Source organism: Genypterus blacodes, unplaced genomic scaffold (assembly GCF_046128005.1).
Source record: "Genypterus blacodes isolate CSIRO-AG114 ecotype Tasmania unplaced genomic scaffold, CSIRO-AGI_Gbla_v1 ptg000112l_1, whole genome shotgun sequence".
Classification (NCBI taxonomy): Eukaryota; Metazoa; Chordata; class Actinopteri; order Ophidiiformes; family Ophidiidae; genus Genypterus; species Genypterus blacodes.
The window spans coordinates 84,142-196,036 of NW_027466916.1; the positions used below are offsets into that span (position 1 = coordinate 84,142).

A 111,895-nucleotide genomic window follows, 5' to 3' on the forward strand; every position below is an offset into this window, starting at 1 on the left:
GTCGGGGAGACTCTGGATCTGACACAATCGATAGAAGCTGTTTGACCACATGAAGCTCTGAGGTCGCGTCCCACACACACACACAAACACACACACACACACACACACACACACCCTGCTGTTAGTAATCCAGCTCAGGCTTTGCTGTTCAGGCTCTCCTGTGCTAATGAGCCTGAATACCTCAGCTAGAGACAGAACACTCACACACACACACACACACACACACACACGCACACACACACACACACACACACACACACACACACACACACACACACACACACACACACACACACACCACTCTATCACCGGCCCCTCGCTCTCCTCTCTCCGCTCTCCTCTCTCCTCTCTCCTCTCTCCTCTCCTCTCCTCTCCTCTCCTCTCTCCTGTCTCCTGTCCTCTTCTTCCCTGTTTGTTCTGTGTGTTATTGTGATTGAGGTTTGTGCTCATAGCTCTTCAGTCTTTGCCGTCTAACAGCCTCATTACTTCTTCTCAGGCCGGTTGAAGACAAACGCACATTAGTGAGGCTTTTGGGGGCCTTTCCTTCTTTCCTTCTCTCTTTATTTCTTTCTTTCTCTTTTACACTCAAACTTAAATCTCCGCCTCATATTTGTTGACGCCAGCGCGTACAAGAAATGATGGAATTGCGTATAGAAGCTCCAGACGGCCTTTTAATTCACTGTGATGACGTAAGAACCACGATCAGGAGACGTTCTCACAGAATGGCCGCTCTACTCTCCACTCTCCTTCACCCTCTCGCTTGCTCTCCTCTGCTCTCTCCCGCTCTGCCTCTCCTCTCCACCTCCCCTGTAAACTGGCTGGCCAAGCGTCTTTCCTGTTGACTTACCTAGGAGGGGAAGTAAAATAGCCACTCTGTGTGTACTTGCTCTTCCTTGTTGACACTGACCCATACAGGAGGGAACCATTACAAGCTTTCAGCCTTAATTCAATAAAAGTTCCGATCTGCATTTAGAAAAATAAATGGCCCGTGAGCGAAGGAATATTTTCTCCCCTGCTGCATTATGACAATAAACTGTTGGCTGTGTTGGGGACGCGGGGGATGGAGGGGGGGGAGTGCAGGGGGGGGTAGTTTGTGGGAAGAAGGCACCTGCTGGTTACTGGAAAAGACGCTGTGTACCCCCCTGCGGTCTGGATATTTATTTCTTCAGGACTTAATGGTTAGGAACAGCGAGCAAATAATAGGTGGAGCAAGGTTCTTTCTTTTGCTTCCAGCGGCGGTGGAAGGACCTAATCCTCAGGGTAAACACTGAGGGAAGCCTGGGCTCTCCAAACACCACAGAATAAGAGAGGTCAAGCTCTGCCTGCCCCCCCCCCCCCCCCCCCCGAGCCCGGCCTCAGAAGTGTAGCAGCCTCAGCCGCTGTAAACACGCCGCAGCTTCACTACTCCTCCTCCTCCTGCAGAGCAACACAGACACAGAGGAAACTTCACACCTCGGGCCTCGACCCTCCCCCCGGGGACCTGACGCAGTTGTCATTTTGTCCGACGGTGTGTACGTGTGCGTTTAGCGGAAAATGTCAGCTTTCTGCAAACAATTGTGTGCGAGCTGCCGAGCGCTGAGGTGTGAACGTGAAGCCGTTTGACACATCTGCTGGCGTCTGTGACAGAAGCAGCAGCTCGCCTTCCTTTCTCACAGTCCTGCGAGGCCTCTACCTTTCCCTCAGCACAACAACACACACACACGCGCACACACACGCACACACACACACACACAGCAACTTTATTCACCATTAGAGCTGGAATAACACTCTCAGAGCAGCTTATTGCTTTAATATGATCTGTCACAGAAGCCAAATAGCCCCTCTGTGCGCTACAAGGCCGACGCAGCAGCGAGAGTCTGCATGCAGGCAGGCAGCCGAGAGGGCCTGAAAAACAACCAGCCTCACACACACACACACACACACACACACACAAAGGAGGGATGATTGCTCCTGACATGCTGCAGGTCTTGCTGTATTGTTGGGGGATCCGGGCCTCCTGGTCCTGATGTCTGCACCCCTTCACTCCTCTCTGCCTGCCTCAACCTGCCTCATCCTATTGGGCTGCGCTTGTGTGCTGCTGCTTCTGTTGCACACACACACAAACACACACACACACACACACGCACAAACACATACACACACACACACACACACACACACACACACACACACACACACACACACACACACACACACACACACACACACTCACGCACACACAGGCTTTATCCTCTTATCAGAAAAGGAAGGCTGCACTCTTTGCTCAGTCTCATGTAGCAACTTCCGCTGTGAGCAGTTTGTTTTCAGGCCTTGTGAGGGGGATTTTCACACTGCGTCTGTCCCCAGAGAGAGAGAGAGAGAGAGAGAGCTCTGACAAGTCCCCCCAAGGGAGCAGCAGGGCCAGACTCTCCCTCCAGCTGTGACCGGAGTGAGAGAGTTGGACCTCAGATAACAACGCGGCAAAACTTCTCCTAGCATCCCGCCGTCTCCTCCTGCGCTCGCCGTGATAGCACTCTGTTTGTGTCCTGACACTTCAATTCAGTAATGAGCTGCAACGAAAGCTCCTCAAGAGTTTTATGTAAATGTAGTGTGAAGTAGTGTGATGTGTGTGTGAGTGTGTGTGGCGAGCGCAGACTCATTTAGGCTTGGGCCAGACAGCCACAATCATCAGCCAAGGGTAAAACCCACATCCTTCAGGGTCGGCCTCAAAACAAGAACTTTGATTTGCCCCACTGTAAATACCAAACTGTGTGATTGGTGGCCTTGGTGAAGAAGAAGAAGAAGACGGTGCCAAGCGCACGCACGCGTGCGTGTGTGTGTGTGAATGTGTCTGTGTGTGTGTGTGTGTGTGTGTGTGTGTGTGTGTTTGTCTGTTTTTGAGCTGTGCGCCGGTGCCAGTAAGCAAAAAGGGAAGTATCAGAAAGGATGTAGAGAGAAAAAAACAAGAAGGGTGGGAGCCAAACAAACGGGTTACGGGTTCAGGTCTGCTAGAGAGGAGGAAGAGGAAGACAGGTGTGCAGCACTTTGCTCAACAGATGTTGAAACATCCTCAGTGTCTGTTGAGGGCAAAAACGGAAATCTGCCTGCAAGCGACTCGGCTGTGCAGCAACATATCTGTAACCGTCGCCCCGACTCAGGCCGGGCTTCAGAGCTCCGACGCCGCGGCTTCAGCTTTAGCTCGTGAGACAGAAGCGACAGGAGAGCTCAGGCAGAAACAAGTCACGTCCAAACCAAACCAGCTAATATAAGAAGCAGAGGAACACGGCCTCGGCGTTTAAACATTAGAATCAGAGCGTTTCCTTACAGCGCCCGGACATTCCTGCCTGTAACGCTACACCGCCTTTACCACGAGGGGTTTACGGCCCAGACATACTTCGCACTGTTGAGTTTTGATACACGGGGCCGCTCCAAATCAATTCTAGTCTGTTATCAGGGGCCTATCAAGTCCATTTATACGTCGAATACAAATATTTACACTTCAAATATATTCAGCGCAGCCTTGGGTCGCGGCCAAAGCACGTATTGCCCTTTGCTGTCCAGATAGAGTTTCACTTTGCCCCTGAAAAAGAGCCCGGCCCTTTACTAAAGAGAGCTTGTGTTTAATGTGTCTCCCTTTGGACAGGAACATATGTTTCTTTCTTTCAATGGAGGGAGAGAGGGGGGAGAGGGGAGAGAGGGGAGAGAGAGAGGGGGAGAGAGACAGACGGACAAACAGAGGGGGCAGAGCAGAGGAAAGTGTGCGCTGAGGGAAGGAAGCAGGCCGTATCGTGTGATCGCTCAGTTAAGCCCGTCAGTGTTTCGGGCCCTGGCTGTCACCTTATTGAGCAAACAGTGTCTCTGTGGCGAGCTGATAGGGAGGAGAGGCCGGGCTGCCAGTCGGTTAGCTGGTCATGTGGTCGACTCCCACAGCTCAAACTCCCACAAACACACGCACACAACACCACAACAACTTTACACTTTTCACACCAGAGAGTAGAGAGCAACACACACACACACACACACACACACACACAGGCTGCATCTCCACGCATTGTGCAGCGGAGATAAAACACTATCAGGAAATAAAAACACGCACGCACGCACGCACGCACACGCACACGCACACACACACACGCACACACGCACACACACACAAAACAAAGCAGGGCTGAGAGCGGCACACCCTTCCCTAAACTCAGCCGTAGCCTCTCAGTCCGTCGTTAATACCAGACATTTTATATCAAGCGTTTTATTTGTTCTTCATATCTTCCATAATGCTTTCAGATGATGTGACCACTACTCAGAGAGGAGGCTAGTAAATCTACAGCCGTTAGCGTCCATTTTAGCGTGGGGGTGCGTATTGAGCGCTGCTGTTTGAGGCCTCATGTGAGCGCCGGGCTCCAGCTCCCAGCTCTATCTTGTGGTTATGATATCATACACAGAAAAACAGAGCATTCTCTCCTAAGTGCACCCTGACACATTAAATATTCATCCCACCGCAGAAGCCCCTCTGCAGAGGGCCCGCACCCCTCCAGGCCCCCCGGACCCTGTAGAGTCGGAGTCAAATGCTCGGTTGGACCGGACGTAAGAACGCGACTAAAGCCGCGGTCGCGGGGCTCGGCCGAGGCTAGGCGGGTTTAACAGAAGGTTTAAGCGGAACGTACGGGTTCCGTTGCTCTGGAGCCGGAACCGAAACCATTCAGGTCTTTAGAAGATGAAAGCTAATTGATGAAAGACAGGATGGGAGGTCGTTGGTTTAGCAGATCTCTCTTCACTGTTGCCTCACAACCTCTTCCATTGATCCTTATCTCGCAGTAACTTCTGGGTTCTTTCCCACGCTTACGCAACGCCCAACCCGTAACGTGAAGTAGCTGAGTGAAGGCGATGCTGTCATTATGGCATCACACACACGTTTCCTCTGAGTGAAGACCCAATAACACCTCAAGTACAAAGTGACCGGGGGTTGGACCTCCACATCAACCGCTCAGCTGGTGGTTGATTAGTGGGTGAAGGAGTTAATGAGCTCCAGGTTCTTAATGAAGCCACCCACACACACACACACACACACACACACACACACACCCACACAAAAACCCCCCACCAGCTCACAGCCCAGAAAAAACCCTACTGGAAGCCCTGAGCAGTGTGTCGCCAGGAGCACCGTGCCAGCTGGAACTCAGCCACTGGATCCACAGCAAACCAGTGTGTGTGTGTGTGTGTGTGTGTGTGTGTATCATCTTTGTGGGCAGCTGAATGATCACTTTCATCCCTAAAGAGCCAGCAGATTCATCTTAGACCACCGCTGGCCACAGAGAAACTGACCAATTATCCTTTTTTCCCCGCCGCCCGTCTCTTTTTCCGAGCGGCGTGTGCTGGATGTATCGTTTCCCCGACCTCAGCCGTTTGAGGTGGTGTAAATCTCTTAATAACTACACAAGGACACATATTGGGGCTAAATTTGGAGGGCCGCTTCCCCTGGCCGCCCCTGCTCTGGCTGCAGCAGACAGTAGCCACACTGTCTGCCTGGGTGATGGAGCCTGGAGCTTGACGGTGTGTGTGTGTGTGTGTGTGTGTGTGTGTGTGTGTGTGTGTGTAAGAGAGAGTGTGTGTTCAGAGGGGGAGAGAGAGAGTGAGAGGGAGAGAGAGTGACCTCCTCATTCCTTCCATTATGGGTTAATGAGAAGGCAGACTGGCCACATATGAGTGTAAATAAGACACATATTACAGAGTGTGTGTACAGATGTTCATAGGAGTGTGTCCACCCAGGATGTGTCTCTGTGTAACAGCGTGGAGCCAAAGGGTTGAATCCCTCACACACACACACACACACACACACACACACACACACACACACACACACACACACACCTTCCCTTTCTCATCCCCCGTCCACAATCCTAACTCTCTGGAAAATAAACAGCTGGAGAACAGAAACAAAAACTGCTGTCTATGTTCAGACAGATTACTCATGGCTGACTCTCTCTCTCTCTCTCACACACACACACACACACACACACACACACACACGCAAGCTCACACATGCAAAGTACGACATAACTGTTGATCAGAACGAAAACGAATGTGTGGGCAGGTTTGATGAGCGTTCAGACATCGGCTCTGTACGTCCATGTGCTGCTGCTGCTGCTGCTGCTGCTGGTGTGTGTGCGTGTGTGTGTGAGTGTGTGCCTCGTATGTGCGCGCCTGAGTGTGATAGATATTTCTATATAGTTCGTAAAGAGGGGATGGAGGGGTGGGCACAACCAAATGGACAGAGCGGTAAGCGAGAGGAAACTTTACCCATGGGTCAGCCTCAGAGGGAAGATATATTGCCCATGGGTCAGCGCAGAGAGAGGACGGGCAAAATCCATATTGGCCCGTCTGCCTTGCCCCCTTTATATAGTGATAAAATATTCAAATCCAGCCATTACTTCACATTAGGCTGCTCTGTAGAGATGCCAGGGAGAAAACCACAGAATGTATACATGTTGGTTGACACACAGGGTTTGGGTGCATTGATAGTTACATTAAAATGTCTCCTGGCCATTAGAGGCACAGCCCTCATCCGGACTGCACGGCTGACATTTCAACGTGCGCTCACATGTATGAATGTATGTGCGCCGCCGCCGCGTGTGTACGTGCGGGCGCGTGTGCTCGCATTCGTACATGTCTGCATACATGCGTGTCCACATAAAAGCCAGAGGAGATCACACGGAGGCGCTCTCTCTCTCTCTCTCTCTCTCTCTCTCCCCTCTCTCTCTCTCGCTCTCCCCCTCTTACCGTCTCCCTCGATGGGACATCAAAGGAAAATGGCGTTAAGTGAGCTGCTCGGTGTTCTAGGTTTGGATAAAGGAGATGATGACACACACACACACACACACACACACACACACACATACACACACACACAGCCTGTCTTTCTCCCTTTCCTTTGTGTTTTGTTAAAGCGTCATGACTGGATGGTCGACTCGTCTGAGTCTGAGTGTTTCCTCCTGACTAAGAGCTGAGGCAGTCAGTCAGTCAGTCAGTCAGCTAGTCAGTCAGCCAGTCATTCAGTCAGTTTCTCCAGCCTTCACAGCAGCAGTCATTCAGTCAGTCAGATGAACAGCTCAGCTCACCTCAGTAACCTCTTGTGTAACAGTAACTTATCATTTCTTTAGGTTGAGGGAAAACAACATTCCTCCTCTTATTATTCTCCCCTCTCTTATCAGTCATGGTGACGTGGCAGCAGGTGCAGCTGGAGGAACGTTTAGCGTCTAGCCGATGTATTTCAAGGTCTGCTAAGCGTGTAATAATATTTTTGAGTTTGGAAGCTGAAAACACGGTGACAGCGTCTCTCTCCCCGCTTATGATTTCATCCGGCGCGAGTGTGTGTGAACGGTCACACACACTCTGGCAGATTGGACTTTAATTGCAGCTCAGACTGGAAACAAGTCGCTATTGTTTTTTTTCTTCGCTATTTCTGTTCGACGACTCTGGGAAATGTGTTTAACCGCCGGCGGTACATTTGGCGTCGTCGTTAATTTCTCCCCCTCCTCTTCTCCCCATCACTGTTTTAGGGCACCGAGTCAAGATGGAGGATCCGCAGAAGATGCAGTTCTCGGACAGGCTGTCGGAGATCGAGCGCTACCAGCGGTCCATGCGGATCGGCCCGGTCAACAACAACCCCAGGCCCATCCACCCCAGCCACATCGGCACCTCGCAAAGTAAGGAGGCGCCGCAGACCAACCGCAGCCACACACACACACACACACACACTCACACAACCCTAAGAACCACAACACTGTAAACTGGGCTATTAAATCAGTCGTTACTTTGAAGAAAACGACTTACATAAACCTGTTTGTACTATTTGGCCAGAGGGGAAGAGTCATCGACAATACTGAGCTGTTACTCATCAGCACAGCGCCGCTCTGCTCACCCTAAAATTAAACCGAGCCGAGGGCGCCACACATGAAGGCTCCTTCTTCTTCACGTGTGTTTCCTCCGCGGCGGAGGGGACGTGAGGGGGCGGGTGTCCAAGTTCAGGGGGCCTGTTCCGCTAATCTAGGCGCAGCGATGTGTGTGTTGGCTTGCGTGAGGGGAAGCTGGTGAGCGCCCCGTGTCCGCTCTGTCCCCGGATGCCCTGCGTTGGTGGGTCCGGGCCCTCACAGCGAGCAGGGGTGTGTGAGTGTGTGGCCAGGTGGCGCGGCCCGACGCTGCCAACCAAACTTGGCGGCGGGCGCTGGGTGCTGGCCTCTGCGCGCCCGCACACTCCAGCCTCAGGAATGTAACAGCCGCCTGCTACCTTGGCAATCGCGTCACTCTCAGACTAAGGGGGGAAAGAGAGAGTGGAGAGGGGGGGGGGGGGTTAGGACACACACTCTGGAGAGAATGAGGGGGAGAGGGGAAAAGGAGGGGGGTGTCTTGTGTGTGTGTGTGTGTGTGTGTGTAAATGACGAGGACAGCTGCGTGGGTGATAGCTGGAGCGCGGATGAGTGTTCACTCTTCAGTCATATGTCACAACCTCTTTAACAGGATGCCACGTCTGGAAGCACGCAGACTAAACACACACACACGCACACATACACACACACACACGCACACACACACCATGTCCTCCTCTGCCGCCCACTCTCTAGTTCACATGCGAGCTAATGAATCCCATTACCTTTATATCAGCATGTTACTGCGTACAGGAGCGCTTGTTTGGGAGTGCTGGGCCGTGTGTGTGGGTGGAACTCTATCAGTGTGTGCGACCGGGCGCTGATACACTGGTGTGTGTTTGGCCTTGCTCGCCTCACCAGTGCTGAGTCACCAGTGTGGGCCTATCTAACAGCTGACTGCAGAGAACACAGGCTCCCCCATGTCCTCACTGTTGATATTGATTTCGCTCACTCGCACTCACTGCCTGTACCGAGCAAAAGACACACACACACACACACACACACACACACACACACACACACGCACACGACGGCCATTTCAAAGCGAACCGGTTCGGCTGAAAATAAACAAAGTTTGGGCAAACGCAGCGTCGACACAATAGGGCCAGTATGATGGCGATGTTCAGATGGGTGAGACTTAAAAAGCCCCCGCGGCTACGCTACACTAGCTAACTACAGGAGCTTTAGTTCTGAGGGCTGGGCTGAAGAGGGGGGGGGGGGTTAGAGGTGCACAGACTTGGTCCAGACAGCACATGAAGAAGAAGAAGAAGAAGAAGAAGGAGCTTCCCTGCCCTCCTCTGCCTCGCACTCGGAAGGCTTAGCGCAGGAATTAGAGCTTTGTGAGCTTCAAAAGAGGCCGTAACTGTGCAACGTGTTAAGGTCGCTCGCTCGGGCCTGTCAAGAAACGGCGGAGGGCACGGAGCTACACGCAACAGCTGCGAGCTGTGTGTGTGTGAGTGTGTGTTAGAGAGAGAGAGAGAGAGAGAGAGAGAGAGAGAGAGAGAGAGAGAGAGAGAGAGAGAGAGAGAGAGAGAGAGAGAGAGAGAGAGAGAGAGAGAGAGAGAGAGAGAGAGAGAAGGGGAAGGGTTGTGAAAACCACACACCTTAATCTGTGGTATTACCGTCATGACTGAGCACCGCAGGGCAAGAGCACTGAAATAATGAAATAACAGAGGACGGGGGGCCTTCCTCCTTCCTCCCTCCTCCTCCTCCCTCTCCCTCCTCCCGCCTCCCTCCTCCTCGTCTATCTGTGCGTCTGGAGATGTGTGTCACGGCACAGTTCTGCTCAGGACGCTCCCGTGTGTGTGTGTCCACCCTCAGTGGTAACACATGCGGCTCCAGACCCAAGCAGCCTGGGCGTGACGCTCCCGCCCCGCCGCCCAGCCGCCCGTGCGGAGGTGTTTACCTGTAAACAGGCCGAGCGCGTGCGTCCCTGCTCCGCCCGCCGCAGCTCTGGAAACTCCACGCACATGCTTTTAATCTGGCTGGCCTGTTTGTTTGAGGTTTGCAGGGCGATAGATCACCCACCGGCACCTTATACTTAAATGGATTCCAGCGATGCGATTACAAAAGATGTTTTCCATCATCTGGCTGAGGAGCAAACACACAGTCACCTCCCGCTAAAGCTGCTTGCTTCACTCGGCTGTCTGAGCCATGAAATACCGTCTCAGCTTGGTTGTCAACAGGACGCGTCTACAGACATCTGCTCAACACCGTAACACACACACACACACACACACACACACAGGCCAATTGCACCACAGGCACATTGAAAACACAAACATATACACACACACAGACACACACACCTCCATGCTGGTGTTGCAAGTCCTGCGCTGGTGCCCCAGACAGACGGGGTAATTAAGAGCTCATTATTCTGCATGCAGTGACAGGATTCCTGCTCGCTGGCAGACGCTGCGCTCGCCGCTTGTTTTTGTTCTTCTGTGGCCACAGGTAAGCCTGCTAGACATGTGGAATGATTCTGAGCAGGGGCGGAGGGAGGCAGCGTGTGTGTGTGTGTGTGTGTGTGTGTGTGTGTGTGTGTGTGTGTGTGTGTGTGTGCGCGTGGTTCTTCTAGTGCAGTCAAGCAAATCTGACACTCAGACAATCAAGTAGTAAATTGTTAAATTGTTATTCTGGTTTCTAAACCTCAAGTGAGCTACATGTGTACATGAGACGGGACTGTGGGTGGCGACGTCGCTCTGCCGCTAATACACAGACCTGTTTACGCTTTAACCCCTAACATCCCACCGCTGATAAGACAGAGGAGAAGAGAAGTAGATCTGCAGAGTAGAGGGGGGAAACTTGCAGTGTGTTTAAATGCAGACAGACACACACACATACACGCACACACACTCGAACTCGCCCCTGGCACGACGTCTGACAGCCAAGACGAAAGCAGCTCCTTTAACTGGAATGTGTTTTAACAGCGAGAGAGGGGGGAAAAAGAAATACGGCAGCAATTTAATTATCCAGAGAGAGTCTGGCACTGAGAGAGGTCGTATCACTTCACATGTGATTTGTTCCAACACCTGTGTGTTCCTCGCTACAGATGAGTATCAGCATAACGTTCCGCCATCTCGTCAAGTGCCTGTCGCTTTGATGGCGCTCCAAGAGAAAAGGCCTGCCTGCGCGTCCGTGTGTGCGCGTGCGTGTGTGCGTGTGTGTGTGTGTGTGTGTGTGTGTGTGTGTGTATGTGTGATCCATAGCAGATATCCCCCACGCTTCATAATCCAAACGCGCTGTAAACATTTATCTTGCACACGAGGCTGACAAACGTTTTCTTGTCGTGATAATTGCCCAAACGTTTCTGCCCTCTGGTTTCCTCCTTGAACTGCTTCCCATCTACTCCGTCTCTACTCCGTCCCAGTACCAGCTGTATTCTGGCCCTCTGTGGCCTTTGGACTGGACTTAATTTGTGAAAGTACCGTTTGATGGAGGAGCACGCCCGATCCAGCGCCGCCTCTCCCTCCTCGTCCACAGTAACCACACTGTTTACTCCGCATAAACAAGCCGCTCGGCCCCCCAGGTTAGAGGCGGCGCTCCGCTACCGCCGCCGCCCGACCGCTCCCACCGATTCACACGTCCGGGATGACACGATCAGCCAATTAAAAGCGGGAGCGGGACAGGAAATGAGCGCCGTCGGGTCGCTGTGGTGTGAACCTGGGAGAGCAGCCGTCACTGCAGCTTGGCTTCGTGCTGATTTGTGCCAAAGCCAAACAGGAAGCAGGTCCTCTGAGGCCAATACAACCAACACGAGCAGGAACCTGGACCGGCGCTTCACACACTCTGTTTTACTTCTGCACTCTGCTATTTACATAATATGTCAATGGCCTCCGTGAGGTTTATTTGTTATGGTGCCTGAAAGCTTCACTTGTGGTTAAAGTCTCTCTCTGTGACCCTAAGATGAATAATTCAAAGTGAAAATGTTTCTGCTATTTAACAACAGAAAGAAACTCTCACTCTTTTGAAGCCTCTTCAGTGAGAAAGGGCCAGAGAAGCAGAAGTGAGAGCTCTGACTTCTTTACCAGACTCCACTGTTTGTGTAAGTTATAATTTCACATCAGAGCGGGGCAGAGTTTTACATTTCAGCAATTACAGAAAGTCCATGTGTGCCATGAACAGTCTCTATTGAGTCTGTGGAGAGGGGAAGGGCGGCAGGACCCGGGCTCTCAGAGAGAACAGAGGATTTTTCAGCCCATGTGTTTGTTTTTGCTCACGTTATAAGTGAGGGCTCAAAAGACATATCAAATGTCCCACATAGCTGAGCCAAGGCCGTGTTCCTCCCTCCTCTAACACGCTCGCTCTTTTTCCCTCCATCCCTCGCTGGCGTCTGTCTTTCTCTCAAACTCGCTCTCTAACATTCTCTCCCCATTGCGACGCCTAAGGCCCGAGCGAAACAGGAAGCCAGCACAAGGGCCGGCATTCACTGTGTCTCAAAGACACGCTTCATTACGGGCCGGCGCGCTGAACATGGCTCTGAGGCGCTGCGACGTCCGCAGTCACGAGGACGGACGCCATTTTGGCTCAAAGGGTCGTTTGGCCGCCTCCCTTTCATCTCGACACGCACTTTAAAAGCAGTTGCTGTGTTTATTTGTGTCCTCTCGGCTACACTGGCGCCGCCCCGGCCTGATTATTAGTGACGCCGCCGCTGCCTCGTCCCATCTCGGCCTCGCCGCTGCACCGGGCTCCGCCCAGGGGGCCGGCCCTCTTATTAACAGGGGTAATCTGTGCCTCTGCTATTGACGTTGTCTGCCGGCCAATCAAAATATTTGAAGGAAATGTTTATTTTCTTGAGCGGATCGCAGCAGCTGCTCTGCTCGCCGGCTGAATAAGACCATTTATGTGTAAGAATTTGCCATTGTGAGGCAGAGTGCAGGACCTCTCAGTGACTGAGTGCTGATTTGGGTCTTTACTGAGGAAGTGGAGGAGCTGCAGGGGAAGCAGAGGTTTTACACACGCGGAGGCCTGGTGGGGCTCTGGGTGCAGCGGCCTCCTCTCTCCTGCTGGCATCCATCTGGGCTCTAATTACAGAACGGGAGGTTTGGAGTTTACTGTATCGCAGCATCTCAGAGTCACATGGTTCAGACTCCCTCACATTAAAACTGACATTTAAGCCCTGATCTCAAAGCGGGGGCCAGCGTTAGCGAGTGGAAACGGCAGGCGAGGCTCGCTGAGCTGAAGCTGCCGGCGGCCACAGCCGTGCGTGCAACTTGTCTTGTAACAACTACACCGTCTCAGACCAAGAGCAAACAACCACTATTTGCATGTCAAATTGTCAGCCCTCCTGTGGTGTGTGGCCGTTGAGTGTGAAGCAGGGTCCCACGCGTTGGGCCAGCAGTTGCTCTGCTCTCCTCCGCTCCCTGACAGCCCTGGCTGGACGCTCAACCAAGGCTCTTGTACTTCACAGGTCTGCGCTGCCCCCTCCGAGTCTGGACCCAAAGGCCCAAAAATATCTCCCCTGCTCCCATCAAGCATGTTTTTCCAAGCCCAGTCTCACCCCAGTGCGAAAAGAGCGCCCCCCCCCCTCTCCCTCCCTCCCTCCCCACCCCCACCTCTTCCCAGTGTTCGCTGCTCAGTCAGCAGAAGCCAACCTGTGACAGGAAGACACATCTCTAAACCACCACATGTCAACACAGTTTGGCCTGTCAGGAGGCTTTTTTCTAAGATTTCTATGGCAGAGGCAGAGGCAGAGGCTGTGACACACACACACACACGCACACGCACACACACACACACACACACACACACACACGCACACGCACACGCACACACACACACACCTCAGTCCGTCCTGGTGTTGACATCCTGGTGTCCGTCTCTTCCTTGCAGCAGCCCTGTGGCCGGAGCAGATGGACAGCCCGACTCTGAAGACATGCAAGGTGGAGGAAGACCTGAGACCGTGGCCAGGTAAGACACGCCCACGTCCTCCCACGCACGTCTGTCTGTAAATGCATCCCGGGTAGAGCCTGGCCAGGGCTGTCCGACCTTGACGGGACCAGAACGTTCTCGTGGGGTTTGGGCCGGGTTCAGAGCCTCACATTCAGGTGTCGGTCCACACACGGGACTTTCGGGACACTGGAGTCTGTGTCGGGTCGGGGCGCTCGTGGGTTTCAAACCTCAGGTCCGGTTCAAGCTCCAAGCCTCGGCGGTTCACTTGGCACGCAGAGCTCGCCACAGCAGGATGTAAACACCAGCACAACTGTCCCCAGCTGACCCAAAATTAGCCTGTGTGTGTGTGTGCACGTCTGGGCATTTGTGTTTGTGTGTTGTTTTTTCCGAGGGTGTTTTTTCTTTCGTGGCCGACAAACACAACAGCGGCGAGCAGTGTGAGAGGCGATGTCACGTCGTAATTGTCAGTTAGAGGAAACTCACTTGTAAAATACAGAGCAGGTAATTGCGGTGCTTGGGTCTGCCAAGTACCTTCACACCTTTCCAACCGTAAATCATGTTAACAGGACGGAAACGCAGGGCGACCACGGGAGTCAACCACGACAGCCGACGGCGACAACCGTCAGCTAATTCAATTCAATTCAAGTAGTAGACAGAGTGAAAGACGAATGAAGTGGAGGAGCTGGAAAGGCGGGCACAGCAGCGGGCGTGGCCTTCACTGTGACGACTTTGGAGTGTATCTCATTTTGCCCGTAGGGCCCGGCTACATCCCAGAACATTCCTCCAAAGCCACCACCCTGCCGCCTTCCTCCTTCCCTCCCACTGGCTCTTTCTTCCATTTGTTTCTTGCCGGTTTGGACTTTTGCTGCTAACAGCCCCCTCAGTCTCCAAACCATCCCCTTCCCAGAAACCACCACACCAGACATGCTGAGTCATCCACTCACACTGGGATGAGGACACACACTCAGACACACACACACACACACACACACACACACACACAAGGAAGAATATAAGGTCTTATTGATTTGGTTGTCGTCTCTTTTGTGATTTATCAGAGAAGCAAACTTCTGGCACACATGGCGACTCTGATACTTCTCTCACTTCTCGGGCAGAGAGATGGAGGAAATGGAATTACACTCTTACTCCATATGGAGCTGCTTGTGTGAGGCAGTGTGAGGCCAGAGATTGAATGCAGAACAACATTCACTGGGGTGTGAAGAATGTGATTGACAGCGACGGGCATGAGAAGCATATGTTTGAGATGTACCGCCTGAACTGGAAATTCCAATCCATCCTGACAGAGGAGAGACTGAGACAGAGATGGAACACAGAGGAATAAATCACAATGCTACAGACACACCTCTGTGAGTGTGTGTGTAGTTTAAGAGGTTAGAAGTCTCCCTCAATGATTTAGTGAAGGAATAGGCAGATTAATCGCGTCACCTTTTTGGTTGATGCATTAGGAAAATCTGGAGTTTTTCAGAATCACAAGCTTCCCCTGGCCCTGCATGTCACATGTGAGGGCCATGCAAAGTCCTCTGCCCTCACATGATGAAGTGTCTAACATGATGAGGCTTCGGGGTGGACGGCCCCGCTGCCACAGAGAGAGAGGTGATTAACATTTGCATCAGACACGACGCTCCGGCCCCAAAGACGAGGAGCGTAAACAAACACCTGGAGATCATTTGAGTCTCTGGTTCTGTGGCTCGTTATGCTGCTTTACTGCCCCGGTGCATTATTTTGCACCTTGCTGCCCTTTTATTAACAAAGACTGACAGGAATGAAGATCATGGAGGGAATTGAAAGTAATAATCTGGCTACATTTGTGGTGAATACTTCCAAAATATTACAGCATATTAGAAAGAAAGCAGGTGAGCTAGTTTGGATACAGGTGTTGATGAGCTGCACAGCGAGGTGCAGCGCCGATGATGAGCGCCGGAGCATCAGAGTCTGTGGCACGGCTGGATGAGCCAGAGGTTGCTTCTTTTTTTTTTAGTTCATTTTCCTTTCCCTCCGCTGATTTGCCTGAGACACCATTCCATGGGCGCTGGCCGTCACAGTTTGCATCAAGCCTGAGCAAACATTTCACAGGTGAGCGCCTGGATTTGCATATTCCCATCGCCAGCCACCATACGCAGACACACACACACTTATGCACAATCACACACGCAGGCATGACTGCCTCAATCTTGCCCTTATGTTAACAACCAAAATCAGTTTCTCTCGTAAACAAATGAGGAAAACCTCCGGTCATATCTGGGTTACACGCTTGACTGTGGACTAGTGGACTCCTGAGGGAGGCAGGGAGGCAGGGAGGCAGGGAGGAGGACTCCACCCCTCCGTGTGATAGAATTAAAGAAATGCGTGGCGCCCGGCTTCAACAGCGAGGGAGGGAAGCGGTGCACTGGAACACTATGTTCTATATAAAAGCCCCGATCCCCGGCTACCCGCTCCATAGACGGGGGAACATCACAGACGGCAGGCTGTGCCAGCGAGCCCTCTGGGGTTCATCCCCTCTCCTGTCCCTGCAATTTACTCAACACATTTCAGATGAGCCTAATAGAGATCATGTGTGGTTTGGGCCGCAGAGGTTACAGGCAGCTACTACTAGGCCCAGTTAGGAAGACCCTCTGTGCCAAAGATACACCGCTGCTACCACAGCCACAACATCCAAGCCTGTACTTACACTGGGTGGGGGAGGGTGGGGATGCAGGAAGGTATGCAACACGGTTAAAGAGAGAGAAGGCAGAGTGCAGAGCTCTGCTCCTGAGCCACAGAGCCGTCTGTGTAGCCCTCTCCTCCAGAGGGAGCTACTGGACTACAGAGGGGTTAGGACGGTAACAGGCTCCCCCTGGCTCACAGCCAAGGGGGTGAGACTGCACAAGCCCATTAAGGTGTTGTGATAAGTGTCCACTCCAGTTTGCCCTGACAGAGCGCAGGAGTCTGTCCCCACCGCAGTTTAGCCAACACGTTTCCACCAACTCCAATTAAAGGGAGATCATACACAGGGTGGGCTGCTGCCGCCAGAGCCATCAAGTCCCCCCCCCCACCACCACCACCACCTCACCCTCAAGACTATATTTAGCAGAATGAGGGAGAGAAAGAGAGAGAGAGAGAGAGAGAGAGAGCAAAGGCTTTTTGGGAGTCCGGTAGGAATTAGTGGGCCGACTCCACTTCGCCCGAATCAACAGCAGCTGAAGGCTTGGATTTTCCTTGCGTGAAATCAGATATGGAGCCTGACTGTGGTGCCTGGTAGACTCTGGAAAAAGAAACAGCCCCCCCACCACCGCCTCCCAGCACCACCAAACTCCCTCATCTCAAAGAAGAAGAGGAAATTCAACTGCAGAAATGTGTTTTTGAAAGAAGAAAGAAGAAGAAAAAGCAATGGAGGAAAGCGGGTGAATGGAAATTGCTGATTTTTTTTTTTTGTAGCTGAAAATGGACCCGGTTCTTTAGACGTAGGAAAAAGACATTTCAACAAGACTGTGGCACGCAAGTTTGGCATTCTCCCCCCTCAGGGCTGTGGCGTGCAAGCGCTTGCTACTTCACAAATACAAGCTCTCTTTTCTCTGTTGCTCTGCCATCCAAATCCCCATTTTACACTTTCAGTCATGTGGGCATGCTGGACCCATGAAAGCCACATGCAGACTAACAAACGACCGTCGATTGAGGTCAGAGTCAAAGAGTTTCTATCTATCAGACGCACAGTAAAACACCGGCTCATTCTGAACGCTGACATGGAGAGAAACAGAGACAAGAGTCGCCATCAAACAATATGAAGTTATTAAAAAGAATCACAAATAAGGGCAGCAGGTCCAGAGAGAGGAAAGATGGAGAAGATTGACAATTTACTACTTTGCATATAAAGTATAGGAGTGCCATTGAGTATGTACATTACATTGATTGTGCATAAGAAGTGACCAGAGCGTCAATTGATCAATGTGATCACTGAGATCAATGTGTCCGGTTGAGAAGCCAGAGTGGCACATCGGTCATCGGGTACGACAAACTTTTGCCAAACACACAACCTGCAGCATCTCCGCCACACACACTCTACATGTGGGAGAAGACGTGAGAGAGAAGACTTAAAGGACAATAGCCTGTTATTCATACATTAGAATAGTATAAATAGGATCTACACACTCTTCCTACTGCTCCATGTGATATCTCAGACACACTCTACATGTGCATGGAGCCAAACTGTCACTGCACCGGCCGGGGCTGAACAGACTGCAGCAGGTGGCAGCAGGCAGCACTCAGCGAGGCGGCAACACTCCAGCACAGTTCCTGTCCAAAGCTCAGAATGAATGATCGGCCAAAAATACACCGAGCGGGCCGGTTTGTTGTTTTACTTAAGGAAGAGAGTCGATGACAGTGGAGGTCCGGAGCGTCAGAGAAGCAGGCCGCCGAGCCAAGCCCTCGAGCAAGACCCGGGTTTCCTTTCCGTCTGTCTGTCTGGCTGAATACATTAGAACACGTGCAGTGGAGTTAAAGTCCTGACCGCTGGTTTGGTTCTGTTCTGCGACTCCTACACAGGTTGACTCGGACCAGTCCTGCACTCTGTTCTATACCTTAGATTACATTTCTCTCACTTTCCCTCCATCTCTCTCTCTCTCTCTCTCTCGCTTTCATTTCTTTGTCTCGTCGGCTCTCCGTCTGTCTCCGATTGTGACAGTTTGCTTTCTCGTTTCCTGCCCGTCGCCCCGTATGATTTACGACAAGTTGCACAATAGAGCAACAAGCTGTCTGTATTTATTCAAAGCGCCCCTCAGCGCTGACAATGCCTCTTTTCATGACTCTGAAAAAGACAGAATACTGTACGTTAGTCTGCTTTTGAAGCAGGAGTAGGAGGGCTGTGGTCAGGCTGCTTTTTCATGACTCCAGCCTTGTGCATGTGGCTGTGGGATGTGTGTGTGCTGTCACTGCTTCATGACTGTTATTCAACTAAAAATGTCCCAGTTCATTACTTTGCGCAAACGTTTCCATGGACAATATCGCAAGTAATGTGAGCCCTGTGGAGGATCTGCTGTCTGGAGATGTGGTCACTTTTTAGAATAATAGGAAATGAGGAATCTTTGAAAGCGTTGTTTTGTATTCCTGACAGGAGTTTTCATTCAGGCTGGATGTTTGTTTTGCGGTCTGTCTCGAAAGATTCCAACTCTTTGTTTGTGCTTTTGTGTCCTAACAGGAACGACAGACCTCTTCCCCCAGAGGACCACCTTCCCGTCTCTGTCGCCACTGACCGACCCTCGCTTCTCAGACCCCCGCATGCACTACCCCGGTGCCTTCACTTATTCCGCCAATACTTCCAGCACCGGCATCAGTGGCTTGAGCATGTCGGCCTCCTCCCGGTACCACACCTACCTGCCCCCGCCCTACACAAACAACCAGTCCCAGAACTTCCAGTCCAACTCCTACCTGTATTATGGAACAGGCTCCGGATCCTACCAGTTCTCCATGGTGGCGCCAGGGAACACCGGGGGCGAGCGCTCCCCCACCCGTCTGCTGTCCTGCTCGGGAGCCGCCGGCGCCGGCGGAACCAACAGCCTGATGAACCCGGGCCTGAACGCCCAGAACGAGGGCGTGGAGGCCGACGGCAGCCACAGCAACTCCCCCACGGCCATGAGCGCCTCGGGACGCCTGGACGAGTCCGTCTGGAGGCCTTACTGACTGACGAACACGTGGGGGGCTGCAGGAGACGTGAGAGAGGAAACGTAAAGAGGATGATGAACAAAAGGCTGAACAACACAAAAAAAAATACCAAAAAACAAAAAGAGAAATGCTGCATGTTTGTCTTTGTTTTTCTTTTTTTTTCTCCAGCACTCGCTTTAAGACTTTCTGCGTTTTAACCACCGTCTCCAAGACTTCCATGGGGTTTTGTAAGTCATAAGGAGAGGACTCCTGCACTGTGCTGACACGTACTCTTAAAAGACTATCAAAGCCAAATATGTTGAAATGATGTTTAGCTCCTAGTGTAAATAGAATCCAGGACAGAACCCCAGAGAAGCCACAGTAAAGTATCAGGATGCTGCCTCTGATACCAACAGCTACGCAAACGGATCCAAGACCAGGGAGGAGCGGGAGGAGCGACTGGGTACGATTGATCTGTGCGGCCGATGAACAGAAAGAGCCCCGCACACAATCATGGCGCAGGCGGTTTGGACTCTTTGAACTCACATGGCGGCGGAGGGGGGGGAGGGAGGGAGGGAGGGAGGGGGGGAGAAGAGGAGCAGTCAGACTGGTTGTGTGAAGCCTTCGTCTCTCCCAAGGCTAATGGCTGCACTGCTGTAGCCGTCGAACCCCTCGTGCTTTCATTTTGTGGAATTTTTAATATTGCTAATTTACTGTGTTGTGAAAACATTGCCAAGATCCTCAAACAAACATCTAGGGGCGATTTGATCCGACGCACGCAGCTTCTGTACCTTATTGCCTAATTTATTATCCCAAAGGACACGTTAGCCTCGGGCGCTACGGTGTGCAGCGGATGTCTCAACACCACGGTGGCACCTTTAAGAGCCGAGCGGCGTCTCTGTCAGGACTCACGTTAAAGACGGTGTCGTCAGCGTATCGCGTGTCAAACGGCACAAAGGGCTGATGCTCTGAGGAATGTACCAGACTAAAGCAGAGGGTACGTGTTGATTGGATTTTCTGCAGGAACATTGAACTCCTGCTGTGTCTCTTCTTTGCTCTTTCCATTCTTACACCAGTCATGTTCCGAAAACCATCCTGTTGTAGTATTTGTTTGGAACTGGATGACATGGTTTACTTTTAATATTTATTTGAGCCAAATTCTGAGGAAATGTCCACATATACACCCGAATCCTAAGGCATTTCTCTCTGTTTCTCTTTATATCTATATATATCTATATATATATAGATATATATCTATATATAACCGTGTTTTGTTGTTAAGTATAAATTTGGAATTTGTGTAATATATTTCTCCTAAATTATAAAAACCAAAAACCTTTAATGTAATTATTTTGTCTTCCAATGTAGCTTTGATGCACTAAAAACTTTTATTCCTTATGAACCTAACCCCAGCGGTTCCTCCAGACATATGGTATATTTAGGTCCTTATGCTTTTGAACAATCCCCCCCCCCCCCCCCCCATGCCTTTCTTAGCTACACAAGCCATTCTCTTCATTTTTGCACTATGTTTAGACTTTCATTTATGTTTTTACAAATATCTGCCATCCTGCCTTAACAAACGGCAACAACCAAACATGAAAGATTCCTGCACAACTCACTAAAGTGTCCTTGTCCTTAAAACACAAACCCGTCGCCACTTAATCAGTGATTTTACCTTTCATAATGATTACACACACACACACATTCCTGCACCTTGGGTGTGAGTGTGCACATTCCCATTGTCCCCAGGGTCTTTCCCCTGCAGTTACACACATGATCCCTCCATCCCTGGAGGAAGACCAGAGTGTGGATGAAGGAGAAGGTGGGGTCAGAGTGGTATCTTCTTACAAACACCAAGGGCAGTTGTGCAAAAAAAAAAAAAGAAAAAAAAGAACCTCCCTTGTTGTGCTCAAGTCCCTTTGTTCTGTCTAAGCAGGGAGTCCTTTGAAGTCTTTATGGTGCTGATTCTATCTGTCCTGATGTAATTTAGTGATCAGCAGTGCCAGCGGCTCACAGGAGCTCACAGCTCCAACACGGCAGAGCACGAATACACACATCGTCTTGGTTTGATCCACACTAAGCCACTTGTGCAGGTATCGCATGTCGACTGTCACCAGAGGGAGGAGGTAGCACTGAATCTGACGGGTAATTACCTGCTACACAAGTGACTCTTAATCTGAAGGTAGTGAGTGCTGATGGGACAAAACAGGCAATTTCCTGCTCAGCGAGAAGAAGTTATGCAACGTCTTTAGTGTAGTAGACCCCACATGCAGACCTTCTGCCTTATTTCCATGTTCCCTTTGTTTGAGAGGCAAAGCTCCTCTCCTCAGGACTCTCTGAGGTCGGAGTACCGGATGTTTCTATCATGCAGCTAGAGAAGCCACACTGTGCTCCAACACGTGTGCTTTCTTCAACAAAAAGCCAAAGATCTTCACAACTGCCTGAGATGTTGTTCCGATAGAAAGGACAGGAAAGATGTGCGCTGAACGACTGATGTGTTGATTGGTCTCATATCATTCTTTATGCAAGACTAGGAAGCCAAACTGTACAACTGACCTGTGTTTGATTGTATGTTGGATTTAAGAGCACAATGCTTTTGTTTTCTTTTGTTTTGGTACAAGATAATGTCCCTTCTTCTTCTTCTTCTTCTTCTTCCTGCTCTCCTTGTTTTTCTTAATGCTCAAAGCATGTACATCGAAAACTGATGTTAATTTAAGAATCTCATCTATGTATGCAATATCCTTAAAGCTTCCATATTAAGTGCTTGTAAAGTGTGCGGATAATGTAGTTTTTAATCATTTTAATTAAAAAAAACACCTGTCTCAATGTTGTGTTCACAGCTTTCCTCTATTTTATACAAAGTGACTTTAGCTTCACACACTCAGGAGGATGATGTCATGATACAGAATGTTTCTAGAGTTTCAGGTGACGGAAAACACACATGAGATGAATTTGATCTCTCTCACACACACACACACACACACACACACCTTCGCTCACTAATGACATCAGGATCACATGACCTCATTTCTACAACGTCTCATTCTCTCTCCCATTCTTATTTACCCCACAAAACACCAACATTGCCACCTGAGTCGTCTTCAAGCTCTTAGAGATAACCGGTGGTTTATTCAGATTGGCCTCCTCTGGTAATCAAGCTGCCCCCCCTACACACACACACACACACCTATTAGCAGAACCAATTAGCCGCAGGTCTCATGCTACAACTGTCAACACGGTGGCAGCCGGCGTGTAAACAAAGCGCACCTGACGAATCCAACAGTGTCCTGGCAGCATCCACGTTGGTGTGTGTGAGTCCGGCGAGTCGTCACTCGTTACAAAAACACAACCCAGCAGAAGTTTGGAATGTGGGACGGCGGTGTGGTTGTTCATTTCTGCAGCGCTGATCTGATCTGTTTGGCCCATTTGAGGCCAAGCCACAAGATGAAACACTTCAGATGCTACCTTGCGGGGTGGTCTGATTTCAGATGACTCATGTGGTTAACCTGAAATACAATACCCACAATCCCTCACTCCTAAAATGATGCCACCTGTTGAGACGCCATGAAAGAGCTTTTACTCACTCAGAGTCTTCTCTTCTTATTTATCTGCGTCTGTGCGTCCCTGTGTATCTGCGCTCTTTTATCTTTTGTGCCTCTCGTCTATTCTCTCCTTTCTTTCCTTCTGTATAGCCGGAGCTGTGTGCGTCTCTGTGTCGGGACTTCTGTGGAGGCCGTGTTGGCAGAACAACAAAGCCCCAGGACGCACACACGCACACACACACACACACACGCAGCCTTGATACACGCTGCATTCAATTAACTCGCTCAAAGCATTTCCACACACAAACAAGAGGGGCAGACGTACACAGAAAACAAGTCTCTCTCTCTCACACACACACACACACACACACACACACACACACACACACACACACACACACACACACACACACACACACACACACACACACACACACACACACACACACACACACACACACACACACACACACACACACACACACACACACAATCCCCTGCTGACAGATCCTGCAGCACCCTCACCCACACAGTCTGAGCTCCACTTCAGAGTGCGAGCGTATGACAGATCTGCGCCGTCTCAAACATTGGCCGGCGTTTCCTCGAGGCCTCATCGCTGAGACGTTCTGTGCGTCGCTAATCCCCCACAGCTCAGGAAGCACAAAGAGAAGATGATAAGCTTTCAATTAGGCCGGGCTCAGGGGAATTTTCCAGCTGTCTTCACACACTCTGAGAGCGACTGGCTGCTCCACATGTGGGGAGCAGAGGAGCGCTCATCTGGCCCGGCCTTCGTCATGGCCGTCCTCTTCCCGCTCTGCTCTGCTCTTCTTCCGAACATTGTTACTCTCCAGGAAGAGGGGCAGCGTTTGCTTGTCTGGATGTAATTGAAGTCAAAGCCGTGATGAATGGGCTTAGAAGACGCCGGGGCAAATGGCTTTTTAAGTGGAAGGACTATTAAAAAGGGAAATGGAATCAGGATTGGCACAGAATAAGCAAACTGGAGAAAAAAAATATGAAAAGAAACCAGAAAAACTGTCAAATCCCTCATTTATTCTCATCAAACTCAGAGATTTTCCTTTTTCTTCATCACAGCACCATCGCACAACTGATTCAAGCCTTTCTTAGTGGAGCTGCGAAGGAGAGAGAGAGAGATGTGGTGGGCAGGAAGAGAGAGGGAGGAAGAGAAAGAGAAGAAGAAGAGGAAGAATGTTTTGGAAAAAGGGAACGTTAAAGCCCTCTCGTTTCTCATGAACACAGTATCCCGTGTCGCCTCTGCGGTACCTGCATACGAAACCCATTAAGGCCTCTTCTGCAGCCGCTGACCTCCCTTCCCCCGGAACCCGTGAGAAGCAGCAAGCTAGAACCGGTTTGGTTTGGGTGCCTGGTACGCGACCAGAAGTCTATTTTCCAACCAGACTGGTGATGGGAACAGAGGCTGCCTTCCAAAATCAGGGTTCCCACAGAGTGACCGAGAAACACAGGGGCCAGGGGCTAAGAAACCGCCAGAACTGTGATGTAATCGTTCTCACACTGCTGACGAGCGCTGCCTCACAGATAAGAGGAGGGAGTCAGCGAGCGAGAGAGAGAAAGAGAGAAAGAGAGAGAGAGAGAGGAGAGACCCTGTGAAGGTAGTTTCTCATCCATGGAGGGTCTACAGAGACCTTTCATATTACGACACTCCTGGCAGCTCCATGTTCCCACAGTGCAGCACCTCTCTGTGGGGCGGGGAGACCCGGAGCAGCTCGGGCCGCCAGGATCACTGAGGGCCTGCTTAAGGTGTTACGCTGTCACGGCAACAGAGCACAAGTAAAGGACGCCTACGCCCCCGAACGTAAGCCGGGTAGAAGAGCTATTAAACAAGTTATTAACTCAGCAACCGTCAAAATATCAACACAGCACATTCTTTAAAAATCCGTTTTACACTGAGGACAAAACTATTAGACATCATTTCATTTATTATGAAGGAAGAAACAAAGCTTCTCAGGCTACAGATCTTTCACTGCGTCCTGTGACCCTACCACATGAAAACAGTCTGATGGACTCACAGTGAGGTGCAGTGAGTCGTCCTTCGTCTTTCCTCTATTCAGGGTAAAGAAGAAATGTAAGCGAGTGCAAAGGCAGCGAGGGTCTTTATAGGAAGCAGGGGAGCGGCACGGTGGACCCGGGTCCAGACTTTGGTTAGGGGGGGGATTGTGACGAAGACCACAACAGCTCACTTTCATTAAGAAGGCCTAATGGCTGTGGATTCCTCTTGTTGCACAGTGACCACAGCTTCTCTGCGTCTAACCGATCTGTCCTTAATTTAATCACTTAGCTGGGAGCAAAGTAGAACATTGGATATGAGAGAATAAAAAGCTCAGAGCGTTTCAGAGGTTTGATTTACTGGAAAAATGGAATCAAATGCTTTTCAAAGTTGGATTGAGATATCGTACCGGGACTTCAGCAGTAAACCCTGAGATGGAAGCAGGCAGGCAGCTTCCCAGATACAATGGCAGTTGTTTCCCAGACGGATTCATGAGAATTGACACACTGTCCCCTCTTTTTCTCACAGAGGAAATCTGAATAACAATCTGTACATGTGAACACTGTTTCCTCTATAAAACAGGAAATTGCCACACACACACACACACACACACACACACACACACAGACACACACAGACACACACACACACACACACACACACACACACACACACACACACACACACACACACACATTCTGCCAGTCGCTTTTAGGGAGCCTCCTCATCATGGTGGGGTCCTGAGTGGGGGGAAGTGAACATGGATCCCTGTGGACCAGGTTTGTGTTCACTTCCTGCTCCAGCAGGGAACACGCTAAATTAGCGGTTCACATACACACGTTATATCTTTATATCTCATGTGCGGCCGCAGCACCAGGAGGATGATTACTTAAGTCTGTTTGGGTTCGCATGGGAACATGAATGGTCATAAAAAGATTTAAACGCTTCTTAAGTTTACTGCGTCTTCCTGAGAATAACAAGCACACACACACACATACAAACACACAACGTCTGCTCATTGTCCACTGCTAATGTCTCAGCCACACACACACACGCCTCCCCTCCGAAAGGAAAAGTCTCTCCAGGCCTCCCCAGCACATCTCAGGACCGTCAGCCTGCACCAGTGAGGGTTAATGCGGCTGTAAAGAAAGCAGCCAAAACACACGCAACACCACAAAAACAGCCTCCACACACACACACAAACACACCCTCAGCCCACACACAGACCCCATCCTCTCAAGTGTCAACTCACACAACAAATACAACAGAATCATAAACATGTGCCTTCATCTTACAACCACAAACATAAACCAAAGCCTCGCTGCTACCGGCGCTCAGAGACGCTGCGGCATGGAACCTTTGTCATTGAACAGATGAGGAAAGGTGAATGAAGGGCTCTGCCTGTGTGTTTACGTCTCCAGTGTGCGTGTGTGTGTGTGCGTATGTGTGTGGCAGCGTTACACACACCCCCGTGTCTGGCCGGGGCTGCCCTGGAGCTTTCTCCAAATGGGTTCCCATGGTTCTAGTGCAGCGTCCAGGGTTCCCTTAGGGGGCTCCTCCCACTCACTGCTTTGATTTCAGCCTTAATGGGAGATCCTCTTACACACTTCACACTGCGCTCATGAGAAATAAACAATCTGGGCTTTTTATTGTTTTTTTGTGTGCACCTGCGTAGAAGGAAACAACCTGTCTTGTATGTGTGTGTGTGTGTGTGTGTGTGTGTGTGTGTGTGGTTATTAGGTGTTCCGCAGACACTAGACACCTTGATTTCTCCTCTCTGCTTTGTGCCCATAAGGCAGAGAGGAAGATGAAGGAAGAAAAGTGTCTTTTGAGTGGCTGGAGCCGTCTGTTAGGGAGCATTCATATTTAGGAATAATTGCTTTTAAGTGCTGAGATACAACAGCCAAATGGGCCGTGGAACAAAGGAGGCTTGTGGGGGGATGGAAAATGAAGCATTTACATTCAGGGCCTGGTAATGAGGGGATTTTCCTGAGAGATGACAGTGAGGAGGAGGATCAGAGAGAGAGAGAGGGAGGGAGAGAGAGGGAGGAAGAGGTAACAGAGAGAGAGAGAGAGAGAGGGAGGAAGAGGTAACAGAGAGAGAGAGAGAGAGAGACAGGGAGGAAGAGGTAACAGAAAGAGAGAGAGAGAGAGAGACAGGGAGGAAGAGGTAACAGAGAGAGAGAGAGAGAGAGAGACAGGGAGGAAGAGGTAACAGAAAGAGAGAGAGAGAGAGAGACAGGGAGGAAGAGGTAACAGAGAGAGAGAGAGAGCGTAAAGTGGGGGGGTAAAGACTGACAAACTTTTTTGGCTGTAAAGAGCCTCAGACTGTGATACACTCACACCGGCCAAAGGACCCACAAACACGCACACACACACACGGGTACCGACACACACCCTGGGCACATACACTTGATCCTCCTCCCTGTGTGAAGCCTACAGGTGTTTGCGCTTTGAAAGAGGCCCTATACTGCACCTCAGCGGGGGGGGAGGGGGGTGGACTTGGACCGCAGTACCGTCTCGGGCTCGGGATTCAGACGCACGATGAGGCGCGGCCCTCTGGCAGGCCAGGCGCTGTGGGGGCACGGCAGAACGCCTGAACGCAAACACAGCCGTTCCCTCAAAAGCCATCCATCATACAAGAGTCCGCACGGGAGCAAACTCCATCACTCTCACTCCCTGACACACACACACACACACACACACACACAGGCTCAGATCAGTGACGACAAAGGAAGCTGCAGCCTTCCATCCGTAGGAATCCTCTGCACACATTCAGCCGCCTGTTAAAGCTAAAGAAAGTGTTTTTATCTTAAGTTTAAACTCTAAATGTCTGTATTTCCTCACAGATTGTTATCCTGTAGTAAACTCCAGATGCCTTCTGGGTTTGCGGCGTGCGTGATGTCGCCCCATTAATGTGAAGAAGGAGCGGAGAGAGCGGTGCAGGGATGAAGGTGGAGGGGGAACACGCAGCAGCCAAAGAAAACCCATTTTACAAGGCGTCACATTACCCAGAGGACCGTAAGCCTCACAACACAGATACATGGTGATCTACTCAGAGACCCACAGAACGGACGACAACACATATCTACTAAATGCTCTAAACCACCTCAGTCACCTCGGAAATGCACTCTAACGGCCCAGCAAGATAAACAGGGGGGAAGTCTCAAACCGAAGAGGGAGCAGTTCCGTCCCGAGCCACAGTCGGGCCGCGTTCTGCAGAGGAGCGGCCCTGCAGTTTGCTTTGTGTGGTTTTTGGGACATGCCCCCACTTTTCCGGCCCTGCTCCAATTTTCTTTAAATACAACCGTAATTGGTTTGATTTCCTACCTCCGGCCTGGCGGTGGGGAGAGGGGGGGGGCGGGGGCTCCTGAGGCTGAGGGGCGGAGGAAAGGGACCCGGCCCACAGCGGGCCATCGGCATGCTTGGGTGGGAACAGAGTTTGGACCTCAGCGCAGCATTACCACCGGCCTGTTTAATGGCTGTTTATGGGCCGATCCTGGAAGCCCATCAGTGGAAAGTGTCATAAATCACACACAAGCACACACACCTCTACACACACACACACACACAACGCTAGAGTTTATAGTACCACCTACTGTACCTGAATGTGCCTGAGTCACGATCATAACTCCCCCCCCTAACTTTACTCCTCTCTCTCTCCCTCGCCCTCTCTCTCTCTCTCTCTCTCACACACACACACACACACACACACACACACACACACACACACACACACACACACACACACACACACACACACACACACACACACACACACACACACACACACACACACGCATCTATTACATCCCTGCCAACAAATCTTGCGACATTATCACAAAGGCATTCCAGCCTCCAAATCAAAACCAGTCGCCTACAAAAAGTCTTTTCTTTGTGATTTCTTTCATGGCCAGGCAGACAGAAAGGAGTGTGTGTGCGGCTCATCAGGCGGGCGTGAGTAATCAAAAAGGAAATAAGACGTAGTGTCTGGGAGAGCCCGAGCGACGGCCCTACTGATCTGCAGCCAGCTCATTGTTCTGACCTTCCATTGTTTCCTAATTGGTTGGCAGACCGGGGAGCTGCTCGCGAAGAAGAAGAAGAAGAAGAAGAAGAAGAAGAAGAAGAAGAAGAAGACAACAACAACAACAACAGGATCCGTCCTGGTGCCGGAGCTGAGATGTGAGCCTCAGATGAAGCTGATGATGATGAAGATGCCTAACAGGTATCAGAACATAATGGCCCTCACACACTTTGTCGCACCATGGTGTTAAACAGCAACATGTCGACAAAACTTTGACAAACAGAACTGCACAGAAATAAAACCGAGTGCTGACAGACACATGATGGAACAATCAGAGATCAAAGACTGGGTTGTTTATATTCAAAAAAAGAGAAGAAGAAGAAGAAACAACTGACACTAAGAAGTCCGGGTCTACACACTAATCCTGTGTGTGTTAATTCTGATATTAATTACTTCCATAAAAATATCTGGAACCAAGCTACTGATGCTGCATGTCACACACACACACACACACACACACACACACACACACACACACAGGGGGGGGGGAAACTGGATCTGTACGTTGAGAAGTCTCAGTCTGGGGTAGAGAAGGTGTTGAGTTTTACTGTAACCAACGGCAAACCAGACAGAACCTGTTCTGGTCGGGCTCGAGCCAACGACGCCTTTTTAATACAGGAACAGGGAGTTTGTCTTCTCTATGGCGGCGGGAAGAACTGGAGCCATTTCCAACCAAAGCAGGATCCTATGGAACGCCGTCCAGCCGCAGGAGAACTGGACCCAGGAGGCTTCCGACGCTCGGGCACTGGAGCAGAGAGAACTCAGGGAGGCTTCCAGAAAGGGCCCGACTGCACGCACGCACACACACGCACACACACACACTGGGGCGATTTCCCGGCAAGCGACAGTCGTCTCGGTGGAAAAATCTGGTCACTGATGCATTACGGCTCGGGAGTTTGAGGGATTGCAGGGACAGAGTGTTTCTAAAGGCGGACCGGGGGAAACACACCAACAATATCCAGAGAGCAGCAGAGCCTGATGGGTAAATTGGGTCATACGCCCACAGACCGGGCCAGGATTAACCTCATGAGGGCTGTGCTGGTGTGTGTGTGTGGGACACAGGTGGAGGGGAAATGTGTGTGTTTGCGGGCGCTTGTGTGACTCTGGGTGTGTGTGTGTGTGTGTGTGTGTGTGTGTGTGTGTGTGAGGGTATATATGACAGTATATGTGCAGGCTGGACTCGTGTCGTCCGGTACCAGAGTGTGCAGCAGCATCAAAGCCCGGCCCGGTCCATAATTAGAGTGATTTGAAACAGTGTAGGCCTCAGCGCCTCATCCGCTACACAGAGGAGCCTCGCTGCTAATAAACAACCTTTATGGAAACAAGATGGCGGCAGAAGCAGAACCAGACAGCGGCCCAACAACAGAAAACCAACACAACTTCCCCACAACACATCCCGCTCTGCCTTTCATGCCGGTCCAGGCTTGTGGTTCTGGTGCCACGCAGCACCGAGCGCGGCACTCCTAACCCCGCTCCGCCTGAGCCGCTCTGCCTGAGCCGCTCGTCTCTCCTAGTTCCTGTTCCTGTCGTCCCTCAGGAGGACCGGCAGGGCTTACTGAGCGAGGGAGCCAAAGCTTTAACAGCTCAATTCAACAAGCGCTCTCACAGTTTGACAGCTTATCCCACTCAGCATTTAACAAAAGTGTTAATGTTCTGCGTCACCACGGTAACAACAGAGCCCAGCCTCCTCCAGTCTGCTGCCCTTTGGCTCTGAGAGTTTAAGTTGTGCCGGTTTGTTGATATGGCAAACTTGAGAAGTAACAGCGACTGTTTTATTAATGCTTAAAGCATTCTGTTACTTACTTAAACCATTCAGTGTGCAACGACATAATGGGCGTCTAAAAGCCATTAGGCTCCAGGCGCACACACACGCACACACACAGACACACTACGCACGCTGTCTATGAAGGAGCACCTAAGGCCAATCGATACCTCGCCCTCTTCCTCCTCTTCCTCCTCCTCTCCTCCCGTGTTCATGTTGAATGTCGCTCTGGCTGCTGGCGAGTAAGAGAGGCGTTGGGAGCAGAGACAGAGGGATAGACGTTTACACTCAGTGTGCTGGGGGCCGTGATCTCACACACACACACACACACAGACACACTCCCGTCTGTAGAAACTTCAAGTGGATTGTCTTCTGCTGTGGGATGGTCTATTGAGTTTCTCCTCCTGTAATCTAACATTTAACACCCCTGTTGTGTTCCAGTCAAAATAGAGGATAGTCTTACGGCGCTGGCAGGAAGAGCACGAGTGTGATCTGTTGTCGTCGCGGTGCTGTGGCTGCACGACACCGAGGGGGCGAGGGGGAGTGTCAGCCGGGGCGTTCCTCTCTGATGGACCTGGCCTCCGCCGCCGCCGCTCCCGGCTGCTGGCACGGAAAGAAAGGCCGGAGCGCTGGAGACGGACGGCAGAACCTCCACTTCAAAGCGCTGCTCTCCCCCTGGACGACCGGCGGGGCTCTGAATGGGAACCTGCTCGTTCACTCTGACACAAAGAGGAGCAAAGTCAGCAAACACGCCGCCTCATACCCGTATGCTGGGTTAGCGCTACGCTCTGCAGACGTTTCCTGATTCCAACAACAAGTGTACAGTTTGGTTAAAACACAAGCACATGGCATTACACAGCCTGTAGCACACGCACACCTGCACAAACACACACACACACAGACACACAGACACACACACAATCATTTGCCACATACCAGACAGATATTCCCCCACAGGCTTTGACACACTAACGTAACATAAACTTCAAGGTAAATCTTGCACAGTGAGTAGACCTGTAGACCTGGGGGGGTGATGTGTGTGTGTGTGTGTGTGTGTGTGTGTGTGTGTGTGTGGGTGGGGGGAGGGGTAGGGGGGCGTGGCTGCTAACAGGGCAAAGGCTTTTATGTCTAATAGTTTTTCAGTCACAGACAAAATAAAACAGGCCACTATTGTGCTCTTAAGAGACAAAACAACCTGGACAAAAGGCCCCTAGAGGAGCACACGCACACACACACACACACACACACACACACACACACACACACACACACACTTTGACGTCACAAAACATGTTTAAGGTTCAAGCAGAAGAGGCTTTGTGGGATCATGTGTTCTCTTCATGTTTTAACTCTTTTGCTCCTCTTTCCTAAAGATGTAGATCTCTGTTCATCCACCCCCTCTCTACCTCTGACACACACACTGTCACACACACACACACACAACGTCTCTTGTGCTTCCCGTGAAAAAGTGCTGACCATGTAAAGCAGATAAGAACTAAACCTCTGAGGCTCGTACCTGCAGGCTCACTGTGGTCGGCTGCCCTCTAGTGGTGAGAGCAGGGAACGACTCTTCCTTCCTTCTTGCTGTTTGCATCCCTCTACCCTCACTATGCCTCTTTGTCTCTCCACCAGCCAGCAGCGCCGGCTAACCGCAGCTCTGCCACAGGGTGTGACTACAGGACTCCGATGGGGTGAGTGGCAAAGAGGGGGAAAGGGGGTGAGGCAGACTTTTGTGGGCTGCCCAAGGGGGTCCACCACAGTCCCCTATCTCCCCACCACACAAGCCACCAGAGCCCAGGAGAGAGAAAGCCACCCCACCACACTTTAATGAGGGTTAAAATAAACAATGTGAGCACACAAAACCCACCCCGGCTGGTTGACTGCAGGCGGTGCAGCCGAGCAGATAAGCCGGGTTTGTTACTCTGTGGTGTCCCAGTCCATGGAGGCGGGAGGTGCCAGAGCTGAGACAAGGCTCAGACGAGACGTGTCACTGCGGCAGGAAAGCCCCCCCGTCGCATCAACGCACACTGGGAAGAACAGGGGGGGACACTTTCGGTCAGTCTGAGTGAGAACATAATGCCTCTGAACATGTGAACCCCCTCAAACTGGGGCTTTGACACACGCAGCAGATCCCCACGCCGCTCAGCTCCATTGCCTCTGACACCCATGAAGACAGACGAAACGTACAGGAATATTAAAGAGTTTGAAGCTCGGAAAATTACGCCGGCGTGCCACTCTGCATCACTCTTTGCATGTCGATGTGCTCAGGCCTATCTGGGTGTGTGAGGCCTGTTTATGAGCAGCTATACGCCATCACACAAAACCCCTCTGTTGCAGCCAGAGAGAGATGATGGGTCACTGACAGCCTGGATTACTTTAATAACTCTGGCAGGAGAAACACACCTTGTCGGAGGATCAACGTGCTCCTGACACTCTGGCTAAACAGTCACAGATGATTACTTCAGACGCCAAAGATGCCAGCGTAGTTTCTGAATAAAGGCCAACATTGCTGGAGATGTGAGGAGCAGATAGAGGGCATGGAGGAGTTAAAGGAGAGGCTGAGGTCTCTGCCGCCGCACGTTTACGAGCAGAGCAGCACGCAGACGAGTGTGGTGGCTCCGTCACACGCAGCCGCTCGGTGCTGAGCTGCGGTTTCATTCACTCCCACTGCTGTAAAACACCCCACACACACTCACCTGCACAATGTAAGGCTCTATTAAAAAATCTGCTCCTTTGTTTTGTGTAAATCTGAACATTTTTAACAAACCTGTAAACTTACAAATAAGTCAACTTAAAATTATTTTCTATCACATTTTTTTATTTATATCACACTTTACAGACTCATGTTTATAACTAAGCTTGGGCTTTTCTTGTCTTTCTTTTCTAAAATTAACTTAATAAGTTTGTTAGTGTGCCATTTGTTGTTTTCCTCTCCAGGCCTGTTTGTCTGCAGCGCCACTGTGCAGTAACAAAGCTCGGTTTTTGGGTCACAGCGCCCTCTACCGCCACATGCAGGCTACATCACAATCAAAGTGACATCACATTAATACAGCACAACACTAAACACGACACACAGCTCGAGTAGGCTTAAAGATAAACTTACCGTTTCCTCTCTCGGCTGAATATAATGAATATCTGGAAGCTTCTGTACATTGGCACCGGCGAGAGAATAAAGTCAAATAAACAAACAAGCAACAAACAAAACAAGTTTAAACGTTTTGAGGTTCACGCGAGGGTCGTCACACTGAAACCTCTCCCCCGTAAACAACAGGTAGGAACTGAAGGTACGAAAGGGAACAACGACAACAATAATAATACAGACAATAGATTATTTTTTTTATTTACTTATTTCATTCATTGACCCCACCTCTTTGAAACCCGTTTACACCTAGATACCCTATTTGCTGTCAATTAAAAGATTTAGATTTGTAGTGGTTTGTAACACCAGCTTTGCTCTGTACGCTCATATAAGCCTTGTGATTTACTGGAGGAGTGTGAAAAAGTGTGTAGATTGATCCTGGCAGGTGTGTTTTCTGCTGGGCCTGCTGTTAATACAGCCAGTGGTAGAGATCAACCGCTTACAGCTCCTGGCAGCAAACTGGCAGTGAAACTAACGTTTATCCTTCCATTTCATTTAATGTAAAGCTGTCGTGATAATGGCTAGATTGTGTGTGTGTGTGTGAGAGAGAGAGAGAGAGAGAGAGAGAGAGGGAGAGAGAGAGAGAGAGAGAGAGAGAGAGAGAGAGAGAGTGGCACATTTTGGGCTAGTTTGAATGGAGAGAGTATTTAATATCCCAGCCTGTCGTTTTCAAATAGTTTGAGACAAAATCTCGGCAGAATCCTAATATTGTGTTGCGTGTGTTGTGTGCATACAGGCCTGGGCACCGTCAGTCAACACAGTAAATCAAACACAAGCGCAGCCAAAGCCACACATTAGATGTCAGGTGCACAGAGTCCACATGCAAAGAAGGCTTTTTACACATTGTAGGTCCAAAACCCTGTTGGGATCTGACTATGTACCTTTGAGGGAGCTGCTTTACCAGAGTCAATATTGATCCAGCTGCAGGAACGGGGTGTTGTGTCAGAGCTGCAAACTGAGCACAGCTAAACAACTCCACCCAGGCCAGAGAAGAGCATCAAGATGGAGCCGTCTGCCCCCCCGGGTTCACTGTCACGCCTGTAAACATGACGTGTGTTGTTCATTGTCTTCATGGTTTGCGTGTAGCTGTGTGTGGCAGTCTGGCTCCCTCTCTCGGTGTGTTTCATCCCTCCTCCTCACCTTTATTACCCAATTACACTAATACACTCCAGTAATGAGTGTGTGGTCTGAAATGATAGCCAGGCTCGTTCTGTCTTCTCTTTCTTCACACACACACACACACACACACACACACACACACCAGCCTGTGTGTGTGTGTGTGTGTGTGTGTGTGTGTGTGTGTGTGTGTGTGTGTGTGTGTGTGTGTGTGTGTGTGTGTCTGGCTGGCTGGCTGGCTGGCTGGCTGGCTGGCTGGATTGACTCCCTGTTAATTACAAGCGGAGACTGAAGTTCTCAAGCAGAGCAGAGGAGACAGTCTGAGCCTGAAACATGACACTTTAATGATCTGGAGAGCGTCCAACTGCTCTACGCCTACACACCTTTTTTTCCTTTTTTCTCCTCCTTCTTTTGCAAAACTCTTGTCTGCGAGCAGTCACATAGAATAGACTTGTTTGTGCCTCGGAACAGAAGAGAATCGGGGCCAGGCTGGAAAGCATCATCAGGGTTTGTGCAGAGAGAGGTGGAGCCTGCAGGGGCTGGAGGACTCCCACACACACACACACACACACACACACACACACACACACACACACACACACATTCCTCCCTGCTGCTGCACAGTCTGGCAAACATGTTGCTCTGGTGCAGGGTTTCCTCAAAAACATCACCAGACAGAGCAACTACAACTGTGAAACACAAGGAAGGCATACCATGCAGGATGTTGTTGTTGTTAGTGAGGATGAGGAGCAGAGTGATGAGGACAGAAACCTTCTCAGAATCTATTTTTCTGTCTGAAAAACGATTTAGGAGCCTCAGGCCACAGAAACGCCCCAGATTCGATTTCTTCCCTCTCATCCGTGTCTCCGATCTGTTTTTAATGACGTCATTAACAGATGAAATCAAAGCGCTGAGGTTCTGAAGCTTTACAATGGAAGTGTTCAGTCATGTCACGCCACAATCATTATATGGAAAGTTTCGATTGAATGACTAAAACAGAGCCAGAGTGTGTTTGAGCGCAGAGAGAGAGAGATGACTGAACACTTCACAGGAGAACGATCGTGTTGAGACAGCGAGGACTAAAAATGGAAATCTTAATTTATCTGAGGAAGGTGGGCTTGGTAGGTGTTTCTCTTTTTCAATAGTACTGTGCCTCCAATTCACACAGTTAAATCATTAGTAATGAACACTTGGAGAAGAAGCTTATATATGGCACAGGAACCACAAAATGTCCAAATTAGACCAGGTTCCTTAAAGTTTCCCATCTGACTCACACCAATTTAACTCCGCACAAAAGGGAATAGTCATGGTCACCTCTTTGCTTGTTAGACGCTGCCTGATCCTGCAGTGGAAATCCCTCACCCCTCCCTCTATTTCGCAATGACTGAAGGATACAATGTATTTTCTTAAACTCGAGAAAATCAAGTACACTATGAGGGGCCACACTGATAAGTTCTATCAGAGATGGCAACCATTTCTCTCTTACTTCACAGATCTACAGGCTATGGCAGACCAGTGACTGTAAACCTGAACTCCCAATAGTTCCTTTTTATTTTTTCATTTTATTTTACATCCCAGGCGGTCCAGGACGGGGTTGTGTGACTGCAGGGTTGTGTGACTGCGGGGTTGGGTTGGGTCTCTGGTCTCTGGTCTCTGGTCTCTTTGTTTTGTTTTTTTTGTTTCTCTCTCCTCTCCTTCTCTTTACCACAGCCTATGATGAGATTTGTGATTCTGTATTTACCCTATGAGATCATCGCATCAACATCACTGATGCCATCCTGGACTCTGGAGGCCGTGGCTTCCAGCTGTTTTAATTTCAATCTACTTGTACCTCATATTGCCTATTTTACATATAAAGTCTACATATATCGTTTAACAACAACCACAACAGTAATAATAATACAACCTTCCTTCCTTCCTTCCTTCCTCTCTCTCTCTCTCTCTCTCTCTCTCTCTCTCTCTATGATCTCCAAAATGTCCCATAATTGTATGAGCAATGTCATGTAATATGTTTGCAAACAAATAGCAAAAAAATTAATGGACTGAATTCTGTCTTTGATCTTTGTCACTTTCAGGGATTTTTGGAACAAAAACAATAACAAAGTTTGGATGAGGTCATGTCAGCTGTTTGCCTTGAAGTGATTTCATGTTTGATATCAAATCTGAAAACATGTTTGACTTTCAGGTGAGCAATAGTTCAGCACTGACTCTCACTTCAGGTTACCATGGCAACACTACTCTGAGGTAAGACTAGAAGTCAAAACCAGACTAGAGTGTCCATCCGCCATATCACACACACACGCACACACTCTCTCGCTCACTCAGCAGTGGGAGAACAACAGCTACTGGAAGAGGAGGAGGAGGCGGAGGAGCAGCAGGAGAGGAGGAAGGAGAAGCTCTAACGTCACATTCCAGAAACGAGTCAGTCAGTCAGTCAGAGTCCAGCAGAGCTTCGACTGAAGCAGACGAGAAGCCGGAGGATCAGAAGTTTGTCCAAGTTTGTCTCTGCAGCGTCTCAGACTCAAACTCTGGTGAGTGCAGACAGAATATTGAGTTTCAGCAGCAGCAGCATGAAGCACGACAACTACAACAGGAAGTGAAGTGAGTGCAGCCTGTAGTCATGGCGACCTCATTAAAAGGCAAAGTTCAGCTCGAGAGTGAAAAGGGAAACTTTAAAGTCAAACGGTCCGAATAGAACTAAAGCAGGGGTGGACCCGCGATGACGTCATTTATATGATGACGGCTGATGACGGCATATGACGACTTATAAATAATCATACTGTGATCATAATCTCTCTGTCTCTCTCGGTGAAGCAGATTGAATTTAAATAATGTTAAATATGCTCTCAATAAAAAGGACTTGACTGAATTCAGTCTAGTTTCTTATTCATCAAGCTGTGATGACCTCATGATGACATCATAGAGTCAAATATGACATCATGCATACAGGCTGTTGTGTTGTTTGTGTCTTGAATGTAATCAGATGTTGATCACTGAGGAGCTTTAAAGCTGCTGCTGTGGTTCCAGACTCTTAGTTCTGTTAGACTCTCAGTGATCGTGTCAGAGAGAGTTGTTGTCCCTCATTGTCTCCTTTGTTCTCAGTAGACATGTCTGCTGCCAGCCGTCTGCAGTCTGATGATCCGTTCCTGTGCTCCATCTGTCTGGAGGTCTTCACTGATACAGTCTCCACATCATGTGGACACAACTTCTGCAAAGCCTGCATCACTCAACAATGGGACAGTAACGTCCAGTGCGTGTGTGCTCTGTGTAAGAAGATGTTCCACACAAGACCTGAGCTACAGGTGAACACGTGCATATCTCAGTTGGCCGCTGAGTTCAGACAGTCGAGGCAAAACAAAGACTGCAGAAGATCAGAGGAACCAGCTGCCAAACGAGGAAAGGTTCAGTGTGATGTCTGCACTGGAACCAAACTAAAACCTCTGGAGCTCTTCTGCAAGACCGACCAGACCTGTGTGTGTTCACTCTGTCCTGTTTTAGACCACAAGAACCATGAGTTTGTTCCTCTGGAAGAAGAATATGAAGGAAAGAAGTCTGAGCTGGAGAAGATGGTGGCTGAACATCAGCAGAAGATCAAGCTGACACTACTAAAGATCCAGGAGATGAAACTGTCAGCAAAGCTCAGCATGGAAGCTGCAGACAGAGAGAGAGCAGATGGAGATCAGGTCTTCACCGCTCTGAAGCAGCTTGTGAGGAAAATCCAGGCCGACTTCATGGAGACTGTGAAGGAGGAGCAGAGGAGCACAGAGAAACAGACTGAAGACTTCATCAAAGAGCTGCAGCAGGAACTCTCTGGGCAGAGAGAGAGAGCTGCTGAGGCAGAGATGCTCCTACTCTCTGAAGATCACCTCCACGTCTTCCAGAGCTTCTCATCCATCAGCTCTGCTCCTCCCACTAAGGTCTGGACACAGGTCACAGTCCATCAAAGGTCACACGAGGGGAATGTGGTGAAAGCTGTGGCTCAGCTGGAGGAGACCATCAGTGAAGAGCTGAAAAGCTGCTGAAGGTGGAGCTGAGGAGGATCCAGCAGTTTGCAGTGGACGTGACACTGGATCCTGATACAGCTCATCCTGATCTGATCCTGTCTGATGATGAGAAACAAGTTTACTCTGGTGATGAAGCAGCACAGAAGAATCTCCCAGACAACCCACAGAGATTTGATACATATGGTTTTGTTTTAGGAAAGCAGAGTTTCTCCTCTGGAAGATTTTACTTTGAGGTTCAGGTCAAAGGAAAGACAGCGTGGGCTTTAGGAGTTACCAGAGAGACGAGCCAGAGGAAGGGAGAAGTCAGACTGAGGCCTCAGCGTGGTTACTGGACTTTAGGGTTGTGGAATGAAGAGTATGAAGCTATTGCTGAACCTCGTGTCCCTCTGAGTCTAAAGTCACAGCCAGAGAAGGTGGGCGTGTTTGTGGACTATGAGGAGGGTCTGGTCTCCTTCTATGACGTGGATGCTGCAGCTCTGATCTTCTCCTTCACTGGCTGCTCCTATACTCATAAGCTCCTCCCATTCTTCTGTGCCAGTCCTTATGATGGTGATACAAACTCCGCCCCTCTGATCATCTCAGCTGTCAGTCACTCTGCCTAACCTGCAGGAGTTTATATGAAACCATTCTGTGCTTTAAAGGAACTAAAGTACAAATGATCAGCTGATCTTTTGTCTTTACTTTGTCTTTTCTTCACATTCTGATGACATCATATTTGTTTCTGGTTGCTTCTTACTGCTGTAACACAACAATTTACTCACACTGATCTAAGAACTGTGACTACTGTTCATTAATTAATCATTCAGAAGCTTTTAGTAAAGTCTTTGCATGTAAATGTGATCAATCAAAAGGTTTGATTGAAACACAAACACAAGTTACTGTACTTCCTGTATGTATTACTGTGTTGGAGTGGGTCCCTCTGTGCTGTCCTGAATAAAGACCTTATCCACACACGGAAAGTTTGTAATGTTTCATTATATTACATTACATTACATTACATTACGATCATTTAGCAGACGCTTTTATCCAAAGCGACTTACAATAAGTGTGTTCAACAAACGTAGAACACTACACACATCACGATCATTTAGCAGACGCTTTTATCCAAAGCGACTTCCAATAAGTGCGTTCAACATAGGTAAATATTCATCATTCCCCAATAACATATATAGATATACTGTATGTTCCATTAAATAATTCACATTGTAAACAATGAATACACCCTCTGACACTTCAGTCTGAATCCAGACTTGGTTTTCTTTTCAATCAGGACTGTAAGTAAGTATCATCAGGTCAGATATAAAGATGCCTGCAAAGGAGGGTGGTCAGCTTAAAGCCTCACATACAGTATGTAGGGTTGTTCAAGTACAGTCAGCGTTCATGTTACATCAGTGTCATGAAGGACAAAGCAGTAAGTTAGATAAGTAAAGCGCCTTCTTGTTTTTACTGCAAGAGTTTTAGTTCCAGGTTGTTTTCTATGAAGTGGAATGTTATCCCTGTAAACACACATCCCTGCTAGTGTGATTATAGGTGAGGATTATTTATGTGAAAGTGAAATGTTGGCGTGAAACAGTCATGTGCTGTGGGCCTGCAAATCATATGTCACATTGGGCCATGCAAATGAATTTGACTTGACTCGACTCGACAATAATATGCCATATGAACGCCCCTGTCATCCTGTGCTTAGTGTTCAAGCTTTTGATGCATGTGTATGTGAAACAGCACAACTACGCTGAAAGAAGAGGAGCAAAGCTCTCATCTGTGTTTCATCTATCAGTTGAGGAATTTCTTTAAATGATAATGTGCATACCTAATATGTATCTATACAGCTCATCTCTTAACGTGCTACTTAGCTGTTTCCACACTAACTGAGAAAGATCACAAAGAAACATGGAAAAGTCAACACAGAACACGACCTCAGTGTTTCCACTGAGTTTGGATGAGGAGGTGAAGATTGAGAAACTCAAATCAGATTCCATCAGTAGATGGCGCTACAGAGACGTGAAAGCTCAGAGGTACCAACATTTCTGCTCTTCTTTTAGACTTTAGAATCCTTTGCTGCAGTGTAACAGATGCCAGAGTTTATGCTGCACAGTAATGTGGAGCATAAAGAATAGGTTTCTGTTTGGGAACACAAACTAGAACCCAAATGTGAAATATATATGATTTAATATATAAATATAGAAGTGTGATGTCTGCTTTATCTATACATCTACATCTTTGTGTCATGGCACTTTCATAGATGCAGTTGTAATACAGGTGTTCACACACTCCAGCAGGAAGGAGTAGCTACTTTTGTTATATATTGATATTTTGATCACTCACCCTGGTTGCAGATCACATGGTGTATCCCTGTGCTTTGGTATGTCTGTATTTTATTCTCGTACTTTGTGGTCTCCTTCCAGACTGGAGTATTCTGCTTAGCAGGAGAAACCTCCAATGTAAAGCATAAAAATGATTTTATGGGCTGTGTGAAGGATTCTACTGGATGTATCTGTTATTATTATTCAGAGGTGAAACTAAGACAATGCAATACAAATGTGGTTTTATTTTTTTCAACATAAAACTTATGTAACATGTATGTAACACCGTGGTTGTGCAAAATAACAACTGTGAAATAAAAACAAATACAACAACAAATGTAACAAATATAAATATAAATAACAACAAATATAATGATATGTAAATTCATAAAACATACATAACATCTATTAACGTATAACATATATTATATATATATGTAGCATATCTATAACATATATTATATTAAATATATATTATCAACCTATAACATATATTAACCTCAAGCCTCACATCAAGGACCCGCCAGGGATGTTTTTTCTTTTGGGGCTTTGCCTGGCGCTTGAGGACGACCCGCTGTGGAGGCTGGATGCTGGTGTAGGTAGTGGTGATGGTGTTGGTGGTGGTGGCGGTACTGCAACGGCGGCAGAGAGGTGGACAAACGCTGTCGATATCTCGAAAAGGGCTTGTGAGATGGCTGTAAAGGACTGTGAGCCCTCTAGGGCGGTGAAATGGGCAGCTCTTGCCGCGTATGCACCGTCGTTCAAACTTTTGTGTTTGAACGACGGCGCATGTTGATTCCCTCCCCGCCCACTCCCTCGAGCGGCTACTCCTCGCCCACTCCCCCCGGTGGCTCAAACTGGAGACCGCAACATTTTCTGATGTTAAATTATCTCTTTCATACAGGAGACTTGAAAGCTAGAGGCTTTGCCAGCCACATTTCGCGCGGTATACAAAAAATATAAATATATATAACAAATATAAATAACAACAAACCTAATGATATATAAATTCATAAAACATACATTAACGTATAACATATATTATACAGTATATATAATATACTATATATTATATATTACCTCCATTTTATAACCTCATCACCTCCAGGGCGGGAGCTTGTCTTGGGACTGCTTAGCAGACCGCTTGCAGACAACCTCCGGTGGACTTTGTAATGCTGGTGGTGGAGATGGGGTTGGGGTTGGTGGCAGTAGTGCACCGGGGGGAAAGAGGTGGACAAAGGCTGCCGAAATCTCAAAAAGGGCGTTTGTGAGTGCTATGACGGACTTTGAGCCCTCTAGGACGGTGAGACTGGCAGCCCTTGCCACGTTTGCAGCGTCTTTCAAACTTTCAACTATGTCATGATGTTGGTTCACACTGCCTCCGGCGGCCCCTCCTCGCCCACTCCCTCCGGCGGCTCCTCCTCGTCCCCCAGAACTCATGACAGCTTTTGGAGAAAAACACTGTAACAGACGTATATACTATTGATATTATTGTAAACCGATAAACTATATGAGGATATATGCAAATGTAAACAATGAAATACTTTTAACAATTTACTTGAAAGAAGAATGGAAAAATAGTTGAAATTTACATAAACACAACATATAAATATGAACAAGTTTAAACCTATATCTAAGCCAGCATAACTAACTAAACTATCTAAGCCTTAGATAGTTTAGTTAGTCTAAGCTTTAGATAGTTTAGTTAGTTATAACGGCTTAGATATAGGTTTAAACTGGTTTAAACTTGATGTATGATGATTTTATAGCAGTTTTTATATGCGTGGCTTTTTCTGCCACGAAGGTGTCCCACGTTAGAAAATTTGAGGAGGGCATAAGGGTTTAAAATATAGGGGATTCGTAAACGCCTCCCCCCTGGGTCCAGTACGCAACAACCACCTGTGCCCGCCCTCATTCTTGGACTCTTCCTTCTCAGCATGGCACCACCAAGGCATACAATGTTTCCTTGACCTGTACTCTGATGGCAGTTTCAACAGCTTCTCCAAGCTGTCAACTCAACACAGACTACCTGCTCACCAATTATTTAAGTACTTGCAAATCACATGTTTCATGTTTTTGTGTGACTGTGGGGTTGGGTGGGGCATTGGGGTGGGATGTCCTCTCTCTGGATCTTTCTTTCCTGTTTGTTTCTCCCCTATCTCTCTCTCTCTCTATCCCAACCTATGATGTGATTTGTACTAGCCTACATTGCTGTTTGACATCATCCTGTAAGTTCCGTATGTACCCTATGACATCATTGCAACTCCAGTCCACTTGTACTCTACCTCAGGGTCTATGTATAAAGTTCAACAACAATAGTAGGGATAACACAACCTTCCTCCCTTCTCTCACTCTCCTCTTTACCCTCTTTCTCTATAAACAATGATCTCCAAAATATTCTACACCTGTATGCACAATGTCATGTACAGTGTCTGCTTCAATAAAAACAAATTGCAAAAAAAAATAAAAAATGATAGGGGTTTTTATATGATTTTGACCCAGAAATTGAAAAGCTCAATCAACTCACAGTCAGCCGGAAATGGTTCTTGTGTTTGTTCTTGTGTTTGTTTTGTAGACGCTTCTCTTTGTGTCAGGTCTGTGGAGGAACAGCACAGAAAAGATTAGACAGCAGTCACTGTGTCATTAATGGACCTGTCACTGTGCACCTGGGGGTTAATACATCCAATTAAATCAAGGAGGTGAACTCCACGATTAAAAACCGGAATTAAAGTTTAATCAAATGGGATGAGAGCATGGAGAACATGGAGTTTCTCCTTGACCTGACTGGACAGTCTGAAAGATGGTGAAGGCGCACAGATAATCTCAGTTTATTGACAAAAAGTAAATAGTAACCCATTGGTTTGTTTATCTGAACACATATTACTAAGTGCTCCATAGAATTCCATAAAAAAATAATTACACTCATTACTCTCACACAATGAGCGCGCGCACACACACACACACTTCTAAACAGCCAAAAGGTGTTTTAACAGGTTAGCTACCTGGTTAGTAACCTAGCCGCGCAAGCTAATTAGCGTTTAGCAGCTAAATTCTAATGCAACTGTTGCTGCTCCTGTAATGTCTCCACATGACATCACAACATCACATGACATCACACCCCATATGACATCACATGTGCGGACTTAAAAATGTCCTCCAGAGAGGGCAGGGGAAGTCCAATTATTTTTCCTGCTGTTTTAACAGTCCTTTTTTGGTTTTTGGCGATCTGCCTCAGTGCAGTAACCACGGGGAAAGTAAAGGAGTTAGTGGATGCTCTCTGTGCAGCCATGGAAAGAAAATTCCATAAAATGGAATATAACACAGTTCTGTCAGAAACCGCCATTCTTGACCCAAGATTCAAAAAGCTGGCCTCCAATGACAATAGAGCGCTTGATGAGGCTCTCCAGAGAATAACTGTAGCAGCAGCAAGATCCAGCCAGGTTGTACTTAGTATCTGCATGCACTCTTGCACGTTTTCCATATTGCACTAGTTTGGTGATTTCTCGCAAGAAGGAGAAGAGGCAGCAGAGCAGGAACAAGAGGAACCACAAGCATCTGCTGTTTGGAGGATCTTTCAAGAACTAGCAACTGGTGAAACCCCAAGGAATCCATCAGCAGATGCAATGGTGGAAGTGAGATCATACCTCGAGGAGCCCCTTCTCCAGAGAAGTGCAGACCCACTGAGCTGGTGGGAGACCAAGTGCTCAGTCTATCCACGTCTTACACACGTGATGGCACGTAGACTGTGCATTGTAGCAACATCTGTCAGACCCTGTCTAACCCTCAGAGAGAATCTTCTCTAAAACAGGGCAGATCATAACAGAAAGGAGGAACAGGATCAGCCCCTCAAAGCTGAGGCCCTTGGTTTTTCTGAATGCCAATCTTCTCTAAAGACTTGCAAAAACTGTCACCTGGATGCTGCCTTTTCTTTTTGTTTTGTACATTTTAATTATTTTTTTTGGAGTGATGTTTTGTTGTTGTTGTGGTGTGTTGTTTCACTGTGCATAGTTGCAAATTTACAAATAATATACACAGAGATTGGACCTTTTTGTCTAATTGAGTTGTTGTTGTTTTTTGGTATTATTTGTATTTTTGAGCTGTTTCATGTTGAGTAAATTAATAAAGCCTTATAAATAATAAACATTTGATATGATGTACGTTTAGTAATTCATTTAACACATAATTTTGGTAATTAATTGATTTAAGCAACAAAAAATCTGAGGAGCCACTTGGGAGCCAAAACAGCCGGCTCTTTTTAGTGAGAAGAGCCAAACGAATCAATGCCCATCACTAGTGGCAGCCTGTGTGCAAAAAGAGAACGCTTCCTCCTCTCCTGTTGCTCCTCCTGTTGCTCCTCCTGTTGCGCCTCCTTCTGCAGGTTTGGATGAACGTTCTTCCTTGTTACAGACTTAGTTACAGTTGTTTTGACTTCTTTTTGTCTCCACGTGAGTTTGAATAAAGAATTCAGCTGTAGATTTGTCAGAAGGTGTTTGGGTTTGTAGCTCAGCTCGGTTCAAAGGTCAGATTTGGAGTTTAAAGCGCAAAGTTGCTTCCCTTCTATGATGTCAGTGTTCTCGAAACCGCCACGAAGTGCAGTTTACCGCAACCGCCACCAGATGACGTCACGCGTGCCCGGCTGCAGATCAGCTGCTCAGATGTACAACAACATTCCATGTGATGTGACAGAGCGTGATTTTCATTTCCGATCCATGGATGATGCAACATAATAAATAACAGAAGAATGAAAGAACAGAAGAAAGTCTCTCATCAAGTTTCTCACTCTGGGGCTCAATGTGGTCGGTGCTCTTCAGCTGATCTGCTGTTCTTCAGGACGTCTCCAGATACGTCCAGCTGGGAGGAGCCCAGGGGGAAGACAGAAGTCAAAAAGCAGCTAAATGACGTTTGAATGGATCCAAAATACATGTTATCATAATGAATAAAGGAGGACAAGGTTAGATCAGAGCTGGAGCATCCACGTCATAGAAGGAGACCAGACCCTCCTCATAGTCCACAAACACGCCCACCTTCTCTGGCTGTGACTTTAGACTCAGAGGGACACGAGGTCCAGAAAGAGCTTCATACTCTTCATTCCACAACCCTACAGTCCAGTAACCATTCTGAGGCCTCAGTCTGACGTGTCCCTTCCTCTGGCTCGTCTCTCTGGTCACTCCTAAATCCCACGCTGTCTTTCCTTTGACCTGAACCTCAAAGTAAAATCTTCCAGAGGAGAAACTCTGCTTTCCTAAAACAAAACCATATGTATCAAATCTCTGTGGGTTGTCTGGGAGATTCTTCTGTGCTGCTTCATCACCAGCGTAAACTTGTTTCTCATCTTCAGACAGGATCAGATCAGGATGAGCTGTATCAGGATCCAGTGTCACGTCCACTGCAAACTGCTGGATCCTCCTCAGCTCCACCTTCAGCAGCTTCTTCAGCTCTTCACTGATGGTCTCCTCCAGCTGAGCCACAGCTTTCACCACACTCCCCTCGTGTGACCTTTGATGGACTGTGACCTGTGTCAAGTCCTTAGTGGGAGGAGCAGAGCTGATGGATGAGAAGCTCTGGAAGATGTGGAGGGGATCTTCAGAGAGTAGGAGCTTCTCTGCCTCAGCAGCTCTCTCTCTCTGTCCAGAGAGTTCCTGCTGCAGCTCTTTGATGAAGTCTTCAGTCTGTTTCTCTGTGCTCCTCTGCTTCTCCTTCACAGTCTCAATGAAGTCGGCCTGGACTTTCTCCACAAGCTGCTTCAGAGCGGTGAAGACCTGATGTCCATCTGCTCTCTCTCTGTCTGCAGCTTCCATGCTGAGCTTTGCTGACTGTTTCATCTCCTGGATCTTCAGTGGTGTCAGCTTGATCTTCTGCTGATGTTCAGCCACCATCTTCTCCAGCTCGGACTTCTTTCCTTCATATCCTTCTTCCAGAGGAACAAACTCATGGTTCTTGTGGTCTAAAACAGGACAGAGTGAACACACACAGGTCTGGTCGGTCTCGCAGAAGAGCTCCAGAGGTTTCTTGTGCTTCTTACACATCCTGTCCTCCAGGTTGTCCACAGGATGGATCAGCTGGTGTGATCTCAGGCGTGCTGCTGTCAGATGAGGCTCCAGATGACTCTCACAGTAGGAGGCCTCACACTTCAGGCAGGACTTGATGGCTTTCACTTTGGTTCCAGTGCAGACGTCACACTGAACCTTTCCTCGTTTGGCAGCTGGTCCCTCTGATCTTCTGCTGGCTTCGTTTTGCCTCGACTGTCTGAACTCAGCGGCCATCTGAGATACGAACGTGTTCACCTGTAGCTCAGGTCTTGTGTGGAACATCTTCTTACACAGAGCACACACGCACTGGACGTTACTGTCCCAGTGTTGAGTGATGCAGGCTTTGCAGAAGTTGTGTCCACATGGTGCGGAGACTGGATCAGTGAAGACCTCCAGACAGATGGAGCACAGGAACGGATCATCAGATTGCAGACGGCTGGCAGCAGACATGTCTGCTGAGAACAAAGGAGACAATGAGGGACAACAACTCTCTCTGACACGATCACTGAGAGTCTAACAGAACTAAGAGTCTGGAACCACAGCAGCAGCTTTAAAGCTCCTCAGTGATCAACATCTGATTACATTCAAGACACAAACAACACAACAGCCTGTTTGCATGATGTCATATTTGACCTCATGATGTCATCATAAGGACCTCAGAGCTAAGAGAGACCTCCAATCCTATTACTGGACATTCCATATGGAAAATCCCCCTGAGCTACCCTGGAGCAGGCTGAAAGCCCAATCCTGCTCCTCCTCCTCCATCATCCTCCTCCTCCTCCTCCTCCTCCTCTGCCACTGCCCTAATTTAGACCTCTCTCCCAAGCAAGATCTCTCAGTTCACCAAAAACCCTGTTGTTCTCAATACTCTAATGATTGATTGATCAATCTACTTGTACCTCATATTGCCTATTTTACCTCCACTCAAACACTCGGCTGCTTCACACTTTAACTCTCTGAAGTCTGCGAGGTAAGAATGAAATCTTCATACAGCACTTGAACCTTTAACTTCCTGTTTTCTGCCTCACTGTATAGCTTTAGGTTTGTATCTGTCATGTTATCATTTTACAGGTAAGATGTTTTGGATTTAACGTAACCACGACTGCAAAAGCCTAAATCATAAATGATGATGAGCTACTGGAGCACAAACAGGAAAATTGTATTATAATGAAATTAAAAAGCTGTCTGGGTTTTATTCCTGTATGTGCAGAACAGAGCATTAAGGTCAGGTACCATGCAGGATATAAACTGTACTGTGGTTTGCGTGAAGCTGTGTGTGTGGCAGTCTGGCTCCCTCTCTGGGTGTGTGTCAAGCAGAGCAGAGGAGGCAGTCTGAGCCTGAAACATGACACTTTAATGATCTGGAGAGCGTCCAACTGCTCTACGCCTACACACCTTTTTTTCCTTTTTTCTCCTCCTTCTTTTGCAAAACTCTTGTCTGCGAGCAGTCACATAGAATAGACTTGTTTGTGCCTCGGAACAGAAGAGAATCGGGGCCAGGCTGGAAAGCATCATCAGGGTTTGTGCAGAGAGAGGTGGAGCCTGCAGGGGCTGGAGGACTCCCACACACACACACACACACACACACACACACACACACATTCCTCCCTGCTGCTGCACAGTCTGGCAAACATGTTGCTCTGGTGCAGGGTTTCCTCAAAAACATCACCAGACAGAGCAACTACAACTGTGAAACACAAGGAAGGCATACCATGCAGGATGTTGTTGTTGTTAGTGAGGATGAGGAGCACAGTGATGAGGACAGAAACCTTCTCAGAATCTATTTTTCTGTCTGAAAAACGATTTAGGAGCCTCAGGCCACAGAAACGCCCCAGATTCGATTTCTTCCCTCTCATCCGTGTCTCCGATCTGTTTTTAATGACGTCATTAACAGATGAAATCAAAGCGCTGAGGTTCTGAAGCTTTACAATGGAAGTGTTCAGTCATGTCACGCCACAATCATTTTTTGGAAAGTTTCAATTGAATGACTAAAACAGAGCCAGAGTGTGTTTGAGCGCAGAGAGAGAGAGAGAGAGATGACTGAACACTTCACAGGAGAACGATGGCGTTAGAACATTAGAAGAGCAACAAACAGCAGTCAGGGTGCCAATAAGAAGTTTATTTCAATTCGGTCAATATTGTTACAAAAAGCCGTGACAGAACTTGGATGGTCTTTTTACAACGTGACACTCGAGTCTTAAAGCCAGGATCTGAAAACCGTCCTGCTAAACATCAGCCGAGAGGAAACAGAGTAAGGCAAGAGGAGATGCTCTCTTAAGAGTTAAAACCAAAGCAGGCAGAGAATCGGCTTCTTTCCCCCAAATCCTGATGAAATGTATAAAATTTACACTTTGAATTCAATGCCATCAAAACAAATATTTACAATTCCTTTTCTTTTTTTCCTCTCCTTCCTTTTTATCAAATTGGCTTGGTGACGAGCGTCTGAAGAACATGGCAAACGGAGAGCGGAGGCGTCTGGCTGTGAGTCCACACTAAAGCACTTTAGGAAGCTACAGTGGAATAATAACAAACAGATCAAACCTACAGAAGTGAAGAGAGAGTGAAGTCCTACAGAGATCACCCCTCCACCGCTCGCTCATAAATATCTTTAGTGTCGCCTTTCTCTGTGCCCCACCGCACAGGAGTGTGTGTGTGTGTGTGTGTATGTGTGTGTGTTTGGTTCTGACGTCGCTGCAGTGGTCTTATCCACAGTGAGATCAGAGTAATGTGCCTGTATTTGGTCCAAACTACCACCGCGAGACTAAAGACTTCCCATCATGCTTTGTGTGTGTGTGTGTGTGTGTTGTGCGAGCTACATATGGTTGAATATTTCTCAGATCTCAGGTTGTGCGTTTCCTGAGGTGAATGTTGTTTCTTCTGCAGCTGTTCTACTGAGCGGAGCCGTGTGTGTTTGTGTGTGTGTGTGTGTGTGTGTGTGTGTGTGTGTGTGTGTGTGTGTGTGTGTGTGTGAGATCAGGGCGATGCAGCAGTGACACACAGCCTCCACCTGCCCTTAATGCCTCAAACCTCTCTCCTGATATGTGGGCCTCTGAGAGTTTAGCTTCTGTTTCCCTCAAACACTTTGAGCCAAGAACAAAAAACAACAACAACACTGAAGCTTTCAACACTGTTTACAAAACCAAAGTAGAAGGAAGGAAGAAAAACAGCTTCTGTGTTCATTTTAGAGCAAGAAAGAGCTAAAACCATAAGAAAGAGACGGCAGAGACTTCATATCAGCGAGGAGACGCTGGGGAGGTCAGGGTGAAGGTCAGGGTGAAGGTCACTTATGGTGCTGCTGCTGCTGCTACTGAGGCTCCTCCCATCGCTGATCCACACACACACACACGCGCGCGGGGCCCGGGAGTTTGGCTGCTGCTCCGTTGCCTCTCATTCATCAACGAAAGGCAAAAATCAAAAGGAGGGGTCGGGAGGAGGAAGTGTGCCGAGTCCACTAAAGAGATCTTCATCCGAACTGAGATGGGAGAGAGGAGGAGGGGTCATGCATACGGAGGAGAGGAGGGGAGGAGTCCAGAGTTTCTCTTTGTGGTGACCCAGCACTCGGGCTCCAGGTGCTGGAGGGAGGGAGGGAGGGAGGGAGGGAGGGAGGGAAGGAGGGAGGGAGGGGACGCGGGGGGAGGCGAGCGCAGTGGCATGGGAGGGGGGGGGAGCTTATTTGACCAGCCTCTTGGCCACGTCCCCATAGGCGATCTCGATCTCCTTGTCGCTGGGGCAGGTGTTGGTGAACTCCTCGCGTGTGTAGGCGGTGTTCAGGTACTTCCACACGGCCGTCATCTCTTTGGGGATGTCGAAGCCTCGGTACTTCTTGGCCACCACCTGGAGGGACAGAGACGATGCTGAGGACACGTGGACCTGTGTGTGTGTGTGTGTGTCCTGTGGTCTGAAGTCAGCATGGACCTGTGTGTGTGTGTGTGTGTGTGTGCGTCCTCACCTTGGCTATATGCAGTTTGGGCAGCAGGTTGCAGTCGGCCAGCGTCATGTCCTCCCCGTCCAAGAACTTGCGGCTTGACACCTTGACGTCCTCGATGCTGTTGTGGTCGATCTCGTCGGGCAGCGGCGAGCGGAGGTACTCGTCCAGCTTCTGCAGCGTCTTCAGCAGGCCGCGCTCCAGAGCTGCAGAGGGACGCAGGCGCCAGAGTTACGCAATCATGTTGACACCTTACGCAATAACCAGAGCTGCGTTGTTACGTCTCCTGAATGTGATCCTTTAGGTATTTAATCAACCATCTAAGAGTTCAGTGTTACATCCTGGAGGCTTAGAGGGCCGCAGCATCAGGACTTACCACCAGAGGGCAGCATTTGTACAAGAAAGGGATGAGCTCGTCCTGTGTGAGGTCGTACACAGGGTCCACCTTTCTATATGGAGGCGGGCCAGGATGTGTATGTGTGTGTGTGTGAATGTGGGGGTGTGTGACTGGCGGGGCTGAGGGAGGGAGGGAGGGAGGGAGGGAGGGAGGGAGGGTCGGGCCTTTTCTCTCCCACCACAGCCTATGAAGTCATCCTTAAAAAACTGTTCCTATGAGATCATCGAAACTAACAACACTGATGTCATCCAGAACATTTGAACTCATCGTCATGTCTAAAGCTTTCAACTAAAAAATACATATATATAAATACAGAAACACCCTTAAGTCATACATGAGTATCTTATACACAAATGTAGAAAACTATGAGTCTTCTAATGTCATAAAGTTCATGTGTTTGGGATGTGATCTATCTGCTGGTTCCTCTGATCTCTGATCTGAGGAGAAAGTCCCTTATTAAAATGCCAGAGATGAATTATTAACCCACAGATGATTCATATCTATTCTTGGGCCGTACAGGATGACGACTCAGTGGAGCTCAACATGCTGGTGTGTTATCATGGAAACATGAGATTGAGCCTCAGACCTCATGTTGACTCAAGCTTCCGCGTGTTGTTGGGGTAAGAAGTCCTGTAACTTCCCGTCAGCACATGAGGTCGTGAGTCACACAGGATGTGTTTTCCACGTTCTTCCAATAATCTTATCAGTGAGCTTTATGGCGACCACATGACTCAGCAGAGTGAGGTGAGATGTGTTCCCTGCAGGTGAGGAGGAGGAGGAGGAGAGCGAGGTGATGGAGCTTCAGGACAGAGCAGCGGAACAAAAGCCTCTGTGTGAGGCAGGGCCACCGATCACTGCAGGGCTAAGGCCGTCGCCTAGCAACCGCAGAACTCAATCTGCACAAGTGGACAGCGTCTGAAGACTTGTGTACCGGCCGACAGGTGTGTGTGTGTGTGTGTGTGTGTGTGTGTGTGTGTGTGTGTGTGTGTGTGTGTGTGTGTGTGTGTGTGTGTGTGTGAAGGACAGACTCACCCTCGTTGCCGTCTGGTTTTGAGTTCTTGATGAAAGCTGAAAACTTGGCGAAGATGTCCATACCAGCTGTGTTTGACTCAGGGTGTCTGGCTCCAAGCTTAGTGTACCTGCACACACACACACACACACACACACACACACACACACACACAGACCCACAGTTAAGACAAATAAGACAGATGAGGAATCGCCGTGGTAACAGTAACGCCTCTTTCAACAGGATGGCGGCGGCGTGTGTTTGGATAGCGGGCGTGGCGAGCGCTTGGTGTGTGAGGACGCCACAGAGCAACTCACTTGGGTGGGCAGAGGACGTCCTCCAGGAACTCCTCGATCTTGTTGACGTCGGTCTTGACCTCGCCGTTGAAGGTGATGAAGGGCGGGTGTGTGCCCGGAGCCAGGTTCTGCAGATCTGCAGGCTTCCTACACAACACAGGGAGGGAGGGGTTAAAGGGGCAGAGGGGCAGAGGTTCATACCCACGTGTGAGCAGCGGAGCAAACACAAACCTCCCCATTGTTGTGCTGTGTGAACACAGAGCTGAAGCACGTGGGTGAATCTGGATTCAAGCCGCTCTATGTTGCCGTCGCAGTTCCAAGTGCTGCCGCTCTGTGAGGCCTGTAACTCTACCGGCTCTGCTCTCTGCAGCAGCTGGAGCCGAGCGGCAGCCGGCACATTTTGCACCAGATGTCTCCAGCAGGCAGAGACGACACATCGACACATTTTAGCATGTGTTCAACCATCACACTGAGCGACGACGCAACCAGTCTGTTGGCTCTGGATCAACAACCAGACCAATGAATGACATAAGATCCAGGCCTTTGGAAACAACAGAGACAATAACACACACACACACACACACACACACACAAGCACACACACACACACAGTGGAGGGTGAGTTCAGGACACACACACACACACACACACAGAAAAAAGAGGAAGTGATTCCAATTGTTTGGCATGCAGAGGGGAAATGGCACCCTGGCTCTGTGGCACTGCTGTAGAGCGGCCACAGAGCGGCACAGAGCGGTGAACCTTGACCTCCAGGCTGGACTCTATACGTTCTTTCCATTCCAAACTCCACACTGCAGTAAAAAGGAGCCATAAAGACGGCAAACACACGCCCGCTTGAGTCAGACCTATAGTTTGTGTGTTACGTGTAGACTCTGATTATAGTCGTCGTATATTCCGGCCTGGAAAAAGCCGAGGTAGGACCGACGGCGGCGGCGAGCGGCGAGCAGCGAGGGGAACAAAGGCTTGTTTGAGGAGCGAGGGGGTAAACACACTCTGCTAAGTGGGCCGACATCTTACAAGGCTCTCTACAACACCCCAGCATGTGCCGTGTAGTGTTACACACACACACACACACACACACCCTCTGCCAGCGGGCGGCAGGGAAAATACATGCATGTGCCCGGAACGTTGACACGCCGGAGCCATGGAGCAGGAGGAGGAGGAGGAGGAAGAGGAAGAGCCAAGCTACACGGGAACAGAGCGTCTGATCAGGGACTGAGAGTGATGGAGCACGGTGTGGTTGCTCTGTTGTGTGGAGAGCACACACACACACACACACACACACACACACACACACACGCACACACACACACACACACACACAATCATAACTGGAAATCTGGAAAAGTCGAATGGGATTGGATCCTCTTCAGTCTCAGTCTTCCTGGCTCCTGATTGGCTCTCAGCCTTTCCCACGTCACACACTGTCTGTGTCCTCAATGCCCCCCAGCCCCCGCGGACGACAGGAAGTTGGGTCAGAATGGAGGGTTAATACTGAACCCGTCTGAGGTTGGTTTGAGTTCAGACGGAGCTTCTGAGCAGAGAAGGAGAGAACCTGGGAGAACCGGGCCAGAAGGAGCCCCGGATCCCTGCCACGTCTGAGAACGCTCCGCCGCTCGCCGCTCGCTGGCTCAGGCCAGTGGAAAAGAGATCGGGGAGCGTTTGGATGAATCACACACACACACACACACACACACACACACACAGTGAGAGTGAAAGCAGCAGAGAGGGAGAAAGCACTCTGAACCTGAAGAGGATCCTGTACTTAACGTGTCACTGTGATGACAAAGAACACGTTCCCCTCCAGACTGGAGGCAGGAAGAGAGAGAGAGCGGCACGAAGAACCTGATTAGCCCCTCTGGAGTCGGCCTGTTTGTCCCCCCCCCCTCTCTCCGGCCCGGGGTCATGGGAAAACCAAACAAGCAGCCGGGGAAGCGGCCAGCGCGGCGGAGGAAGGCTCAGATCAAACGCACTGCTGAGGCCTAAGTGGAGCCAGAATCCTCTCCATGTTTCTGTACCCGGGTTCACTCAGAGAGGAGAGGGGACGGAGCCAGGAGGGAGGAGGAGGTGGAGGTAACGGAGCGGCTGACTCACCTCTTCAGATCCACCGTGGTGACGTTGAAGACGACGCCCTTCAGCCACAGGATCATGAAGAGCCTCTGAGAGAAGGGGCAGTTCCCGATGCTCTCGCCGTCGCTTCCTGCCTGGAATGAAGACGGACGACACACAGATTTAGTTATTGCAATCCGGCAGACGCACAAAAGCCATCAGACACTAAACGTAAAGCAGTATTTCACCACCAGTTCACAGACACGGTGTCTTTGGTAGGCTGCAGCTTTCTGGAGAGCTTTGTGGATCCATGGAACACCTGAGCTCCTCAGCATGCAGACCTGAGCCCACCTGAGTCTGCGTGTGTTTAAGGAGAAAGTTCACATCTCGTCTCCGTTACACAGCCTGCATGTACATCACTGCCCTCACACAGCCAGAGCCTCTCACACACACACAAGGACTCTTTCATGCATGTTACACACCGGCCCCAGCTATGAGACTTAAGAGAGTCACACACACACGCACACACACACACACACACACACATCTGCAGCGCTGAGCCAAAGAGGAAGCGCTCGTTCCACTTCGCTTGCAAGAACGCACAAAAACAAGACTCGGCATGGAGGAGGGAGGGAGGGAGGAAGAGGAGCCCAGCATGAAGGAGCTTTAACACACTTAACCTTTGACCTTTACAGTGCAGTCTGTCCACGCGGAAGCTTTACATCTCTGTCCCAAACACCGCTTCGGTAACCGGGTTAAGGGTCTAAAGAGACCCGGTAACACACACACACACACACGTAGATTCCTGCAGCAGTGACCCGGGCTCATGGAGACTCAGTGTGCATGGTAGTGTAATACCAGCCCCTCACCACTAGGGGCACCGTTCCTTTTAGAACAAAGTGGTTTTACAAGAAGTGAGATCAGTTTGATTATTAGATGATTTATGATATGGATTTGATTGACAGGTCACGTCAGGCCTCGGCTGGCGCGGCTGAGGGTTTACCGACCAAACGGCGTGAAGTCAACGAGAGGAGAAGACGACAGAGGATGAGAAACGGCGACGGAGAACTGTGGAAATGAGCTGCTAACTCATCAGATATCACATTCTCTCTCTCTCTCTCTCTCTCTCTCTCTCTCTCTCTCTCTCTCTCTCTCTCTCTCTCTCTCTCTCTCTCTCTCTCTCTCTCTCTCTCTCTCTCTCTCTCTCTCTCTCTCTCTCTCTCTCTCTCTCTCTCTCTCTCTCTCTCTCTCTCTCTCTCTCTCTCTCTCTCTGATCCCTTCCTCTGCTCTCCTCTCCACAGCTATGTAAGGCAGTGAGCAGCGTGCAGAGGAGGACAAATATGGTCTGGACTCCAGCAGGCAGAACAAACACTGGGTTTGATGAACGGGGTTTCTGCAGTTTCTGGGTGGAATCTAGCGACCCTGACCTCTGACCTCCAGCTGCACGTGTGCCTGAATCAGTCTGAGCGCAGGATGCTCCAGGATGTGCAGAAGGACGAGCGTGGAGGTCGTTCACGAGCTGCAGATTAGAGTTTAGATTTAGAGAATTAAGTTGTAACATTTCAAGAAAAAAAGTTTAAATGTCTCAAGAACAAAAGTTGTTTGAACGCCGACGTATCTGCCAACCAAAGCGCCCACGTCTCCACAAGAACACGGTGTTAATGAACCAAACTTTGCCTCGGAGGCTCTGAGAGGAAGCGAGATGAGACTGCAGCGTGATAAGAACACCAGCAGGTTCTGGAAGCTTCTGAATGTCCACTTTGTCCCGGCAGCTCCAGGCTGATGAAGCCGGCTGCTGTGGGACGCCTCTGTTTGATCCGCCTGCTGGCTCCCATTGTGCCGCGTCTGTCCTGCCCCCCTCCCCCGCCACAATGCAGTGTGTGAAAGGCTGGGATTAGACGGCCGCCTTTGTTCTCCTCTCCACCTGACATGGTTCCATCCCTCCTCCCTCCTCCCTCCTCCCTCCTCCTGCAGTTAGGTGCCGTTCCTGCTTCTTGGGCCGTCGCCGACCTCTAAAGGACATCAGAGGGACGACGGCTCCATTAGCCGCACGGCGCTGCGCCGTCACAGGCTCGTTCGGTCACCGTCAGGCCGGGCCAAAGTAGCGTGACAACAGTTCCCATGGCGATGGCCAGACAGTTATGACACGGACGGCAGAGCAAACAATGTGGAGGGGATTACAGATCCACAGGTAACTGTCTGAAGCAGGGACACACACACACACACGCACACACACACACACACACACACACACACACACACACACACACCATTTTGTTAAATCAAAGGAGCTGTGAGGGCGACTGTGCTGGAGTCTCAATGCGCTGAGCGGCTGTTCAGACTGACATGAGCTCATCTGAGGTCGGCAAGACGTCCAGCAGCTGAGAAAGACATTCAGTCCTTTCTCTGTGTGTGTGTGTGTGTGTGTATGTGTGTGTGTGTGTGTCAAACCCCGAGCTCAGCTGCTCCTGAGGTTTGTGTGCAGCAGCAGAGAGGGAGACGGGAAAATAATAGGAAATGGAGAGGAAATGAAGGCTCCTAAGTGCTGCGAGTAGACATGAGGGAACATGTGGTGACTGAGGCTGTGAGTGGGAGGGAGAGAGAGAGAGAGAGAGAGGAAGAGCCCCACCCTCCTTCAGCATTATTAAGAAGAGAGGCGGCGTGCTGTTTGGCATGCTGCTCCCTCCTCCTCCTCCTCCTCCTCCTCCTCCTCTGTGACCCTCTCCCTCAGCCTGGGCCCCTCTCAGCCGGGCCGTTAGGGGAGGAGGGAGAAACTATTTGAGAAATGTCCTGTAGAGGGGCGTCTTTGTTTGGGTCAAAGTGGGGCTGATGCTGATAGAGCAGCTGGAGGATCTAGAGCTCCAACGCACCTCTGAGACAAACCAACACATCCACAGGTTTAACCCTTTCAGTGGAACCTGAAGCTCCTGACAACAACATCTCCTAAAGCACTCATCCTCTGCTTGAGCTGAGGTTAAACAGCTTCATCACGCGCTGATCAAGTCCCTCTGTCACACCTTGAAGCAGTATTGCACACACTTTGGAGCTTTAACACTCAAGCTAGAGCTCAGAGGCCGGGTGCTGCTCTGTTAGGCGCCCTTCATAGAGCGACTGACACGATCCAAAACTGGACTGAAACTGAAACTCTGTAGCTAAACACCAAGTATCCCCACAAAGAACCAACTTAGCCAAACAGTCTTACAGGAAGTGACAGAGTTTGGACATTTGGTGAGATTGGTGACATTAGCCGTCATGTTTCCAGAGCGGCACCGATACAGAGCTCCATTCAGCTCTGTACGCCAACAACACAGAGCTTTTTGTTTGTGGAGAGGTTTGGGTGCGTCACTGGTTCCGGGGGAGAGGGGGGCAAAGACACCCAAATAAAACACACACACACACACACACACACACGAGAGTGAGGTGAGCCGTTATTTGAGCGCCCTTATAAGGACACACACACTTTTTCCAGCGAGTCCTCAGTCATCAGGCAGCGTTTAGCTAGCTGTTATTTCTGATTCACGTGTCAAAAGTGACTCATGTCTTACAGATGGTTGCAGCTCCTCACACACACACACACACACACACAGACACAAACAAACACACACACGGTTACACTGAGCAGACAGCGAACACGGAGCGGCCAACAGCTGAGCTCTGCCAACAGCTCTCCAGCTTTATTTAGGCTCCATAGAGTCAACACATGCTTGTTTATTCAGTCAGTGACACACACACACACACACACACACACACACGGTCAGAGGGCGAGTCACGGGGACGCTTGCTGTCAGCGTCGACAGGCGGCAACAAAGAGCCTCAGTGGACCTTTGAAACGCAAACTCCCGGGCGAGGTCGTCTGTCCGTCCGTCCGTCCGTCTCCTCCCTCACGGCGTCCCGCGGCGGGCGAAGCGGCTCAACACGTCAGCGCCGGCTCGTTTTATGGTCGATACTCCCTGGAGGCCCTGAGCCCTCTAACAGGCACAAAGGTTATCCTCCTCACAGGTCCGGCCCCATAACGTGTTTACAGCTCAGCCTCTCCCTGTGTCTGACTGACGTTTATGTGGATCGGAGGGATTTGGGTTTTAGTGGGACTCGATCTGAAACCCTTCAGAGAGGAGATGAGAGATTAGAGTGTGTAACTCCAGCAGCTCCTGTTCCCCTCCTCCCGCTCTCTGCACTGCTCTGCTCTGCTCAGGGCCTAATTTTAGCGGCGACCCGGGCCGAGCCTTCCCCTCTCCGACACGCTGGAACATTCTAAACTGGGTGGGCGGCTCCGAGAGTCCCGGCCTGACTCTGACCGAATAAGGACCCGGCCCTCTGACTCCGCTCTCCTCTTCCTCCGGCGAGCGGGGCAGGAATGTCCGTCGGCGGTAACGTCACGGCTGCCGCGTTCTCCGGACAAATACCTCAGCAGGGTTGGGACCTCGGGAGGCGGTTAGACCCAAACCCTGACTGCTGAGGATGGAGGAGCTCGTGAAGTGAACTGTGTCATAATAACAAAGATATATCAAGGAGCCATTTTGTTTCTGTCGTGCGTTCTGCTTCACACTGAGGTCAGATACAGCTACAGAACAGAGCAGTCAAGAGAGAGAGAGAGAGAGAACGGGGCCCTAAGTGTCGACTCTTCAGTCTTCTCACCGTTGCGTTCAATCACGGCGTGCAATTGAGATGCAGATCAGTGAAGCAAAGGAGCTGAAACACTGGAGATGAAGACGGCCTGATTTAATGTTTTAGCCCCGGAGTGTGAGGAGTGAGGATCCAGGTCTATTACAGGTCAAAGAGGAAGCATCTAAGTGTGCGAGAGACAGGAGAGAAACGGAAAGCTGCTTGGTTTATATGATGTCATGGTGTCCGACGCTGGGGTTTTGTATGAACTGCAGCTGCAGCCTGTAAAGAGCTCCCATCATCATGACGTGTGAAGAAGCAGGGAGGGAAAGAGTCTGAGTGGAAATGATCTCAGGCCTGACGTGAGAGGAGACTGGAGCTTCCTGGGATGAGACCTGCAGGGTGGGAGACAGGAGTGTGTGACCACAGACAGACAGACAGAGGAGTCAGATCCAGCTGGGACACGGAGACGCAGCACATCCGTGGTGTGGCTCTGAGTCAGGCTCATGTCACTCCCTTCTTCCAGTCACTCTCACACACACACACACACACACACACACACACACACACACACACACACACACACACACACACACACACACACACACACACACACACACACAAAAGAGGAAGTGATTCCAATTGTTTGGCATGCAGATGGGAAATGGCCCCCTCGCGGCCACAGAGCGGTGAACCTTGACCTGCAGGCTGGACTCTATACGTTCTTTCCATTTCAAACTCCATACTGCAGTAAAAAGATGCCATAAAGACGGCAAGCACACGCCCGCCTGATCAGCTGAGGAACGGCTGAGACCTGAAGAGCCTCGAACCAACGACCATCTTCACTCTGACTGCTGTTCTAACCCATCCGCCTCCATTCCTTCTCTTTGTCTTTCCTTTACCAACACAGGGCTGAAACCTTTGCCGTGACCTTAAACGACCCCTGCAGCGACACCTGACTGACCTGACTGACCGAGTGATCAATCAAGTGCAGCCTGTCAGCTTATAGATCCTGATTGTTTTCCATGTAAACAAAGCTGGACTGCTGGGATGTGATCAGTGTTTAAGCTAACATGCAGCAGTTTGTGCCCGAGGAGTTAATTTTAGCTGTAATGCTGTTATTAAATGATCAACCGAGCCACTAAGATTACCCACAATTAGAGTGCGGCTCAGACTTCCTGTAACTTCACTTCAGGCGATGCTTCAGTGAAGAGGAACGCCGGGATGAAGGCTCCCAGAGCGCTGATGAGTCACACACACACACACACACACACACACACAGCACAGGAAACATAACAGTGTGCGGCGGATCGTGTCGTGACCGATCGAGTTACACGAGCGTCCAGAGGGGCAGATTCCCGTGGTTCCCGGGGTCACGCCGCTCTGCTGGAGGTGAGGATGATGTAACACGGAGGCGGAGGTTCAAGCCCGGGCTCGGCTTTCCTTTGTATCCTGATCCGGTTGGTTCTATTTGCTTTGTCTCCTTATTACTTAACAAGGAAAACAAATACTCCAACCTGCTCTCTATCAGATCGTACCGCTCTGTGAGGGGAGCCGCTCTGATTGGTCACTCGTCTCATTTGATTCTAGCGGCAGCATAATGAGCGGGAGAACACATTGTCAGCAGGCGATCATGGCGGTGAAGATTAAAGCCTCAGGTGCCTCAGAAGCTCACTGACGGTGCAGAACAGCGGCCCACAGCTCGGGCGCAGGAAGGAGCCATTAATCTTTGTCCCCTCGCTCCTGATGCTGACTGCAGCTCGGCTCGAGTGCCGGGGAAAATAAACGGCTACATTGATTTTCCCATAAAACAGAAACAAGCTTCAGTCGATGCGACCCGAGGGGCCGTTAACCTGCAAACAACACGCTCATGAAATAAACCACTTTATAGACTCAAACTGTCTAATTATTACCATCAGAAAGCAAAGTTCTGCCTGTGAACTCTGAACCGAGCAGCACCACGCTCTGAGGTCGTGCAGCGGGCTGAGGAAAGGTCACAGAGTTCCTCTCCCTTCATAACACGAGCTGAGGCCGTCACATGGTGTCATCTGGAGGAGTGTGTGACATGTGTGTGGCGTGTGTGTGTGTGTGTGTGTGTATACGCAGGCCCTGTTGCATAAACTGTTCACACTTTGAATAAAGAACAACAGATGCACCGGAGAACATTCAGCAGAAACACAAGACGAAGATGAAGACACAGAGTTCCCAACAAGTTCCCAGTGTGACGTTTCAAATTCAAGGACTTGTTCCATTTGAATCCAAACTTTCTTTCTGCGTCAGTAAAAGGTGTTTAACCGACTTTGTAGTTACCCTTTGTAACATAACTCGGTTAATTCCAGCCTAATGTTTTCCTTGGCTGAAGCCCTGGGAGGTTCTTTCATCTGAGCTCTGGAGAATCATGTCCGACCTTCCAGAGCTCTGAGCCCGTCTGATGTCTTCTTAAGAGCTCTGACCCGAGGCCTCGGCCCTGCTGACCGTTACTTTCCCTCTCCGGAGCGTTGTGTCGCTTTAAAGACACTCAGGCGGCTCAGTGCTGCTTTGTCGGGACGTCTCCCTCTGGTTTGTTTTGCGGCCTTCCATCTACACCGTTCCCATGGGAGCGACCAGAAGAACATTCGCAAACACAGACGGGCTCTTCTGCCATCCAGACATGAAAGCCCTCCTCCGGTATGTTTGCTGGCTCTGCCGTGGCTGCTGGCGGCGGCCTGTGTCGCCAGCAGTGCGACCTTGGCACACTTGCAGCCGGCAGACAAACAGAGAGCTGCAGATAAAGCCGGGCCTTTTCTCTGCACTCATCTACATGCAGGACGCCTTCACAGGGCTCCACCTCAGGCTGCTGGGGACCGGCTGGGTCACGCCTCAATGAAACGCTGGGGAAAATCTGAATAAAGACCAAACCAGGCCTTCAACTCAAGATGAGACACACACACAAGTTCAACCAGCTTACTGGAAAGGGCTTAATTTGATCAGGTAGCAGCTCAGTGAGTAAAGAGGAAGTGGTGGACGTCCGCTGGGATCACAGAGAGTAAATCTAATCATGAATCATACAACATAATTACAATTGATGTCTGCTTTGTGTCAAACACCTCATTACTCCATCACATGAACGCATCTATTTACAGTTTATAATTACTCCTTGAGCTGACACACACACACACACACACACACACACACACACACACACACACACACACACACACACACACACACACACACACACACACACACACACACACACACACACACACACAGGGAACTCAGTCCAGCGCAGCATCACACACTGCTACTCATGTGTGAAGAACAATATTTAATCTGCTGTCTTGTGACGGGATCAAAGGTCGTCCCTCCCTCTCACCACATCATCATTGTCGCGGCCTCATGTGTAACTGCGGGCCATAAATGCTGAGAGCCACGGGTTTCACCTCCACACCCTTTAAAGATGAGCCCTGTGTAAAAAGTGTTCCCATAGCAATGAGTCATCTGTTGCCATAAACAGTGCGGCTGGAATCATCACGATCATCAAAAATATCTGATCCGGAACATTCAGTCACCTTAAATAGGTCAACCAGCAGCGAGGACATGTCTCTGACACACACACACACACACACACACACACACACACACACACACACACACACACACACACACACACACACACACACACACACACACACACACACACACACACACACACACACACACACACACACACACACACACACACACACACACAGAGAGAGAGAGAGAGTTATCAGCTGTTCCCAGAGGCCCGGCTTACAGCATGGTGCCTATGGCAACATGCATGGCTGCTTTGTCTCCCATGACTGTGTTTAATGCAGCACACAGGCCGGAACAATGACTGACAGACAACCTGAGACATTAATAATAGATGTCAACATGTCAGAGGCTGGGACACAATACAGAGAAGCTCAAGGGTGAGAGGCAGAGAACACACAAAATAAAAGTGTCTGAGCGCAGGGCGGGGGGTCACAGAGGGGGGGGATGTAAACCTTTCCTGCCCGGGGATGATGTAATACTCCTGCAGACTGAGAGTTGGTTCAAAGAAACGGCAGTGGGCAACTCGCTCCTATCTGCTCTGCCTCCAAACTGAGGGGCCCCACTGGCCGGAGGCACCCAGGAGGAGGAGGGGGGGGGCGGAGGGGGGGGTGCATTCAAACGCAACAACAAAGAAGAGTGCTGGACTGGAGAACTGTTATTAAAGTGTTCATGAAAAGGTTTTCTGTCAATGTCACAGATTAAAGTGAGATTCTAGCGATTTTACTAAATGTTGTGATTTTAAGAGCATTGGATTTTTTGCACAAAGACAACGTCGCGGTTCTTTGACAGTGAAGACAGAGGAGAAGATAGAACGCTGTGAGATCCTGCAGAAGGTCACACATGGATACAAATGCGTTACTGGAGCCTCTCAGAGAGCAAGGAACACCATCAGGGCTATACAGTTCCAAGGCCCATACACACACACACACACACACACACACTCCCAGTCAGTTCAGGGACCCCCATCACCCCCTCCCTCTCCTCCCCTCAGTCCCTCTCCTCCCTGGTGTCCCCACCCCTCGCTCCCCCTTTTCTCCACTCTGCCATTTTCCCGCCCAGCAGAGCAACAAGCTTCAAGAAAGGGACACAGCTCCATTCACGGCCCTCCACACCGCCATCACTGATGCAGTGGGAGGTGGTTTGATAGGTGTGTGCGTGTGTGTGAGTGATTACACTTTAGAGCAGGTGGAGCTAAACACACATATATCAACAGATCCATAAAGATGACAAATGTATCACCAGTCTGCAACCAAGGGCCTGGAATATTCTATAATTCTCCTTCATCACACTGTATGATGACCTGAAGCAGAGTGCAGATGTTTAACTCAGCAGCATCAACACATTAGCAGGTCAAAGGTCAAACAGTGATGACAGGCTGACCCCAAACTTAATTTAACCCCAATTTGACCAAGCTGATATTGATTATAAAGTGCCTATCCTGCCTGTAATCCAACATTACATCTGCCAGAACGAGTTTAACAACAGAAAGTAATTTTAAAGTGATTTATTCCAGCTTTTTGGTGACAGAATTCTCGAGCTTTTGTTCGGGAATGAGCGGCCGGGCTCCTCCAGCATGGCAGCCGGGATGGGGGGTGAAGCTGCATCCGCCCTCCGCCCCGAGGCTCCCGGTGACACAGCGGGCTCCACATGGCCACGGCGGCTAATCACACTCTGATGGTTTTATTCTTTAATTTACTGCCGCCATAAACTGTGTTCAAGGAGCTGAAACGTTCGGGGGGAAACGGGGAGAGAGCGCCGCTGCGGCCATGGTGGTCTTAGCTTAGGACCTCACGTGTAGCAAGAATAGCGCATTATTAGCCACAAAAAAAGCGGAATTATTCTTCCCAGACGTTTTGTTTGGTTTAAATAAGAGTCTTTAAAAACGTTCAAATTAACTCCGGAGCTGTGACTTCACAAAGCGGCGGTCTTACCTTCACAAACAGCTCGATAACGGGCTCGTTGTCCGCCTTGACTCCGTTCTGCGGCACAGACAGAGACATGGTGGTCGCTGCTCCCCAAAGTTTAGCCAAAGAAAACGAGTCTTTCTCCCGATACCGCGCCCGACTTTGGTCCTCTCCTCTTCTTGTCCTCCACTCTCTCGTTCTCCCTTCTCTTCTTAAACCACACCGAAGCCCGGTAGGCACTTTTTTCTCCCCCGGGACCCGGCGGTGAAGTGTTTTAAAGGCGGAGCGGCGGAGACGTTTCTACGGGCGACGCTACACCGGCTAAGCTACAACAACATCGCCGCACCCGGTAGGGGCTTTTTGTCGCTAGGAGTGATGATGAAGAGGATGGGAGGGATGAAGAAGCAACGGGGATATTTTAAAGCTGTGATGTCATTTGCAAACAGAGGAGGAAAAAAATGTGGGCAGGGTTTGAGGGAGAGGAGGAGGAAGAAGAAGAAGAAGAGGAGGAGAGGGTGGAGGACTGCGGAGTAGCAGGGGGATGATGCCTTCAAGTGCTCCCCGAAAAGCGACGTGTCCCCCGCTGAAACCCTACATTTTTTCCGTTTAGTTTAAAAAAAAGAAAAAGATATGTAAAACTAGCCATGGGTTCCTGATGTCGCGTTGTACACGAGAGCAAAGTCTCCTAATGTTCCGTCTGGATCATTTACTGTCACCCGTGTCACTGGTTCTCAATGTGTTTGTGCATCACTGGTGGAACCTGAACTCGCCACCTGGTGGTACAACAGTAGAGAGCATATTCAGTTTTTCTCAGATTTCTCTTGGTGTGTTGGTGAAGTCGTAACGCAACGTTTTGATTAAAGTAAATCTATTTATGGTCAACATTTAAATCTGTTTTGATCCTTTACTTGATCTTTAGTTCTCTCAACCTTGGAATCGTGGCTCATTTCACTCTTAACAGGCCAAAAAAGTGAATTCTGCATTCATCTGTACTTACTTTCGAAAGAAAAATGTTACTTTTGAAAGCTTCCTCCGCTCAATCATGCTACTTCCATTGAATCCCACACCCAAACACTTGAATTTGAAGACAAAAACAAAGATTATATAAAAATCATTTAATTTGAAAGGATGACGAGTCAGGGGTACTGAATACAAAACAAAAGTACCACATAATTGACCAGCTTGGTGTGTGGAGTTTAGCCCGAAACAAAATGAAGACCAATTTAGAGTCAGAAATAACAGCAAGATTTAACACATCAGTTACAATATGGGACAAAAACTTTTTTTCCTCAACCTCTTGCAGTGCACACAACAGTTACTGTATCCCCTGGAGACCATAGTAACAGTATGCTCCTGCCCAACACTCTGTAAGGTCAGTGGGGTCATGCACATCTGAAACAATCACTGCACATGCAATCAAATTCTCCATGGACTCTACAGTATGCTGTGGAAAAACCAGAAACTTATCCAACTCAAACCTCTGAAGTAAAACAATTCCCCTGCTCAATTATTTAGGAAGGACAACACAAGCATCTTTACAGTTTAGAGTACACTATGAGACAAATCAAGCTCTTAATCAAACTCACACTTCAGAATGTACCACACCTGTAAAAAGAAAAACAAGAGACTCAGGAATTAAATTTGTACATTCTAAAGCTGAACCAGGTTAATGACAAAATTCTAAGAACAAGTGGAAAAAGATGTAGCAACAGCGCCCCCTTCAGGACATCTGTGATGGAGACAGCTGGGCCTTCCTCATGGAGCGCAGGGCCTTCTCCCGTAGGTGCTTCTCCAAGTCATCCAAACTGTCTTCTACTTCACTATCTGATTCCTAGAAGAAAGGTTTTGAGATTTACTTCTGACTGACCCTTACAAGTTAACTTGAGAATTCATTTCAGAATGCTGGTGCAGGACACAAACGTCTTGGAAACAGATATCACCTTTCTTGACTCTCCATCCTCCTCCATCACCTGGTTCTCCTGAACCTCTGCGGTCACGGCGACAGCACTTTTCTCCTTCTTGTGCTTCTTGTGTTTCTTATGTTTCTTCTCTTTCTTGTGTTTCTTTTCCTTCTTCTTTTTCTTCTTCTTTCCACTGTTGTCAACGTCTGAATTCTGCAATGAAGTAGATTTGAAGAAGACATCAAGATTAATATGAAATCAGATCACACGCAATGTAAACCTACAGCCAGTCATCATTTTAAACTGTTAGTAAGTTTAAAAAGTTAAACCTTGTTGGGCGACTGACTGCCAGATCCACTGCTGGCCTTTTTGGCCGGAGGTGGTGACCGACTAGCAGAGCGAGACGGTGAGGGGGAGGCAGAGGCCACGGCTGGACGTTTCTGCCCCAGTGCTGGTGGAGGTGAAACAGATCTGGATGATGCTCTCCTTATAGGCTGGGGGCTCTGTGAAGGTCTGTGGAGAAGGAAGAGGCGACGTGAGGATGAGAGGCACAATGGCACATCATCTCTACTAGAACCCCAACACTAAAGAAGCTGCTGCCTTGCTTACCTCTGGTTGTTGCGTGGCTCTGGAGTACGTGACACCCTGCGGATGGGCCTGCCAGAGCGGGACGGGGATGGCTGCCTCCGCTGGTTGGCTGGAGACGTCTCAAAATGTCCCGGTGGACTAGTAGAACCCCTGACAGGGCGACCACGGTTAGCAGGAGACGGGGATAGGCGGCTGGACGCTGCGACAGGTGATCGTGTGTCCCTGCTTGGCCGGGTGGAAGGCAACATGGGGCTCCTCCTGTGTCGGGGAGGAGATGAAGTGGGAGGCGTGCGTCTCTTTTGAGGAGGAGAACTCCTGCGCTTGGGGGACCTGGAGGGCCGTCGCTTCACCCCTGGAGAAGGGCGTCTGGTGGGAGAGCCGGACATCTTCCTTTTCTGAAGAGGCAAAGGAGAGGGGCTGTAGCGTCGTTGGATAGGTGGAGAGTATCGCCTTGGAGATGGAGATCGTCGACGTGGCGGTGGTGAGGGAGACCTGAAGAGCAAAGACAATTATTCACAAATTCTTTGCTTTATCATCAATGTAAAGCGCAACTAAAGAGATAGAAAGAACATGCACCGGCGTCTAGGAGGGGAGGGGGATCTGCGGCGGCGTGGGGGAGAGGGAGTGCGGCGTCTGCGCATCATTGGTGACTGAGAGCGTCTTTTCCTAAAAGGAGTACAAACAAACAATTAAATGATACAGATGAACAAAGAAAACAAATCTGATTTCTATCAAATACAGATCAAGTCATCCAGACAGCAAATCCCCTTTCTAACCTTGGAGAGGGATCGCGTTGTCGTCTCCGTGGGGACGGTGTGCGACTGCGTCTCCTCCTGACGTCTCCGTTTCTAGCACCTGGACCTCCTACTGGCCTTTTGGGTGCCTCTTCGTCTGATGATGAAGACCCTGAATCTGAAGGCCATAAAAGAGGTCGGGGTCAGGACCGCACTGTGTGAGAACACAGGACAGGCGAGGAAAGAACAGATGAAAACATTTACCTGAAGAAGACTGTTGATTCTGTCTGCGGTACTGACGTCGCTGCTGAACTGAATCTGCAGTCGCTCCCTTCTCGTTCTTATCCTCCTCTGAAAAAAGAAAGGATGGAATGTTCACACAAAGTTAAGAGAAACAGACGTGGCTTTAAGTTCTCCTCCTCAGGTTTCAACACCATGGTGCTTTTACACTTCTGCCGTCCCTTAGTTTCTGCTTACTGTGTGTAAAGTGATGAATGAAATAACTAAAGTTGGGCTCAATCAGGTTCCCCATTCATTTGTTAATTTTTCATATTTCTATCCAGTAACTGAGTCTGAAATGCATGCAGGCATTTGTGAACCTTTTGTGACATTTTAAACACAATTTCTGTTCTTCAAACAGGTTTAAATGTTTACCTGAGTCAGACCCTTCAGAGGGGCGGGGCTTGAGGTTGTCGGGGGAATCGCTCCTTTCTCCTGGTTTACGCTTCAGACCTGAAAAACAAAAGGACAGGGACCTTTAGATACACTTCCTCTTTCTTCCACAATCAAGGCTTATGTTTTATATCCTTTCACATATTTAGATGCAAATATCAATGAACTATACGATATATAACTCTGAACCCTTGACTGTAGAGTCACAGGAGACTCTGATCTGGTGTCAGCACCTGATATCTGACAGCAGAGAGTGATTACAGCATGTTTATACCAACAACACACTGGCACACAAGGCTTCAGTTGTAGTCCCCAACAATGTAGTGATACAGTGAGCAGTGTCAGTGATACTCTTCAGATTTAGAGAACCAAAATAGAATCACTTGGATCGGCTTCACCTAAGTCTCATATTCAAAGGAACCTTTGACATTTTGTCCATTTAGAAGATATTGGGACTAAACGTGCTCTCTGAAGGCGAACATGACAGGCGTGTACGTACCCAGTGCTCTGGGTGGGGAGGCAGAGCCCCGCCCCCTTCTGGCCCGGGGGGAGGGTGAGCGTCGGTCCTTTGCTGGAGGGCTCATAGAGGCTTCGGGGCGGCGGAGTGGCTTCCTGGGTGGTGAGGTGGATATTCTCTTCATCAGCTTCTTAGGTGAGCGAGAGCCGGAGGAGCTGCTTCCAGAGGATGAGGCGGAGCGAGAGCGCCTCCTGCAGGCCACAACGTTAGAACAACAGTTTAATTTCCAATATAAGAGCACGTACGGTCAGAGTTCTCAGTTTCTTGTTTTGTGGCAGCTGGCTGACCTGCGGACAGGGGAGCGTCTGTGTCTATTATGTCTGGAGCTGGTGCCTCCACGCCTGGGGGGGCTGCGACGACGAGGGGACATTCTCCTCCTGGGACTCGGTCTCCTACGAGGGGAGAAAGACCTGAAGGGCAGAGGAGAGCTTAGAATGCTTCAGACAGTCCACATGAGCCGATACAAGGATGTGAAATTTAACATACGAGTTTCATGTTGTCAAACGTGTTTCTCTAAGCAGACCGTCTCGTTTCCCACAGACAGAAACAGAAGTTACTATCATCCGTCTGGATTAAAAATGTAGACTTAAGATGTCTTAAAACAGTTCAGGGCTTTGAATTGACCTTTTCATTTAGATGAGATGACTTGACCCTTTCCTAGGCCCTTACACACCTCCTTAGTACCACAAGTGTGAAGAAATTACCTGGACCGAGAGCGCCGTCTGCGGTTTCGGGAATGGGAGCGGGAGCGGTGACGAGGTCGGTCCCTTCTGCCGTCCTTCTCCCTTTCTCTGGATTTTGGCCTCTCCTCCTTCTTGTGACTCTTTTCTGGAGATTGCTCTTTGACTTGGGCCACCGAGTCTGCTTTCACCGTCTCCACGAGTGCCTCACTGCAGAGCAACAGGGTAACGCACAAATGTTACACGGATAAAAAAAATCATACATTTGAACACAATTTCAAGAATGAAAGAAGTGCTCTGCTCACCAAGGAGGAGCTTCTTGGACCACTGGCTCAGGCACAGCTTTGACTGGCGCCTCAGGATCCACGTGTTCTTCCACAGGTTTTGGGGGCAGCTCCATCAGGGGGGGAGGGGGTGAGCTGCCTGCACCGGGGCTGGGTTTGCGTCGTGGAGAGCGTGAGGGACTGCGCTTCCTTTCCCTCTTCACTGGCGACCTTCGCCTTGGTGATGGCGATCTCGTCTTCCGCCTGAACAAAGAAGAAGAAAGGCAATCAGGGTGAGGTTCTCTTGAAGCATTCAGTTTCATGCTATCTCTAAATTTGCTTTGATTTGTTAACTGTTCCCCTTATCTACACTGTTCCTCACCTCCTTGGGCTCTTTGACTGAGCTCTGTCTCTGTTGTCCTTGTCCTTCTTGTCCTCGTCCACCTTCCTTAGAGAAGCAAGCTTCTCCTGTTCAATCTGTCACAATGAAAAAACATATAAAAACGTTATTACAACATTATCACCGTCAAATCTTGCCTTCAAGTCTGTGCGAGAGAATCTCACCTGTCTCTGTTTGATTTCCTCCTTCTTCTGTTCCAGAAAAGCCGAGGGGATCCCAGCTATGTTCTCCTGGGCACTCAGCAGCAGCGGCCACAGGTCCTTCATGAACTCCCGAGCGTTCTTTCCATTCAGGAAGCCTGTCAGGTTGATCTGCATCATCTTGCTATCCGGGTGCTGCAACACACACATGATGGGGGAAAAGAAAAAACAAGATGGTCGTTGAAACACGGAAGCAGATTTCGGAGTAGAAGGTAGGATCCCGCTAACAGGACTGCCTACCCCACAGCCCTCACTAGCCTACGCCTCACTGCTATGCACATTAACCATATTCAAAGAAGTAGATACTAGAATATTCAACATCTCTTGGTCCAATACCGGACTCAGTAACATGACAAAAGGGCATGATGGATTTAATCATACTCACAAACTCATCAAACTGAGAGTGGAGCTACCTGAGGGGAGACATATAGCAACATTAAGTTAGCCAACTGCATGCAATACTGCTGTTATGCCCGTGTCACATTGTTATTCCCCAGAGCTTAAAGTTAGTTTATCTCATTTTGATTCCCTCAGTCCAACCCCAGCTACCTTGCATGTATCTGTGCCTGCCCACTCTTACTGTTCCAGTCTCCCCACAGTCTACTCTTCAGGAGATAAAAACAGATAACCACAATACAGGAGTGCATTAAAACCCAACACTGCAAGTACAGTTCCGGTGTCTTCAGTGAGTCCCGTGGAATCAGTGGGTACGGAGCTCCCTTGGCTTGCTTCCGCCTCCCTACTGCTTGAGACTCAACCACCTTGAGCTTAATGTTATATCATTTATCTAAATTGCAAGAGACGAACAAGCAATAATGAGTACACAGTTACACAAAAAATGGTTTTATTTAAACAACTGATACGAAAAAAAATACTATGATACCTCAAATCTGCTGGGTGTTTAAAAGGTAATAACTAAGTCTTACAGATTCTCCAAATCATAGAGTATAACAAAATAAAGGTCAAACATTTGAATGCTTAATGCTGGAGTCTCTTTTACAATTACTCAAACAAGAAAGATACCTTAAGGGTGTGCAGCACCTTTAAAAGAACAAACTTTAGCTGGTTATACACGTGTCACAGACTAAGACATGCATGTAGCTGTGATACTATGGGATCAGATCCTAGTTAGGATCCAAGAAACTGGGAGAGTTTACTCACTTTCTTTTTCTAATTAAAAGGGGCATGCCTGTGTAATGGAAGTTAGCCATTACGCTGCCAAACCCCATGTGGAGTAAAATGTGGGTGAGGAACAATACAACAAACAAAGGAGGTCCCTTGGACATGGACCCTTGTAAGTACACCTATTCAATTTAATACAGCTATGGTCTAAGGAATGAGGAACATGCAGTCTGCAGTCTTTAAACATATCAGTGGAGCTTAGCCTTACAATTCTGGTAGGTAGGTAGGTGGGAGGTTAGAGGATGTAATGAAGGAAAGCTTTACTCTTACCAATGAGTTATTGCAAATGTTTTCTCCTTTGTTATCAACCTATTACTCCACCTACTTTTTAAGGGGATTTGGAACAGTTGTGCACTGTAAACACCTGTGGAGGATATAACTATGGTATTGTACAGGTGGGTCTATCACTGACATGATATTGTTATTCCCTGCATATAACTCACCTCAAACCACACACTGCATCATGAAGGGAGAGTTGGGCTCAGTGACTTTGGGCTCAGGAGAGAGCTAATTAGGTGTTGGTGCTATACTTCTGATGCAAGGCATAACATCCATATTGGTTCAGGCCTTTTAAATCATAAATCACATCATCATTAGAAGACTGCGGAATAAAGGCACTTTCTCAAATAACAGCAACAACAGAGTCAATAGAAATCCATTTCATACCAATTGATACTTTCCGCATTCAAATTTTATATTAACTAAAATGTGCATTACTTCCCTTCTTACTAGCAGCAATAGCCAAACCCCTCAACGCAAGACAGTTTTGCAAAAAAAACAAAAAGATACCCACAATAGAAGACATTACCTTCTCCTCAAGCTGGTTAAATATGAACTCTATGACGACGTCATCCTCGAATCCTAGAATCTCTGTCACTCGCTGGGTAATCCAGGGTTTGATGACTTCCAGGTTCACTTTGGTCATGTCCACCTGAGGGTCAACACAGGATACACACACATTAACTGACTGGAAAGGGCAAGTTGATAGAGACACAGATTTGAGGGGCAAAGTACTGACAGAGCAGTGAGGATATACAAAGTGTCCAGGGCTCAGCTTCCATACAAAGATCTAAACATGTACACACTAAGTGGAGGGACTTGTACCTTCTTGTCCAGACATTCTGCAAACTTCAGCTGCTTCAGCAGTTTCTTTTGCTTGTTGCTGAAACGGTTGTCTTGTTCCGCACTTGTGCCCTGCAAGATACACAATAAAAGATTCATTGACAAACAGTAGTGTAACCACAGCTACACACAACACAGGAGTACAATGCGCTTCAAGTCTGTGACATCATCAAAGCTGCTCGACTTCCGTATGAGTCCCGGGCTGCGCGCGCCTGTTTCACATCGTGCATGTAGATCAAAGCTTAAAAGGCGCCGTTCAACATAAACACTGGCTTGTTACGTTTTCTTCTTATTTGTGTTATAAGTGATACAAGTTCATTGTAAGATTGGGCCCTGCATTAAAGCCAACGAGCACAGTCTGGGAAACGACATCCACGTTCATTGGCGAGGCCAACTGTTAGCCTGCTAGCCACTGAGCTACGCTTCAGGCCGGCTGAAGCTTGTTGTAACCACAGCTAGGTGGCTAAAAAAGACGGACATCCTTTAACTGAGCAATGAGTCGAACAGAAACACAACCGAAAACGAATGTGTCTGGGCTACAACGACGTCCATGTCCCCGTGCAGAAGCAAACATTACTGAATTAGCTGGCGTGACCATCTCACGGGAGCTGAGATGCGCCGCCCGGGCGCCATTTTCACCGAAGGCACGGAGCTAATGCGGGGCAAGCTAGTTTGTACCGTCTATTTGCTGCAAGCGCGTATCTCTCATTTTTCAACCTATTATAGTATGTGCATACGCGTAGGTTACACGAAAATGTACGTTAATAAATGCATTTATATGGTCAAGGAATGTACACAACGGAACCAACACACACCGACTGAACGATTAGCAAAACCAAAGCGCGAGTGTTTCCAGTTGATAGCCGAAGCCCACACCATACCACAAGCTGAATGGCGGACCGCAACTACACATAGCACACGAACGACCTAAACACTTATTATCAAGACACCCGACGCAAAAACACACTTTACACAACAGAAACAAGTTTAAATAACTTACGCGGAAGAATCCCGCGTCCATTATTGAAGAAAATGGTTATTTGCAGACGCTGTTGATGACGGACGTGGATCTCCGTTTATAAACTGAGTCGCCAGCCGGATGAAGAAAGTGCGCCTCTGTAGGAACCGGCGAGTACTGCAGCAGGCGAGCTAGCTAACTCACCGCTGCTAATTCAACAGTAGTGACGTCACCGAAACTAACGCCGATACAATTATGGCGTCAAATATATTATACATTACTAAATTGGACAGAAAGGTACTTTATTCACTTTGGCAAATTCAAAGGGAAATTTGTCAAAATGTATGCACTTTATACAAATGTGAATCTTATTATCTTTAATTATATTAAAGATAATAATGAATTTAAAACGAATTCCACTGTAAAAGTCTCCCTTTTATGTCATTCATTAAGGAACACCATAATCAGCAGTGCTTGGGTAAATAACTTATAAATAATAATTTATTATTCAAGGTCTGATTCAGAACACACTGAATTTGTATCCATATCTTTTCAAAACAAGATATTATTGTAAAGAAGGTGTTTTATTGTTAACCATACATAACCAAAATAGCAGTTCCTCCTGTTACAGCAGCTAATGAAACTGTACAAGTTACAATGCATGAATGTCCTTTAGAGACCATTACCTGTTATATACTGTAAATAATAAATAAAAAGGATGTGAGTATAGTTGCCACAGTTTGACTAACAGCTGGATCAGCGTGGACAAGAACAATATCCAATTTTATTTGTACTTGGGTGGAGATAATACGAAAGATAGGATAAGAAGAAAATGAAATTTCCCACAAGACATCTTTAACATTACATAAATGATGTTGTAAAATAGTAAGTATTGTTAGTGTGGATTGCTAAAAATAATTTGCGACAAAACAATGTTTTTCCTGACAGATTTTCATATGAGGATTTGATCAGTCATTATAGTCCAGAAGTAATTCTATCTGCAATTCCAGAAAATTATCTTTAAAATGCCATATCAAAGCCTACTCACTCAAATGTTCCATATTGTATTAATGACTTTCCATGGTTGCATTGTTGTGACATTCTATAATGTATGAAGCAAATCTGAAGTCAACAACGAAATGTTGTTCCATAAAATCCAAAATACTTAAGTGGTGTGTGTGAGAGAGAGAGATAGAGAGAGAGAGAGAGAGAGAGAGAGAGGGAGAGGGATAGGGGGAGAGAGAGAGCCTGAAAATTCTTATTTTGTAAACAATCGCTTGCTCAACGTTATTATATACCAGAATTCTATAAGATTCTAGTACACAGCTTGTGAGTGTGTGAGTGAAGGCTCACGTATTAAATGTATTGTGTGTAAATGCAGGCTGAAGAGCTCACACAGTCTTTGTCAATCAGGCTTTGCTAGCTGACTGGAAAACCCTCACTGGTCCTCTTCTCTCGAATGGAGGGCAGCATGTCTGAGACGAGCTCCTCAAGCCCGAAGGCCGGAGACCAACCCCAGTCCCTCCTGGCGTTGGAGTCATCAAATCTCACCGGCCAGCTGTCTGCTGCAAAATGACAGTTAAGGTGATCCCATTAGGCCCATTCCTATTCCTAAACGCTGGAATAACAGATGCAAACAACATCCCAACAAACATTTTGGATTTGATCTAACTGGTAGATGCATTGTCACTTTCCATAACAGCTAAAACACTTACTGTTACACATTTGGGGGCTCCTTGTCTAGTCTCTGAGGTAAACCCTTCCAAGGCTTGAAATTTAGACATAATTATAACTAAATGTCTGATGCCCACAGTTACACCAGTGAGGCAATGGTAGAGTGCAAAAGCATGTTGTCCCAAAAGGCTTCTGTAAAAAGGGATAAACTCATTGGTAGATGTTGGGTGTGCCATAGTTTCTCAGACCTACCAATGGTCTGCCGGACGGGGTCGGGGTTGTAGGTGACCTTGAGGTGGGGGAGATGCTTGCGAATTTCTTGAGCCACCTCTTCTGGCGTGAAGCTCATGGCAGCGATGTTGTAGGTACGCAGGGACAGCTGGCACTCTGAAGTCTCCATGAACTCCACTGTGGCACGGTGACAGTCAGAGACGTGCATCATGGGAAGGCGAGTGTCAGGGCGCAGGTAGCACTCGTGGTGACCTGTGCTGAGGGCATCATGGAAGATCTGAACAGCATAGTCTGTGGAATGGGAATAATGGGAGTGCTTAGCAGAGAGGAATGTGTGGTAATGCAGTGTGTGTGCTGCTGATGTGAATCGGAGCAGCACCTGTTGTTCCTCCCCCAGGTGATGTGTTGGCCGATATCACCCCAGGGTAACGTAGGCAGCGGAAGTCCAGACCGTATTTATGATGGAGATACTAGAAGAAAAACGTGCAAAGAAGATATTCTAGCAAGACTTTGTAAATCAGTTGAGGATGTTACATTGTTTCGATGGCCACACCTCCCCCATGAGCTCTCCGTGCACTTTAGACACCCCATAGATGGTTCGGGGCCTTTGAACACAAAGGTCAGGCGCCGGGTCACGCGGGGAAGAAGGACCGAATGCTCCGATGGTGCTGGGGACAAAGAGGCGCAGGGAGTTCTCCAAGGCCAAGTCCAGCACGTTATGAAGACCTGAACAGACAGAAGAAAAGAGGGGAAACAAAGTAGATGCACTAAAAGCTGATCCACGGGTTCTTCGCGTTGTGTTCAAGCACACCTGTGATGTTGATCTTGCGCGCCAAAGCCACATTAGCTTCGCCCACGGCGCTAAGCAGGGCGCTGTAGTGGACCAGCCAAGTGATGCCATGATTTACTATCAGCTCTCTGAAGTGTTTGTAGTCCAACACGTCAGCGTATACAAACGGGCCTGACAGGAAGAGAGAGGGAGGTGGGGAGACGACTTCAAGGCATGAAAACGTGAGGGGAATGGGTGAAGTAAAAGACTTTGCATACCACTGCTGCAAACTTCTGGTGAAGGCTTCTTTATGTCTGACAGGATCACATTGTCTCTTCCATATTGTTTCCTACAGTGTGAGTGATATGTAAGTTATGCTAATGAATGTTTTGACGAAGTGCAAAGTCTCAGTTAAGCGTAAATATCTCACCTCAGTAACCGTGCCAACCCCACACCCAGCTGTCCAAGCCCACCTGCACACAAACAAACACGTTCAAAACATCGTACATGTCCACATTTAAAGAGTGAATGAATGAATGAAAATAAAAGTATATTGTTGCTGTTGCATCCAGGGACAAAAAGTGACAACAGGCTATTCTTCTCCCTGCAGTCCCGCCCCCCCCGGCCCTTTGATGGGGCCTCCCCTGTCTGCATGCAGCCCTTTGTGGTTGGTTAAAATGGGGTCCTGCTACTATCAGACGGTACAAACAACACAAAAACTAAAACACAGCAGCACACACACGTCTGTATGATCCTACAAAAGCCTCTGATGCTCCTATTGTATGAATCCTCCCTCAGGTTTTACTTCCCTGTAGCCGCTCTTCCTGGGTCCTTGAGCAAGGCACTAAACCTTCATTGCATCTGTACTGTGTTTGAGTAACTGAAAAACCTAAAGTGAAGGCGTGTTTACCTGTGATGAGGATCCGGGGGTTGTTTGTAGAGTGCAGGGGGCTGCAGGAGGTCTTCTGGCTGTTCCACCTGCTGAACCTCCAGCCCGGCAAACCCTGGCAGGCTCGGCACAAGGGTGCCAGCCGGGCCATGGAGGACACACAAGACCGCACGCTCGACTGCATGTCCAGTATCAGTCCTTTCCAGACTAGGACACACACACAGGTTACAACACATCACAGACAGGAATGCAAAGTGGAGACAGGCTGAACTGAATCAGGATAAGGAAAGAAATACCTGAGTGACGATCAAATCTAGAATCCTTGAGAGATAAACTGAAAGACTCGAGACCAAGAGAGCTCAAATGAAAAGGTTACATGAATCTGTGGAACCTCATGCTGGGCTGTCTGGTTCTTGTCTGCTTTGTGGAGCTTGCGGCTCTTCCACTGAGCAGGACTACAAGCTCCACTTTGCAAAGCTCCATGTGTGCAAACGGGGCTGAATTTGCTGTGCGCAGGCATTTGCATTGTGTGTGAGTGTTTAGCTGAGCTTAACAGGACTGAGAGGTGTACACAGTCTACTGATCTTATTTATGAGTCAACACATAAAGGGAAATACTCACAATATACAGAAGAAGCACACAGACTAATATGTGGATTCAAAATCATTTTTATCAAGATTTACTGTAAAATCAAATATAAAACATCACACGTTTTAAAGAATTGCACACAGGTATCACTCCTCCTCAGGAAACACGTATAAGCATCCATCAGGTCAGGCTGAGCAGGTCGGTAAGTCAGAAACATCAGGTGAGAGCATGAGCCGGGTCCATTCAGTGACCATGGTCCTTATTTCTTCCTGGACCTCTTCTAGGTGATGAGCTTGTTCTGTCCAACGCAGAAAGAAACCTGAGGATGAGACCAGGGAGATATTTCAGTTAGCTGGGGCCGACATAGATGAAGAACACACGCGTACGGCCGTGTCAGAATCAGAATCAGAATAGATTTTATGATTAGACGAAACTCTCTCACCTCTCCACAGCTGCAGGGACTGAGGGTGGATGGAGGGCCAGATTGCCAACTTGGTGGGCTCATACAGGGGGTTGGTGTACTGCTCTCTCTCGCTGGGCTTGAGCAGAGCCTGGAACAAGCAGTGAGTCTTTGTCTTCACTCCTTGAGCCTCCCTGACAGAACAGAGCAGACGACAAAGAGTGAGACAAGACGAAAAACTACAAACAGCACATCACAAACAGGCCGCGGCTAACGTTGTCTTCTTTGAATAATACGCTGGCCTGAACATAAAACAATACTTAGTAACTCCAGAGAGAAGCGTAGAGGAAGAGCATCTGACCTCTCCTGATCATTGTTGCAGATGAAGGTCCCGTAGTTGGAGGCGTAGGCTTCGCTCGCCAGCCTCAGCAGCAGAGCCTCAGAGAAGCCCAGAGCCAGAGGGAACTGCCGCCACAGCTGCCACACGCAGTCCATCAGCAGCACAAACACCGGCGCCTCCTGCTGGAGACGAGCGTGGGAGTAGGCGGAATGAGCACATCGCAGCTGGAAAGGGTGACCGGCCTGGAGAGAGGAAACACATTTGTGTGAATATCTGATAACCATCATGCTTCCTTATTTAGAGAGACACTGCTCATGTTGTGTGTCATTTCCAGTGATCAGTTTACACACACACACACACACACACACACACACACACACACACACACACACTCACCTGGATCCATTCCCTCTCCAGCAGGGCCAGGAAGCCCTCCAGCGTGCGGCAGCAAGGCTCTATGATGAGCTGAGCCAGAGTGCTGATGAGCAACGTGGAGTCCGTCCCTTCAGAACCATGAATCAGAACCGAATGTCCGTCCCTGGACAAAACCAATAGAAGCACTAAAGTATTGATCTCTTACAGGATGTAACTATAGACTCCGTACACACCGCGGCCATGACACCCACCTCTCCACACACTCTGCTACCAGGCCAGCGGTGGACAGAGCCGTCTGGACGTGAGACAGCCACTTTGAGTTCTCCAGCTTAGAGAGCCAACGGTCCATATTGGGAGACTGATCACCACAGGCCTCCACCAGTTTAATAAGACTCTCCTGGAGCGCTTTACCCCTGCACACACACACACACACACACAGCATATACACCTCATTATGTGCATATGTTCACAGGGCTCCAAACTAAACTTCCATGTTGCCATTTTACTATTATTCATCTTTGTGTTGTTGAGTTGTGAAAGAGAGCATTGTCATCTTCATACTTTCTTTAAATGACTTGCACGATTGTGTCACTGCGTCGCTGGCTTACAGATGATTCAAGACTAAGTTACTATGGTGACATGCATCGACTTTCATCAGAACATGAAAAATTAAGAATTATGAAATTGAGGTGATAGGAAAAATTATTCACCATTCTTTTTACTCCACAACACACACACACACACACGCACACACACACACACACACACACACCTTTCCATCTGTCTGTGCAGTCTCTTCCAGCGGTCGTAGCACGCTTTGGACTCGAACCCTCCTCCAGTCATGCGGGCCTGCTGAGCCTGCTGACTGGAGCGAGTGTCAATGATGAAACCTTTGTCCGAGCCTTCAATCACCGCCTGGAGGAGGAGCTCATCTTCCCTGCAGCGCTTCCTATTGGCTCCTGACAGCGGCTGACTGCTGCGCACCATCACCTGAAATTTTCGATTTCAGTAAACACCACCGATGATAGCAAAAGAGAGAGGGAGAGAGAGAGAGAGAGAGAGAGAGAGAGAGAGAGAGAGAGAGAGAGGATGTACATCACCATGCCATTCTTCCTGTGGTAGTAGCACAGCACAGGGAATCGTCCTCCCTGTCTGAATTTAGCCACTTTCACCAGCATGTCATCATCTACGGCCTTGGGGACGATGGCAGATGTGGGGTAAGAGGGACACACTGAGTAGTCTCTGTTCAGCTCAGTCAGTCTCCACCTGTCATGCTGCAAACAGAGCAGAGAGGAGGAGATGAAGGCGGCAATCAAGCTGCATTAAAGTCTCTGATCACAACAATAACTGTACATTTTCTTTTGTAACAATCAAATGTTATAGTCCAGAACAGGGAGATCCCACAGGATGGATGTGCACTGATATGGGAGCTTGAACAAAACTCTTCTTGTCTGTCCTAAGGACGGTGTGGGATTGAGCAAGCAAAGACTCTAACAGCACATTCTGAAGTGAAACAGAGCTTAACAGAGGGCAATGGTGACAGGAGGATATCCTGATTCTTCACCCCACCAGTCAGTTTCCATGGCATTTTCCTGTCATGTGGATGTTGGAGCATTGTTGCATGTACATATGAGTCCATTCCTGTGTGTGTGTGCGTGTGTGCGTGTGTGCGTGTGTGTGTGTGTTATAGCCACAAGCACGAACAAAAGAATGCGTAGTTGTAAATGTTGCTTACTAGCTCCACCATTTGAGTGTAGTATGTTTCTGTGGACGAGAGGCCCCACTGATCCTGCAGGCTGTGATCTGCCGGTCTGTAGAAGAAGGGGTACGTCTCCAACACACTGTCCAGAGAGGACAGGGTCTGCAGACAGACAGAGAGAGAGAGAGAGAGAGAGAGAGAGAGAGCTTCATCAGATGGGAAAGCAGAGCAGAAAGCAGGAGGGAAGTCTGATATGAAGTGCTTATCTGTTGTACCTCGATGGAGCGGGCGATGTTGAGGCACTGCTCCATGCCTGGGATGTCAAACCTCAGCACACTCAGGTCTTTACATTTCACAGTGATTGTCCCTGAGGATGTAGCTATCCTACACACACACACACACACATGTATACACACAAAGTGAGGTGCATCACATGCCAGACATTAGAAACAATATCCCTGTGTCGTTCCCCCCCCCCCCCCCTTGTTTTGACTTGAGCACTGCAGGAAAGGAAGACAGCAGGATAAAACCAGTCAGCTGGACTGTGTGTGTGTGTGTGTGTGTGTGTGGGAGGGGGGGTTTGTCCTGCTGATAAATGGTTGTGTGACTGGATCATTAACAGGCCTGCACACTGTACGCATACAAGCTCACCTCAAATGGAAAATGAAAGCTCACTATTTAACAAACATTTGCATTCCAAAGAAAGAGAGGGGGGAGAGAGATGGAGAGAGAGAGAGAGAGAGAGAGAGAGAGAGAGAGAGAGAGAGAGAGAGAGAGAGAGAGAGGGAGAGAGAGAGGGAGGGAGACTGTCTCTCTTCAGCTTTGTCTCCCTCCCTCTGTCTCTCTGTCTCTCAGTCTAAAGAGCAGGCTTGACAATTTTGGTTCATATCCAGTCACCCCCCCCTCAAATATATGAACACCTCTGACTGTTAACCATTTACGTGTCGTCTTGTTTAAGCAGCGTCGCAAAAATTGCACTAACAGCAAGCGACACACACCACTGAGGTGAGAGTGTGTGTGTGTGTGTGTGTGTGTGTGTGTGTGTGTGGAAACAAAGCGCGCTACTGCAATCTTGCTCAGATTGGCACATTTCCGTATGTGCAGCGTTGCAGGCGAGTGAAGCAGCACACACAGCACACACTTGAACACACACATGATGTCCGACCTTTCGGGGTGGCCTGATCTACAGAGCAGGCTGGGATACAACGAAAGGTTTTCCACACTGGTTCATAAAGAGATTTGAGGAAGAATGTAATTAGACATTCATTCATGGTACAACACAGCTATATGTTCATGAGTTTACCTTGGAGAAGTGTGAGTGTAAACAAATACAGCTGTTACTTCACTACTGACAAGATACATGTTAAAGAATCATATTTCATGTATAAAGGGGAACACTTCTTCTAAATCCAGTAGAGATTGTTCATTAAGTCTTGTGCTGTTGGCTGAGATTGAGCCAGCAGCTGCCTCAGAGGAACACACAGCATCTAAACATCTTCTAAACACACATTAAGGACAAATGATTCAAATAGATATGAAGGAATGTGGAGTTTATATAGTTTGTATTGCAGCACACAGAATCTGAGCAAATACTGACTCAGTGTATCTGCAGGTTTATGGTGAAATGTCATTTTATCTTTAATGTTCTCAATATCCATCAAGTCTTTATTCCAAGTATTTGATAATATTCAGTGTAGTATATAAAGATTTCACTGGAATCCGGATCATTTCTGTGACAAATCAGCAATAATCAAATACGGTATTCTGGAGGAATGTGGAGCCTGAACACACCATGAGCCTGTATTGATTATGAGAGCAGATATTCAGTATGAATACGGTGATGTCACGTGTTTACAGCTTTCTATCGATGTTTCCCTCACACTATAAACAGCTGGTCCGTGTTGTCGTGAGGGCTTTTCAGCTTTTCTCACCTTTTCTCGATGGCGTCGATGTTCCGGAGCAGCAGCAGCACGTGGCGGGTGTCGCCCTCGGCTCTGTCCGAGAAGAGCAGGTGGTGGCCGGTCACGCACAGGGTGCCGCGGGTCGGAGGGTGCAGCGGCTGGCGGAGCAGCACATCCTCCACGTTAGCGGTCTTGATGTGCTCAGAGAACTCCATCGTCTCAACTACACACACACACACTCACTGCCTCCACTTAAATCACTTCCTCGCCTCCCGTTTGGTCAGAATGAAAATGAAAACAAGCTCCCTGTGATTTCACACACACATGTAGACACACGTACACACATGCACACACACGCATGCACACACACACAGCCGAGCAGTGCTGTAGCGCTCTGTTTGTTTGAAGATAAGGAGCCTATAAATAGATGCAGCTTCACACTCTTCTTCACAGACTCAAGCCGTTATGTGCACCTACACACACACACACACACACAGGTGGCTCACTCACATATACACAGAGAGCACAGCGAGAAAGAGGGGGGGGGGGGGGGGGGAGGAGAAAGAGACAGAAAATGAAAAGTTATGTGGTAAGAAAAGGCGGAAGTCGACATTTCCTGACAAACTCTGAGAAGTGACACACACTGCAAGCTCAGGGTGTTTTTGTAGATGAGATCACGCTTGATTCCACTTTCTCACTCTCTCTCTCTATCTCTCTATCTCTCTCTCTCTCTTTCTGTCTCGCTCTCTCACACACACATTCACACCACAGGCCCTCTATGTGACGTATGTGCTCTCTCTCTCTCTCTCTCTCTCTCTCTCTCTCTCTCTCTCTCTCGCACACAGACAGACACACACACGCACACAGACGCTCGCACTCAGAAGTCAGAGAGGGTGCAATTTACAGGTAAACCACTAGATGGCAGTGTGTCCTTAAACTTGGCAGACAAGCGACTCCACGATCATTTCTCTCACAGCTTTGCTTTTTGAAGGGAAACACCACAAACCCGTTTATAGTGACTGAAGAACACAGAGTCACACTCGGATGCAGATTGCAGAGCATCACCATGTTGAGTCGTGTGTGTGTGTGTGTGTGTGTGTGTGTGTGTGTGTGTGTGTGTGTGTGTGTGTGTGTGTGTGTGTGTGTGTGCTCCCTGTCAGTGCCAGCAGGGATCCAGTCTCGGTCCCGTGTGGGAGGCGCTCTTCTGTCCCTCTCACTGCCCTATAAAGGAGCAGAGGACCTGTTGAGCTCCAAACACTCCAGCTGCTCTCTGCGGGACGCGAGACGAAACCACTTCAGCTTCACTTCAGATGGATTTTAAAGAGTTCGGAGCCGATGACCCGGCCGATGATGAGAGTGAGAGCGAAGGTCTGGACAGCGTGAAGGCGCTGACGGAGAAGCTGAAGCTGCAGACCCGCCGGCCGTCCTACCTGGAGTGGCAGGAGCGCGTCAGGAGCAAACCGTGGACGGAGAGCCGCTCTGCCGCTGACCCGGGAGCGGCAGGAGGGGAAGAAGCCGCCGAGACCGCAGGTTTACCGGACGACACTTCAGATATCGGCGTGCGCAACATATGTGGCTTTGATACCATCGATGATGCGTTGGAGTTTCTGAGGAAAGAGCTGGTGAGTGACTGGATCGAGTCCCACAGGAGGGGCGAAGGCTTTAGTTTGGCTGCTTTAACACTCTCACACTGAGTTATCTCTCATAGATATCTGGAGATCTGTATCTGCACAGGTATGAGACTAAAGTGTTCCCATGCAGCGCTCTGCTTTGCGTGAGTTTCCTGCTTACAGGTGACTGCATGGCTGATTCCATGTGATCCTCACACTCTAAACAAACAGTGTCAGCCTTGCAAACCCCTATGATCAGATGTCAGTGAGATATGATGAGAAAAACAAAACAAGAGTTCACTTCACCCTGGGAACTCCTGCATCAGAAATGCAAAGATTTTATTTCCCTTTTCCCTGATGCACTTCTCTCTTTTCACATCCTCAGAGAGACATGCAAGTCCAGGACAACCGCCTAGCCCGTCAGCTGATCCGCCTGAGGGTGGAGATCCACCGGCTGAAGGTGGAGAAGATCTGCCACAGCCACAAGGAGATGCTGGATGATGCCACGTACGAGCTGGAGGAGTGCGGCGAGGAGTCGGACCTGCTCTGTGACATCCCCATGAAGGCGGCCTTCGCCCTGTCCACCCCCCTCAAACACCTGGGACTCACCAAGATGAACATCAACTCCAGGCGTTTCTCCCTGTGCTAACACACACGGTGCTTATTTATTTTGCAGAGGACCGGCCTGTCGCCTCCTCCTCTGTTTGTCTAAGGTAAAGTTTCCCCTCAGGCTTCGCTTTGACGACAGAAGGAAGAATGGCCGCCAGGAACCGGTGCTATGGTGAGAGCAAGAAATGTTCCCTGGTGCGACATGCATGGCAAAGTTTCCACGTTGAGTCCTGTAGGTGCACACACACACACACACACACACACACACCATCACGCTGAATGGAGAACTGCTGCTCCGCTCCACTGTGCAGTCAGAACGGGTATAGATATGGATCAGGTTGCTGAAATGTAAGAGAAGATAAGTGGAGGCTGTTGGGTTAAATATTTCCTAATATTGATGCTGTCAGTGCCAAACAGTGTAAACGAGACAGAGAATTACAGAGGATTATTGTACAAATAAGGAGACGGTTACTGGTTTTAGGACCCAGAGCATCGTTAGTGGGTCGCTTGTGGTCGCAGCACAGCAGGGGGTAACAGAGAGGTGCACAGGTTACATCATCTCTACATACAAAAACAAAAAACTGTTAGTATTTTTTGGTTGCACTCAGCTTGTGGTGGCTTTTCTCGGAGGATTAAACATAATCCTTTAATGGAGCCATGAATCTTTCACAGGGGTAACGTCCCAAACCTCGCTCTCACAGGAAGCCGGAGGTCACACTGCAGCATTCTCACACCTCTTCATCACAAACCCAAAATGACAGAGATCTCTATAGGCTCAGGCTTGACAGGACGCGGGAGGGTAGAATCTGCTTTATTTTCCATTCCACAGACGAAGCTCTGCTCTGGTGTTTAGGTCATGAGAGGCAGGTTAATAACAGAGAGTGTCAAATGTAAAATATGTTCATATGGGATGTTTGATGTCGTTGTTAGGTTTTATGGCAAAATCTGTTTTACTGAGCTGAGAGAGGACGAGCAAGATCAGAATTATTTCATCGTTTACTACATTGACTTGGTTTTACACACAGGAACACACAGGACTGCAGGTACATAACACACAAACAATGAAGAGGACAACAACCGGCCTCCAATCAACATTATAATCCACACTGAAACAGGTGATCAGAGTCAAAATCCTAAATCCTAATGAGAAAATAAACTTTTTCTCCAGGAAAGCAACTTGTTCTGTCAGTTTAGGGTTCAATCAAGTCATGATTTTGCTGTTTTCTCTTAGCTCCCGTCCTCTTCCTGCATGCGTGTTGTTAAAAGTAACATATATGTGACAAAAATGTAGAATTAGAACAGAAAATGCCAAGGAATGTATATTTTGTCCATTTTCTCTTGTCACATACACAAAAATAAACAAAACTTTTTTACGTCTGTGTCAGTTGTAAATTGTGTTTCATAATCCTGTAAGTTTGAAGTATTATTACATAAGGTCTCCCTTTTGTGCAGCTGTCAGTCACTCTGCAGTCACATGTCAATCCCATGTAGAGTGTAAGTGACCTGAGTCTAGCAGATCTAAACCACAGGCCCTGTGGTTTAGATCTGCTAGACTCCATGATCTTTAAGTCGGCCTATACAATAGTCTCCTCTTTCCTTCCACGAGACTTTCGTGACCCGGGGCCACATGCAAACATATGAATGGGGCCCTAGAGGGACGTGCAGACGCAATTACCTGAACAAGACACTGAATATGTGTGGACAGAGTGCAGCCATTGTATGAAAATGAGAACACGACCAGAACTGCTGAAGCCATGGAAATGTGGCATACTTCAGGTCACAGATGACTTCAGACGTGAGAGGAGCAGAGCAGGAAATGAAAATCATATGGAGAAGGCATGGAGCTCTACCAGCTTTAGGCCTGATTCTATAATCTATGCTTTTCTTTTGACCTTCCCCCCGATCAGCCCTCATGTCATATAGGCAGCAGGTGATAATTCAGAGAGTTTAACTATAACTTGTCAAACATACTAAACAATGAATGTGTGTGGGTCTATCTGCTTCTGTTTGCAGCAGTGTCTTCATACATATCCTGTGCTATAGGCACATGAGTAAGCAGTTACAGCAAACCAGCGTTCCATCGCTGGCACGAAACCAGCCGGCACCTGCAGTCACCCAGCAGGCGCTGCAGATGGGCTGGAAAACTTTGCGCGGATTGATCTTATCTGCATTCGATTGCGTAACAGAATGTGATTTCCAACCTCATTGTTACAACTGTGGCAGCGAGGGAAAGTCGGAATGCCCTGAACGCCTCATAAGGCCTCTGCTCTGCCAAGACAAGCAAGAGTCTTTATGTGTGCCGCTTCTGCAGCAGCATAACATCAATGCTGGATTTCACTCTAGTTTGATTTTGCCCTCCGGAAACTATTACTCACTATTACTGGTAATTACCATGTGAACATGCAGCTGCTTCTTGTAATTTGGTGGGTGCAGGCAGATATGTATCTAAGCTGCAGTAATAATGTGAACACATCCCACCACTGTGTGAGAGACACTCTTACTTATATATATGTTTCATGGAAAAAGAGTTTACAAACTCTTTGCAGTTATCTAAGCACCTATTTCTGTGTACTTCCTGTCATGTTTGGACCGACTTCCTGTCACCGCGTGCTCTATAGCAGCAGTCGTTCACCACACTAAGAAAAAAAAGACAAGCTGTGGTCCACAGCAGAGCATCTGAGGAGCAGAGAACGCTCCAGCAGAGGCTCACAGCGCCTCAGTTAGAAGGGAAATATTGAAATTGTGTTTTGTCTCTGGTTTCTATACGATCATGAATGATTATACTGTATGACCTCAGGACATGTGAGCATTTGCAATGTGATCGTGTAGAAAAGGTGTGAACAATAGGTGGTCAGTCTATTTTTAAATGATTGACAGGATACAGGCAGAGCCGAAAGACCACACAGATGAAAATAGCCGCGTCGTCCGGTTCAGGATACCAGACTCAGGCCTGAAACCGCCGCACAGGAAACGTGATGGCATGGACTCGCCAAAACAAATCACCCGCCCCGCATCTTTGCCAGATACGAGTAGTTCCTGACTATATGAGCGTTTCTCCCTCTGCCTTTGACCCCCTTTCAACCTGACGAGGTGCTGGACCAGGCTGGGAAGACGTGACCTTCATCTGTAAAGGTCACAGGTGTTACACACACACACACACACACACACACACACACACACACACACACACACTCATTGCCCGCCTCTCCATTTCTAACTGTAAGTTGGAACATTCACATCTCGGCTCCCACTTTAGGAAAACCTGTCGTCCTGACCCCTTTACCGTGGAGCCCAACGTTCCCTGTGCTGAGGCGCAGCTGCAGAATGAGCACCTGTTAGAAGCCTGCAGAGCAACCCTCAAACTTTCAACGACAGGAAACACTATGGTCGCTCTCCTCCACTCCTCCAAAGTGTGTCTTTGCGGCTGCGTGTGTTCACAGGCAGACACCAACGCTCCTCACTACACACTATGATATGAGAGGCTGACGATGATATCTTCACACACAAACGCCACGGCTGAAAAACGAGCAGCTTATTGATATTGAGCAGCTATTTGATCACTTTAAGAGCGCTATGGCAACATTGTACGTCTGACAGTGTTGGATGGTTAAAGAGAAGACGATCGAAGCTCAAGAGGTGAGTATCAAATGTGTTATTCTATCAATACTAAAGCGGCAGGAAGTAGGTAGAGAAGAAATAAGTCAGATAAGGCTAAGATACACACATGATCAAACAGTTTAGTGGTTTTTGTATTTGTGGTTTTTGTATTTGGTTGAACATTTTTGTATTTGGTTGAACATGAGGGCCTGTAATCATACGGCTTCATATTCTGGCCTAGTCGCTGTTTCATCTTTAATACACAGAAAAGTAGCAGAGCATTAATTTGAGAAGTCATCATTATCAATATCTTCATTAAATGGAATATAAAGGCACTTGGTTTGTATTTGTCAATAAATTCTAGATGAAACTTTTCTGACAATTGTAACGATTAAACAAGCCATAATGTATGAAATGATATTTGGTTTTGGTTTAAATACAGTTTAAAAAGTAAAGGGTTGGATTTTTGCTCTCTTATCTATTTTGTGTAAAATTACAAGAAATTACGCATAAAATTGTTTTATTTCTGAACATGGATATCTTGATTCTTCGTTTACATAATATTACTGGAGCGAGGAGTGTTATGAGATCACAGCCTCACTGACAAGATGACTCTGTCTGGAATGTCCCACTGCTTTCCATCGAAATACCCATAAGACTTTGCAAAGGATCAGCAATATTTGTTTGGAAAGGCCCTGTGCTGCTGCGCATAAGAGACAAGAGGGGAGACCCTTCAATGGAAAACGCTGACTTTGTTTGTGTGACTCCCTGATAGTAGCCGGAGGGCGTAGGAGGGCCAGTATTCTAATAAGACCCCCCTCTCTCCTACCGATCCTCCAGTGATTTGTTCCTCGAGGGTCTCCAGCGGTGACTCTTGCCGGGGGGTCAGGCCCGTCCAGATTTTTCTCACGGCTTTGTGCCCGTGGGACAAGCGGGCTGCCGCAATTGGCCCGCTGACCCTGTTACACAAGCGGCCTAATGGGAGCCGAGCGAACTTGAGAAAGCCGGTTCAGAGTTCTGAGCAGTGGAGTAAAACACAACGCTCAGCACGTGCAGACACCAGATTAAACTAGATTAGTGTGGGTTGAGTTTCTGTCTGAAACAGAATTAAAACAGGGATCTGCTAACGTGCTTGGGTAAGGTTGGGTTCTTATGGTAGTTTCCTGTCTGGTTCACCGCTGAGCCTCCATTTTGATTCAAGACCCTCAGTTGCATCTGACTTTGGTCGTTCCTGCAAACCTCAGAGCACGATCCACAAAATGGAGAGTGTACTAAATTCTTTTGTCGTCTCACTTACCTCAGTTTAAAATACCTGATATTTGTGTATTTGAGTATTAGAGTATAGAGAACAGAGTATCTTATAGCCGTGAATAGGAATCACAATAACATGACCTCCTTTTTCAGGAAAGATGGGCTGTAACTGCAGTTCAGACTATTCAGACAATGACGAATGGATGGAGAACTTGGATGAAATGTGCGAACACTGCAACTGTCCCATACCTCCCCAGTCAAGCAACCCAGTGAGTGTCCTGTGAGACGTTATTGTGTGTGTACACGCCTGTTTGTTTATTTGGACACACATTTAGCTATGCTGTGTTTTGTGTGTGACGTTTCGACGTGTGAACTCAGCCATGCGTCGGTTTTGGTTATTTACGTGGTTGAATGTGGACGACCACTTAAGATGTAATCACAGTTGAGAGCAGTACACTTGGACAAAGTGTGAAAGCGACTCGGCCTCCCTCCCTGCTGAGTGTAGTACAGGCTGTGAGATTGAAGTACAGAAAAGTATTTAAACTTACATAACGGCAAGGGAAGTCGTCTTTGGCAGTAATTCGCTGGATGTTGATTATTTCCTCTGTACGGAGGTGATTTCCTATTAGATTAGAATGAGAGGAGAACAACACATGTGTGCCACAATACTCTGAGACACTTTGTCTAGAAACAGAAAAGGAAAACAAAAACAGTTTGTTCAGTTTACACAACTTTAATGTGACAGATACAATAACAATAACACCTGATAAATGTGTAACGCTGAACTCAAACTGTTCTTTACCTTTACCAGTACACAGATCAGCTGATTCCATACCCATCACAGCATTCACCACCTACATCTCCTTTACCAGGTGACCACATCTATTTTCCTGTGTATTTGAGTGTCTGCAGACTCTTATGTGTGCACCAAATGTTTGCTCAAAGGAGAGATTCTGTCTCTCTGTCCTGTCCTACACTTGTCGGGGGTCGCGCTCTGACTCTTATTGTTGACAAACAATTAAAGGCTCACAAATATAAACAAGTTTTGGTCCTAATTTACTAAAATTCTTTACATTGTGTTTTGTTCCGTTTGAACACTTCCGATGCTCTTCACGCAGACAACCTTGTGGTGGCCATATACAGCTACGAACCCAACCATGATGGAGACCTGGGCTTCGAGAAGGGAGACAAGCTTAAGATCCTTAACAAGTAAGTGAAGCATTTTTAACGCAACCTGGAGGAAGATGAAGTGTATTTTATTTTATTTTATTTTATTTTATTTTATTTTATTTTATTTTATTTTATTTTATTTTATTTTATTTTATTTTATTTTATTTTATTTTATTTTATTTTATGGATTTGGCGGCCTTATTTAACACACTGAGCCTGGATTCTCATTTTGGATGAACTCCTTTCATGCACTTCAAAGGTTCACCAGCTTCTATACATTGAGGCTCTACCAGATTAAGTGTCGGCACTGAGCACTTTGCTTCTGTCTATACGGTCTTTACGGTCTTTTTCTCTACGGTCTAGTTTCAGTGCTTCTTTAGAGGATCTCCTTTCTACACCTGCAAACTGTCATATGAGTCTTTTCTTACTTGACAAACACACATGTGATAGTTGAACTGAAACTGCTCTAGGAAAAGTCCTCATTCATGCAAGTGGGACACTACATTCTGTAGACTATGGTATGTTATGTAGGGCTGATGTACTCGACACATATGTGAGGTCACTGGTTTTATTGTGTGTTTTGCCCACCAGGGATGATCCAGAGTGGTATTTGGCAGAGTCTCTCATCACAGGCCAGAAGGGCTACATCCCTCACAACTTTGTGGCCATGATGAACACAGTAGAAACCGAGCCGTACGTCATACAGGAAGCATCATGATTCTGCTGTCACCAGCATATCACTCAACCTCAGCACGTCTGATGTGATGTTCGCTTGCCCCTGATGGAGGGGAAGTGGTTAGGTAACGTGTGAAGCATAATGTGTGTGTGTGTTTTGTGCTGCAGGTGGTTCGTTAAAAACATTTCTAGAAACGACGCCATGAGGCTCCTGCTCGCTCTTGGGAACACGCAGGGCTCCTTCATGATTCGAGAGAGTGAGACAGCTCCAGGTGACCTGACCTTCTAAGCCTTCTGGGCCTTCTTATCCTCATAGCTCTTTTTTGTTAATCATATAGTGTGGGTTTCTATTTCACAAGATATCACGTGAGGGGCTTTACAGGCCCGAACCGCAAATGGTTCCCCACGCAGCCCAAAGCTCTCAAGACAAGGAAATACCCCCTTGAACCCTGTAGAATATGAGAAAAAAGGGGAAGAAACACTGATAAAGGCAATATTTCCACTGATGGTTAATTAAAGTAAACTAACACACAGAAACATCCATCTAAGTCTATTTAAATCTATTGTTGCCATTTGTGTTTTGCATATCTTTTAAGTGAAAGCTCTATAATCTCAATCTCAATCTTGGTTGCTCTTCTTTCCAGGTTCCTACTCTTTATCAGTGAGGGACTTGGACCACAACAGTGGTGAGATGGTTAAGCACTACAGGATCCGCAACATGGACAACGGCGGCTATTACATCACCGCCAAAATATCCTTCAACTCTCTGAAGGAGCTGGTCCAGCATCACTCCCGTGCGTCCTGCCTCATGAGCGCCTCACCTCAGCAGACTGCTCTGGGTACCTCAGATCTAACCACTCTTTTTGACCTCTGTCACCCAGGCGAAGCGGACGGGTTGTGCACTAGGCTGGTGAAGCCGTGCCAGTCGAGGGCGCCGCAGAAGCCCTGGTGGCAGGATGAGTGGGAGATTCCCCGCGAGTCCCTGAAGCTGCAGCGCCGACTTGGAGCTGGCCAGTTCGGAGAAGTCTGGATGGGTGAGTGAGAGAGGCTGAACCTGAACTGTTGATAGTACAAACTATAGTTCTGACAGCAGTTAGGGGCTTTGTACACAGACACAACACACAGTGCCTCATTGTTGTTGTGGCTTTGAAAAGCTTTTGTCAGGCTTTACTCTCCATAACATTCAATTCCCACAATTACAGCCATAATTATAGGCTTGTTCATGCTGGTTAGCTGGGGATTGATTATGGTATAATGCAACTACACTCAAACTACTTAAGTCTGCCCTTCCCGTTAACTCAGGTCACAGGAAACCAAAATGTTTAGATTGTTAAAGGTTGGAATAATCAGTATGAGTCCAGCTTTATTCTTCCAGTGGGATCGTTTCCCTCCTCTGTTGTCTCCATTTCACAGCCACTCTGTAGTTACCTATCCTTGCAAGTAATCTTTGCACTGTTTATTTCTCTGTCCTCATCCAAACATTGACACGTAGATACGTTTAAATAATGGGAGTGACAGTCATTCGCCCAACAGTGTTTATTTGTGTTAGTCAGGAAAGTAAACGTTGTTAGGTTCTTCCCTATTGAGAGGAATTGTCTGAATAATAAGTTCAATAAGTCCCCTACATGGCTTCATGCTTGGTGTGTGACGCTCCATACTGGTGAAAACTGTTTGGCTGTGAGTCTCATCTACACATAGAGAGGTAGTAGTGTGCAGCCAAGACTGGAATGAGATCCTGTTCTGTGAGACGGTAATGACATGAAGTGTTGACATATTTATATGATTCTAGAGGTTTGATCACAACCCACGACTAGAAATATGCTCCAGCTCCTTCAACGTTGACATGGAAACTTTCTACTTAAGGAAAACCAAACCACAGACACGTAAACTATAAAACATTTTTCAGAATAACATTTAAATGTGTATTTCTAGGCATCTACAACAATGACAGAACGGTGGCCATTAAGAACCTGAAGATGGGCACCATGACAGTGGAGGCCTTCCTGGCTGAGGCCAACATGATGAAGAACTTGCAGCACCAACGCCTCGTCCGCCTCTTTGCTGTGGTGACCCAGGAGCCCATCTACATCGTCACAGAGTACATGGAGAACGGTGGGTTGGAACCGTGTCACACAGAGTATCAGGCATTATCTAGGCGTTTCCGTGAAATGATTTGTTGTCTTGTAATCCTCTGCGAATTAAAGAAATGATTAGGAACTTCCCTTATAATCATACCCACTCCTTTCAGTTCAGTTTAATCAACAGAAATAAGTCTAAGCGTGTCCGTATCCATCACTACCTTAATCTCCTGTACTGAACACCAATGATGTCATTCAGGCGAGCGAGACGCCTTGAGCATAGACAAAGAAAGAGTTTCACAGTCATGGACCTTCAGGATCAAACTTGTTGATCTGTGATCGCACGTTGTTGATACAAAAGCCTGGGCAGCCCCGTGTGTGTGTATCGCTGCTGGTCATGACTCATCGGCCTTTCACACACATTCGCCTCGCCAACAAGTCTACGGAATAAAGTGAGCGCATTTTAATCAGACACCAGATCAGCCTTCATCTGTATGATGTATGAGAAAACCATCTGTAGCACTGTTTACACTCAGTGAGCACTTTATAAGTTACATTTGTGCAGCACAATACAATGCAATCTAACACCCTTGCTATAAATGTATTGGTACTTTTCCAATACTTTAATTCTTAGGTCTATCCACATCTATACGTTTTGGTCACACCCTGCTCGATTTTCCACCTTTTTGTAATCTTTTCCAAAATAGCTGGAGAAAGGTTTTATCTTTGTTTTTTGGAAATCCTGAATTGGCTGCCAAAGTGGAGAGGAGGCGTGGCTTATTCTTCAAAAAGCACCTATAGAATTATTTTGTTAGGAAAATGCATGTTGCGGTGTGAACACAGTCACACACAGAGTGAAGTCATGAGCCAGGCCCCTCAGAAACATGCCGCTCCGCTGAAGTGCTCTGCCCTCTGATAGGCTATTTTCAGCTTCTCCTCATGACCGTCCTGTATTCGTCGCTCAGTGCTAAAATGTCTCAAAGCAAACATGACGTTGGACTTATTTTCCAGCGGACAGGTCGCTGTTTACTCACCGAAGGGGGAATATCTGAGGAGGGGAGTCTGAAACTAGGGGAAGGTGACTCACTTCTTTATTGTTCACACCGGCCCTTGATGATGAGTGTGTGGCTCCGTTCCAGACTCTGTTCTGCACGTGTGCACGTACAGACACAGGCGCTGACTCTGTCACACACTCAAACACATGCTGGAGGACATGAACATGAATGCAAACAGCTCCTAGTGCCAATCTGATAGTGCCATGCTGTCCACTTTCTTCACTGTGGATCTTCCTCTTTTTCCATCCTCTTTTACATAACAAGAGTTCCTGTGAACAGCTTGCAAATCGCAAACCTCAGTCATAAAATGGCACCATGGCGACCAGCTGCAAACAGAGAAGTCACATGTATAATTCAACATGCCATATTTCACAAGGGGTTACCATGCCTGACTGCCAATCATCTGACGTTGAGGGAGTATCTGCTTCACCTCGACCTCCCAGAGTCTTTGTGATTCTTTGTCGCTGCAAGGGACAAAAACAAAATGCAAAGACAAACACTGTCACAAACGCAACCACAGCCTCACCACCGCCGTGAATGCTGTCCCTTTGTATGGCCCTCTATGAGCGGCCTGAAAACCACCAGCAGCCGCTCTACATGAAGCCAAGCCTTTGTCTCGGCTCCACGTGTGGACAGGACACAATCATGGCCTCTGTTGTCAGGAGAAAGGATGGCGTGGAGTTCCCGTCTTTTCAATGTGTCCCTTTTTATTATCGGAGGCAACAAAGATGGAAAATAACAGGCGTGTCATCCCAGCTTCCGCCCTGTGACCTTGACAAGTCCTGTTCCTTGGCTCCTAGACTTCAAAAAATGTCTTCCGGACTTGAGCGGAGGAGCAAATGCCTCCTCTTAGCTGCCGCAGCCGTTCCTCTTCCAGTATTTCCTTTGGTTGGACATGGTTGGCTGGAGTGTGGCGGCATTGTTCTGTCCTAATCAAACAAAACACAGACTCTCAGGAACTGCAGCCTGCCATCAGAATACATGCATCATCTTGACTGATGCTGGGTGCGCTTCCTCACACTGTTATGTTGGCCGATTCAAACGGCTATTCTGGTCTTCTGGCTCATTTGTCATCCGAACAAAAAAGATCTGAGACAGTTGTTTCCATTTATGTGCCTTTATTGTTGCAGGACCTTTTGTACAGGTCACCTCTACGTAAATATAACAAGAACGCCACTCATTAGATTAGATGGATTTTTTCTTTGAGATTAGAGTAGAGAATAGATTTCTCTTCCATCAAGTTTAATCATAATTCTGCAAAACAAACAAATCAATGAACCCTAAGACGGCGGGAACATTACACTGACCTGAGTATTGTATTTCATAATAATAATGATCTGAATCTAATTTGTTACAGGCAGTCTTGTAGACTTCCTCAAAACCACAGAGGGGGGCTGTCTGACCATCACCACCCTGATCGACATGTCCTCTCAGGCAAGACATCTCCTCTCTCTCTCCTCTCCTCTGTGCTCATATCTCACAGCTCCTCCATTTTACTCCTTTCACGTAATGGATCACATTCATTTAGTCTCTCACTTCCTGTTCTCTCAGTGTGATCCTTATAAAAATGGAAAGTGGCCATTGTGGTAATGAAGCTTGTACTTAAGACTGAAGTTGAAATAACAACAGATCAATGTGTGTGTGTGTGTGTGTGCGTGTGTGTGTGTGTGACTGTGTGTCTGTGTGTGTGTGTTTTCTGATGAATGGCTGTCTATATTGTGACAAATAAAAGTAATAGTAGTATTAAATTAGATAAAGCAAAATAAGGCAGTGTGAGATGTAACAGACTGCACTTAGAACTTAGAACTTAACTGGGAACATGGATAATAGAGGCATTTGTATTCCTGGGTGGGAGGTTGACAGGGTTTGTCAACCTCAGTTCATGCTTTACTCAAACACACGCACATCTCAGTGTTCCGTAAAGGCCAGGAGGTGCTGTGACACCTCAGTGGCAGATTCTTAAGTCTGAAATACGCTCCACAGATCCAGCAAAACACACATGATGGTTCGTTCAACATACAGGTTCATACACCTGATGACACAGATGTTATAACCTGGGGGGGTGCACCTATTCTGCAGAATTTCATCACATTACTCAACATCCATTGCCTCACATCCAATCCATCCAGTATTGGTCTCTTATAAAGCTTAATGAGGAAGTGACTCATATATTTAGTATCAGTATTTGAGACAGAGACAGTTAGATCATCCATAGTGACTGGACAGACTGCAGCTGTGCATCAGGAAAGAGGGCTGGCAGGTCTGCTGGCACTGCTGTGCAAAAAGGGTGGAGCGCAGAGGTGAGGGCTAAGGGAACGTTTGACCTGTGGAAGTGGGAACCTCCCTGTTCTGGGAATGCCTGTGTTCCTCTGTCCATCACACACAAACACACACACTCACACATAGAGAGTGAATCACGCATGTTAAATCATGCCTCAACACGAGCCCAGAGGGCTTTTCTAACGGCCTACTGCCCCCTGCAGGTGGCTGATGGTATGGCCTTCATCGAAGAAAAGAATTACATCCATCGAGACCTGAGAGCTGCCAACATTCTGGTGTCTCATGAGCTCGTCTGTAAGGTCGCCGACTTTGGACTCGCGAGACTCATAGAGGACAACGAATACACAGCCAGAGAGGGTAACAAAATCATTTATATCATACATTCCTCTCAGGCTTAAACATATAATACTGGGCCATGTTTCCTTTGGCCTGCATTGCCTTGAAATATATATGTGAGAAGAGAATTGAAATATGTGAATCTAATGTATTGAGACATGAAACGGCTTCAGAGCAGCTCCACTTTGTTGGGAGGTAAACTGGGATTCTTCCTCTTCTTATGTTTATAGGTGCGAAATTCCCCATCAAGTGGACGGCACCAGAGGCCATTAACTACGGCACGTTCTCCATAAAGTCTGACGTGTGGTCATTTGGGATCCTCCTGACAGAAATTGTGACTTATGGCCGCATTCCATACCCTGGTAAATATGTGATTTACATGTTTTGATTAACATATTGTGTATAGATATCCAAACCCACAATATAATATCACCAAATGAGTGTAGAATGGTTGATACCTGATCAAAACATACAATCTTCCCAATCTTGGCCTCTTGTGTTGTGCAGGTATGTCCAACCCAGAGGTCATCCAGAACCTGGAGCAGGGCTACAGGATGCCGCAGCCAGAAAACTGTTGTGATGGGCTTTACGACATTATGTGCGCCTGCTGGACGGAACAACCAGAAGCCCGGCCCACCTTTGACTACCTAAGGGGGGTTCTGGAGGATTTCTTCACTGCCACAGAGAGGCAGTACCAGGATCAGCCCTGATGTGACATGCACACAGACACACAATCAGACTAAAGAGGCAGCCTGTGAAGGTGGACATTGGATTCTGTGTTGTTCAGTGAAGAATAAATGCTTCTTAACTGAGACGGTACAAAGTTAGATGAGAATACTTTGCTCCTGCGTCAGATTTCTGTGTGATAAAATGAAAGCTGGACCCCAAACTAAACTTCATGCTTATAATGGAAACTGTCTTTAGCTGACACTTTCACAATGTGTAAATATGTTCCAGCTGCTCCAGTTGTGTTACATGTGTGTGATAAATGATTTTATGATGTAATTACAATAAAGGCTTGGTGTGTTTCACTTATTGTTACATTAAATACAACAAAACCTACACTGCATGAAATAAACACCTTATCAGATCAGAATGATGGGCAAATGATCTTCACCCCCACTAAGGAGGTTATAATTCTGCAGCTGTTTCTGTGTGTTGCTGTGTGTGTTAGGAAAACTCAAAAGTAGACTCTACTTGTTCTCTACCTCAGGGTCTATGTGTAAAGTTTAACAACAATAGTAGTGATAAAACAACCTTCCTTCCTTCTCTCTATCTCTCTCTCTCCTCTTTCCCCTCTTTCTAAATTATATAAAAAATGATCTCCAAAATATCATACAACTGTATGCACAATGTCATGTACAATGTTTGCTTCAATTAAAAACAAATTGCAAAAAAAAAAAAAGTAGACTTAGGTGGATCTCAAACCTAGTTTTGAAGTACTCAAAACCATTCATTCTTGTCCTATGTCAACACTGGGTTTCCATTAGATGATAGAAGTTACACACTGGCCAATCAGAGCGCCTGATGTTGAGTTCAAGTAGCCAATCAAATCTATTGTAGCATGTCCATTGTGACTCACATTCTATGAAAACATACATGACAACCATGTCAGGCAGGGGATTTGATGGTGCACGACATTTATATTGTGTCTAATGTTGGGAAAACCGCCGGCGAAACACTGACCTGATGTGACCCTTCACACTGTTACAATCATTTATTTTCCACTTCCCACAGTCATCTGGGGAAGCTTCTAGTACCACCGGTGGTACACAAACCACTGTTTGAGAACCCCGGCCCTATTACCTAAGTAAGCGTGTTCCACAGACGTCTTCCCCCAGTAACAGAGCGTATCACAGAGCAGCACGCGCTCACAGGCCCGGGCACACCGGGACACCACCGCCCCCTATCGACCGCTGCTCGTCACCGCAGCCCATTGATCAGACTGAGCCTCACTGTCCGCCTCGCTGTTGTCTCCTGCGGTCGAAGCCAAAAAGGACTAAAATGGCGCTCACTTCTCAAGGAACAAAGAAAAAAGTTTGCTACTACTACGATGGTAAGTGCCCATGTGTCCTTATCTCCTGCAGCGGCCGTGCAGTTAAACAGAATTCTCCACTTTTGCTTCAACAAAAGACTCCGGTTTATTTTACCTCCTGCTAACCCGCTCTCTGCTAACGTTAGCTAGCCTAGCTTGTGGCTCTCTCAGCACAGGATGGCTCATAAGTCCACACGGTTCGTTAGAACGCTACCGCTAATTAAACGAACTGGCCTGTTTCCCCTATAAGCATCGGTCACTATTAAACGTGCATTACGCTAATTTCACTTTAATGTAGTTGGGCTAGTGTTGCTAGCTAGCGAGCGAGGGAGGGAGCTAACAATGGAGCGATTCATTATCACCGCAATTAACGCCGACTCGAAGCCAAGATTAAATGAGCCTCTTAAGCTTTAATGGGAAACTCCAGGTAGTTACGGCTGCACCGATACTTTGACGACATCGATTGTTTTCCGTACTGAAGCGCCGTATAATTAGAGTAGTTCGCGTTGTATTCATAAAATCAAAATCATGTTTTAACATTTTGGATGTGAGACGAGGTTTCCGGTGTTGTGAGGTAACTCGTGCCCGTGTTATCTGGTGATAGCAGATGTTAAAACAGAGACATTTTACCGCCAGTAACCTGAATGTGACTTTCATTCATGTAACTTCAGTCGTAATATTTTCGTGACATAAATGAATGATCTAATTCGTATATTAAATCATTCCTGTTTTAAAAATTGATTTATATTAATTGTGTTAATAGGCGTTCTATTGTTTACAACGTTTGTGTTTGATTAGTATTAGTTTATTTGCATATACTCGTGTATTTCGTGCTCTGCTGTGTGTAGACTGTAATCTGGAACATTCCAAACAGGAAGTGATTTAGTTGTCCTGCTGAATGCCCTTTGGCTCTCCTATATTTAACACATTTGTGCAATCATGTTAAAAAAAAGAGACAACCATTTTGCAAAATTAGTTTCACTCCAAATAGCATCACATGTACGCCTCTGTCCCATCATGACTGTAATTAAGTGTAACCTTGGATGCACTAGACTCGAGTCACCAGTTGACACGGACACCAGTAAATCCATAATGCTGTTTGCAGGATCATGACTGCTGTATTCCTCGTCTTTATTTCTCACCCTGATAAATTTCCCGTTCAAGGTGATAACATTGTAAGCAGTTTCTGTTTGCTGGAAAAAGAGTCAACCTGTTGCTTTTCCTTTGTTCTCGTTTTAGGGGATGTTGGAAATTATTACTACGGCCAGGGTCACCCCATGAAGCCCCACCGCATACGCATGACACACAACCTGTTGCTCAACTATGGCCTCTACAGAAAAATGGAGATATACGTAAGTTACACCAAACTACTGATGTATCTGACTTGATTATGAGTTGCTGTGAGTCTCTGTCTCTGACTCGTTTGTCTGCTCTGTTCCAGCGTCCACACAAAGCCAGCGGAGAGGAGATGACCAAATATCACAGTGATGATTACATCAAATTCCTGCGCTCCATCCGTCCAGACAACATGTCGGAGTACAGCAAGCAGATGCAGAGATGTAAGTTCTGTCAGAGAGGCGGAACATGCAGATACAATGTCTGTGCTCATATTGATCCTGTAAATTGTCTTATGCACTTGTTTTGCTTTGCAGTTAATGTGGGAGAGGATTGTCCAGTGTTTGATGGTCTGTTTGAGTTCTGCCAGCTCTCAGGAGGAGGCTCTGTTGGTAAGTTGTCTTAATGTCAGACTATCAGATGCTTTGCCCCCAGTAACCCCTTAGTTCAGCATAAAACAGCTTCTCATTCTGTCCTCTTCACTGTGCTTCAGCCGGTGCTGTGAAGTTGAACAAACAGCAGACAGACATCGCCATCAACTGGGCTGGAGGCCTGCATCACGCCAAGAAGTCTGAGGCCTCTGGCTTTTGCTATGTCAACGACATCGTACTGGCCATACTGGAACTGCTGAAGTAAGTAGAGACTGCCTATAGAGATTCAGTTGACGCATTTAGTTCTGTTTACTTCCCAAGACCACTTTACAGTTTTTTGGGGGTACAAAGTTGCAGGAATTGACACATCTGTCACCTCTGCAGATACCATCAGAGAGTTCTGTACATTGACATCGACATCCATCATGGTGACGGTGTGGAGGAGGCCTTCTACACCACAGACCGCGTCATGACCGTGTCTTTCCACAAGTATGGAGAGTACTTCCCTGGCACCGGGGACCTGAGGGTAAGAAGCCTGAAATGTCTCTGACAAGTCAATTCAACTCATATTGTCATCATCTTAATATAATGCATTGTTCTTGTCTTGTTCTCAACAGGATATCGGTGCTGGAAAGGGTAAATACTATGCAGTGAACTATCCACTGAGAGACGGGATTGATGATGAGTCATATGAAGCCATATTCAAACCTGTGAGTAAATAAAATCTTGGCCATCGTAGCATAAATTCCTTCTCTGCTGAATAGAAGTGTCTGATCTGATGGATGTTATGTTTGTGTGTAGATCATGGCCAAGGTGATGGAGATGTACCAGCCCAGTGCGGTGGTGCTCCAGTGTGGAGCCGACTCGCTATCAGGAGACAGACTGGGCTGCTTTAACCTCACCATCAAGGGTGAGCTCATCAGAGTGTATTCCCCCACACCACACTCCTAACGACGATGTGTGAAACAGAATGTTGACTCTATATTTTGCCGTGCGGTGTTCTCAGGCCACGCCAAGTGTGTGGAGTACATGAAGAGCTTCAACCTGCCGCTGCTGATGCTGGGCGGAGGAGGCTACACCATCAGGAACGTGGCTCGCTGCTGGACATACGAGACCGCTGTGGCCCTCGATACGTCCATCCCCAACGGTTAGTCAACCTGTAGAACTAACTAACCTCTTCTCTGGCAGTAATAAAGAACTTTGTAATAATATCATAAACATGAAATATTGGTGAAACGGTTCGATATGCTCTCTAAAACATGATGGTGTGTGTTGTTGCTTCACAGAGCTCCCTTACAACGACTACTTTGAGTACTTTGGTCCAGACTTCAAGCTGCACATAAGCCCCTCCAACATGACCAACCAGAACACCAACGACTACCTGGAGAAGATCAAGTGGGTTCAGTTTACTTCATGAATGAAACCGGTTTTTCCATTTGTGCTGTAAAGTATCATTACTGTTGCGGTTTTCTCACTTCAACCTGCGTTCTGTCCTCTAGGCAGCGTCTGTTTGAGAACCTGCGCATGCTTCCCCACGCCCCCGGGGTTCAGATGCAGGCCATCCCAGAGGACGCCGTGCAGGAAGACAGCGGAGACGAGGAAGAGGAGGACCCCAACAAACGCATCTCCAGTAAGAGCTACACACACACTGTCCACACTCCCTCATGTGTCCCGCACTGTGTCTGAGTGTAACCCCGTCCTGTCTCCTTCTCCAGTCCGCGCCCACGACAAGAGGATAGCCTGTGAGGAGGAGTTCTCTGACTCTGAGGACGAAGGCGAAGGAGGACGTAGAAACTCGGCCAGCTACAAGAAACCCAAGCGAGCCAAGACAGAGGGAGAGAAAGACGTAGAAGAGAAGGAGAAGAAAGGTGAGGAGGAAACAAAAGGTATCTATTCATTTCTTTCATTCTCATCCCACATTAGGCATTATTACTGTGCATGAGTTTATATTTGTTTAGGATCAGATCATCTCATACAGACGTGTTGTCACGGGGATGCTTATGCATCTGTTCTTTAATTACAGAAGTAAAGGAAGAAGAGAAGGCGCCAGAGGAGGAGAAGATGGACACATCAAAGTGAGTAAACACTGCACACACTGCACACACACACACACACACACACACACACACACACACACGCACACACGTTGTGGAGGAAGTGACTGAGTAGGGTCGTTAATCATTCCCTTCCTTCCTCTGGCTCCTTTAGGCCTAAAGAAGAGTCTAAGACCCCCTGAGGCTCCGCCCACAGCTGACGCCATTGCAACGGTTCAAAATGGAAGTTTGTGTTTTTTTTAAACGGATCACTCATCTTTCCAGACGGCTGCAGTGTGAGTCCATGTGGGGCTGAGCCTTAGTGACGACCTCATGGTGGGATGGTATCTACATGTTTTCTAGCACACCTTTACAATATTGCTGTTTATGGACTAAGGTGACACAGAGTTGAATTTTGTTTTTTTTATGCTTGCTTTTTTTTTTTTGTCCTGAATTTTTACGCAGACGCCTGCTTTTCCCTTTTCAAGCAAATCTGTACTTTGTAAGACGGCCTAGTACACATGCTTTTATACATCTTACGGATTTAATTTATTTAAATCATGGATCTGTTTGTTACTCTGTATTTTGCTCCCACTTTTGTCCTGTGCCTTTTGAATATGTAGTTGAAGCACATTTGTGCAATAGATCCTTTTCTCTTTACAGTTGTGTGGCCACTCTTGCATTCTAAAGTAGCAGAGTTGGTAGAAGGATGTATAAACCTGAATACTTATTACATGGCACAGTTTGAGTACTTTGAATTCTGTGTTTTGTAATTCAGTATGTGTCCTTGAGAGATTGATGTCATCTTACTTGTCTAATTTCTGTTCATCCCATTTTACAGTGTTAGTTGTTTGGAGTCCTCATGTGAGTGTGTAGGACGGGCTTTGATTCCACTGTAATTCCGACTTAAAAGTCCACTGTGCTGTTTCCTAGACAGTGTAAAGCCATGACAAAATGCCAGAATTCACTTACTGTTGTATATATTTTTATTCTACTAAAGTGAGGAACATTGTTCCACAGGAGTGCTTGCAAATATCATCTCAGTCTGACACACCTGTCGTGTGTTCTCAACACTTTCACACAGTTTTAACACCAATAAAGTTACAATGAAAACCTCTAAGCTGTTTCAAAAAAGTAGCATTAAATGTCACGACAGGCCGGAAATGACCTGAGATTATATTCAAGAGGGGAAATAAGTTTTACATCAAAGTTATGTAACTAAGACAGCGGAGCCACACCAGTGTACCCAGTGTGACTGCTTCAGCCAAACCAACAGCACTCTGTTCTCAGGTACAGACGTCCTTGTAGCAGCATGAAGGCAACTATCTCATGCTCATGGTTCAGTAAACCGGCCAAAACTTGAAAATGTCCAGAGGCGTTCAAGAAACTGACAGGCACACCCACTAAGATGACGTCCATGTTCTGGGTGCAGTTGGGGGCCAAGCGGTTAGTAACCTAGCTCTGTAGGTTCTGCTGGGTCAGGGCCACCGGTCCTGCCCCCCTGCAGTGTTGCACTCCAGCAGCTCCATATGCTCTGCAGGCTCTGCGTCAGTCTCTGTCTCAGGCTCCACTGGAGGAGACGGCGGCGATGAACTGGGTCTCTGGATCCGCACCTGGAACAGAGAAATCCAGTAAGTTGGTTCTGACCTACATAAAGTGTCACACTGGGTCCCTTTAACCTTCTAAGGTCAGATTTTTTTTTTTTAAACGGGAAATTTAGAAAACACTTATGAATTTAGTCTGGAGATAATTTCCCAAAGAATAACATTTTGTAAAACTGCCATATTTTAATACAATCATAAATGTGGGAGTTGTGTGATTGAGCACATTCTCATTCTGCCTCTGCCCACAGGGGCGCTGTCACAGGACTGCACCACCGTAGATCAGGTCCCAGTCATGGGCCCAAACCCCATCAGACTGTTCTACTGTTGTGCTGGGATTGTTGGCTTTGTTTTTTACCTTTTGACTGTTATTAGTAACATACTGCTAAGATACTGCAGCTCCATCGACGTACAGAAGTATAACAGACTTACCCGTCTAATAGCCAGAGGTCTCCTCCTGCATGGACACAGGTAGAGGAAGGAGGTACAGGCAGCGAAGCAGTGGAAGGAGAAGACCGTCTCCACCAGAGACATCACGATGAGAGGCATCCACAGAAGAATCATGGTCCCCTGGTGGAGACAAAGGGTCACGTCAGATCAGCACAGCACTTCCTGTACTTCTAGCTGCAGTTGAAGTCACCTGGTATCCTGACTTACATAGATGCGGGTTGGATCGAAGTCACATTCGTAAGTGATGCTTGAAGAGATGATCTTTTCAGGAAATTTGCAGTGTGTGTACAGGCTTGTTCCATTATTTATGATGGCTTCTGCCATAGAAACGGTCAGGCCCAACATGGAGGAAGTTGCCAGGAGACCTGCCAGGAGACTGACGACCAACAGGACCCATTTCTGACAAGACAAGACGACACACACACACACACACATACACACTGCATAAGAACCCATGAGACCGATCTGAAATATGAGACATCCCATATATGAATGTTTCCTTGAAGTGTGTATTTGCACTCGCACTTATCTTCTTGTGTATCTCTCCCCACACACACACACACACACACCATGTGCTCACAGTCAAAAACAGCAGGCAGGTTGTAACAGGAGTGAGCCAATGACAGATGTGAGTCGTGAACAGAGGAGGGAGAGAAGGAGCCAAACAGGAGGAGCAGCACTCACCAGGATCCTGTTTCTCTTGTTTTTGGACAAGACAATAGCTGTTATTCCAGCAGTGATACCCTGAAGAACACAACAAACAAAGAAGGTAAACAAGACAAATCCTACTGATTACACAAACACATAATCCAGACACTACTTTTAATTCTAAGTGGCAATCCCATATCACATAACCTTTCCCTTACACACACACACACTCACACACACATGAGTCCTCGCCTGTAACAAGGGAAATGTTGTTTCTGACAAATGCATTTTGGATTGGCGCGAAATACTGCGTCACAATTTGCTTAAGGCAGAAGGGACCGTCTGAAAGTTACGCTAACTTTCATTCTGTGTCCACGCACCCAGTAATGAACAAACCTACAGCCGTTATGTCTCTCATAATGTCTTACAACTATGTCTAATCTAACCTGCAGCCTGCTAAGCAACACTAGCAATGAGGAAAAGCTGCCAGTTTAGTCATCTACCTGAAGGGCTGTTTTTTTTAGACGGTCCCTTGCACACAGGGATTTAGAGACAATCATTCAGTGCCTGGCTGATTTGCATATTTGTCGTTGTTTTGACAGATAGTGCACTGTAGTTAGATAGACCAAATGTTAATCTGTCAACTCGGTGATGCAAAACCAGTTTATCTGTGTCTGCAGCTCACACACAGCTCCTTCACTTCAGATCAGCATGCTGCACGTACCACCAGGCCCGCCGAAATGGCAATGACGTTGGAGACGGCGTACACCAGGGTCCGGGCCGTGGTGTGCACGTTGATGTGCCGGAGCACGGCGCCGTGCACCAGCGCTCCCAGAAGGAAGTTGACGTGGCCGACCAGCACCAGCGCCAGACCCATCTTCATCAGGACTTTGTTGTCCTTCAGGCTGGCACAGCACAAGCCTAGAGGAGGTGAGGAGACAACACAAAGCTAGTTTGACCCACACGACCTATGAATGACTTCCTTACACACACACACACTCTACACACACTGATCCTGCTTAGGGCGGCAGTGTGAATGACAGCCAGATGATAAATTATACATAATAATGAATGCAGCATTATGTGTAAGGTACACTACACATGGTCAGGTTAGGAAATGTAAATACCAGCTGTGCAATCATCAGCACTGTGTTGACATAAATCTATGTGAGATAAAATAACACAACCAGCAGCAGAAGCAGTGTGTGAGCTGCAGTGTATAGGACAAGTCAAAGCTAAGTTAGTAGTACTTTGGTGTTCAGTCTCTTTTCCTCCTTTCTCATGTCATACTTTGCCCATATTTACTTCCACTCCTCTGTACTGATTTCTTCCTGTCTAGGCTTTGTAAAACGCGTCCTCCCTCCCCTGTGGCTGCAGTGCGTGAAGCCCCCGGACTGAGCAGATAACACAAAGCAGGACAGAGGCCACGGGTGGGGTCCTCAAACACACACAGCACACAGGCAGGATGAAGCACAGGTCTGCCTCTGCCTCGCCTTCAGACCCGGCTTCTTGTTTTGGTCACAAATGCTGTTGTTACTCAGGTACAACTGTCACGCTACAAAAGCCTGAATCACCGTGATGTCCATTACACTCTCCTGACTCTACAGGGAAATTCCGGAATCTTTTCAGACTTGCAACACGTAAAAGTAGAATATTCTAATTTTAGGCCCAGAGTCTGATAATGACAGTACATACCCCCCACATCATCATGGTGAAAGGAGACAAGTCAGCAAAAATCTGCACAGTCACAAGAATATTTACTCCCAAATATTTGCACCATAAATACCAACTAATACATCATAGTAGTCAAGGTGAAGTGAGAGGAATGAGCACAGTCTGGACACACACACACGCAGACCTGTGCGGGGTTCATGTATCTTATTGTTATTTGACTTGTGGAAGATAACTTTCATATTGGTATTTAGGTTATCTTAATGTATCTACGTATAGTACAGTATGTGGAGTTACTTTTGATTGCAGGAGTCACTTTCTTTTTATGAACCTTCTTATATTCTATCTTTACTTTTAAACTCCAACTTGTGTTTCTCCTGCAAACCGAATTTGTAGTCTTACTGGTTTGCAATCCGTTTTTACGGCTTTTGCTTTCATGCGATCCTTTCATTCGAGTAAAAACCGATTGAACACAACAGGAGGATTTACTCTTCAGTCAGTTGTGTATCTATGAGCGTAATCGAGACACATTTCTGCATATTTCCACTCAGATTAAATGAAAATCTCTATAAAATAGGACTTTACTTTGGGAATACTGCACTTTGACAACGTTCCCTTTCCGTAACCGCGCAGACCACGCCTAAAGCCCACACATTCGCACACACACACACAACATTCACACACACACGCCGCCGTTAGTCTTCGAACTGACTCGATCCATTCCGTGTGATAAATAGATGACGTACCTAAGTAGATCATGGTGACTTTCCTCCTCTGTTAGATCTTTTGAGTTGAAGTCATTTCTCTCTTTGTCCGCTCTTCTTCCTCCTCTGCGCCGCTCACCTGCAGATGTTACCTGCATGTAAGCTCCGCCCCCCGTGCGGTGACGTCACTGCTCCTCCGCCGCCTTCAGTGAAAGGCCTCAGCTGCAAAAACAGCAGCACCACCATGAAGATGAAGATGCCTGTTTCACCAATGTTAGGATGAATATGTGACATAAGCGATGTTTGTCTTTCATCTAAATCTGTTTCTGTTTTTTTCGTTTTCATTTTTGCTGCGTGCTGACTTGGTGGTCTGATGAATGAAGACATTTCTAAGGAGTTGAAGTTTAGGCAAGTTGTCAAAATTCACTGAAACATCTTCTGCCAGGACACGTTTATGAAACAACATGCACAATAAAATTAAACCAAATGAAAACGACTTGCTGTGTTACTGCTAAAGAGCTCAGAAATCCGTTTTTCCTGAAAGCAGCATGTGGGCATCACGCTCTCATTGCAAACACCTGCTGTCTCCTTCTTAAAGCCTCCGCTGAGGCGCAGAGCAGCCAGAGCTTCGGCCCACCTGCAGCTTTGTCATGGGGACCCTGGAGATGTTTCTCTGGATCATTGTGGGAACCGTTGTTCCAGTTCAGTCCATATTTGAAGAACAGGAGGCCAGATTTTTCGAAGGTTTTCCAGGGTTTTGGGAGAGTCTCTTTCATATAGAGGGACAGGTTGACTCTCCCTATGACACCATGTTCAGCGCCTGGCAGACTGGGGCTCCGGACTTTCACATGCTGGCTGAATTTCCTCCACACATGAAAGTTCCCAGAGTGCAGGTGTTCTGTAACGCATCTCAGGTAACTTTACTGGTCGACAAGTGGATCAGCGGTGTCTCACTGAGCAGAGAAGAGCTCCAGCTGGGGAATGGCTGCTATAGCAACGCAGAGCTAGAGAACCAATTTGTCTTCATTTACAACCTGGATGAGTGTGGGACTGCTCGCCTGGTGAGTAAATGAGACTAAACTCCCTGCTGGGGTTTGAACTTCCTTCCCTGACGTCACTCTCTTGGCTCTCAGTTGCAGGATGATGGTTTGAAGGTTTTCTCCAACGTCTTGTACTTCAAGCCCCAGAAATCTCTCTCTATCTGGTGGCGAACTCCTTTCTCAGTGAGCATCTCCTGCATCCCAAAGACGTGAGTCTTGATCTAATAAAGCGTGTGTGTGTGTGATTTAAAGTCACAATCCTGAGGGGAATGTTTGCATGTTTAAGGTCGGATGAAAAACCCCCAAACCTGCTCGACCCGGTGGAGCCTCCTGAGAATGACAGGCGCTTTGACATGAAGGCCATGAATCGTAAGCGATGAGACAAACGGATGCTGTTGCACTCATTATGTCTTGTAAAGGATGTGACAGAAATGATGTCATCTAATCTCCTGCAGCATCCTGGAGCGCCGCAGCAGAATCCATCGTGTACAAGAGAGGCCAGGTTATCAATCTCCAGGTCACTGCCAACACCAGACCAGGCCAGCGGCTCTTCATCCACTCCTGCTCCGTCTCTGCATCTCCGGACCCTGAGACGAGGCCTCGGCAAGTTGTGGTGATGAATAAAGGGTGAGCGGCGTCACAGCAGGACATCCATCACCCTCCGCTGTGAGATCTGCAGCATCTTCACCTGAGGTTGTGCTCTGTGCAGGTGTGCAGTGTCCCTGGGGTCGGCTCAGGCTCTTGCACAGTTTGTGGCCTCCAGCAGAGAGGATGTGGTAAACTTTGTTCTCAACGTTTCTCAGCTTTATTCTCAGGTGAGATGTGTTCTTAACCCTTTAATGTACAGTATGGATGAAAAGCAGAGGAAGAATTTGCATTGCTGAGCTGTATTGAGGTTGTGACTCCTCCCCTGACGTTGTGACTCCTCCCCCTCTGCAGCTGTACGTCCACTGCAGCGTCCTCGTCTCACACCAGGACGTCACTGCAGCTTCTAAATCCTGCAACTACAACATGATCCAGTCAAGGTACAGAATTTGCATCAAAAACATTTTAATAATGAATACAACTGAGTTCCCTTTCTGTCTTTCAAGGTGGGAGGAGCTAAGTGGAAATGTGGAGGTGTGCAAATGCTGTAGCACTCGCTGTAAAAGCCCCTCACTCAAGCACCTGCCTCAGGGTCTGTGATTTCCTTATTGAACATTCTACGTTATAATGCGCTCTAGCTTTAAAATGGATGACATCATTACTATCATTCGTTCCAGATGACAAGACCATAGTCAGCTTTGGTCCCTTGGTGATTGTGGACGCAGATGTTGAGCTGAGACCAGTGAGTCCAGCGGCTGAACCCTTCAGCACCCTTTTATCAGAATCCATGCAGTCTGACGCCTCTGATCCTGCAGTGCTGAACCCCCAGACGCCCTCAGCATCACAGTTCAGCTCCAGAGCCCAGGAGAATGAGATCATCCCTGCTGCTGCTTCTCCAGGCTCCAGGAAGATCTCCCAGCTTCTCCGGTCCCCTCCTCCACAGGGTGTAGTTGTTCTGAGTCAGAACCCAGTTACCAGTCTGACCCTCTGGCTGCCTGGACAGGTGGAGGCTGCTGATGGTCAACTGGATCGTGTCGATTCTCCACTGGAAAAGGATTTGATAGTCGAGCCGCAGCCTAGTGGGGTTTTATCAAATGAAGTTCTGGAGCTCCGTCCTTCTTCTCGCCTGAACAGAGATGCTCCTATGTGGAATGCAAATGTTGCAACGATGCTTGATGGAGGGGCGATAACTCCACAACCAGTAAAGGCAGCTGCTGCAGAGGAAGCTCTGAGGAAACGCTGGGGAGGAGGACATCTAAAAGCTGAGATGATTAAAAATGAGCCCATTTCAGATGAAGCAGATGTTTTGCAGCAAGGAGAAACAACCTATATCAATCCGGTAATCCATTCCAAAGTGCAGTTTTCCAAAGGCGTGGATGGATCCCAGACGCTGAGTTATGAGGAAGAGGTGGTGCGAAGAGAGGGCAAAGCTACTGGAAGACTCGGGATGAAGAAGAGATGTGAAGGGGGACAGGGAAGTCTCTTCTCTTC

General features: G+C 47.9%; 10 protein-coding genes and 1 pseudogene across 17 annotated transcripts in view; 5 read left to right on the forward strand and 6 right to left on the reverse strand.

The window, feature by feature from the left end:
* The window catches only part of runx3 (RUNX family transcription factor 3), a 47,307-nt gene extending 25,476 nt beyond the window's left edge, over positions 1-21,831 (forward strand). For 2 of the 3 annotated variants that reach the window (XM_076161775.1, XM_076161774.1), the window contains exons 6-8: positions 7,530-7,682; positions 13,734-13,811; positions 18,985-21,831. In XM_076161775.1, the coding sequence (XP_076017890.1) occupies positions 7,530-7,682; positions 13,734-13,811; positions 18,985-19,466 (713 nt within the window). In that variant the 3' untranslated portion in view covers positions 19,467-21,831. The remainder of the gene's footprint in view (positions 1-7,529; positions 7,683-13,733; positions 13,812-18,984) is intronic. The other variant, XM_076161776.1, reaches the window with a different exon arrangement.
* Positions 21,832-37,014: 15,183 nt separating this feature from the next.
* LOC143009639 (E3 ubiquitin-protein ligase TRIM21-like) lies at positions 37,015-40,032 on the forward strand (annotated as a pseudogene).
* Positions 40,033-46,352: 6,320 nt separating this feature from the next.
* Positions 46,353-47,879, reverse strand: LOC143009522 (E3 ubiquitin-protein ligase TRIM21-like). The gene has a single exon (XM_076161525.1). The coding sequence runs from the start codon at positions 47,877-47,879 to the stop codon at positions 46,353-46,355; it is 1,527 nt and encodes a 508-aa protein (XP_076017640.1).
* A 1,648-nt stretch (positions 47,880-49,527) lies between these two features.
* On the reverse strand, positions 49,528-65,683 carry clic4 (chloride intracellular channel 4). Its single transcript, XM_076161693.1, has 6 exons — positions 65,215-65,683; positions 55,169-55,278; positions 53,078-53,203; positions 52,784-52,890; positions 51,379-51,560; positions 49,528-51,263 (listed from the first exon to the last, which is right to left on the reverse strand). Exons 1-6 carry the CDS (start codon positions 65,281-65,283, stop codon positions 51,099-51,101), a joined length of 759 nt encoding a protein of 252 aa, XP_076017808.1. The 5' UTR covers positions 65,284-65,683; the 3' UTR covers positions 49,528-51,098.
* A 604-nt stretch (positions 65,684-66,287) lies between these two features.
* On the reverse strand, positions 66,288-74,574 carry srrm1 (serine/arginine repetitive matrix 1). Of its 4 annotated transcripts, none has more exons than XM_076161570.1 (17): positions 74,447-74,574; positions 73,429-73,518; positions 73,133-73,255; positions 71,107-71,277; positions 70,925-71,019; positions 70,585-70,806; positions 70,304-70,489; positions 69,887-70,009; positions 69,582-69,790; positions 69,065-69,142; positions 68,675-68,761; positions 68,453-68,588; positions 68,253-68,342; positions 67,698-68,168; positions 67,418-67,601; positions 67,128-67,301; positions 66,288-67,011 (listed from the first exon to the last, which is right to left on the reverse strand). In XM_076161570.1, the coding sequence occupies exons 1-17, from the start codon at positions 74,465-74,467 to the stop codon at positions 67,000-67,002; spliced, it is 2,472 nt and encodes an 823-aa protein (XP_076017685.1). In that variant the 5' UTR covers positions 74,468-74,574; the 3' UTR covers positions 66,288-66,999. The 4 variants fall into 4 exon arrangements, with proteins under 4 accessions (XP_076017685.1, XP_076017683.1, XP_076017687.1 ...); XM_076161568.1 differs by having other exon boundaries at positions 66,288-67,018; XM_076161572.1 differs by lacking the exons at positions 73,133-73,255; positions 73,429-73,518; positions 74,447-74,574 and adding an exon at positions 72,768-73,012 and having other exon boundaries at positions 66,288-67,018.
* A 417-nt stretch (positions 74,575-74,991) lies between these two features.
* Positions 74,992-78,157, reverse strand: tdh2 (L-threonine dehydrogenase 2). The gene is made up of 8 exons (XM_076161686.1): positions 77,989-78,157; positions 77,509-77,551; positions 77,357-77,427; positions 77,121-77,270; positions 76,863-77,035; positions 76,689-76,779; positions 76,331-76,600; positions 74,992-75,969 (listed from the first exon to the last, which is right to left on the reverse strand). Exons 1-8 carry the CDS (start codon positions 78,149-78,151, stop codon positions 75,824-75,826), a joined length of 1,107 nt encoding a protein of 368 aa, XP_076017801.1. The 5' UTR covers positions 78,152-78,157; the 3' UTR covers positions 74,992-75,823.
* A 460-nt stretch (positions 78,158-78,617) lies between these two features.
* LOC143009509 (myotubularin-related protein 9-like) lies at positions 78,618-83,886 on the reverse strand. 2 transcript variants are annotated; one of them, XM_076161513.1, is made up of 11 exons: positions 83,301-83,886; positions 82,535-82,591; positions 81,645-81,753; positions 81,406-81,531; positions 80,771-80,944; positions 80,443-80,660; positions 79,922-80,083; positions 79,692-79,833; positions 79,317-79,537; positions 78,998-79,149; positions 78,618-78,874 (listed from the first exon to the last, which is right to left on the reverse strand). In XM_076161513.1, the coding sequence occupies exons 1-11, from the start codon at positions 83,483-83,485 to the stop codon at positions 78,741-78,743; spliced, it is 1,680 nt and encodes a 559-aa protein (XP_076017628.1). In that variant the 5' UTR covers positions 83,486-83,886; the 3' UTR covers positions 78,618-78,740. The 2 variants fall into 2 exon arrangements, with proteins under 2 accessions (XP_076017628.1, XP_076017629.1); XM_076161514.1 differs by lacking the exon at positions 82,535-82,591.
* Positions 83,887-84,442: 556 nt separating this feature from the next.
* Positions 84,443-86,862, forward strand: fam167b (family with sequence similarity 167 member B). The gene is made up of 2 exons (XM_076161516.1): positions 84,443-84,892; positions 85,266-86,862. Exons 1-2 carry the CDS (start codon positions 84,581-84,583, stop codon positions 85,527-85,529), a joined length of 576 nt encoding a protein of 191 aa, XP_076017631.1. The 5' UTR covers positions 84,443-84,580; the 3' UTR covers positions 85,530-86,862.
* Positions 86,863-88,874: 2,012 nt separating this feature from the next.
* Positions 88,875-98,962, forward strand: lck (LCK proto-oncogene, Src family tyrosine kinase). Its single transcript, XM_076161515.1, has 13 exons — positions 88,875-89,125; positions 90,491-90,606; positions 91,149-91,209; positions 91,456-91,546; positions 92,099-92,200; positions 92,351-92,454; positions 92,827-92,976; positions 93,064-93,216; positions 94,115-94,294; positions 96,673-96,749; positions 97,799-97,952; positions 98,162-98,293; positions 98,439-98,962. The coding sequence occupies exons 2-13, from the start codon at positions 90,496-90,498 to the stop codon at positions 98,639-98,641; spliced, it is 1,518 nt and encodes a 505-aa protein (XP_076017630.1). The 5' UTR covers positions 88,875-89,125; positions 90,491-90,495; the 3' UTR covers positions 98,642-98,962.
* Positions 98,963-99,840: 878 nt separating this feature from the next.
* LOC143009607 (histone deacetylase 1) lies at positions 99,841-104,825 on the forward strand. Of its 2 annotated transcripts, none has more exons than XM_076161654.1 (14): positions 99,841-99,987; positions 101,206-101,318; positions 101,408-101,525; positions 101,619-101,693; positions 101,795-101,933; positions 102,057-102,198; positions 102,290-102,382; positions 102,474-102,582; positions 102,679-102,819; positions 102,959-103,067; positions 103,172-103,302; positions 103,388-103,558; positions 103,696-103,747; positions 103,881-104,825. In XM_076161654.1, the coding sequence occupies exons 1-14, from the start codon at positions 99,936-99,938 to the stop codon at positions 103,906-103,908; spliced, it is 1,473 nt and encodes a 490-aa protein (XP_076017769.1). In that variant the 5' UTR covers positions 99,841-99,935; the 3' UTR covers positions 103,909-104,825. The 2 variants fall into 2 exon arrangements, with proteins under 2 accessions (XP_076017769.1, XP_076017770.1); XM_076161655.1 differs by having other exon boundaries at positions 103,388-103,540.
* Positions 104,678-108,965, reverse strand: tmem54a (transmembrane protein 54a). The gene is made up of 6 exons (XM_076161656.1): positions 108,822-108,965; positions 107,129-107,325; positions 106,441-106,500; positions 105,964-106,155; positions 105,739-105,876; positions 104,678-105,318 (listed from the first exon to the last, which is right to left on the reverse strand). Exons 1-6 carry the CDS (start codon positions 108,832-108,834, stop codon positions 105,184-105,186), a joined length of 735 nt encoding a protein of 244 aa, XP_076017771.1. The 5' UTR covers positions 108,835-108,965; the 3' UTR covers positions 104,678-105,183.
* Between the last annotated feature and the right edge of the window lie 2,930 nt (positions 108,966-111,895).

Bases quoted from the DNA above. Each gene is read 5' to 3' on its own strand.
- LOC143009522 (XM_076161525.1), bottom strand. From the start codon at position 47,879: ATGTCTGCTGCCAGCCGTCTGCAATCTGATGATCCGTTCCTGTGCTCC.
- clic4 (XM_076161693.1), bottom strand. From the start codon at position 65,283: ATGTCTCTGTCTGTGCCGCAGAACGGAGTCAAGGCGGACAACGAGCCC. The intron at 55,279-65,214 runs GTAAGACCGCCG...TCTTCATTCCAG, and splicing joins TTATCGAGCTGTTTGTGAAG to GCAGGAAGCGACGGCGAGAG. The intron at 51,264-51,378 runs GTGAGGACGCAC...CTGTCCCTCCAG, and splicing joins CCAAACTGCATATAGCCAAG to GTGGTGGCCAAGAAGTACCG.
- srrm1 (XM_076161568.1), bottom strand. From the start codon at position 74,467: ATGGACGCGGGATTCTTCCGC. The intron at 70,490-70,584 runs GTGAGCAGAGCA...GTTGCTCTGCAG, and splicing joins GTCCAAGAAGCTCCTCCTTG to TGAGGCACTCGTGGAGACGG. The intron at 70,010-70,303 runs GTAATTTCTTCA...TCTGCCCTTCAG, and splicing joins AGACGGCGCTCTCGGTCCAG to GTCTTTCTCCCCTCGTAGGA.
- tdh2 (XM_076161686.1), bottom strand. From the start codon at position 78,151: ATGCAGTCGAGCGTGCGGTCTTGTGTGTCCTCCATGGCCCGGCTGGCA. The intron at 77,552-77,988 runs GTAAACACGCCT...GTTTGTGTGCAG, and splicing joins CCCCCGGATCCTCATCACAG to GTGGGCTTGGACAGCTGGGT. The intron at 77,428-77,508 runs GTGAGATATTTA...CTCACACTGTAG, and splicing joins GGGTTGGCACGGTTACTGAG to GAAACAATATGGAAGAGACA.
- LOC143009509 (XM_076161513.1), bottom strand. From the start codon at position 83,485: ATGGAGTTCTCTGAGCACATCAAGACCGCTAACGTGGAGGATGTGCTG. The intron at 80,945-81,405 runs GTAAGCAACATT...CTCTGTTTGCAG, and splicing joins ACACTCAAATGGTGGAGCTA to CATGACAGGTGGAGACTGAC. The intron at 80,084-80,442 runs GTGTGTGTGTGT...GTGTGTGTGCAG, and splicing joins CTGCACAGACAGATGGAAAG to GGGTAAAGCGCTCCAGGAGA.
- fam167b (XM_076161516.1), top strand. From the start codon at position 84,581: ATGGATTTTAAAGAGTTCGGAGCCGATGACCCGGCCGATGATGAGAGT. The intron at 84,893-85,265 runs GTGAGTGACTGG...TCACATCCTCAG, and splicing joins AGTTTCTGAGGAAAGAGCTG to AGAGACATGCAAGTCCAGGA.
- lck (XM_076161515.1), top strand. From the start codon at position 90,496: ATGGGCTGTAACTGCAGTTCAGACTATTCAGACAATGACGAATGGATG. The intron at 90,607-91,148 runs GTGAGTGTCCTG...TACCTTTACCAG, and splicing joins CTCCCCAGTCAAGCAACCCA to TACACAGATCAGCTGATTCC. The intron at 98,294-98,438 runs GTAAATATGTGA...TGTGTTGTGCAG, and splicing joins TGGCCGCATTCCATACCCTG to GTATGTCCAACCCAGAGGTC.
- LOC143009607 (XM_076161654.1), top strand. From the start codon at position 99,936: ATGGCGCTCACTTCTCAAGGAACAAAGAAAAAAGTTTGCTACTACTAC. The intron at 101,694-101,794 runs GTAAGTTGTCTT...ACTGTGCTTCAG, and splicing joins CTCAGGAGGAGGCTCTGTTG to CCGGTGCTGTGAAGTTGAAC. The intron at 102,383-102,473 runs GTGAGTAAATAA...GTTTGTGTGTAG, and splicing joins ATGAAGCCATATTCAAACCT to ATCATGGCCAAGGTGATGGA.
- tmem54a (XM_076161656.1), bottom strand. The intron at 106,156-106,440 runs GTGAGTGCTGCT...TTGTCTTGTCAG, and splicing joins ACAAGAGAAACAGGATCCTG to AAATGGGTCCTGTTGGTCGT. The intron at 105,319-105,738 runs GTAAGTCTGTTA...TCTCTGTTCCAG, and splicing joins GACCTCTGGCTATTAGACGG to GTGCGGATCCAGAGACCCAG.